The sequence below is a fragment of the Cupressus sempervirens genome, chromosome 1 (assembly GCF_028749045.1).
Source record: "Cupressus sempervirens isolate cs-2001-9-10 chromosome 1, ASM2874904v1, whole genome shotgun sequence".
NCBI lineage: Eukaryota > Viridiplantae > Streptophyta > Pinopsida > Cupressales > Cupressaceae > Cupressus > Cupressus sempervirens.
In genome coordinates this window covers 476361333-476505511 of record NC_143118.1, presented here as the reverse complement: position 1 = coordinate 476505511, position 144179 = coordinate 476361333, and the positions used below count along the sequence as shown (strand labels likewise).

Genomic DNA, 144179 nt, shown 5'->3' with positions numbered 1-144179 from the left:
CTAACACTACCTCTAATTTTAACTCTTACTCTAATTGTAACCCTAACCCTAATGGTAATCCTAACCATAACCCTAACACTAACCCTAACCCTAACCCTAATGCTAACCCTAACCATAACCCTAACACTAACCATAACCCTAACTCTAACACTAATTCTATTCCTAACCTTAATTCTAACCCTAAATATAACCCTAACTCTAACTCCAACCCTTATTCTAACTCTAATTCTAACTCTATCTCTAACCCTAACCCTAACTCTTATTCTAACCCTAACACTAACCCTAGCTATATTTGTAACCCTAATTCTAACCCTCACCCTAATTCTTACCCTTACCCTAACCCTAACTCTATCTCTAATCCTAACTATATTTCTAACCCTAATTCTAACCCTAACCCTAATCCCAACTCTAACTCTAATTTTAAACCTAACCCTAACCCTAACTCTAACTCTAACCCTGACTGTAACTCTAACCCTGACCCTAACTCTAGCTCTAATTGTAAACCTAACCCTAACAAGAACCCTAACTCCAATTCAAACCCTATCCCTTACCCTAATTTTCATCCTAATGCTAACCCTAACTCTAACTCTAATCCTAACCCTAACCTTAACACTAACCCTAACCTTAATTCTAACCCTAACCCTAACCTTAACTCTAACTCTAACCCTAACCCTAACCTTAACACTAACCTTAACCATAAACATTAATTTGTCCCTAACTCTAACCCTAAATCTAAGTCTACCATAATTGGACTCTAACCAGAACCGTAACCCTAACTTTAATCTTGGCTCAAAACTTTTCCCTAACCATAACTCTAGAACCTTAACCCTTACTCAAGCCCTAACCCTAACCCTAGCCCTACTATAACCCTAACCCTAACCATAACCATAAGTCTAACCCTAACCTTAACCATGAGCATAACTCTAACCCTAAACTTAACCATAAACATAACTCTATCCCTAACTCTAACCCTAAATCTAACTCTACCATAACTAGACTCTAACCCTAACCCTAACCCTAACTTTAATCCTAACTAAAACCCTAACCCTAATCCTAAATCTAACCTTAACCCTGACTCAAACCCTAACCCTATCCCTACAATAACCCTAACTCAAGCCTTATAATAACCCTAACCATAACCATAACCATAACCATAACTCTAACCCTAACCTTAACCATGAGCATAACTCTAACCCTAAATCTAACTCTACCATAATTGGACTCTAACCCTAACCCTAACCCTTACTTTAATCCTGACTCAAACCCTAACCTTGACTCTAACCTTAACCTTGACTCAAACCCTAACCCTAGCCTTACTATAACACTAACCCTAAGCATAACCATAACTCTAACCCTAACCTTAACTATGACCATAACTTTAACCCTAACCTTAACAATAAACATAACTCTAATATGAACCTTAACCATAACCATAACTCTAACCCTAACGTTAACCATAAATATAACTCTAACCCAAACCTTAACCATAACTCTAACAATAACCATAACTGTAACTCTAACCCTAACCTTAACCATAACTCAAACCCTAACCCTAACTCTAGCCCTAACCTTAATGCTAACCCTAACCCTTATTCTATCCCTAAGGTTAACATTAACTGTAATGGTAACTTTGTCCCTAACCATATATCTATGTTTGACTATAATATTTTACATTACAATATGCCAAAAAGAAAATTACCTTTTTTAAACCATAATCCTACCCTTAACTCTAACCCTAAATATAACCCTAACTGTAAATCTAACTCTACCATAATTAGACTCTAATCTTAACCCTAATCCTTAGTTTAACCTTCACTAAAATCGTAACCTAACCCTAACTCTAACATTAGCCCTGACTCAAAACTCTAACTCTAACCTTAAACCTTACTTTAATCTAGACGAAAACCATAGCCCTAACCCTAACCCTTACCCTAACCTTAACCTTGATGTAACTCTATATACAACCCTAACTCTAAATATAAACCTAACCTTAACCATCACCCTAAAACTAACCCTTTCTCTACCCCTTTCTCTAACTCTAACCATAAATCTAATTTTAACCCTAACCATAATCCTAATTTTAACTCTAATTATAACCCTAATTTCAACTCTAACTCTAGCCCTAATTCGAGCTCTAATTCTAACTCTACCTCTAACTCAAACCCTAACTCTAATTCTAATCCTAACCCTAACTATATTTTTTACCTAAACCCTTATTCTTACCCTCGCCCTTACCTTAACCCTAACCCTAACTCTAATTCTAACCCTAATCCTAACATTAACTCTAACTCTAATTCTAAACCTAACCCTAACAAGATTCATAATCCTAAAAATAACCCTAGCCCTAACCCTAATGCTAATCCTGACTCTAATTGTAACTCTATTCCTAACTGTAACTCTAACCCTATCCATAACTCAAACCCTAACAATAGCCCCAACCTTAACACTAACCCTAACCCTAACTATAACTCTACTCTTCAATATAACATTTTACGTAACAATATGATTAAAATAAATCTGAATTAAAGTAATGCAAATAAACACCATATATAGAATTTAAAAATAAAATATTCAAGAATAATTTTATAGTAAGTTTACACTATTACATTTTTATAGTAAGTTTATAAAATTGTATTTAAAAAGAAATAAATAATTCAGCACTACCCTTAAAAAAATAGAAAAAAATTTAAAAATACTTTTTCTATTGCGTCGCAATTGCCACTAGCTTATATATACCTCTATATATATTACGCCGAGAGTAATCGTTCTCGAGGCGCCTATTTTCATTTTCATAAATCCCAACTATGTTTAAAATAACCTTGGGATTAAATGAAAATAGGCGCCTCAAGAATGATTACTCTCGGCGTAATATATATAGAGGTATATATAAGCTAGTTGTAAGAAAGTAAGCTGAAATACAAGTTTGTATGCACACATTGAACAAGTTGGATGGAAATCCAACTTTAATGTATATCAAAATGAACAATATATTATGTCATATCAATCATATAGTTACAAAAAGATGTTATGTCTCATCGGTACAATAAAAAAATCAAATACCTGACAAATGTTGAATGTGTACAATAGAAATTTCAAATGTACACAATACAAATCTCGAATATATACAATACAAAAGTTGAATACCAGACAAATGTTGAATGTGTACAATAGAAATGTCAAATGTGCACAATACAAATCTCGAATATGTACAATACAAAATTTGAATATATGTCATTGTCATGCGATGACCACAACTACATATGTATATCACTATCAATATCTATGACTATGTAGGATCATCAAAATTGAGCCTCTTTGATGCAGTTTGTGGCTTGCCATGTGTCTATAGAAGAAAAATTAAAATACACTATCAAATATCTTATCTATAAGTAATATGAAAATAACTAGAAATTGGGTTCTAAATTGTGGATAATTGAGTTGTTCATTACCTCATCCCTTTGTCCCATAGTTGGATTCAATGATAACGATAATGGGCTTTTTCATTGATGGGTGGGACTCCTAACAAAATGATGAGGTAGAGTGACAATGGGAGACACAACTACTGATGAATCAATGTTCATGGGAGGCACAACCACTAATGAATCAATGTTGGTACAAGGTACAACCTGTATGGTAAGCGATAAAATTTTATCATTATAGAGTGACATTAGGGATTCCAATAAGAGTAACTTTTTTTAAAAAATTACTACATCCTAAGCTAGATCTCTTGTGCTAGCAGGAGGTATAACTATTGATGAATTAGTGCTAGTATGAGGCACAACCTGTATGGTAAGCGATAAAATGTTAGCATTATAGAGTGGCATTAGGATTCCAAATAGAGTAAAAAAATGTATTGCAACCCGAGCTAGATCTCCTATGCTAGCAGGAGGTATAATCATTACTGAATCAATGTTGGTATGAGGCATAACCTATATGGTAAACGATAAAATGTTAGAATTCTAGAGTAGACATTAGGGATTCCAAATAGAATTAAAAAAATGTATTGTATCTTGAGCTAGATCTCCCATGCTAGCAGAAGGTACAACCACTAATGAATCAGTGCTAGTATGAGGCATAACCTATATGGTAAGCAATAAAATGTTATCATTATAGAGTGACATTAGGGATTCCAAATAGAGTAAAAAAGAAAAAAAATATTGCAACTTGAGTTGGATCTCCCATGCTAGCAAGTGACACAACCATTGATGAATCAATGTTGGTATGAGGCACATCCTATATGGTAAGCGATAAAATGTTAGAATTTTAGAATAGGCATTAGGGATTTCTATCATGCATACAATAAATCCAAATTGAGATCACAAGAGGGCTTCAACTAAGACTCTGCATTCATACCTGTAGCCTCTGATGTGTTTGACCCCATCTTTGACGCTTGAGACTCCTAAAAAAATGAAATGGGGAAGTATATGCATGAAGCCTCAAAGAGTGTTGTAATAGGTAAAAGATAAATAACACATTAATAAGAAAAATTGTTGATAATTACTATAAAACTGTAAAAAAAATGTGTACTTATTTGTAAATACAACTATTTAATATGTATATAGAACAAATGCATACTATAACCTAAAATTTATGAGAAGGAAAATATGAAATTTTACCTCTTCCATTACCTCCACATCAACAGTCCCAGGTGCATTCATCAACTCTACAAAACTAAACTATTTCTACATATATACAATAAACAAGTCAACACATATTAATCAATATTGACTACATGTATATACATTCATTCATGATAAATTTCAAAATATAAACTTGACTTGTATTTAATACCCTTTTTTTTGTTTCGGTGTTCTTGCTGATTTCCTTCTCTTTCCTCTAGACCTCGAGCTATGTGGAGTACCCTAAATAAGAAACACATATAGCATAAGAGGAATCAATAAGACACATCATGAGTTCAACTCAAATCATAAACTTGATAGGTGTGCAAGCTATGATACCACATAGCTATCAAGGCCAAAGTTAATGGTAGAAAGCATGACATCATCAATTTAAGAAATTTCAGCCCCCGACAAGTCCTATAAAATAGTAAAGATTATTGTTATAATATGAGATAATATTGTAAATGGAAAGAAGGCACAATAAAAACAATAAGATCATAAGAGGGAAAGAAGAAACAAGGACTTGAAGGATGATATTAGAAGGATAGTTGAAAGATAGGAAAAATTGGGGCTCAAAAAGACTGCAAGGCCTAAATTGAAAACAAAGAGACTGAGAAGGAAAAGAGAGATGCGAATGAACTTTTGGCACCTTGTCAAGAAATAAAAGTGGAGATTCATGATCTCCACACTCTTACAAGACACCCTATGTGATATGGAGGTTCTTTGATGTGGATGGGTATATGGAGGATAAACTCATGAGGTTCATTAGATGGAGTTCAAGTATGCTAGGACCAAGATTTGTAGATGGGGATTGGATGGATTTGATGAATTTGGGAGGGTCTCAATGATGGTAAGAGATGGAAAGGTATTATTGTACTTTTAAGAATACCAATTAAGAAACAATATTTCAAAGCCAATGTATTATTGTACTTTTAAGAATATTTTAAAAACTTTACCTTGGGTGTTCTTGCTCCTAGCCTCACACCTCTAGTAGAATGAGTACTATGTGGTGTTCTCGTAACACTTGTTGCACCCTGCATTGCATATTTTTTGAACATATCAATCTAAAGTTCTCTATAAAATAAAATGAAAATTTAATTTTATGATATTTAGGTGATTAAATAATATCATTTCAAAACTCATGAAGTTCATTAATGGGGGTTTGGGTCATGCTAGGAGCAAGAGACGTGGATGGGAATTGGATGGATTTGATGAATGGGAGGGTTTCAATAATGGTAGCAGATGGAAGAGGATCTATAAACAGGTTGTTAGTGTCATACCAATTAAGAAACAAAATTTTAAAGCCAATGTATTATTGTGCTCTTAAGAATATTTAAAAAACTTTACCTCAGGTGTTCTTGCTCCTAGCCTCACATCTCTAGCAGAATGAGTACTTTGTGGTGTTCTAGTACTGCTTGTTGCACCATGCATTGCATGTTGCTCACATATCAATCTAGAGTGATCTATAAAATAATTTTTTTTACTTTTACAATATTTAGGTGATTAAATAATATCATGTCAAAACTCAAACAAACAAACCTGTGTATCCTATCCATCAAAGACCATCGTCATCAAATCATCTATGAGTGTGAAATCCCAACCTCTATATGAATAACAAGTATGCTCACAATGTACACATGAATGAGATGACACTCCATCCTCAGACACCTTCGTATCTATCCCATCACACATGTGTTGACAGCTAAGACAAAATGTTGATTGGGCTTTGAAGACTGTAATGATGCAGGTGGCACGAGGATGACATTGGCGGTGCAAGTGGGATAAGTGGAGATGACACTAGTAGTGTAGGTGACACATGTGGAGATGACATTGATGGTGCAAGTGATGCTGATGGAGCTATCATAGGCTGTGATGACTGAGGTGCCATAGGTGATGATTATGGAGCTATAACATGTTTTGATGACCCTAAAGGTGCATTTGATGATGGTAGAGGTGTCATAGGTGAAGGAAAACCACCTAACTGTGATCCATGCTCAATGATAACATCTGCCAATGATGCAGCCGCATGAAGAGTCTGTAAATCAATAAACTCCTTTATAATTGATGGGAGCACAACATGAGACATATTTTTTCATGTTATACATCTCCTCTCATGTTGTGGTACCATCCTACAAGCCCTAGGTCTATCCTATGCAAATCCTCTCCCTCTACCCTAGAACTGATGGATGTCAAAGTAATTTGGCTTCTCGCCAAGGATGAACTCACAATATAGTTTATTCAAAAAATATAAAGCCACCTCATAATTATTACATGCTAGTAGGTCAAATATCATATACCACCTATCCCAAAGACATGATATCATCCTAGTATGAGTACACCAATGAATAGGAAAAGTTTAGGTTGTGTGTAATAGGGAGTTGCCAAATATAGGATCGATGAAAAGAGAACATATAGTACCTTTCTTTATGCCTTTATCTTCCACTTGCTGATATGATAACCCATCGTCATAAAATGCATGAAACTTATCCCTCCATGTACCCCATTTCTTTACCTCCCTAGATAGCTCATTTGCATTTTGGGCCATTTACTCAAGTGTATTCGCTAGGGTTGAGTATTGAGAAAGTGTAGATGACCACAACCTATTGACCATTTGGGTAATGTTAGCACTATTTTGTGAGAGTTAGTTTATGAGGTCCTCTTGTGTAGTAGTTAAATGATGTAATTGTATGCGTGAAGGGTTTATAGGAGGCAGTGGTTGTTGAACGAAACATTGAGTGGAGGGTTTGATTGTGTAGGAGGTGGTCTTTCGTCTCTCCCTCATTTTCTTAGATTCCTTGATGCATCTATATTAATTTTTTTTTTTTAAATTCCAAAAATTATAAATACAAAACCACACTATAAAATTTGATAAAAAAAATACATAAACGGCAAATATAATGAAGACCTACCTCATTTGCGGGGCAACATGGATGGAAATGTAACAAAAAATAGTTGTTTCTGCTAAACCTGATCTGGTTTTGATGTTCTCCTCCATACTCCATGCTGCTACTGTCGTTTGAGGGTATAAAAATGCCCTCAAAAATGGACAAAAAAGAAAATATATACTTTACAAAACCTAATTGGTACAAAACCTGATTGGGTCACTAAATTAGATAATTCAAAAAATCCAACCAGGTTTTACAAAACCCAATCAAGTTTTTTAAAGTATAATGGCTAGGATTGGATACCAAGCCTAGATGACATTTTACTTTTTAAACAACCTAATTGGGTTATTGAAACTTTTGCTCTTTTTTTTCGGGGCATCCACTTTTTTCTACACCAACTTGGTGCATACACCCTGACATATATTAAGACTTCCAATGAATATATATATATCATGTATGCATCATGTTATCTCAATCCATTTTGTTTGCTCCTTTTGATATGTTGGGAAATGTACTTGCCTGTGTCATGTGTTATCAGAGTGGGTTTGGATCTAGGTCTTGTAGGTTTCTTTTTGTAAACCCTGGTTGGTTTATTTATTATGGGGTGCATATTGTGATCTGTTATACAATTGTAAAGGGATTCAATATGGTTCATGGTAGGAGGGATGTAGATCCAGGATTGGATGATAAGATAAGGTAGATTTTTGCTAGGTTAGATGTTGTTGAGACAACTTAGCACAAAGGAAGACATTTCGATGGTGTTAGTAATGATAAAGTTGAAGTAAAAAAGTAGGTTTCTCTTGCACCCTTAATGAATTAGGGGAATAAAAGGTTGTTGAAAGCATGACATGTTTGACGTCTACACTACAATTTAACCCTCTTAAGTATAGTGGACTATTGGATTTAGATGAGTTGATGGATTGGATAACTAAGATGGAAAATTAATTTGAGTATGAAAGCACAGTAGATGAGAAGAAGGTGAAAATTGCTAGTACAAAGTTGAAAGATCATGCATCCTTGTCGTGAGAGCATTTACAACAAGATAGAGGTAAAAATAAAATCAAGGTATGGGGTAAGATGGTGAACAAGTTGAAAGGAAAGTTTCTTCCTTGTGATTATCAAATTAACCTAGTTAAGATAAATTGAACAAAAGATGTGAGCAAAGACAATGATGTTAGGACTAACCTTAGAAATAAATAACAATGCAAATATAACTAATATTAGAAATTTTAGATCGCACATAAGAGAAACAAGACACCAAGATTTAATGTGGTTCGCCCAATCCCTGGGTCATGTCCACCAACAAGAAGTCCAATATTATTATTATCCAGTGATTAAAACCTAATTACAATCCATAATATCTTAGAGCTCAATACCACTACAAGAAACAATTTTTGCATCACGTATTATGAAAATCCCTAACCCTAAGCCCTTTTTATACAAGCTTTTTGCTGCTTACAAAATGAGGGCTAGAATAATAGAAAAATAGTAGCTAATGCCTTTTACAATATAAGGGCATTATTTGCGGGGGTGTTTCCTCAAGATCTCGTAGCGGTGCTACCCCCAAACCCCTATATAAATAATCCAGAGGGAAAACATGCTGAATAAACCTCTAAGTTTGATTAGGCTCCACATCACAATAAATGAGGAAGAGGTGATAGATTCACTAGGGGAAGAGGTAGATCTTATGGAGAAAATGGTAGATCAGATCATGAAATGACAACTCATAATAAAAACAAGGCTAAGTGGAAGGGTGAAGATAAAGGAAAGACTGAGTGCAAAGGTGAAAGTTCATCCTTAGGTGGAGGTAATTACTACCGAGGTAGCTATAAAAGAGGAGGATTCTAAGGATCTTATTACAATTGTGGTAAGGAAGGACATTGATCATTTGGATGTAAGAATCTGACCAAGAAGGTTAGTAACAATAAAATTGTTTTAGTGTAAGAAGATTCATTGAATGAACCTGATAAGGGAAGCAACCTAATGGTTAGGAGAGCATTGTGGAGTGAGAATAATACAGATGATTTTGTGAGAAATTTTTTGTTCAAAACTAGACATAGAGTTGCAGATAAAGTTTGGAAAGTGATCATTGATAGTGGAAGTGCATAAAATTTGGTTTCTAAAGAGATGGTTTCTAAGTTACAATTGGAAAGGATGAAGCACCCTAAACCCTATCAAATTTCATGGATCAATGATGAGCATACACGGATGGGTAAGTGACCAATGTTTTGTGAATTTGAAAATTAGAAAGTATTATGATAAGGTATTTTGAGATATTATGCCTTGGATTTTTGTCACATTTTGTTAGGTAGACCTTGGCAAGATGATAGACATGTTATACATGATGGAAGATTGAATAAGTATGCTATTTGGGTTGATGGAGAGAAACAAGTATTGTTTTCTTTGATTCAAGAATCTATTGGTGAGGTGTGTACATTTGTGAAAATTTGTTTGATGGAGGGTAGGTAGTTTGTTAAGGATCCAAAGAAGAATGATGTATGTTTTTCTATGCTTCCTAACAAATAGAGTGAGTACATAGAAGACTGAGTTCAAACAGAAATTGAAGAATTGCTCACCAAGTTCAAGGAGATCATTTTAGATAATGTACCTGATGGTTTACCATCGATGAGAAGCATTATTCACTATATGGATTCGATTCCTAGAGTTGGTTGCTAAATAAAGAACCACATTGATTGACACCCAATAGAGAATAATGATCTTAATTGATAAATTAAGGAGTTGTTGCAGAAGGGATTAATCAAAGAAATTTTGAGTCCATGTGTAGTACTAGGTGTGTTGGCACCTAAGAATGCAGAATGTGTACCAATTCTTGAGCTATAAACAAGATAATTGTGAAGTATAGGTTTCCTATACTAAGAATGAATGATATAATAGATTGTTTAAGTGGAGCGAGCTATTTTACAAAGACAGGCTTGAAGAGTGGGTATCATCATATTAGAATCAGAGAAGGGGATGAATGGAAGACTTTTTTTAAGATAAGAGAATGTTTGTATGAGTGGTTGGTTATGCCTTTTGGTTTAACTAATGTACTAAGTACTATTATGAGATCGATGAATGAAGTTCTAAAGAAATTCTTGGATAAATTTGTGATTGTGTACCTAGATCACATTGTACTATTTATTAAAATCAAAGAAGAACATCTTTTTCATATTAGATAGTTGTTTGAGAGATTGAAAGAGGAACTTGTGTATTTTGGATTTCTAATTTCAAGTAATGGTTTTAAGATGGATCCTAAGAAGGTAAAATAAATTCTTGAATGGATTAAACTTGAGAATATTAGTGAAGTAAGATCATTTAATGGTTTGGCAAGTTTTTATAGAAAGTTCATCTGGAATTTCAATTCAATTTGCAATACTAGGATAGAAACATTGAGGGTAGACAAGAGATAATTCAAGTGGAAACATAGAGCTGATAATAGTTTTGAGACTTTGAAATAGAAGGTTATTGAATTACCTGTGTTAGCTTTGTCTAATTTTAACTAGGTATTTCAAGTTGAATTTGATGCAAGTGGTAGTGTTATAGGAGTTGTGTTGAGTCAAGAAGATAGACCTATTTCTTTCTTTAGTGAAAAGTTGAATGATGTAAATGGAAAATATTTTGTGTATGATTAAGAGTTCTATGCTCTTGTCCAAGCCCTGAACAAATGGAGATATTATTTTATGCCTAAAGGGTTTGTTTTGTATATTGATCATAAGGCTTTATAGTATTTGGGTAGTCAACATAAGTTGAATTAGAAACATATGAAATGGGTTGAGTATTTGCAAAGTTTCACATTTGTGATAAAGCATAAAAATGGAGTGTCTGACTGAGTTGTTTATGCATTAAGTAGAAGAATTTGATGATTGAAATGAGAGTTCAAGTTCTTGGTTTTGAGGATATGAAGATTTTGTATGAAACTAACCCTAACTTTTTGAAGTCAGGAGAATTTGCAAAGCACCGAGTGTAGTAATATCTATTTCAAATCAATTGAGTAAGTTAGAAAGCTTATTTCATTCGATAAGTTATGTTGTTCAAAGGAATTCAATTATATATACCAAAAGAATCAACGAGAACTAATCTGATAAAAGAGAAGTATAGTAGTGGTCTGGATAGACATTTTGGATTTGATAAGACATTGCATTTTCTTAAAGAAAGGTACTTGTGGCCTTAGTTTTATAAGGATGTTCATAAATTTTCGAAGAATTGTGGAGTTTGTGAAGTTCCAAAGGGAGTGAGTCACAATACTGGATTGTATACACCAATTTTTGTTCCTAAGAAACCTTAGAGTGATATCAACATGGGTTTTTTCTTGCCTTATAAAGGATTGTAAGAGGTATTGGTTCCATATTTATTATTGTGGACATATTTTCAAAGATGGTGCATTTCATACCATGTAGGAAAATAAAAGATGTAGTGCATATAGCAGATCTTCTTTTAAGGATATTGTCAGGTTGCATGGATTAGCAAGGATTATCATCTCTAATCAAGACAATAAGTTTTTTGGTTATTTCTAGAAGAAGTTGGACACCAAGTTGAAGTATAGTTCTACATTTCATCCATAGATTGATGGACAGATAGAGGTTGTAAATAATAGTTTGGGACACAATAAGAAATTGTGATTAACTATTGGCACAAGCAGTGTTTGCATATAATAATTTAGTAAATAGAAGTACTGGTAAGACACCTTTTCTTATTGTTACTAGCATGCAGCCTAGAGGTATATCAGATTTAAGGGTTGTTGTTGGAGAGGAAAAGAGAAGTGCTAAAGTAGAAAGTTTTGCTTAATTTATGAAGACATTGCATGAGGATGTGAAAAAATAGTTGCAACAAAGTAGTATTAAGTACAAGAATAATGCAGATAGATCAAGGAGAGATAAGAATTTTGAAGTTGGTGATGAAGTAATAATGATTCATTTGAAGAAGGGAAGATTTCCTATTGGAATATGCAATAAGCTGAAGATGAATAAATTTGGTCCCTATAAGATATTAAAGAGGTTTGATAGTGGAAATACTTATGAAGTAGAGTTACCTGATGACATGAACATATCCCCTATATTCAACATTGTGGATGTGTATGAGTACCATGATTCTGATGAAGAAGTGACTACATTGAGTGATTATCCCAAGAAACAGATGGAGGAAGTTGAACATATTCTGGAACAAAGAGTTGGTAGAAGCACAAGAGGAAAGGACTACATGAAATATCTAATAAAATTAAAGAGAAGGCCAATTGAAGATTCTACATGGATTTCTCTGCTTGAGTTGGATTCATCTTAGGTTGAACCTCTCACATGATTCGGAGAATCATTGCTTTCAACCCTAGGTGTCTAATGCAAGATCATCTTGGGTTTCTTTGCAATCTTGTATCTTGATAGCTTGTTAGTCTACTCGATGATCTTTGTGTTTGCATGCTCGGTAACTACTTGGCATGCTCAGTGGATCATTTAGTCACTGAGTTGCTCAATTATTTTTCAGTGAGGTGGTCAATGACCTTTGACACTGATTTGGTTTGACATCTTGTATGTATGGTTGTTGCTCAATTTCTTCTTTCACCAAGTTCTTCTATGTTGGTCTCTTCCTTCTAGGCCAAGTGTTCATGTAATTAGGTCATCATTAAATAAAGGAGTCTTTCATTGGGAAGTGGACCTATTTTGTGTTGTCCACTTCTCCTATGTTGGATCTAGAAGGTTCTTTGAGTCATTGCATCCATTATAAATAGGGAGTCATGTTGTAGGTTTTAGGTTGTTCATGGAAGAGAGAAGAGTTATAGTCTGAAAGATGAAGATCATGGATCTTGCATGTAACAAGAAGATTATGTAATTTTGTCATCTTGTAATAGTCATTATTGTGAAGGCCTCATAGCTTGACATGTATCAAAATGTTTAATGAGAATATATATCATATTTGTATTGTGTTCTCTCCTTCCACTGTGCTTAGTCCTTTTGATGTGTTTGGCAGCATACTTGCCTACATCACTATCATATTACAATCTTCCTCAATGTTTGAGAGGGGCAACTCTCTTGTATGATGGGTATATTTGGGATTTTTGTGTACTTTTCACCTGAAAGTACAATATGACAAAACTAAAGATGGTGACTAATATAAATCTCAATTGTAGACATTTGCATACTAACTAAGGTTCACAATGAAGGAAAGATTCTGAGGGGATTTGAGCACATTATGAGTTGAATATGTAATAATGAAATAACAATAACAAATTTCAACATTCAAGGATATGACTTAGCTTATTACATTCAAACCAAGATATGAAGGCTTGCTTGCACTTCATTAATTACATATGCCAATTGGACTAGAAACCATTGGACTCCATAAATGTACAAAGCCATTACCAACTATATATATGATTAATCAGTAATGATAACTCAATGAACACATCTAGACATACAAAATAAAATGCATTCATTAAAGTCCTCTTGAAAATATACAAGTTCAAAAGATTTGAATACAAAATCTCAAGCCAAAAGTTTCTAACAATTTCACTATAGTTTGCCCTTTGTAAGAGTTCATCCCCCATTATATTTTGGAATTCCTTTCTTGAAAATTGAATTGTCTCAAAGCTTTCCAAAGCCTTGTCTGTAATCCCATGTTCGACATTTCGCTCCAACCAAAACATTTGATTTATTGTAATCCGCCAAAACATGAAAATCTCAGGAGGTGTGATTCGTTCCTCAATATGTTGCCAATAATAAACTTGAATCTACTTATCCATCATGGCTGTTGAGCCCAAAAATGTAGCTTTTTTTGCTTGAACTTTTTGAATCATAAGCGAAGAAGATGTTGGGAGAGTGGATAGGACTGGTTTCACATTTTAAAGACTATTCTTCACCATGAGAATTGTTTTATGTGAAGAAGCATAACTCGTTCTTCAATATTCTGCCGGTAAGCAGCATGCGACCTCATTGAACATCTTTTTACTCTTCATGCCCGCTGTATGTGTTCGACTAACTATTTCTTGAACTCCTAGCTTGAAATGCTCGAGATTGAAGCATTTGAATCAAATTAGGTGATGCCTGCTCCATTTTCAAGAATACACAACCTTTCAAAGTGTTTCACTTTGAATTTTTCAAGCATTTTTATAAAACTGGTTGTGAATGCTTATGTTTTAAGCATTAAAAACTTTCATAGGTTATGAGTTTGACCATTTTAAGCATTAATGGTTGTGTCTTTTGACTTTTTGAAGCAATTTTTGAAAAAGTTAAAAAAGTGTTCAAATTAGAAGCATTTTAGACTTTAAGCTTTGGCTGCTCAGTTTTTTTTAAAGCAATCTTTCATTGGTTTTGAGTTTGACTTGTATGGGCACTTTAGTTATCAATTTGACTTTTTCAAGCAAGTTGGAACAACAGGTTATGAATGCTTATTTTTGGAGTATTGAAAACCATTAAGTTATGAGTGCTCAATTTTTGAGCATTTCTAACTTTGAAAGTTAGAGTTTTTAATAATTTGATCATTTATGTATTTTGGAAGCTTTTAGATTAGGAATTACATTATTTCGAGCAAGAGAGCATAAATTCAGCAATTTAAGTTTGTTTTCAATGCAAGAGGGCTTGTTTTGAAGGTAGGAATGAGAACCACAAGATAATTAAAATTATTCTGATTTTTTTTTAAAATTATTTATTTTTATCAAAGCTTGAGCCACATGATTTAACTAAGTGTTTGGCCAGGAAATTTTATAATGGGCTATACGAGGAATCGAGCAATAGTTGACTCTAACTTGGGACAAGGACTATGAGGGACTTAGAGTGAACCCATAGGTAGGAGAAGTGTGTGCTTTATCAAAGGGTCATAGAGTCACCCCAAAGGAAACAAGAAAGGGGACTAACTAAGGAAACAAACACAAGCTGAAAATGGGACACAACCAAAATTCTTACTTACAATATGTACAGGGTAGGCTACCCCTACCTTGAAGAGATTCTAGTGAATCATGCAAGCCCATTGATTGGAAGAGGAAAATAATTACATGGTGAGATAGTAGATGGCAACCCTAGAGTACGTGTCAAATTAACTGTAGGCTCGCTTCTTCAAAATTCTTGGCATGTGTGACTTCCATGAGTGAGTCAAAGAATCCAAATAACTAGGCCTCATAAAAAATCTCTAGGTCTAGAATCAAATCTTCTTGTTGCATGTTGTTGATGATTTCTGGTTGCTAAAGTTAGACACTCTTGTTTTGATTGGTCGTCATGAAACTCATGACTTGTTTCTAAAGCTAGACACTCTTTTGGTTGAACTCTTTAAATAATGGTTTGAATCTAAATACACATCCCTTTTAGATAGGAATTTATCATGATGTATTTCTTCCTCTTGTCCTATTCGATCACCTAATTGATCCTCTTCATAAGAAGGAACAATCACCTTTTCCATCTTGGTGTGCACAACCTCTAAAAGTCCATCTAACCAGGAGCATTGATCGTAGGTTGGAATTTATGCAAAGGAAATGTATTTAAAAGAGCATCATTATCAAAACCTCTATCTTTGAATTTTTCAATCATTTGATCACACCACATTTCTCCAAGGCCTAATGTTTTTGCAATGTGAGATGTTATCTCAATGTTTCTTCCTGATTCCTATGATTGAGACAACAAAGTATGACTTCCTGTATCAAGTCTAATCAAATTGCAATCTTTTATTATTTCAACCAGCTCAAGATAAAATGTCTCGTTGGTTATTTGTGTCTCATTCAACACTAGTTTATGATTCGAATAAAATGTTTGAAAGGACGATTCACTATTGAGAAGCCCAGTATCCAAACTCTCAAGATAATGATCAAAGATAATACTTCCATCAAACTGATTAATCTTTTGAATTTCTTTCAAGATATCCATGATCTTAACACTTTCCTCGTTCAACTGTGATAATATTGTGTCTCCCAACATCTCCTTTCTATGAGAAATTCTTATGTCACCCTCATTATCATTGCCTTGTATTTCATCAACATATGTTTCCTCTTCAATGAATAATGATGAACGAATGGGAACATCTTCTCCACTTAGAAATCATCATCTGAAGCATCAAGGAACTCAGTGGGAATATAACTGTTTTAGATTCATCTTGAAGTGTATTTTTGTCATTTTTATAATATGTTGCATACTTTCTTGATAAAAACCCGATATCTCTTTTTCAATCTCACTGGGATCAAGATGATTGAATAAGAAGTTTTTCAAAATTTAACTTGATTAGGATTACTAAAAGTATGATTCTGTTGAGCAATCGGTGCAGGCGTTGGACTACTTTCTTGATCACCACTATCCAACTTTGATTCACATGAAAATAAAGTCTTCTTTATGCTTGCATATGGAACTTCTTTCTGACAATGATTTTGGTTTGTGGGCAAAAAAAAATGATTATCTTTACCATCTTCTTCATTTATCTTTTGTAGAGTTTGAAATAAAGATGGATGGATCTTTTATGGATCAAGTTCTAAGCCACCATAAAAATTCTTCAAGAAATCAACCTGTATGGTCAAACGGAGTCACCAACCTTCATCCCAAGGAAGGTATCTTAAAATTTCTAAGTAATATAATTGGCCTTTGATCTTCCCCAGCAGAGTTGTGAAATTTACTGTGAAATAATCTTCAAAAAATACACTTGCCACTATTTATAGCACAAAGAGGAAGATTTCTCGGCCAAGTTTCTAATATTTGACGTGAATGAGCTAGCAAATTATTACTTATATTGTACATGATATATTTGCTTGTGGATTTGGAAAATACAAGATTAAGATCGATCTATTGAAGTAAATTGTTGTCGATAGTCGAGTAATGTTCATTTTGTAACAATCTTAAGCATTTTCTAAGCGGACATCACTCAGAAATTCATTTGGGCAAACATCCTTTAATTTGAGATCCCTAATTGGTTGTTTATTTTATGGTGTAATATCGTTAAATGATTTATTGTCATTTTAATTTTGGAGATTTCATTTTTTTTTCCCTACCTAAGCCATTTTTGGTGAAGACGACTTTCTGGCTTAGGGAATTAAAGTGGATTCGTTGAGGAGGATTTCAATGTGCACAATATACCACAATACAGAGTAGCGAACAACCATCGTTGGAGAGTTGAAATTGAACATTTTACTGGGTCAAATTTTAGCAATTTATTGAGTTTTTAAATAGATTTGTTTCAAAAATACATTTGTATGGCTATGATTGCTTAAATTTTCCAAGATTGAACTTTTTTTGTGACATAGTGTCGGTAAACAAATTTGTCACTTTGACAATATGCAGTCAAATTTTAAAAGATAAATACAAAACCATTGATGAAGAATGCACCACACAACTTAAAATCTTTCCTGGACTAACTTAAAACCGCTAATAACAACAAGCAAGATCTACGCTTGAGAACTATTAATAGGACAATGCTGATTCAAAGATTCATAAACATCTACACAATACCATGAGAATGCTCTTTGCAAAGAGAATCAACATCTCTAACAATTTAGATTCAGAAGAAGAGAACTCAAATTGCACATTCCTTTATTTTCTTGCACCAAGAACCTGAGAGGAATTTTTTGATTACAAAGAGAAAATTTGTACACACTTTCCAAATATTATATTTTGATCAAAATTTTAGCACAGTGTTCCCTTTTTCTAAAGTCCAAAAATTCCCTTACAAAGCCAAAAATGACTCCTTACATAGACACAGAGATTAAGAACTACCTCTTCGTGGTAAATAACTACCTCCAAAATACATAATTTTGGAGAGGTTAATTAACCTCACTAAAAATTAACTAGAGTTATTCTAGAGATAAACATTTTGAAAAGAATGTTGAATGGTTGATCTTGATGGTAGCCATCGAATCTTCTCCTTTTGATCTTGGAAGTCTGAAGAAGAATCAAATTTAGCACGATCTTTTGTTCGCAATTTTAACATTTCACTTTATATGGCCATATCCTTACATAATTCCTTCATGCCTTAACTGTATACTGATATCTCACTCTGGACTTCCCTTTGAACTTTGATGATTTCCATGGCACACTCTACGTAGGAATTTGATAAAATAGATCAACATAGTCAATCACATTTCCCCATTTTGATCACCATTATTCGCTATTGCAGCTATCATAAGCAATGACCCCCCCTTAATCATATCCAATCAGCCCCTTGAACGTCAAAAACTTGAAGTTTAGGAGCAGTTATGTTGAGAAAGCAATCTCCTATACCATAAAAATCAAGCTTGCACTGTTCTAAATGCTTCAAATCAATGCCCACTACCTTGGCACCATCACAACCAGGTAGAGCTAGGTTCTTCAACATCAGACATGTAAGAAGCATATCATAAAGAGCAGTAACTTGTGCACGAACACCAACCACTTCCAATGTATGAATTTTTCTAAAGGGATTCCAAGCTGGTAGCTGTTTCAAGGAGATGCCCCACAACTTAAGACTTTCCAAATAAGGTGAAGATGCATTGTAATCAAGTGTGTTGGGGCAATTGGGTCCAAGGTCAAATATAGTAGAACAATTCTCCTTTCCCAGTACTAGTGCAGAGTGGTGTCGCCTTTGAAAGCCATGTGTTGACCATGTTTATTCCGTCATCTTTCACAATCTACAAAATCAAAGGTGTCATGAAGAATGACCAACAACAAGTGACTTGGTTGACTATTAATAACCTTTTGTGTCAGCGATTCTATTAGATCAATGATGTGTCTTTCTATGCCTTTGTTATTTGTAACAAGATATGGTTCGGATTCTCTATTCATCACTTCAGTATTTTTAGGCATTTTGTCAAACAAATAATGTGCAGTGCCCATGTTTTCATGCTCCGGGTTTGCAACCTTTCATCAAACAATTCACTTACAATTCACTTGCTTGACTTAATTTGGAGGCTAGCATATTCTGTTGATATTTACATGAACAAAATGATGCTCAACATGGATTGTGGAAAACTTGAAGGTTAATATATGCCAAACCAGTGACGTTTCATGCCTATGCATTCCTTACTCATTACTCTTTGTTAAGAGGCATTATTGTCAATGCATGAAGTTGTGGTTCCTACATCATCTTCTACTGTTTCAAAATATCCACATTGATTGCCATTGTACAGGCCCTTTACCAAAAAGCTCCCATGTGTCGTTTGTGACCTTCTCTACATGTGAGTTAGAAATCTTGGATGAATTACTAGTTTGATAGCCCATGCATTCTATTTATGATTGGGTCAATTAATAGTCATTTTATCAAGCAATTATCATGTCTTCTTCTTCATGTATGATCAAGATGCCACAAACTCCAAACTTTCTTCACATACTGAATTCAATTTATTTGAAAGTGATTTAATGATACCATCCAATGTGCCACAAGCTGGAAGTTAAGTTCCTTTGTTTGATAATTATCATGCTCGATCTATCTGTCTTATGTATCTTGCCAAAGCACCATTACAGAGTGGGATCTCTTCAACATATTTGAAATCAACAATTTGAGAGCTTTGTAAAACTTTAGACACCTTTACTTTGACTCTGCATTATACCCATTGTCTCTACCTTTCATTTCCTCTACTTTTATCAAGTGAAAGGTTAATAACCATCTCAAAAATATATTTTTTGGAAGTTTATCTTAACCCCTTTTTTCGATGAGAGGTTAATTTTAATGATTGGGTGGAAAATATGTGTTTTGAAAATTTATCTTAACCTCTTTTTGATGGAGAGGTTAAGATTTCAAAGTGAAACATGTGTTTTGGACCTCGAACCTTAACCTTTTCAAAGGTGAAGAGGTTAAGGTTAATGGTTCGGAATACGTGATTTGGAAATTTATCTTAACCTCTTTTTGATGGAGAGGTTAAGATTTCTAAATGAAACACGTCTAAGTGAAACACGTGTTTTGGACCTCAAATCTTAACCTTTTTAAAGGTTAAGAGGTTAAGGTTAATGGTTCGGAATACGTATTTTGGAAATTTATCTTAACCTCTTTTTGATGGAGAGGTTAAGATTTCAAAGTGAAACACATGTTTTGGACCCCAAACCTTAACATTTTTAAAGGTTAAGAGGTTAAGGTTAATGGTTAATGATTTGGTTGAAAATACATATTTTGGTTCCTTCCACTAACTTGCGAGAACTTTTGACTCAGGAACCGAATTTTAAAAATTTAAATTTTTGGACGAAGCTAGGAACAAGCCAAAGATATTAGAAGGGCTAAATTTCTCAAAAATTCTAAGGGAAAGTGGTCATTTTAATGCTTAAAATGAGGCATATTCTAAAAATAATCATAGCTCAAAAAGGCAGCAATTGAGGCAATTTTGATATCTGGACAACAACTAGCTCTATTTGGGGACAAGGACTTTATAAGGACGAAACTCAAATCTAAAAAAATTAGAGCGTGCAGTGCTTTATCCATTGGGTTTTAGAGTCACTTGAGGAACCACTTTGCAAAAGAGGGAACGAAAACCAAAAATAGGACAATAGAAAGGAAAACCCAAAGCAACACAAACTCCTAACTCGACTATGTACAAGGTAGGTTTCCCTACCTCTAGTAAGTCAAGGTATAATCATGCAAATCCATTAACTGGATGGGGAAAACAAATACCATGGCGTGCTAACATGTGGATAAATTTAGGTGGACTCAAATATAAGCTGGCTCCTGGAATTCCAATTCTGAGATTCATAGCATGTTCCACCTCTCTAGATAAAGAGACACATCCAAATAACCAAGCTTCATCAAAGATCTCAGACTTCAAAATCAATTATGCTTCCTATTGCATGTCATTGATGACTTCATTTTGAAAGACTTGAAGTATAAGGCTCTCGAGTTTCTCAATGAATTTTTTATCTTCTCTTGTGCTTGGTAAACCCTCTTCTTGAGTTTCTAGTAGTTGGTCATTATGAAGTCCTGAATTCATTTTTGACACCAGACACTCTTGTTTTTCCATTATCATGATCATGGTTGAATCTTTTGTAAAATTATTCCAACTTAGATGCACATTCATGTTAGGTTGAATCTTTCCATGATCCATTTCTTCTTCCTTATCTTCCAAAAGATCATCTTGAATTCTTAGTTTCTGTTGAGTTACACTAATACCATCGTCAACATGGTTTGTCATAACATCAAGTTGCCTTCTATTAATATCAAAATTTTCCATTTGAAGGTCCTTTTGGTGGTTAATACTCGAAGATATCAAACTTTGTATTGGATTGCCTTCATATAACCTATGACATGAAGCAACTTGTGGAGTTATAGCCATTGAACCCTATCTTTGAATACCAACTTGAGAATCTTCAATAGAAATGCCTTCCTCTAAGAATAAAGGATTAAAGTAAACATTTTCTTCATAGAGGAAATTACCATCCAAGGATTTTGAGCACAATCTTGGAGTAAATACATCATAAGAGCTTGCTTCATTATATTCCTCCATGAGATCCCCTGCTAACTCATTACTTTCTTTATAATGGTTACTCTTCTCATAGAAGTTCTTTGGCATAGGATTTCCTATTTGATGAAAAGACTCAAAAAGAGGATTTCCTTGAACTTTGAATGATCTACAGGATTTTAATTGCACTTCTGTTGGAATAGAGGAACTTGTCTTCATTTCCATATAGCTTTCATTTTCAATATGTTCAATGATATCTATGTCCCTTTGAATCATCGTTTCTTCTCCAAGACATCTTTCATGAAATGTGAAAGTTGGCATGCATGATAAATAATTAAGGCTATATGGTTCATCTTCTTCTCCTAGAAGCTGATTTTTATCTTTGTCATCAACCGATCTTTTAATCACAAGTTCATCGATGTAATCAAAAGTAAAGGTCTCCATTCCCATAGGGAAAGTAGATACTTGTAGAAGTTCATTGGTGCTTTTATCTCCGTCAACGGTAGTGGTTTCAGATTGTTCCATAACATCTGAAGTATTGATGTCATCAATAGATTCATCACCTTGAATGATCATGGAAGTATGAATGGGAATATCTTCTCCATGTAGGAAGTCATCATTTGAAGAATCAAGGCACCAAGGAGGAATAAAAGTATTATGAAATTCACCTTGATCCACATTTCCCTCATCTTCAATCATATGTTGTGTAGTTTCTTGAGATTTTGATATTTTTTTTTCTTTCTCTTTAGGATCGAGATGATTGAATAGTTTCTCTTAGGTTTGGAAATTGTGACAATGATGCCTTGATATATTAGCAAACCCTTCTCTTATAGATTCCACTTCTCGATCCTCTCCTTGATTAGACATAGAATTCCCATCTTCTTTCATGCATGAAGATTTAGATGAGTCCTTTCTAACATTTGGATTGGGAGCTGTTCTGCTACCAAGAAAATAATTCTTGCATGGGTCTTCTTTATCAAGTTCTCAGAGTGTTTGAAGTAAAGAAGGATGTACTTTGTCAGGATCTAGGTGTGCATTGCCATAGAAGCTTTTTAAGAATTCAACCTGATTAGGATCAATGGAAGCATAATTTTGATGAGAAAGAGGTTCAAGTGTCGAGACTTTTTTTTTACCACCATTATCCATCCTGGAGTCACATGAATCATTTTTTTGATCAAAGTCTTCTTTATAATCGCATGTTGAACTATTTTCTGAAAATGATTTGGGCTTGTGAGAGAAAAATTGATTATCCTTACCATCTTCTTCATCTATCTTTTGCAAAGTCTAGAGCAAAGATGGATGAATTTTTTCTAGATCTAGTTTTCACCCACCATAGAAACTCTTCAAGAAGCTAGCTTGCTTAGGATCAATAGAAATATGATTTTGTTGAGAGACAAGTGAATGAGAGACATTCCCATTATTCTTCATTGTCAGTTTAGATGAAAGACATTTTTCAAAAAGACCTTTACCTTTGTATGTTGACCCTTTTTCGAATAAAGAATCATGATCATGAGAAAGAAACCCATAATCCTTTCCATCATCTCTTTCAATATTTAGAAAAATTTGCAGCAAGCAAGGATGAACCATTTTAGGATGTAGCCTCCTGCCTCCATAGAAATTCTTCAAGAATTCAACTTGAAGAGGCTCATCAAGAATTTGTTTCTTTGAGTATGAAAAGTATTCATCATCACTATCACTTTCCACTTTCCTTTTGTACCAAACCATGCTTTGAATTCAAACCTCAGATAGGGTCGCCAACATTTATTCAATCTTCTAAATAGAGTCACCAACCTTCATTCAAGGGAAGGTACATTTTATCAATCATGTTACTGATTATTGTTCACTTGGTCTTGGATGTGACCAAGATTTTTCCTATTTCTTCTTGGAATAGCAATTATTCTTTCGATCACCACAACGTTTTGACCAATAGGAGCTCTTCGCAAGATTTTGTCGAATTCTTCTTCTTCTTCTAGAACTCGATTCACTTGATGATATTGTTGAGCACTTCGTCTGCACCTCCAGACTAGAGTGTTCAAGTTGCAAATAATGTCTTCTTGTGTGTCCTGAAAGCCAAGATTTGGTTGTAGAACTGGAAACACATTTTCATGTGGCAATACCATCCTTCTTCATTACAGGGAATTGAATAATCTTTCTTGTTTGAGTCCCCAGTAGAGTCACCAAAAATCTGTTGGTAAATAGATTTGTCACTTAGACAATACATGATTTAGCCCAATGGAGTGTGTGAAAAATCGATTTCTCCAACAGTTGGCTAGGCCCTTGATATCTAGCCTTGCGCTGCGCTTGGAGGGGCAGCTCCCTCGTATGATATAATTTTGAAGTTTTCAAATAAAAATGAAATCAAACTTTAAAAGATAAATAGAAAGCCATTGATGATGAATGTACCACACGACTTCAAAGCTTTCCTAGACTAACTTAAAACTGCTAATAACAACAATCAAGATCTATGCTTGAGAACTATTACTAGCACAATGTTGATCCAAAGATTCATAACCATCTACACAATACTGTGAGAATGCTCATTGCAAAGAGAATCAACATCTCTAACAATTTAGATTTGGAAGAAGAGAACTCAAATTGCACATTCATTTATTTTCTTGCACCAAGATCCTGAGAGAAATTTTTTGATTACAAAGAGAAAATGTGTACACACTTTCCAAATATTATCTTTTGATCAAAATTTTAGCATAGTGTTCCCTTTTTCTAAAGTCCAAAAAGTCCCTTACAAAGCCAAAAAGACTCCTTATATAGACACATAGGTTAAGAACTACCTCTTCATGGTTAATAACTACCTCCAAAATACGTAATTTTGGAGAGGTTAATTAACCTCACTAAAAATTAACCAGAGTGATTCTAGAGATAAACATTTTGAAAAAGAATGTTGAATGGATGATCTTGATGGTAGCCATCAGATCTTCTCCTTTTGATCTTGGAAGTCTGAAGAAGAATCAAATTTAGCATGATCTTTTGTTCTCAATTTTAACATTTCACTTTATATGGTTGTATCCTTACATAATTCCTTTATGTCTTAATTGTATATTGATATCTCATTCTGGACTTCCCTCTGAACTTTAATGATTTCCATGGCAAAGTCTACGTAGGAATTTGATAAAATAGATCAACATAGTCAATCATATTTCCCCACTTTGATCACCGTTATTTGCTATTGACAGCTATCGTAAGCAATGATCCGGGCCCCTTAATCATATCCAAGTAGCCCCTTGAATGTCAAAAACTTGAAGCTTAGGAGCAGTTATGTTGAGAAAGCAATCTCCTATAGCATAACAATCAAGCCTATACTATTCTAAATGCTTCAAATCAATGTCCACTATATTTGGCACCATCACAACCAAGTAGAGCCAGGTTCTTCAGCATTAGACATGTAAGAAGCATATTATAAAGAGCAATGTCTTGTGCACAAACACCAACCACTTCCAATGTATGAACTTTTCTAAAGGGATTCCAAGCTGGTAGCTATTTCAAGGAGATGCCCCACAACTTAAGACTTCCCAAATAAGGTGAGGATGCATTGTAATCAAGTGTGCTGGGGCAATTGGGTCCAAGGTAAAATATAGTAGAACAATTCTCCTTTCCCAATACTAGTGCAAAGTGGTGTGGCCTTTGAAAGCCATGTGTTGACCATGTTTATTCCATCATCTTTCACAATCTACTAAACCGAAGGTGTCATGAAGAATGACCAGCAATAGGTGACTTGGTTGACCATTAATAACCTTCTGTGTTAGTGATTCTATTAGATCAATGATGTGTCTTTCTATGCCTTTGCTATTTGTAACAGGATATGGTTCGGATTCTCTATTCATCACTCCAGTACTTTTAGGCATTTTTTCAAACAAATAATGTGCAATGCCCATGTTTTCATGCTCCAGGTTGGCGGCCTTTCATCACACAATTCACATGCTTTGACTTAATTTGGAGGCTAGCATATTCTATTGATTTTTACATGAATAGAATGATGCTCGACATGGATTGTGGAAAACTTGAAGGTTAATATCGGTCGAACCAATGATGTTTCATGCCTATGCATTCCTTACTCTTTACTCTTTGTTAAGAGGCATTATTTGCAATGCATGAAGTTGTGGTTCCTACATCATCTTCTATTGTTTCAAAATCTCCACATTGACTACCATTGTACAAGCCCTTTACTAAAACGGTCCCATGCGTCATCTGTGACCTTTTCTACATGTGAGTTGGAAATCTTGGTTGAATTACTGGTCTGATAGTCCACGCATTTTGTTTATGATTGGGTCAATCAATAGTCATTTTATCAAGCAATTATCATGTCTTCTTCTTCATGTATGATCAAGATGCCACAAGCTCCAAATTTTCTTCACATAGTGAATTCAATTCATTTGAAATCAGTGATTTGAGAGCTTTGTAAAACTTTAGACGCCTTTTCTTTGACTCTGCATTATACCTATTATCTCTACCTTTCATTTCCTTTACTTTTATCAAGTGAAAGGTTAATAATCGTCTCAAAAATACATTTTTTGGAAGTTTATCTTAACCTCCTTTTTTTTATGAGAGGTTAAGGTTAATGATCGGGTGGAAAATACGTGTTTTGAAAATTTATCTTAACCTCTTTTTGATAGAGAGGTTAAGATTTCAAAGTGAAACACGTGTTTTGAGCCCCTAGAGGTTAAGGTTAATGGTTCAGAATACATGTTTTAGAAATTTATCTTAACCTCTTTTTGATAGAGAGGTTAAGATTTCAAAGTGAAACACGTGTTTTGGACCCTGAACCTTAACATTTTTAAAGGTTAAGAGGTTAAGGTTAATGGTTAATGATTTGGTTGAGAATAGTATTTTGGTTCCTTCCATTAATCTGTGAGAACTTTTGACTCCGGAACTGGATTTTAAAAATTCGAAGTGTTGGACGGAGCTGGGAACAAGCCAAAGATATTTGAAGGGTGAAATTTTTCAAAAACTCTGAGGGAAAGTGGCCATTTTAATGCTCAAAATGAGACATATTCTGAAAATAATCATAGCTCAAAAAGACGGGACTGAAGCAATTTTGATATCTGGGCAACACACAGGAAGTGCAGGATTGTGCTATGACCGAACTTAATTTGTGGTTCATGAGCGCTAAGTAATAACAGTAGTGCGCACTTGCATTCTGAACATAGTATTTTTCTTGGTGTAAACTTCAATCTTCTCGCAGAAAGAAATACAACCTTCACATGACTCTCCAGATGCTAATTTCATCCGCCTGAAGATGAACGACTACGGGTCGCACATAATTCAAAATTTTGAGGGTCATCGTGTTGATTTATTGCAGAACTTGATAGCCCATAACATTGTGAAAATACGAGAATATTTTGCTATGTCAACCTCCTTTAATTTAGGCCCAGAAAACTGCCTCTCTATATAGGCGTCGAGCAATGAAGGTGCATAATATGTTGAAAACTAAGGTCGTTGTGAATATTCTCTTCCAATATCTTTGCAGAGATTATTACAGTGTACTCTAACATTATAAATACATGTGAAAGGAGTCGTCTTTGGAATAGTAATATTCATCAACAGCACTTGGGAATGAATTAATACATTTGAGGATGAAATATTAAAGCAGTGTTTCAATCCATTTGAGAAGATTGATGAGTTTTTTCTGTGTTGGTCTTGCATCAAGCATCATTCAAACCATGACTAGGCCATATCCATCCAATTAGTAAGCTAAAGGAGTGGAGTGCTTCATACCAACGAGCTACCAAGAAACATCTGTTACCTAACAGAGAGAGAAACACACAGATCTTTGTTTGGTTAGTCCTGCTATTTTTCGTTGACTGGCATTTTAGGAAGGAGGAATTAACAAGAATGTTGTGAGAAGGGAATATCTCCAAGACTATAAGTTCTAGTTAGGAAAGAAATTCCAATTCATTAACTAAACATTGTGTTTGCTGGAATAAGAATAGAAAATTTGGAATACATTTTCTATTTTCTGTTTGGTTCGTCAATTAGAATAGAATATAAGAATACATATTCCCATTTTACATCTAAAATGAGCTATTCCGATTTCAAAAAATAGTTGTTATTGGAATAGTCATTCCTATGCTTGGAACCAAACAGGCCCTGAATTCCAGAAAAAAATGAGTTATTCTGATTCCAAAAAAATAGTTGTTATTGGAATAGTCATTCCTATTCTCCATTCCTATGCTTGGAACCAAACAGGCCCTGAATTCCAGAAAAAAACTCAGGAAAAGTCACATGTCCATTGGGGAGAGAACTACTTCAGGGTTACTTGATAGAATTGCTAACTCCAGTACTTCATAGTTGTGGCAATATTTTGTGATGGATTCAACTTCAAGCTACAACGACTTTCTATCTGGGATCTAATTTTTGGTTCCATCTATTTTTAAAATTCATTATTATTACTGCTTCAGGAGTAGAGTTTTAGACCTTTAATTTTGTTCATCATGGCATGTGTGTAGAAGTCTTTGCAAACATATGGTATGTTAAGAATTGACTTTCAGGCTTATCCTTGAGCACTATTTTTTGGAAAAATAGAACAACAGTTTCAAAACAAAGAAAGAAGGAACTTCCAACTTATTTTATTGAATAATAAATGCAAATTTATACAATAGCTTGATCCATCAACATTCCTAAATGACTGCTAATTAGATTGACAACAAAATATTTCATGGTTGACAACACGCACATAAACTTGACAGCTAACTGAAACTTATGGACACCTAATTCAAACATGTCTACAACTAGAAATTGGTTCAAACTAGAACTCTTTGACTCACCACCTAAACTGAACTTGAGAAACAATCATTTATTTACTATTGTTGGAGCATTAGCTCCAACACTGATACCCTGTTGGAGGTTCAATTTGTGAGTTTGACTGGGATGTAGACATATTATAAATATCTTTGTTTGTAAGTGTATCAAGAGTACTTCTCAAAAACTAATCCTATTGGAAAAATTGCCCTACAACATAGCAGTCTTGTGAGAGCATTTTGAATCACTTTTCAAGAAATATCATAGATCTGAGGCATTGACAATTTAGATCGATTAATTCTAGAAAAGACCTGGGATTGTCTTTAATTATTTATCTACATTTGAGGTGACAACAGATTTTTTTGTTTAATAGTCTAGGGCCTAACATTACATTATTAAGAATAGGGGGCAAATTTATCAAAAGCAAGATTAGGTGGCAACCAAAATTTATTGCCAAGGACGAGGATAAAATCCTTGAAGAAACAAATGAATTACTTAGCGAATTGGGAGTAATAGAAAATTTTTTATCCACAATAAAACTAGGTCCAAGAAGTAAAATGAACATCCCTCTTGTTTTGATTCCTTTGGTTAAGACAGAATTGTTGGGACATCCTGATATAGAGGTTAAGACTTGCAGTTACTTGATGTGTTGATCATGTTATGAGGATAATAACATGTAAAGACTGCCCCTACAAAACAGGGGCCATGTTAGCAATTTCCATTAAAAGTGGAAAAGTCAACAAAAGTCAAGGTCAATATACAAATTGACTAGTCAACATTTATTTCATCCAATTTAATTTAAAGAGATAAAAAATATAAGAAGATAACTAATATGTTCAAATAAAAATATTGATTAACCAACATACCCAAGAGATCATTTGTTGGATAGAAGAATACCAAAATGTCTTAGACATGATGACCTTTTCGATAGGAGCTCCAAAATCTTCTCAAGATACACTAAGGGTGAGAATATTGTAGGAGTACTATAGCAGCCTACCACGAAGCTGTTAAGCTTTCCCAAAATCTTTTTGGACATGAATGATACCCACCCCGACAACGAGGAAGTTTAAACAAGTAAAACTAAGAGAAGTAATGAAATTGTGCTACTTAATGCATCCAAGTCCAAATTTTCAAATGTAACATCATCAAGGACATATCCACCCTATATATTCATTTGATTATGTTTCATACACATGAAAAACCTAAAATGGATAACCTCAAGGTATATTCACAAGGAAAATAATGATTACGCTGCGATAAGTAACCACAATAGAGATATCTTCACTATTTTTAATAAGGACATTATTCACAACCATAGCCCAACGAGCATAATAAATAAAGTAAAGAAAGGTTTCATAATATTATTTCTAGCCAATCACGTTTTCAAGTAAAGTAGAGCCCTTAGCCATCATACAAAGCATATACCAAAATGTGGTCAGAATTTTTCCCCCATTTCATGTCCACCCTAGATATTCACTTCCCAAATATATTAGCTAACTCTAAGCTACCCACTTCCCAAACTAGTCTACTTAACAAGCTCATCACAACAACCATCTAATAGCACCCAACCATTTTCTTATGGGATGCATCTTATAACTTCTTATTCAAAGAAACCCTTAACTAAATTAGTTAATGTTGTATGATTTCATTCTTTTAAGGTACAAGTCATTTTGAATCTCAACTTTTGTCTACTCATTCCATAAAATCTATATCTCAAAATAGATTGAGGAAGTAGTTTAGAATATTAAATAAAATTATAATGATACTAAAAATACCCAAACAACATCCTAGTTCAAGAGATAAATCTATATAATAACACTCCTTATAAATAACTAGGATGAAGACAATTTAATAAGTTATATTTATTTTGCAAGCAATTAAATTTCTATTGGTGTTAAAATAAAGCTAGTGAATCACCCAAAAAGTAAATAACTAATTTCACTAACCATAAAATGAATTAACATTTATCTAGAAATAAATAAAAAATTAAAATAATAATTAGACCACCCTATCTACAAAGTCAACTTTCAAAATAGAAGGCACATTAATTTTCAAAGTACTATATTTTTAATATCCTATCTATTTATATAAGATAACACCAATTTAATCATTAGATTAAAACAAACAACATTTCCATTATTTAAATAAAATAGATAAGTTCATGTTTTTTTTTTGATGACATGAAACTATAGTCACCATCTAGTTCCTTTTGATTTCTTTGAATTTATTTTCTAATTAAATAAAATAGAATAAATACTTGATAATGCCAATTTCACATACTTCACACAATTCTTACATCCCTGTAAAACTATTCTATCCTCATATAAATGACATTAAATTTAGCATATGAAATAAAAGGAAATAAATGAATCTGAATATAAGATGTGTTTCTAAAAATAACCCAATTAGCAACAAGCTAAAACAATCCCATGCCAAAAGGTTTCCACTATTAACAATTGCTAGCAAAAGGATTTATAGAAAAAAAAAATGAAATTCCACATACCATGAATGGAGTTTTGAGGGAAAGGTAGGCAGTCGGCATGAATCTCTACTAGAAGGAAGAACTATTAATAATTCATGTACACAGAGGATGGGGATACCATCTCTAAGCTTAAGAAACGAATACGATAAAATCAAAATTGAATGAACCAATAAACACAATACATTCTATACTCATTCAGATTTAATTTAGAAGAGAGAACTAATGTTTATATAGCATGCATAGCTATTGAAAAAATATATATTCAAATCAAAAATTGAAAGAGAAACTTGATGGATCAATGCTCTCTAATCCCACAAGTTTTTCTATTACTTTCCCAATTATTCTATGTGTATTCTTGGTGATTTCTTTTTCTTCTTATAACATTTTTTACAAAATTTTCATTGCCCAAACATGTCATAAATCCCCACAATTTCCTAAATAAATTTTGTTAATTTCAATTGAAGAAATAAAGTTTCTCATTATTCATAATTTCTATTTTTACCAAAACATCTCTCTACAATAACACAAAATCAAAATAAAATGCAAAAAAATGGGTTGTGACATCCTTTCCCCCTTAGAAAATGCATCGTCCTCGATGCCTTTATTTAACTACTTTACAATCATGTTTAAGGAAAACTTCACATTGATATTTTATAATTTAAATTCTTAATCTAACTTTCATTATCAAAATAGTGCATGAAACCATATTTAGATTCTATCACAATTCAATAAGATTACCCTTCATCTATTTAAGAAAAGTCAAATTTATTTTCTTGAATGAAACCTAATGTTTTTATTTAAATGCATTTGACACACAATATTTTCAAGGATGATAGTAATACACATAAACTCAGTAAGAGAATAAAATGCACTCATTTATAAATAATATTTTTTATGTGAGTGTGTGAATTCCATTACAACACTATAGTTTTACAAGGTTAAACTACCTCTCTCCAACAATAGTCTCTCTTTCTTATGATGTGTTATTCCCTTTGTTCATTCATTGGAACAATACCAAAATATTAGTCCATCGTATATCATAAAATAAATCAATTATCTAATGAAATATCAAATCAAATACTTACTTATTTTAATGATTCTCAAAATTAAGTAACATATTACCTTAAAATCACACGATATCACACACATACGTGTTCTTACTGATCATACCTTGGCATCACATGGATTTGACCCCGCCAGTAGATACTTTATATCTTTTTCTTGTCATACTTATAAATATACGCTCAAAATACTTTTAGCTCATTCCCACTATTAATAGCTCAAGAATATAAATATTAAGAGTCGATATTTTCTTTTAAACTCATCTTTAATCACACCTTAATCATGAGTAACAACAATAATCAACCATACATATCATCTAACATATGGTGCCCGCTACGTGAGTAAGTGTCCACATCAATATGCTAGTGTCCGCAAACATAATTAGGTAATGTAACCACATCACATCTATTTCATCATAATCATGAAATACAATGACATCCATATATAACATCATCAATGTTCTCATTAACAGTTAATCATCATTATGCATAAAAATACTTGTAGAAGTTAACATCCAAATGTATCATAATGCATTGGTTAGCTAAAATTCAGTGACAAATATGTAACCAATATGATAAGAAGATGAATTATAGAATTCCACACAATCAAATGAGCAACATTGAACCAAAGTTTTACATCTAATTAGATAATAAAACTCATTTACATTGCACACATTGACCAAAGGTCTAAGTGGAATGTATAATGAATAGGCCTATGTCAAACAACATATCAACTAGGAGTCCAAACAAACAACTCAAGATGACCAAATCATCAGTCAACCTTCATCGATCAGGTTGACTGAGTCAAATGCGTCAATAACTTCCTATAAAATAAGAGTCACACAAGGTGGATCTCTTATTCACACAAGGTGGATCATGACATATAGATAGTACTAACACAAAATATTCTCAAAAATAAATAAAAGGATCTATACACACAAAAATGATATATTTCCATAAACTTGCCACATAGACCAAAATGGCCAAGTCAAAAGTTAAAAGACGGCTACACATAGTCAAATTAACAGTAAATAAAATATCTTCCAACTAATTTTGCAACTTCATTATGGTTTTTGAATTATATGTCGAAATGATAGATACAATAATAACTACATTTCACATGCCAATCATCGACCAAACTAACAAACACAATAATACACTTAATAAATTGACCAACACATTGAACTTCTTTCCATCATATGATTATATCAAACATAAGTCCAAAGTGTCATACCTCAACGAGCCTCATAAAAATGTCAACCTGCGCATTGAACATGGAACAATAGGTACATCATACAAGTACAATACACTTTTCTATATAATTAAGTAAATCATCTATGTATGCTCGTCAATCATCAGCAGGGATTAGTGAATACACTTTTCTCATTCATGTGACTTAGGCCCTCATGCCCATCTCATCACCACAATATTTTAAAAGATATCCAAGTGTGTTTAACCAACATAAAAGCACACATTGTGATGTGTGACATTCTTGTCATTCAATCATTACATAAAATATGGTTGAGATGCTTTCCTCCCCAACCATGAAGCCTTAAACTTCCTTGGGAACCTACCTAACTCATAATATTCCCAACCCTGCAATGCATATGAGTCTTAACACAATACAAAAGGCAGGTGGTATTTGGTGTAGCTACGAAACAAACTACTTTCCACATATGTTTAAGTAGAACTAATCACGGATGTGGTAGGGAGATGGGACACTGGAAAGCATATCCAACAAACATCTTGTGACATATGCACATAGCTTTGGCCAAAGCATTTTAGCACCAATTTATATTGGTAGGTAGAGTGGGAAAGAAAGCATCACTTATGCCCTTCCTTTTCTTGTCCACATTCAGTACCCCTCACCAAAAGGTAAGCTTTCCAAGTCTCATACACAAGTAAAATGAAAATTACAATGCAAGAGGAAGAATGACATGTTACTCACAATCTACTCCCTTATACATTCTGTCAATATTCCACATTGACCATGATACAGAACAACACATCACATCATAGGACTAGAAACACAAGATTACACCCTAGCCACCTCAAGATCAAACAAATCTCAAAACCATGGTTCACAAAGTCCAAAAGTGGAGAATAAATCAATAGAAATAAAGTGAACAAGGGTCACGCTAGATAAATCATAGAAAATTTAGTGGCTAGGTGGTCACTGTTGGAAATCTATTTGAAAAGATCATTGTTGAAGAGTAAAGAAGATTGATTGCAAGGAGGGAGATTGTTGTTAAAGAATGTTTTCAATCATTGTTTTGTCATTGATGTCAACCCTGCTATTTGCTGGAATGATAATTTGTTATAAGATCCAAGTACTATCACTTAGTTGATTGATGAAGATGATTTAATCAACAAGATCTAACAAAAGTACCTAAGGGAAAGGTTGAGTTATGGTTTTGTAATGAAGTGCAAGGATCAGTTAAGACAATGGTAGAATGATGTATTGATAATATACTTGAAGATACAGAGGTTGGCCACACTTAGAAACATTGAAGGAATAAGTTGTGACAAGGTTACTACAAAGCTTAACTAAGTTCATTAGTGAGTGCCTAGCAAGCTATTTCAAGCCAAGCAAATTTTTAGTTAGTGCCGAGCAAATGAAAAATCTAGTGTGTGTCGAGTGATACAATAAGAGTCGAGTGTGTTCAAGTGCCAAGAAAAGTAACAGGTGTCGAGCGTTAGTAAAACTTAGTGGATGCTGAGTGAATCCATAGTAGGTTCTAAGCATCAATAAAATGTAGTTGATGTCAAGTAACATAGTATGTGTCGAGCACTAGAATTTCAATAATGTCGAGCTGCTACATTATTGGAAAAGTCAAAGATTCGCCAGATCTGAGCCGACAAGCTCCTTATCTTGATTTTTTTGAACCGGATGGAGGATAAGGATGATGAGCTGGTGACACAAAAATTTAGATAAACCATTTTGAGTGAATTCAAGAGGATTCTTCATAATGTTTCTAGAAGGAACAAGATGTGGGCTAGATTCAATAAATCCTACCTAATCCATTCGAACTAAAATTAAAGGAGGGAAGAATCAAGCGGGAAAAGAAATTCTAGACCTCTATTTAAGGAGTCATAGACCAAGAAGCAAGAGTTGCTAGTGCCATATTGTGAAGTGGTTAAAGGGTGTCAAGAAGGCATCTAGGAGAAGGAAGAATGGAGCACAGAGACTCTGCTTCAATAAGTGGTCATATAGGAGATTGCACTAGTACATCAAGCATGAAGACTCAATGAGAGAAAGCTTGAAAGGAGAACAAGTTGTCAGAGCTACAGAGACTGAAAGCCAGGAAAATTGTGAAGAGCTAAACAATGATCTGAAATCTACAAGATAAGTTGTGAATTGTAATAAGGTCAAAACCCCTTATTGTTACTCTCTAGTAAATGTATCGGTTAGGGTAAAAATCCTATGGAATTAGGTTGGTTTAATAGCCATTTGTAAATCCTTTAACAGGGTGGCATTCCAAGTGAATGTTCTAAAGTCCTCTAACCAAGCCCACTTCTAATAGGGTGGTTAAATCCTTTAACCAAGTCAGATTTAACAGTACGTTGTAGCCTTTAACAGGGTAGACCTTTCACAGGGCATCACTTCAGAAGAGTGAGAATTGAGTAGCATGTTACTAGTGGTTTTTCCCAAATTTGGTTTCCACGTAAATCATGTGTTATGTGTTGATCTTTCATGTGTTATGCTTGCATGTTGATTTACAGTAACTTGCTAAGTAGAAAAGTTTAAGCTTGGATGAATGAACAGTTTAATAGGCTCAACTTACTTATGAAAAAGTTTTAATTGGATATTTGGACCTTGAATAATTGATTCACCCCCTCACCCTCTCAATTATTCTAAAGCATTTCTAACAGTCACAAGAAATATTAAACATTTTTCAAGCTAGCCCTTCATCACTCCAAAATTCATGAAAATAGAAAACACAACATAACCAATTGGAATACAATTCACTTAAAACAGGAAGACTCTCACTAGTCACCAAGAGGGATTAGATTCTTCACAGAACCTTATGTCCAAGGAGAGTTAAAGAACATGACCAAACTTTAATAAACAAGCATCACATGCAATAAATCTTAATAATTATGTATTTTTCTTTTTTCAATCACATGTGTTCTTAAATGCAAAATGCAACATGCAATACTTTTGAAAATAAAATTTTTGTTCTTCCTACATATCATACTAGGTTATTCCAAGAATCATAAATTCTTACACTGCATATGCATTACATGTCTATTGCACAATATAAGATTTGTTTTCATTGCTATCACAAGCCAAGTCTAAAAATTTGTAGGCACTCACAATCTAGTGCAAAAGTCAACCATCAATTAACTATCCTATCTTTCTTTCTGCATACAAAGAATAAGTACTAAATTTTTAAGTGAAATCCAAACAATATGTATATTTTGCAATCATGGGATTTCCATCAAAATTCAATCAAACCAGTCTAAGGTACCCAATTTATCAATCATTTCAGAAGTCCCATTTTGACAATTTTTAAAAAAAGAAAATATCAACCAAAAATCATCACATACATAAGGAGTAAAGTTTGATAGACTATTTGACTTCTATAATTCAAATGTAGAACATCTTGTCCCTTCACGTACAGAGAAACCTTAACAAGAAGACTTTTTAATCAACCCACAGAACTAGCAGTAACACATACATACATAAACTAAGCTAATTGACTTGACCTTGGCTTATAACTAAGCATAATGAACTCAAGGCCCTAGAGTGGAACCTAGAGCTCGGATACCACATGTAAAGATTGCCACTACAAAACAAGAGCCATGTCAGCAATTTCCATAAAAAGTGGAAAAGTTGACAGAAGTCAAGGTCAATATACACATTGACTAATGAACATTTATTTCATCCAATTTAATTTAAAGAAATATAAAATATAAAAAGGCAACTAATATGTTCAAATGAAAATATTGATTAACCAATGTACCCAAGAGATCATTTTTCGATTAGAAGAATACCAAAATGTCTTAGACATGATGACATTTTTTATAGGAGCTCCAAAACCTTCTCGAGATACACCAAGGGTGAGAATATTGTAAGAGTGTTTACCACCCTACCATGAAACTGTTAAGCTTCCCCAGAATCTTTCTTGACATGAAAGATACCCACCTCAAAAATGAGGAAGTCTAAACAAGTAAAACTAAGAGGAGTAATGGAATTGTGCTACTTAATACATCCAAAGTCCAATATATCCACCCTATATATCCATTTGATTATATTTCATACACATGAAAAACCTAAAATGGATAACCTCAAGGTATATTCACAAGGAAAATAATGATTACTCTACCACAAGTAACCACAATAGAGATATCTTCATTATTTTTCATAAGGACATTATTCACAACCATAGCCCAACAAGGATAATAAATAAAGTAAAAAAAGGTTTCATAATATTATTTCTAGCCAATCATGTTTTCAAGTAAAGTAGAGCCCTTAGCCATCATACAATATATTACTTTTGGTAACAACTTATGCACAAGAATCTAAATCTATAAATTAAAATACATGATTAGTTTATAAATGAAGATACAAACTTACATTCAAAGCATATACCAAAATGTGGTCAAAAAATTTCCCCCATTTCATGCCCACCCTAAATATTCACTTCCCAAAAGTATATCAATTAGATCTTATTAGGAATAATTAGTTTTTAGTCGCTAAACATTTTCAAAGATCAATTTATACCAACTTTGAGCTACCCACTCCCCAATCCAAACTACTTAAGCTCATCACAACAACCATCTAATAAAAGTTGGAGCACCCAACCATTTTCTTATGGGATGCATCTTATAATTTCTTATTCAAAGAAACCCTTAAGTACATTAGTTAATGTTATGTTTGATTTCATACTTTTAAGGTACAAGTCATTTTGAATCTCAACTTTTGTCTTCTCATTCCATAGAATCTATATCTCAAAATAGATTGAGGAAGTAGTTTAGAGTATTAAATAAAATTCTAATGATACTAATAATACCCAAACAAGATCCTAGCTCAAGAGATAAATCTATGTAAGAACACTCCTTATAAATAACTAAGATGAAGACAATTTAATAAGTTATATTTGTTTTGCAAGCAATTATTACTTTAACTTTCTATTGGAGTTAAAATAAAACTAGTGAATCACCCACAAGGTAAAAATAACTAATTTTACTAACCATAAAATGAATTAGCATTTATCTAGAAATAAATTAATTAATTGAAATCATAATCAAACCACCCTATCTACAAAGTCAACTTTCAAAATAGAAGTCGCATTAATTGTTAAAGTACTATACTTTTTTATCTCCTATCTATTTATATAAGATAACACCAATTTAATCATTAGATTAAAACAAACAACATTTCTATTATTTAAATAAAATAAATAAGTTCATGTTTATTTTTATGATGTTATGAAACTATCTTCACCATCAAATTCCTTTTGTTTCTACAAATTTAATTTCTAATTTAAAAAAAACTAGAATAAATAACTCGATAATGCCAATTTCTCATACTTTACACAATTCTTACATCCATGTAAAACTATTCCATCCTCAGATATATGACATTAAATTTACCATATGAAATAAAAGGAAATAAACAAATTAGAATATAAGATGTGTTTCTAAAAATGACCCAGTTAATAGTGAGCTAAAGCAAACCCATGCCAAAAGGTTTCCACTATTAACAGTTGCTAGCAAAAGGATTTATAGAAGGAAAAAAATGAAATTCCACATACCACGAATGGAGTTTTGAGGGAAAGGTAGATAGTCAATATGAATCTCTATTGGAAGGAAGGACTATTAATAATTCATGTACATAGAGGATTTTGGATATCATCTCTGAGCTTAAGAAACGAATATGATAAAATTGAAATTAAATAAATTGATAAACACAATACATTCTATACTTATTTAGATTCAATTTAGAAAAGAGAACTAATGTTTATAGCATGCATAGCTATTGAAAAATGAAATTCAAATCAAAATTTGAAAGAGACACCTGATGGATCAATTCTTTCTTATCCCACAAGTTTTTTTGTTGCTTCCCCAATTCTTTTGTTTGTGTTCTCAATGATTTCTTTTTCTTCTTATAACATTGTTTTTACAAAACATTCCTTGCTCAAACATACCATAAATCCCCACAATTTCATAAATAAATTTTGTTAATCTCAATTGAAGAAGTAAAGTTTTTCATTATTCATAATTTCTAATTTTACCAGAACATCTCTCAGCAATAACACAAAATCAAATTAGAATGCAGAAAAATGGGTTGTGACACAACACCACATGATCCTTATAGTAGCGAATGTATGGAGATATTTCGATTGATTGCGGAAAGTTTCAAATGCTTAAGTAATATCCATCATCCCATCCTTTGGTAAGGTAGTTAGTATTTCTGAAACAATTAAAAAAACTTCAAGATTGTGTGATTATGTTGGATCTTGATTGTTAAGAATTAATTTTTGATATGTTCCGCTACTTTTTTATTGCCATTAAAGGAGACCAACAACGAAATATTTTATCTTTTATGTAGTCCATTATGTCTTTGATCATTGAGGAGAGTGATGATGACTCAACACTTCTTATCTACCATATTGGCCAAATTCAAACAAACACATGTTACTTCTTCTGATGCTTTTAGTTTGGTTAACAATGTTATCAATCAATGTGCACAAAATTTGAAACCATTCTTAACAAAGGGCAAGAGTGTAGAAGGAAGGAAAGAAGATTAGTTTCAGCCTATAAAGGGTCATGCAAAGGAAAACAAAATTTAATTATTTGAGTAGCTTAGTAGGGATGGAGCTTATGGCATTCTTAGAGGCCATAGGTTTGAAAAAGACACAACCATAGATGAGCTACTTAGGAATTTGAAGGAACATACGTTATGCATCATATTTTGGATCAACTAATTATATTCACTCTTATGATGGTAATCTTTTGAGCCAACACAATGTTAATTAAATGAAGTAGTAACATACTTTTTTAAGATGGTTGTTGATTGGATATTGGAGGATCCACTATTTGAGTTGGATGATGGAACAACTCTTGAGATTCATCATGAGTTCCAGATTGATACTGATAGTAGCCAAGAGGTGACTTCCTTGTCAAAATTGACAGAGGGATGTAATGTTGATTACAAATCAGCCTTGGATTGAAACTCGAAAATATTATGGCCAAGAAGCATATGATGAGGGAAGTACAAATGACTATACATTGATTTGTTCTCCTCATATAGCTAGGACTCAACTACATTTATCCAAGGCCTACAATAACTCTACCATCACAAATGTTGAGCACAATGATGAGACTTGGCTAGAGTCTATTCATTATAGGATAGTTGATTTTGGTATGATTGTTATGTTCAGTATGCGATTATTGAGTTTGGTATGATTGATATGCATTGTATGACTCTTGGTAGAGAGAGAGAAATATGGAATCCTAGTGTTGACTCAGGATTTGCAGAGGAGTCAATTTGTGCATCACATTTTGGCCAAATTGTATGGGATGCATTTATCTTTCCATTATGCTCACCAGAGGTTTTTCTATTTTGATTGTGGCATGGGTTTGGAATGGGTGATTGGTTTGGTACACTTCTTTTCATGAAGAAGAAATTTATGCCCTATAGTGTTGCTAGTTTGCTTCTTTAGTACAAACACCAATTTGGGGTACTTGTTAGAGGGGCAATGTTATGATAGTTGGACATATGGGATATTTCACCTATTATATGTATGGAGAGAGATGATATTACAAATAGTGAGGAAGGTGGATAAATATTTTGTTTGTGGGATCCAGGGGACATTCTCAAGGTTAGTAATGTTGCTAGGAGCTAGTTGGCAAAATTTTGAGCTCTCATCTTCATTTGAACTTAGAGGTGCATGTGATTTTAGTTGGAGTGAGGTTCTCAGTTGGATCAAGGATATTGTTGTATATGATAGTAGCACATGTCAAGTTGATTTGATCGATCATGCACATGGGGTGATTTGGGATCCAATTATTAGTATGATCGATGCATTGATGTTGTGGGGTAGTAATGAGTGGTTTCACCTTTCTAGACATGTTGTTTGTATCAAAGTGGCATAGCAGCAAAATGGAGCAACCCCCTTGAGGCTAGTATGGGATCTGAGTATTTTAGTCACAACAGACATATGGCAATTGCTTGAGAACAAACAATCTTAGGAAGGAGGGATCAAATATCCCCTTTTTCTAGCCATTATTTATAGATACATCAGTAGCCCTATTTTCCATGATCTTGTGAACTAACTGAGGTACAAGGGTCAATGTGAAATTAGGCCTAGATATTCCCATATTTGGGCTAGTTAGAGTAACTTAACAAGATTTTATAATAGTTACTATTTATAGTAAGTCAGCTCAATTCAAACTTCTTCTTTTTTCAATAGTTGACTTGGAGTGTTTCTCCAAGAGCTTTGCAAGCTATCAGACATGGTCTTCGAGTTTGTTTGATCCTTTATTTTAATGCCAGAAGATTTAATAGTCTATTATCATGCCACTTTATTATTAAATGGATGTACTAGCTTAAAGTTGATTAATAAAAAGACACAGAGAGATACAAAGGGACAAGCCAAAGAAATTGCAGCGTCACAGCATTGGGCATTGGAGGAAATCTCGGTTCATATGGGTATGCTTGGTTTATCATTTCTATTTGGAAAGCATTTAACTTTTAACCAGTCTGAGGACGAAAACCCTCGAGCTAGAAGATGATGGACAAAAACCTATTGTTTGTTCGAGATGTCAATCAGGTGTCTTACTTGTACTTTCACTTTATCTTTATTATCCAATATAATTGTTAGTGATATATTTAAGATTGGACTAAGTGGTGTTATTGTATTGTTGAATTTATGATTCAACAACAAATTTGAAGTTTTTAAAATTTGAGTATATATTGGTTATTTAATGGTTATTCTAAAGTTTTGTTGCATAAAACCATTTGTTAACACTTTCACAATTTAACAAGCAATTTTTTAGAAGAATATCTCAGGTGAATAATTACAACCCCTGATTTTATTTTATTTTAAATTTATTTTCCAAACAATGTAAACTTGCAATGCAAAAGAAATGCTCTAGGCAATAGCCACTGCTTAATAATTTTACATTCAAACTTGTAACTAACATAGATTACATTACAACTTGCTTTTACAACCAAGACTAACATTCCTAAAGCAAAACAATCATAAAGAAAACAAAATGCCTCATTTTATCACTCAAAAAACCATTTTAGTACTACTGCAAGTTATAGTTTAGGATAGTCATCATCAACACAATGGCTTCCATTTAAATGGAAAAGGGGTCTCTAGAGAGAAACATTGGACAAATGAGCACCCTCAAACATAGCAAAGTTCCTCCAAAATGTCCAAATTGAAAAATAACTCCCTAGATTCTAGACTGTCACTTCATTATGAATAGAACAACTATTGTAGCTAGTTGGGTACTGCTCAATAATTTTACATTCAACATTGTAACTAACATAGATTACATTACAAGTTTCTTTTACAAACAAGACTAACATTTCTAAAGCAAAACAATCATAAAGAAAACAAAATGCCTCAATTTTTCATTCAAAAGACCATTTTAGTACTACTGCAAGTTATAGTTTAGGATAGTTATCATCATTGGACAAAGGAGCACCCCCAAACATAGAAAAGTTCCTCCAAAATGTTCAGATTGACACTCTAGACTGTCACTTCATTATGAATAAAACACACTCGAAAATTACAAAGCAACTATTGCACCTAGTTGGGTGTTAAAATGCATATGGGTAGATTGTAAAAATATTGCCAAACTCTCTTATAGTTATACTACTACAAGTTATAGTTTAGGATAGTTATCATCATTGGACAAAGGAGCACCCCCAAACATAGAAAAGTTCCTCCAAAATGTTTAGATTGACAAAAAACTCCCTAGACTCTAGACTGTCACTTCATTATGAATAGAACACGCTCAAAAATTACAAAGCAACTATTGCACCTAGTTGGGTGTTAAAATGCATATGGGTAGATTGTAAAAATATTGCCAAACTCTCTTTTGTATCACCAAAACTGCCTAAGACACCTCCAATCACTTCAACATAGCTTGACGCCTCAAAAACTGATTTACACCCTTGAAAAACCATACAATATTCCTTGGTATAAATCTCACTACAACACACTAATACTGCCTACTAAACGAGCAACTTGCTCTATGAAATTTTGAACATACAATACCCTTTGAAATCCTTAACAAACTAGGTTGTTGATCATTTGAAATCTATTGGAATAATTCCCATATAATTTTGAATAACCCCTAATCTTCCACAAGCAATTTTTGAAGTTTGACTAGCATGATGAAAGTGTACATCCAAGTGTAGAAAACTCTACAAACAATATTGAAAACCATGCACAAAACTCTCAAAAACCCAAAGCCATAATCATTCAAAAAAAGCTTCACAATTTACAAACCTTTGAGATCTTTGGTTTCCATGTTAACTTGTAATCAATATTCATTAAAAAACTCTGATGTCTCTCGAGTGAAAACACTCAAGCAACTAGGAAAGGTCTATCCTAAACAACACCCAAAAGTAATCTCTATTCATCCCAACAACATTTATTATGTGCACAAACTATGTATGAAGAAATGAGAGACCAAACTCGAATTTATAGAGTTTGGAGGGAAATAATGGCATTCTAATTTTTTAAATATTTCATTCCCCTTGAAGAAGGTCCCCATAACACCTTTTTAAAACAACATATGACCCCATTGCCTAGGCATCCAACTTGGGAATATAACTTATGAAATATTTTCACTTAACTTAAATATTAAAACATTACTTTAGCACTTGAGAACAATTTTAAATAATTAAAACCACCTTACTTAAACAAAGACCACAACACCAAAATGGAACTTTTAACCACACTAAAGAAGATGGTTGAGGGCTAACAATGACACTTTATGAAAAAAAAAATCTAGCTAAAATAGTACTATGCATTGCCTCCTTTGGTTGCATTATGTTCGATGGTGATTTTTGATGCAAGATTTAATCTTGCTATGATGTTGTGATTATTTGCATGATGAGATGTATTAGATGACAATATATTAGCTATGATAGATGATTAGATTGTGTCGTCTACAATTTGATCATATCTACATGATGGTGTTATTATTATGACATGATGCCTTATGATGAAATCTGATGTATTTTGCATTCAAGAATATTGTTTATGTTATCAAGATGATTTATTGGATTCCATGACATATTGCATCTTAAACATTGTTGAATACTTTTATTATTTACTTACACTAATTTATGCACATATTGTTGTAAAATGATTTATTTAAATGTCTACTATTTAATTCGCATCTAATTTAAATGCAATGTGTATTTAGGTTATATGTTCAATGAGGAATAGAATATTAGACAACTAGTGTCGTGACATTCTTATGTCTAATCATGTAGCTAGTGTTAGTGTTCCATTAGAAATTTTTATTGTTATTACATGTCCTTCAACTATTTATATTGGAAGTAACTACACTTGATGTTTGCATGATTTAGTCTAGATGCACTATGCCTGAGCTGCAAGAGTTGAGTGTGTCTATATCCCTAACATTAGAAAAGGAGATAGTTCCCTTGCATATTGAGCCAATATCGTCCCTGTATGGGCGGTGTATCTATAATTGGTATATTAATCCTTTGAACGTGTTGGTAAATCTAGATTCATTGTGCATATCGTGTTAGACTCGTGAGTGTGTTTGTGCATTTAGAGTTTCTTAGTTGTCACCTACGCTGCTCTTAATGTGTTTGAGGAATTTAATATTTTAATTACCAGCTAATTTGTTGCGGTTGGATTCCAATAATTTGTGGTTTGTTTTATTTTTGGGAAAAGTCATTAGTTCACTTTAAGTGGATCATTTTCATTCACTTCCCACTTCACCTTTGTGAGAATTTTTTATTTTGCTCCAAATTACATCATAGAAAATCACATTTGTGCTTTTTGAGTGAGATCTACTTGTCTGATTTGTGTATGGAGTGGTTCATTAGAATCGGGTCAAATTTTCTCTACTTTGCCCAAAGCCTCATTCAATTTGATCGAGTTTTTAGAATTTCCTCTTCATTTTTTTGAGTTTTCTCTACTTTGTAAGAGGTGCCGCATATTGAATCTCTCATTTTACTTATTTTTAATGAAATCATTCTTTTTAGCATAATAGGATGAAAATTAGTATTCCCCCACAATTTGGTTTATTGATTTCAACCGCTTGGCTTTCTTTGAGCATTGCATGTTTTCCCATTTTGTGATTTGGGGTTTTAGTAGTATTATGCTTCTCAAATTTTTGTATGCTCAAAATTGAGATTTTATTACAAAATTGTTGGGTGCGTAAAGGTGAATGGGTTTTTTATTTCATGTTTTTTTGTGATGTTTGGTTTTTGGGATTTTTTCATAGATACGTCATTTTGTGTGTCATCCAGGATTGTTGCCTTGTTGGGAATGATTGTGTTATTTATACTTGTAGTCTCTCATCTTTATAGTAATATTGTGAATGTAGAAGGATTGTAATAAATTTTAGATATTTTATATCACAATCCAACTTGCCTTTGTGTGTCAAAATGTTGCTTCTTTTTTCTTGCCTATTTTTTTCTCAAAATTGCAATTTAAGTGATATTTGTAGCATGTGAGCATTCCATGTATTCCCATGAGATGTTTAGTAGACTCCCTCGAAATTTGTGCTCTTTGCAAGTGGCCAATTTGAGTAGTTTATTATTTGGCTTATGCTTGTGTTTACTTGGTTTGTATGCCTTGAGCGTTTTGGAAGTTGAGATATCCTCCTATCATTTCTTCTAATGTTGTTGCCTTTGTCTTTTGTAATGACACCTTTCATGCTTGAGAGCTCGCATGTGATATGTGGATGTAGGTGTTGAGACTACATCATAGCATGTATTTGAGCGATGCTTCTATGCCAAGGTCTGAGTGACTTGTACTCTTGGGTATCATGTTTCTTATGGCTTTGCAATTGTGAGTCTTTTCTTGCTTATGGATGCTTCTGTTATTTTTCATCTTTGGTATACACCATGTTGACAATGCATCTTGTGTTTGTCCTCGTGTAGATCGAGAGGACAATTATTGGGGCCATGTAGACCGACTAGATGAAGTCCCTCTTTTCAATCCTTGGTGTAGTTCAAGTAGACGAAGAGCTTTATTTACATCCTTGTGTAGATCGAGTTGACAAGTTTCTTGTTGGTCTTTGTCATGTAATGTTGAGCCATTGGACTAGGTACATTGAGTATACATGGGGAGTAGCTCCTTACGTGAACCCTAGCCAAAAGTGGTCATAGTAGAAGCGTAAAGGAGTTTCCTAAAAAGTGAAAACTTAATCAAACTGAATTTGGAATTCCCGAATGTCAAAGATTCACCCATGCAAGTAATGGCTCCATTGAATCTCATGTGTGACCCAAGCAAGTGGTAGATGGTAATTGGCCCCCTGATTGTTAGATTGTGGTGACTGATCAGGAAAGTACTGTACATACTTCATAAATAGTGGGGTTTGGAGCATCGCCCCGAAAAAAAAAAAAATTGGGAAGTAGCCGACATGGTAGCCGACATATTATGGCCGACATATGGCCGACATGTTATAACCCTAAAGCGGTTTAATACTTGTATAAAAAGGGCTTAGGGTTGGGTATTTTTCATATGTGGTGATACGAAATTGGTTCTTGCGGCGGTATTGAGCTGTAAGGGATTACAGATTGTAATTAGGTTGTAATCACTGGATTGTAATAAGATCGGACTTGCTGTTTGGTGGACGTAGCCCAGGGATTGGGTGAACCACGTTAAATCTTGGTGCCTTGTGTTCATTTCTGTGTGTTCTATTATTTTCTGTTATTGGTTATATTTGCATGTAATTTTTATTTATGTCTGTGGTTTATCCTAACAAGTGGTATCAGAGCAAGGTTGTCTTTCAGTTATCCTCTGCAGGAAAGTCTCACGGTTAAGTGGGAGTCTCACAGTTGAGTGGGAGCGATGGCAGATGAGGGTAAGTTGAGGGTTGACAGGTTTAATGGGCAGAACTTTCAATTATGGAAGATGCAAATGGAAGACTATTTATATCATAAGGATTTATGGAAGCCGTTGGAAGGAAAAGCCAAGAATCAGGGAACTATGTCAGAGGCTGAATGGGATCTTTTGGACAGAAAGGCACTCGGAAGCATTCGGTTATGCTTGGCACCATCGGTGGCATTTAATATTACAAAAGCAAAGACGACAGAAGATTTGATGAAAACCCTAGCAACACTGTATGAAAAGCCCTCCGCTTCAAATAAGGTATTTCTCATGAAGCGTTTATTTAATATGAAAATGGCAGAAGGTGGATCTGTTGCAGATCATTTAAATGAGTTTAATACTATTACTAGTCAATTATCTTCTGTGGGTATCAATTTTGATGAAGAAATTAGGGCTCTCTTGATTTTGTGTTCTTTGCCTGAAAGCTGGAATGGCTTGGTAATGGCGGTGAGTAACTCTGTTCCTGGATCTAGTACCCTAAAATATGATGATGTGATCGGTGTTATTTTAAGTGAGGAAACTCGTAGAAAATCCTCAGGTGTATCTACATCAGGAGGTGCTTTAAATGCACAAAGCAGGGGCAGAATGACTGAAAGAGGAAGTAACTCTGGAAATCATGGGAAATCAAGAGGAAAGTCAAAGGGGAGGAGGTCTCAATCGAGAGGACCAAATGATTGCTGGTACTGTGGGAAACCAGGGCACAAAAAGAAAGATTGCTGGACTCGAAAGAAAAATGAAGGAGATAAATCAGATGGAGACAAAGAGGCAAATGTGGTAAGTAACAAATCCGAAGAGGATGCTTTGCTTCTGTCTTTAGAGAGTGTTGATGATTCATGGGTTTTAGATTCTGGTGCTTCTTTTCATGCTACACCTCATAGAGGTTATTTCATTGATTATGTCCAAGGGGATTTTGGGCTTGTTTATTTGGGGGATAATGAACCCTGTCAGATTGTTGGAAAGGGAAAAATTAAGATTAAGTTGCAGAATGGGAATCATTGGCTACTACATGAGGTAAGACATGTTCCAAAACTAAGTAGAAATTTAATTTCAGTAGGGCAACTCGGTGATGAGGGTTGTGTAGTTACTTTTAATGATAAAAATTGGAAGGTTTCAAAATGTTCCCTTGTAGTAGCAAAAGGTGCGAAAGTAGGCACTTTATATCTTTGTACAGGTCATATTGTTCCTTCTACTTTGATTGTTTCAGAGAAAAATGAATATTCAGGAACAATTACTGCAGTTGAGCAGGGAGAACAAATAGCTGTTATAGATTCTGATACAGCGTCGTGGCACAATAGACTTGGGCACATGAGTGAGAAAGGTATGAAAGTACTTCATTCAAGGAAAGTTTTACCAGGTCTAAAATGTGTGAATATGGATTTCTGTGAAAGTTGTGTGTATGGAAAACAAAAGAGAGTGAGTTTTGTAAAGACAGGGAAGGAAAACAAAAAGGAAAAATTAGAGCTTGTGCATACAGATGTATGGGGACCGGCTCAGGTATCGTCCCTTGGTGGCTCTCATTATTATGTTACATTTATTGATGACGCAACTAGAAAAGTATGGGTTTATTTTCTTAGACAGAAATCTGATGTATTTCAAACTTTTAAGAAATGGAAATGCTTGGTTGAAAATGAGACTGGTAAGAAATTAAAATGTCTCATATCTGATAATGGTGGTGAGTATTGCAGTCATGAATTTTAAGATTATTGCTCCACTAATGGTATTCGTAGACAAAAAATTGTTCCAAGGACTCCACAGGAAAATGGAGTGGCTGAACGCATGAACAGGACTATAATGGAGCGCGCAAGGAGCATGAGGTTGCATGCTGGGTTGCCCTTACACATGTGGGCAGAGGCTGTCAATACTGCAGTATATTTGATTAATAGAGGTCCCTCTACTCTTTTGGGTTGTGGTATTCCAGAGGAAGCATGGACTGGTAAGAAGGTGAGTTATTCTTTTCTCAAAACCTTCGGTTGTGAAGCTTTTGCTCATATAGACTCTGAAAATAGAACCAAGCTAGAAGCTAAATCAAAGAAATGTGTCTTTGTTGGCTATGGCATTAATGAATTTGGCTATAGGCTTTGGGATTTTGAAAATCATAAAATTATAAGAAGTCGGGATGTCATATTCAATGAAAAAGTGTTGTACAAAGATCTGTTGCAGCAACATGAGAAGCAAGAAGATGATTATGTAGTGCTGGATGATACTCCAAAAGCTGATGTTCCAGCCATTCCTCATGATGTGCAACAACTGCAACAACAAATACCACACACACCAGTGAATGTTAGACGGTCAACAAGGCCAATTAGACCTCCACAAAGGTTTTCTCCCTCTTTGTATTCTATTTTACTTACTGATGCTGGTGAACCTGAAAGTTATGATGAAGCTGTGCAGGTGGATACTAAGATTCAGTGGGAGTCTGCAATGAAAGATGAAATGGACTCTTTGCTGAAAAATAAGACATGGGATTTGTGCAAGTTGCCTGCAGGTAAAAAGGCTTTACAGAATAAATGGGTTTACAGGTTGAAAGAAGAGGAAGGAGGTAAGAAAAAATTTAAGGCCAGGTTAGTTGTAAAAAGATTTGCACAGAAAAAGGGAATTGATTTTGATGAGATATTTTCTCCTGTTGTTAAAATGACTTCTATTCGTACTGTTTTAAGTCTTGTGGCTACTAAAGATTTGCATTTAGAGCAGATGGATGTTAAAACAGCCTTTCTTCATGGTGATTTGGATGAAGAAATATATATGGCTCAGCCACAGGGTTTTGAGGTCAAAGGTAAGAAGAACTTGTGTGCAAATTGAAGAAAAGTTTATATGGCTTGAAGCAAGCACCTCGGCAATGGTATCTGAAATTTGACAGTTTTATGCATGAGCATGGATATAATAGGTGTCATTCAGATTACTGTGTTTATTTTAAGGGGTTGGATGATGATAGCTACATTATTTTATGTTTATATGTTGATGATATGCTTATAGCTGAGTCTAACATGGATCATATTAAGGGGCTAAAATGCCAATTAGCACATGCATTTGCTATGAAGGATTTGGGGGCAGCAAAACAAATCCTTGGTATGAAGATTTGCAGAGATAGGAAGAACAGAACATTGACGCTATCTCAAGCTGATTATGTTGAGAAGGTGTTGCAACGTTTCTCTATGGAGAATGCTAAAGCTGTCAGCACACCTTTACCTGGTCATTTGAAATTGACTAAGGAGATGTGTCCCAAGACACAGGAAGAGGAGGATAAAATATCAAAGGTACCCTATGCTTCAGTTGTAGGAAGTTTGATGTATGCTATGGTATGCACTAGGCCAGATATTGCACATGCAGTGGGAGTCGTTAGCAGGTATATGAGTCATCCAGGATTTGAGCATTGGAATGCTGTCAAGTGGATTCTCAGATATTTGAAAGGAACATCCAATAAGTGTTTACACTTTGGGGGCTCTACTACTGATTTACAGGGCTATGTTGACTCAGATTTGGTTGGGGATATTGATACCAGGCGGAGTACTACAGGTTATGTCTTTACTGTTGGTGGGGCAGCCGTGAGTTGGGTTTCTAGGCTACAGAAGATTAATGCTCTCTCCACTACAGAGGCAGAGTATGTTGTTGCTATAGAGGCAGCCAAAGAGATGATATGGCTTCAGTTCTTGGAAGAATTGGGACATCCTTAGAAGGATAATTATTTGTTCACAGATAGTCAGAGTGCCATTCATCTTGCTAAGAATTCAGCTCTGCATTCTAAGACCAAACACATACAGTTGCGGTACCATTTCATTCGGTCAGTTTTGGAGGATGGACAGTTAAAGCTGGAGAAGATACATACCAATGAAAATCCAGCAGATATGTTGACAAAGGTTGTAACAAGGGAGAAGTTGAACTCCTCTTCAACTTCAGTTGGTCTTTTAGACTAAATGTGAATAAAAGAACAGCAGAGTCCAGGGTGGTTTGATCCAGTGGGAGCCCCATGCGGTAGTTGTATTGCTACAGGATCAGTCTCCAAGTGGGAGATTGTTGTTTAGTGTGGAGCCTGATCAATCCCCAAGTGGGAGATTGTTAGATTGTGGTGACTGATCAGGAAAGTACTGTACATACTTCATAAATAGTGGGGTTCGAGGCATCGCCCCGAAAAAAAAAAAAATTTGGGAAGTAGCCGACATATTATGGCCGACATATGGCCGACATGTTATAACCTTAAAGCGGTTTAATACTTGTATAAAAAGGGCTTAGGGTTGGGTATTTTTCATATGTGGTGATACGAAATTGGTTCTTGCGGCGATATTGAGCTGTAAGGGATTACGGATTGTAATCAGGTTGTAATCACTGGATTGTAATAAGATCGGACTTACTGTTTGGTGGACGTAGCCCAGGGATTGGGTGAACCACGTTAAATCTTGGTGCCTTGTGTTCATTTCTGTGTGTTCTATTATTTTCTGTTATTGGTTATATTTGCATGTAATTTTTATTTCTGTCCGTGGTTTATCCTAACACGGATGTCATTATTGAACTATGTAGGTACAGATGCATGGTACTCTTGTGTCTAGGTTCATTAGTAGTGAGTAGAACCTTGATGTGTTGTGATATAAGGCATTGTGATTGTACCTTGGACATTGGTCCACATATTAAGTGTTCTCTATGTATCTTGTATTTTGCAGGGGTATTACATTGGACCACTATACCTTTCTTATGAGACTATGCATCTTCTTAGCGTGTGTATTAGCCACTCCTTGCTCGAGTACACATTGTTTCTCGTGGTCAAGTATCTTCACAATCATGATGGGTTGGGCCTAAGGGTTCCATGTGATAGGGTGGCATTGCACTTTACCACTGCTAGATATCAATGTATAAGTGACGTACTTTCTCAAGCTACAAAGATTTGGAGCATCGAGTGCTCACTATATATCTCTCATTTTTGGTATCATTAATGTATGCTTATGTACATGTCTATGCATTGATGTTCTTGGTATTTAGTGTAGTTTCCTTTATGTTTTTGGAAGATATATTTATTGATATAATTGAGTTGTTATGGTTTGATTTGAAATATCTAGTACATCTCAGTGTGGAGAAAGTTTGTATTTTAGTCATATGTTATTTTTTTTATTAAGTAAAAGCAAGTTTTGAAGGGATCCTGAAACCCTATGCAAAAGACGTTTGAAAGGGACCTGAAACCCCAATACATAAGATATTCAAGACTGCCTACTAGATACAATGCGACAACTAAGCAAAACTAAACCAAGATCAAGGGGCCGACCCAATATGCTTTCCAAAAAACAAGAGAGAAATAAAAGCAAGAAAAACCCAAATGCAGCCCAAAAAAGACAAAGACCATAAGGATTTTTCCATCGAATTCCCCTTATGGGGGCAAAGGGTCATGACAAAAGGAGCCTAAGGATGTTTAAATTTTCTTCCCTTTAACACTTATACAACCTCTTCCACCTCAACAGCCTTATTCAGTCACAAGATCAAGTCCAAAACACAACTACCCCTACCTTGGGGAGTGGGACAAGATACCAGGGAGAGGCCAGCCAAAGAGACAGCAACAACAGAATCTAAAGAGCTGGTTGGAACAATGAAAGTATACAAAATCAAGCCCCCAAAAGAGGATAGACCAAAAGAAGTATTAGAACCTAGGGGAGAACATGAAACAGAGCCAATAGCACCCAAATCAACCTCCACTCACACAGGAACAACAATTCTAGTGGAACTAACATCAGTGACTCCAACAACCGAAACAAAACCAACCAAGGAGGGACAACCATAAGCAAACTTCGTGCCCATTACTACACTAGAGACCAACAAAGGAGGGACAACCATAAGCAAACTTCTTGCCCATTACTACACCAAAGTTAACAACAATATCTATAACAACACCAACACATGGTTCGCCTTTGGCAACAACCTAGGGGAAAATTTCTTCCAAACTGTATAATGCTACAAAGAGACCCCTTTCCACCAAGAAGAAAACATTTTCTCTATCTCCAAACCAAATTGAGTAAAGAGGTAACCAGTATTAAAGCATCTTTGATATCTAAAAGGGATTCCCTCATAGTCTAGAGGCTTAATCAAAGACCCAAATGTAGAGTCAATCCTGATCTCAGTAGGGAGACCTTTAGAAAAATCAAGATCAACCAAAAGGTGAACATAAGTAAAATGCTTAATATCAAACGACTTGTCATCAAGCATAAAAAAATATCCCAAGGCCTCACCCACTTCCTCAAAGAGGTAGTCTGAGCACAGATGGAGCGGAGGGTTGGGGAGCCTTAAAATCAATGTCAAAATTTAACTATCGATAAAAATTTCTCACCCAGCTGAAAAAATGATTACACAAAAGCTTAGATCTATCATCTAGATTCTCAAATTTTGGAACGAAATAGCTTTTTGCAATTGGAAAGATATTAACCATACTAGATAAGATTGGTTCTCATTTCTAAGATATACACTCATGCAGTTGGAGAAGACTTCGCCAAAGGCCCTTAAAACACCATGAGCCGAAAAGACAATAGCATTTTGAGCAATTTATTTCTTTGCCTCTAAGGAGACCTTAAGCACAATGTGACCACAAACCAGAATAGAAGCTTTATGTTGCATAACAATATATACCACACCTAAAGGAGGGGATCATAAAGGGAATGAGGAAAGCAATAGACCAATAACCCCCACCTTCAAGGCCAGATGTGAATGCCCAAAAACCACAGCCTTGGCAAGAAGGGCATGCGAGTCACCTATTAGGGGACAAGGTGTCCCTAACTACCCACTAACAGCTAAGGTGGTAGCCGCACCAATTGAAGAAATCTAAGTAACACCATCATTCACAATTGGTCGAGCAAGGAGCAATCCAGAAGGAGACGAGCCAACACCTGTGACAGTGCCAGCAAGAGACGATGCTTCCCTAGTGAACCAACAACTGCCAAAGCAAAATCCACCTTGGGCAAAAGGGTGACCTCTTCAAACACAAACAGATCTGATCTAGCAGGCAAAGGGGAAACCCTTGCCTGAGGAGAGGTAGTAGGGCCAAAAGAGTTTGAAATCTATGAATAAGCAAGAGAGCGAACCATTAGCAATATTTTAGTCATATGTTGGTGTCAACAAGCCTACACGCTATTAGAATCTGGATTGACTTTTAAAATTGTCTTCCAATTAACTTAGGATTTTGTAAAGTAGTCTAGCGGATATGAATCATATAGTCACAAATATGACGCATACGATTCATAAATCAATGCATACAACTCATACTTATCGCATATGAGCAATACTTTAATGCATATGATCTATGAATTATAGTACGAGTCGTGGATCAACTATTAGCACATTTGCTTCGTATTGTAGCACATACGATGTATCGCATATAAAACAATGAGTACTAACTAAAAGTTAATCAAATTTGCAGATTTGAACACCCTTTTTCCCAAGATGTTTTGAGTAATCATAGTCATAATTCAGATTCATTACCTTGAGTGTCTAATCACTTCTCTTATATGAAGCTCGTTTGCTTCTTATTTTGATTTATAATGAGAATGGATTAGTCTCCTTGATACATGACCATTGACGATGGTCTGATCTTGGCCGGTCATGTTTGTGGGCAAAGTCCAAACTCTTACATAAGGGCTTGAATGTGTCCTTGTTGTTCACGCTTATGTTTGGGTTTGCCTAGGAACCTTTGGAAGGTTGTTTTAAATTGTTGCTTGTGCATGATCATGTGATTGTACTTTGGACATTGGTGCACATATTAAGTGCTCTCTACATATCTTGTATTTTGCATCTATGTGTATTGCATTGGACTAGTATACCTTGCATTTGCTTGACATGTGTTAGCCACTTCTTGCTCTTGTGTATGCGTTGTGTCCTGTGGTCAGGCTACTATCTCCATGATCATGATGGGTTGGGCTTGAGGGTTCTACATGATAGGGTGGCATTGCACTTTATCACTACTACAGATCAATGTATAGGTGACGGACTTTCTGAAGCTATAGGGATTCGTTGCATCAAGTGCTCATTGTATACCATTTATTTTTTGTATCATTGGCATATGCTTTATATACTGGTTTATGCATTGATGTTCTTGGTATTTAGCTTAGTTTCCTTAACATTTTTTGAAGATGTAATTATTGATATAATTGAGAGATTATGGGTCGATCTATATTATCTGATACTCCTCAGTGTGGAGAAAGTTTGTAGTTTAGTCAAGCCTAAACACTATTAGAACCCAATTTGACTTTCAAAATCAGATTCCAACTTGGCTTAGGATTTTGTAACGTAGTTTAACGCATATGAACCATATAGTTGCACATTTGATTCATACAATTATGCTTACAAGTCATACTTCAACACATCCAACTCATAATTCATCGCATATGAGCAATACTTCAGCGCATATGAACCATATAGTTGCACATTTGATTCATACAATTACGCATACAAGTCATACTTCAACGCATCCAACTCATAATTCATCACATATGAGCAATACTTCAGCATATATGCTTTGTGAATTTGTATCAATTGTAGATTGCCTATTACCACATTTGCCTCCTATTGTGGCACATATGATTCATCACATATAAAATAGTGAGTACTTCCCGAAGATCAATAAAAATATATAATTGCAGACTTGGATACCCTTTTTTCCCAAGATGTTTTTTGAGTATCCGCGATCGAAAGTCAGATTCATTACCTTGAGTGTTTAATGACTTCTCTTCTATTAAGCTTATTTGCTTCTCGTTTTGATTTGCAACAAGGATGAATTAGTCTCCCTGATACATGACCATTGACAATGCTCTAAACTTGGCCCATGAGCTTTGTGGATAGAGTCCAAACTCTCATGTAAGGGCTTGAACGTGTCCTTTCCGTTCACACTTATGTTTGGGTTTGCCTACAAACCTTTGGAAGGTTGTTTGAGTCTTCCGCTTGTGCATGATCATGAATTACTTCTATTATGTTTTACTTTTGTTAAAATTATGGTTAATAAATGCACTTGTATGCATGATGCACATACTTTCTCTCAACAGAAAAAATGTTTAGTGCATACTTAACCCTTTGTTCCAAGGGTTCCTTGGCATGGCATTAGACTTGGCATGGCATTAGAACTATCCTCAAAAATCTATGAAACTACAACCCCAAGCTCACCAATGACAGGAGTCCCCTAATCATCACCAATAAGCCTATGGGAACCCATGATTAGGCTAACAAGGAGAACTAACTAGGGTATAAGAAGGGGGCATTATAATTTCAGGAAATTGCATAAAAACTATAGCCACGCAATTCTCCTTGAAGAAATGAGTCACAAAGAAAAATTCTTCAAAGAAATACAAAGAATTGTTGAGGATGATTGCGAGCTGGACATTTCAGAGACACTCCCCCTATTGGTTTTTATGATATGGAGCCAATTCAGAAAAATAAACAACATAGTGGCTATTTTGCTTATGCTAGATGTTAAAAATGTTTATTTGGAGCACAAAAGCTGAATATGTCATAAAATCTAAGCAAACAAAGACAACCAAAAGGTAAACTTCATACTTGGGAGTCATGCTTTCAATTGATTGAGCTGATGGTGGCCAGCATTAACACTTACCTTAAATTTGCTCAGAAATCAAGGTGTATTTAAAACATCCAAGCTAGTTTCCTCTTGAGACAGTTGAATTTAAATTAGTGCCTGCCTTGTGGTTTTGGGCTTGCTAGCCTCAATTATGCATGGATTTGAAAGATCTTTGCATACATTCAAATGTACTCAAACTGAAGGATTATAAGTTGCAGTAACTCTTGGTTACAAAACCTTTCTGTTGAAATGTGGAAGTTGCTTTCATTGTGTCCACCTTGCTCAACATAAAATATCAAAGGGACATCCATGGAGGAGGAAAAAAATAGCAGTGTTGAAGAGACGGAGAATAATACAAGGCAATTCCAAAGTGGGTTAAGGGCAGCAAAATGCTATTATATAAAAACATCACAGAGCACACAGACCCACATCCTCCCCCTTCAAGGTCATTAAGGAATTTAACAACACTTCTCAGTGAAGTCAAATGAGAAGCACCAACACTGGAAGAGAACAGATTAAGATTCATCAAACAATCCCACTGAAAAAGAAAAGCAGGAAACTAACCCAAGAGAAATGAGGAGAAAGAAAGGAAATCCAAATGTAGTCTATTTCAGCCACCATTTATGTAAGTTAAAACCATTATAAAACAACTATGCACCATCCTTTCTTGTGTTTCTGCCCTGACTGGATTTTCCCATTGTATTGAAATATAAAGTTATGTTATTTTTCCACAAAAACCTTCCTTTTTTTTCAAATTTATAAGTGCCATGGTAAGAGACAAATAGCTTATGCGAAAATAGTAGTTAACACTTGCAGATTCTAATTTTTAAAAAAGATGTAAAAGATTCTGCAACGAATGCAAGATTCCGAAACGAATGCACGTAAAGTGGAGTAAATATTTCATGACCAAATGGTAAAACTGTCATATGAAATTGTTCTCAACTTTCAAATCATGTGTTCCAAATATATTGAGAAATAGACGTTCATTAAGTAAAAACTTAAAGATCTATTCAATCTGCCTTAATATATACAAGGAACATTGAGGAATTTTAACTGTATTCTCTAAACAATAGGAAAATATTAATTTTTCTTTAGCTCAAAGCGTTGAAGCTTTGTCAAAAATGATTTGACTTTGCCTCAGTCTTATGCATACTCAAGAACATATTGAAAGAATCAGAAATACTCAAGTCTCACAATACAGAGGAATAAAATTTCACTGAAATGAATACGTTGTAGTATTTTAACACAAACTCAATTATACTAGAACCATCTTACACTGACATCCAACAAGCAGCAGAAAAAAATGGAGCAAAGAAATATGCAATTAAAAATTATATTCTGCAGGCAGAAATCTTTGGTTGGTTTTACTACTTACAAATTATAATCCCTGCAAGACCAGATATGAATCATGTGCATCACACATTCCCTACCAGCTAAATTGTATATAAAAAGAGTAAGAAATAAGACAGACCAGAGATCTGAGATAAAATAATAAATCTGTCCTAGATTAGGGAATTAGGATTTTAAAACACAGTTATCCTAGCTTGGTCCGTGTTCTCTTATGTAGAGAAATGTTCTGGATATATTTTTCTACACAGTCTCAGGATAACTTTTCTCTAAGTACCCTACAGAACTTAGAAAAAAATCTAAGTCTGGTCTTTGAAGCATCTAGGTCCCATGTGCTTCTTTAGTGTTTATGGGTGTTGTTAGGAAGACGACCTGATGACGTGCAGTCCCAGACTATCTGGGATTGATCAATTTGAAAGACCCTTCAACTGCAAAATAACATAAAGATGAGACTTAAAACTGTCTCGAGAGGAAATAACTCATCTTAATCGGAAATCCAGAGAAAATAGAGAATTTGCCTCAAATTTCAGAGATCAAAAGGAAATTTGATTTGTATGACCAATACAATGTTCATCCTACGAAAAAAAATTCTAAGACAATCTGATAGATATTATCCATCGGCCACAGAGAAATTTCATCCTTCTAATGCCAACTTTTGATGCTAAAATCTTAGATACCGGTGCATTCAGGAATTTCTCAGATGCTGGTGTGGGTGCTTAAGGATGCGCAGATGCATTTGGGTGCTGCACCAATGTGCACAGGAAGCTCTTCCAGCGCCTGTGGATGCGCGCAGGATGCGTTCGAGAGCATCCAGAGAGAACCCAAACAGCATCCAGGCGCATCCGGAAAGCGTCTGTATAACGAAATCTATAATGTTTCTTTCGATTGATGGCAGATTATTCATAACAAAATAGCCATGTATAAGAATTCTGGAGCAACCTTTATCTATTTAATAGATGACTGCAGTACTGATTCGCAGAGTTAAACACACAGATAAATCTGCAATTTATATATATATATATATATATATATATGGACACACCCAAACGTATCCAAAATCCCCAAAAAAAAGAAATCTGCACATCCACACATCAGTACCCTGCACCCGCATCAGCCTCAGAACCAGCATGGGCAACTTTAACTAAAACTAAACCTTTGACACTCTGTGAACTACTCTCTATGGTAATATATTTTGCAGAATTTGGTATCAGCAAAAGCAGAGATGCACCAGTTACCAAGGGAAAATTCCGGGAGGGTAAGAAGAAGAGAATCCAAGGTCCTGACATTTTCCAAGAGGAATGGACTAACAGGTTATTATCTTGATCAGAGGTAAAAAGATGCATTTGCTCACTTCTTACTGCCCAACCCTGGCACTACTAGGATCAGGAAAAAATTAAAAAGTTTAGAGATTGGCGAGGACATTGTTGTGGAATCACTGACATATGGTGAGATAAATCATTTACCTCAAATAATCCCACTATTGAATTCCATGAGATATTTGATCAGAGGAAAACTGGTCAGAGTTTGGCCTTCTACGGTTCATGATCCTCCAGGATATCACCTGGATGTACATTAGGATGAACCCAAAGGCTGACGCAGAAATTAGAACCACCAAAGCAACTAAAAATATACACATTATACTATGCTTTTCAGTTTTTGACAGTAGTCCTGTTACAGGTTGCCATCTAAGGTACTGTATATAGTTTTAATTGGTAAAGTAAGGCCCTGTGTACTTCTAGGTATCTTCAAAAGATTCTCTTTGGGTATTTTGTCCAGCTGCAATTCACAGGCAAATATTGAATGGCTTCTGGAAAGTAGGGTCTTTCTGGCTAAATCATTGATTTCAGCATTATCAATCTGTTTCTTAATAATGTGCATTTTTCAAAATCTCCAATCTGTACTTGTCTACTACAGTTGACCCAACACAACCAGAACATAATCCAGATAACAGCATGGCACAGGAAAAACACTTAATCAAGTCTTTGGGAGGTACACACTTAATCAAGTCTTTGAGATGTACACAATAAAGGTCTAAAAGATAAACACCTAGGACTTATTCACGTAAAATCATTTTCTAAGTAGAAAACTAGAAACCGTTGCTAGGAAATCAAAAAGCATTGCTCTAAAAAGGTCATGTGAAATTACAAACAGAATAAATTATTAAAGAACGCCAGATAATAATTCCCTTCGCAAGCAAAACAAGTAGCAAGTAGAACTGTATAAGCATGTTGTAGAAATAATAGGTTTTTGTTAATTGTTTCCTGTATGGAATTCCTCATTAAATAACAAAATACCCTTTCCTACATAAAATTTGAGTATTTACAGCACCTCTGCAGATTTCTATATATAGAGATACACTCCAAACAGGAGACCAGTGAATACAAAACCTTTCAATCGTAATTAGATCCATTCAGACAGAAAGTTTTGATGTTGCAACAATGATGTCTCTCAAAAAGAGAATTACTCTGCCACCTGTAATATACAAACAACAGCTAATTTTCAGTCAAAAAAAATCACAGAATGTGCAGTGCCATCTCCATACCATCAAGGCATCAACTAATGAATCAGAATTGAAATCAATTAGTTATGTAATTTTATTTTTCTTACTTTCGTTTGTAGGTGAATTATCGTAAGCATGCTACATACTGCATCAGACTCATATACAACATATATCATCACATGAAGCAAATTATGGACAGTCTTAAACCTTTCCACATATAGAGCCAAAGAACTATTAAAACTTAAAATGCGGTATGCAAGTTGTACTGAGGCTAAGGAAATACTAAGCAAACCCAAACACTACATATCATCATATTTGATGATCCATATTTATATTAATAGATATCAAGTGTAATGCAGCATGCATGTAGAGCTTTAAGAAGCCAATCGCTCTGCCATTTATAATTGCATGCACAAACTTAGCTAATTGTTCACAATTTCTTTCTATCATTTTTGCTTGTCTACCTGATTAAGAGGATTGTCAGGTGACTTCTTCCACAATTTCCATATCATATCTTTGTATTGGTTGTGTGAAAGACCTGGTTTCTCTTCCTTCAATCTGCGGAGCTCAGTTTCCTCAAAAGCCTGCAGATACAATAAAGCCAATAAGCTCTTATAAAGTAGTGCTACATGATAACAATAAAACAAAATAGTAAATCAAGTCATAAGCACTCGGCCCCTATGAATTGCAAAAAATATCTACCAATATAAATGATCAAACAATGATTTAAAACCCTGTATTATCAGTAAAGCTGCAAAAAAACTTCTTAAAAACTTTTAGCAAAAACAGAGATGTTACAACAATGATATGAACTCAAAAGAACATACAACCAAATCATGAAATACCATCTATTTTTTTAAAACCATTGTGAGATGGCAAATTTATATCTTCACAAACTAACTTTTGATGTTCCCAGTTTCAATATATAAATATTAGTACAATGTGTATAAGACTTCCATTCCCTCTCAAGAATGTTAGTAGAATGTGCATTCGTTTTTTTGGTTGCTTTAAGGATGACTATAAACTAGAATCTCTGGCCAGCAATATATGCTCAGCAGACCAAGTCAGAGAAGAATGAAGCAAAAAAATTATATTTTTGTCCAGGAGTAGCCAAAGTGTTAGAATATACAGCTTACCTCTGTTATTAAGTCACAATGGTGACTTAAATGATTTATTCTAACTTCTTTTTTTAGCATTGAAATTCTAGGATTACTGCCATATTTATGTTTGTTGATTACATCTCCCAAACTCTATATAAGGAGATAAACACTCATTGTATTTTATTATTAGCAATATGGTATCAGAGCCCGGTTGAATTGATTGGTTGGATTTTGAAGAGGGTGGGAAGAGAAGGTTGTGTGTGTTGAAGATTGTAGCTTCAATAGAGATCTTTATCTCTGATTTTATGAAATAGAAATATGACTGTTATGACCAGTATGCTCATCTTCAGCTGAAAGAGACACTTATGATAAAATTTGAGATTATATTATATAAAGAGACATGTCATGCCTTACACAAAAAGGCATGCATATGGAAATATGAAGAGTTCTATATTTAGAAATTGAAGAGACCTTCAGTTGTGTAATAAAGAGTCTCTCTAATCTGTATGTGTATATATATATATATATTGTATCAAGTGAAAAATATTGTACTTGAACATATCTTTATCAATAAAAGTGATATTTTTGTCGTGTGGCTGGGTTTTTCCCCTTCAAGTGGAAGGGTTTTCCCAAGATAATCTCGTGTGTCTGTTGTATTTATTTTTGTTCTTCCTTATTATTGCTAATCTTTATTTTTGTGCAAAACTATTAACATGGTATCAAAGCCAAGTGTGATAAAGAAGTCAATCTACTCTCTGATGAAATGGTTCTCTCATATATCATTCTTGAAGAATCGAGTGGGATGATATAGCTGTTAATTTTGTAGGATTGTTTTTTACAAATGTAATAGCACTACCATTATTTATGTATGTTCCAAGTGCAGATCCAAAAGCATATATATAGGAGTATAAGAGACATGTCTCTATGTTAATCAATATTGGTTATGGTAAATTAATTTCCATTAGACAAATATATATATATATATATATATATATATATATGAATATCCGAAACCAGCTATTGACCCAATTTCTTTCTCGTAATATATTTAGATCTTAAACATAGGCAGATGTATTACAAAACAACAATAGAAACTAGCAGATATTCCAAAATATTCAAGATTCAAGCATATGAAAATACATTACAAATTAACACTATAAAACCCATAAACTCTCATAAAATTCCTCGAGACTAACATCATGGGCACATCAAAAACCATACCGTCGTCATAAGTCTGGAGAACCCCCAAGTACACAGGTGCTATGAGTAAGTATGAAGTTGTAAAGTCATTCGCTATGATTGAAACATAACTCTCATCAATACTCCACCAACATCTAGTCAAAGGATGTAGGAAATCCATCTAACTCCTATACAGATTGAAAGCGGGAACCAAGTTTGGACTGATCCAATGACAAGCAACAGTAGTCAATTCACCACTCCCATCCTATGACCAAGATTCACTGCTAGGAGCTGTACCAGGATCCAATATTCTGAAATCAAAATCATCCTCTTCGTGGCAATCAAAAGGAGTTCCCTCGTTTCTCACAGAAAGGGGATTGTCGGAAATCCAATCCACATCTACTTCAAACAAAGGGTTGTCTACAAACTGAATGTGATCTGAAGTTTTGGTACTTGATTGTTTGGGGCAGCTATCCAAGTCATACATTTTCTGAATGCTATCAAGTTCATCAATTACTTCTTGGAAAAGCTCCTACCTCTCTTTACCCTCATGTTTCCGAGAGTGATTCGTGATCCTAATCTGATTTTTTGCTTCCTGAAGAGAAATTTGAGCATCATCTAATGCCTCATGAGTATACTTAAGCTCCCTATTGAGCTCCATAATCTCGTTTCTTCATTTATTCAATTGATCAATATGTATTTCAGCAACCTTAAGAATATAATCCCTATCGGACAGCAAACATAAATAATCTAATTTCATAGTTTCAAGAGTTGTTTTGATCACCTGCAAATCAACAACAAGCCAATCTCCTTCCACTCCCTTTTGAACCTTCCTGTAGAGATCCTCAACCATCTTGTAAGTGCTTTCATAATGTACCAAAGATGCCACGACCATGTCTCCACTAACCTTCAGCTGGTTCTTTAAAGTATGTATTTCATTTTTGTCAAATTGAAGTGGTTCATCATCTTGTAGTGTCGTCTTGGATTTTTCCTTTGAATATAAGAAGATATATTGTTCATCACACCTCCCAACATCATAGGCCTTCTTTTTCCAGTTCTCTTGATTCATACGCAAGAGCCGAAGTGTTGCCATGTTATCATTTGTATATAAAGGCTTGTCATACAACGACTCCAACCTGATATTACCTTGTGTGCAACCTACCTCATCAACTTGCTTGTCAAAGCTAACCTCCAAATCACCAATGTAGAAACTTGCGCCACTATTAACCTCTATCCCATTATCATGTAAAGGTTGTAAATAACCGGTAGTTGGTTGTTCTTTTTCCAAACCTCTTGTTACCTGGCTTTTGACTGTTGAAGAATCCTCATGCGATTTTTTGTATCTATCCTTTGCAAGAAGATCCTGGGCTAATTCATTGTAGTTTTTTCCCATACCAATCTTGTTTTAGAGCTTCAAATGGAGGTCCATGTAGTTATTGAAAGGTAACACTTGCCACATCTGTCGAGGAAATTTGTTGTACTCATCATACATATCGAGTACCTTTGTTCTTACATCGCATTGTGAATTTTGGACTTGTATTTTAACTAGATCTCTTCTGACCTTTTCCAAATCGCGTGTCTTTCCCATAACTCCTTTGATGATATTACGATCAAGAATTTTTGTAAGCAAAGCCCAAGACAATATTCTCTTCCTATTAAGGAGTCAATTAAATAGTTTGCTGATTTACTGTAGCTAATTTCCAAGAATTTAGAGTTGAAATCTTAATGGCTGGCAATTTCTCTATCTTGTCTTTCTCTAACTGACTCTCTAAAGTGTCGATTCTCCCCCCAAATTTACAAATCATTCCTCAATAGGATTGTAATACATTATTTCTTGAATGCTTGACTTATTTTCTTCCATAGAGGTCAACCCTTGTTCTACGAAATCAGCTGTAACTGGACCTAAGACTAGTTGTTCAATCACAAAATGGTCTTCCAAAATATTACTGGGTAATGTCTTAACATTCTCAGCAGCAGGCTTAGTGATGTTGATTTCTTGATTCATCAACATGGTTTATGTTCAATTTAACTTCCTTTGTGTTAACAATAGAACTAAAAGGCCCATCATTTGTATCTTTAGCATGCCCACAGTGTAGACTTTCCTCTAGGCTGAAAGTATCTTGACAACTAGAATCACAAACCAAACCATGTGCTGAAACCACTATGCCCAACAGAGTTATACTGCTTTCTCCTTATGAGTTTTCTATTCCTTTGTCTTGTTCCTTATCTTCCACAGACTATAAATTTGGTCTATTAAGTAAATTTCCATTTCTATAAATATATTTTTCAGAAACCTGACCATCAGCGGTGCATTTGTCAGAATATGTCGAGATAGTTCAACCTTCTGAATATCTATCTGATTCAATCTCAGAGAACCAAAAATCACCAAGGCACCTGGTAAGACACGTCGATCATAACTTGAGCCACCACATATTTCAAGAAGACCCAATGCCATGTCATCAAAAACCCAATACTGAGGACAAAGCTCAGAGACAAAATGTTTCTACAATTGTTATACACTTGGCAACACGAACATAGCAGTTTCAAATCAACCGAAGTTCCTTACAATTCCTCTCATGTCAGATGCGCTACCATTGGAATCCTTCCCCTTCGATTATTGTCGTTTCCACAACTCGGCAAACTCCAACTTGTTAGCACCTCTGTGAATGCAAAACTATAATGCCCAGGAAGACACAACTATGCAATGATCCTTTTGCTTAGTCTTCTTGGTAACATTTGAGCATTACCATGAACAAGTTTACAATTGTTATTGAGGAAGCTAACAACTTGTTGCTATTTGATGTAATCCCCATGCATAATATTCATCCCTTTGCGTACCTCCCAATCCAAGCTCCTTTTTTTTTAGAAAGTGGCATCACAAGTTCAGTAACAATATAAATGGTAGGTCGGATAATTGAGCCTTCAACATTTTCCACCTCTGTACTATGCAAAAATGACAATACATTGGGATGTCGAACCGTTCACAAGCGCTTAACACCATTGCGACCAGCTGCTAGGTGTCCATCTTGAGCATTAGTCCCCAAAAGAGCAAATATTGATACAGAGCTACCATCATCCTGTAAATGCAAACATTAAGTGCCAGATGATATGAAAGGAACTCCCCGACTATCGTATTGTTTTTTTCACGATATTGAATGCAAAGATAACCTATCCTGAACTAGGTCAAACTATAACATGCAATCCTTTTGTTTGATCAAATCGTATTATTGTGAATTCCTGCTCAGAATCTCCAGGTCATGCAACAATATTAATTCTCCCAACAACAGTTTTCTGTCTCAGGTCAAAGCATTCTAAAGTACCATCTTCTCCACCACACGCGACCAATCCATGAACTGGGCTTCGGCAAATCACATTGATTGCAGGAGAATGGGTGTTTAGAGGAGCAAGAAAAACAGTCCTGTTCCAAATTAATACGATACAAATCTAGTGAAGATGTGGCATTCAAAGAATCCGTCATGGTGCCAAACTCTATCTCTATCTTCCTCTTTTGCCAACAGAAATCCCTTGTTATCGCTTTCTTGTGAATCTACACGGTTGGCTCTATTTCTGAAACAGTTACTAGGATGACCCTTAGTGGAGTCGTTCCAACCCCCATGCTCATTGAACGCCAAAGCCACAGAAAAACCATGATACAACACTACTATAATCTTCTTAACTCCTTGATGGCCATAAAAAAGATTTCCATGTTTTTTTAATAACCATTCTTAGTTTTTCTCTATTAACAAAGAGGCTAGCACTTTAGCTTCCTTCGGTTTGCATGTTCCCATGGTGTCTAGCTACCACAGCGGTGTTATTGTTTTCGCTATGTATGCAGGTTCAACACCGACTGCTTAACTGTCCAAGATGCTATGGGATGAGCAGTATCCTCCCTCTACGATATGAATCTTTAACAATGCACTCCTCCAACACCCGTGGTTTATTCACTGTTCATTGCACTTAGAAATATGTTTATAAAATTCACGATAGAGATTCTGTAAACTTATGGGGCGATAAGCTTTATTGAAGACTAACTTTCAAATGTTGCCTTCTCATAACATAAATATATTTTGAATCCCACAGATATTTCTTTGACATCTCGCACAAGAAATAAATCTTCAAAAACATTGTCAAATCAATATATCATTTGCTTTGTTTCAGACACTGCATATAGTAGTTTCTTCACACCAATGCTTCAAGTATATTTGGCTTTATAACATTACTGCAAATCCTTTCCAAAACATCAAAAATATATCTCCTTATCGTAAATGTCTTTCGATTCTCCATTTCCAGTCAATAGTTGAATGCCTCCAATTGTTGTATCCACAATATCTCTCTATGCAAGCAATATTAAGTTTGAGAAAATGTTTCATCACGAAGCTCCTCGATTAATTGGACACATGACATTGTAGATTCCAAGCTCGCGACATTTTCACAATGTCTTCACCAATGTACAAGAATTTCTACTCGGTTGTATGTGTGCTCCAAGCAAAAGAAAACAATTTTCTTGAATGTTACAACGCTGGCTTAAAATTTACCAAACTTTCACTTCAGATGTTGCAGCTATTTAGAGATATTTATAAACATTCAATACAACCTTGCAAGGGAATAGTTTATTTAAATCTTTTCAGGCTGACTACTAAATTCTTTCTTTCTGAATGGACTTCACAAGGTGGCAAGATGTTTGGCTCTAATACCCCTGAAATATCCCAAACCAACTATTGACCTGATTTCATCCTAATAATATATTTAGATCTTAAACATAGACAGATGTATTACAAAACAACAATAGATATTCCAAAATATTCAAGATTCAAGCATATGAAAATGCATTACAAATCAACAGTATAAAACTTGTAAACTCTCATAAAATTCCTCAAGACATGTTACTACATTATACAACAGCAATACAATAATCAGCATTCAAAATCTAATCTTAAACACAGTTGTACAATCAGATTGGAAAACTAAGAGAAGAACCTGTAAGTGCATTCGAGACACCTGAAGTGATGTCTCCACAAACAATGAGTTTGCATCCATTGTCTGCTGGCACAAGGGGCTACATCCTTACACTGGCTAAAAGCTGAAGCTTTCTGAATAATTCTAGCAAGAGGGAACTGAAATCTGAATCATAAATCAAGCATGCCAAATGAAAGAGGCTCTTCTCCTTTTATCCTCATAGTTGTAACTCTTCGACTCCCCTCTTGGCTTTTTGTCTTATCTCTCCTTGTCCTTTTTAGCACACTTTATAATATTAAATTGACTTTTTATATTTTGAGTTCACGCTCTCCAAGTCAATTTTAATATTATATATAATATGTCTTTAACTTTTCTAATGTCCCAAAAAAGGGACATTATATGTGTGTGTGTGTGTGTGTGTGTGTGTGTGTGTGTGTGTGTTTGTATGAGTCTAATTGACGATTAATCAAATGAATAATGTTTAACCAATAACCATAGGAGATTAACTCTAGAGCAATTCAATTCGACTAAAGCTACAACATTAACACTCCCTCTTAGCTAGGGAGGATTGTTGTAGAACACATTATGCTCTCAATCATATAGAGAGATATCATGTCAATATGATATTCATGGAATGACATATCTAAGGATAGCAATATATATACATCAAATCAAATATAATCCGACTGATGCTATTTCATCAACACTCCCTCTTAGTGGGGAAGGATTTAAACAACACAACCATCTCACAAAATGTTTATTTGCTCTCTCATCAAATGGTTCTCTCATATGTCATTCTTGAAGAATGGTATGAGATGATGCAGCTGTTAACTTTGCAAGATTTTGTTCTACAAATGTAATAGCACTGCCATTATTTCTATGTGTACCAAGCGCACATCCAAAAGCATATTATATATAGGAGTAGAAGAGACATTTCCAATTAATATTGGTTATGGTAACTAAATTTCCATTAGACATTTATTAACAATATATGTATATAATCAATTGTATAAACTCAAAAATAAAAGCCTTTTAATGTATAATCATATACTTTGTAAAGGAAGGTATGCCTTCCTACACCTTTCCAAAAATGCAATGGAAGAGATGATGTAAGAGAGGGTATGCCCTCTCAAGACATTTGATGAGTAACAAAGGCAAATGTCATATTACATATACAGGACATTAAATGACTTGGGCTATATTGGAGGTTTTTCTTCCCCATTATTTTCCCTCCAGTACCTACACTCTGAATAGGGAAAAAACAATTGTAAATGATTTCATAACACAATATAATATATAGGGTTTTATGCCTTTTACTGATCAAAATATATGTGTGTGTGTGCGTCTAATTGACAATAAATCAAATGCAATAATGTTTAACCGATAACCATAGAAGATTAAATAAATTCAATCCAACTAAAGCTACAACATTAACACTCACCTCAAACTTTTCTTTCGTAGAGAACTCATTAACAAGGAATTGCACCTTGAAAATCTCCCTCTGAACAAAGATTCTAGGAATTCAGATCCTCTAGCTGCTCCTTAGAAGCTCTCTTTGTCTAAGGATGCCTGAGATAAACTGTCGGACTCCCTCTAAATCTGATAGCAATCTTCCAACTTTCTGGTGACAAGTCGTCACTTCCTCATAATGTACATAGGGGTAGGCCCATCAAAATCATGTAGTCACACATGTATTTTTGGACTCCCTCTTAATATAGAAGGATACTCATAATCTCAATTATCAAAAATATTCGCTTCAAGAGCCTCACTTTATCCATCCTAATCATCATTTGACTAATGAATTCTAGATCATTGCTTTTTTGAAGCTACTATCATAAGATTGAGTCTACACAATATTTGGTAGTATGTGTAAAGTACCAAACTTATCTTATATGCACATCAACATCCTTGATACAAGTTGCTCCAACGAAGGTCCATATGCATCAATGCTGAAAACACCTCTATATAAGAATTTGTCAAACAATGGGAATGGAACATTGGTTATTATTCCCCCCACAATGTAAAATTCTCACTTATTCCATTGTCTATATAGTTTTCAATCACTTGTGGCAATGAAGAGAAAAATAGATATTTGGAATGTTGCACTTAGCCATATAAACCAGATGCTTGAAATATTAAAGCTTAATATTCCCAGCACTTTCATAGTATGTCCTCGACATTACATTCAATGCCTCCTCCAATTCCCATGGACATTATACACAACATAATTGTCTCAACTTTATATGCCATGTCAATCAACATCACAACTAGAGCAGCAACCATCTAAAGATTTGAATGACGCTACATCTACAAATACATTTTGATCCACAGAGTTTGCTTATGCAGTCCCAAATTTCATAAGTTCTCTCCAGTCAGCCTCAACATTCTTTATGCCAATCAAGTAGTGGGATTCAGCAAGAACGCAGTAGCCATCATTGCCACAACAACCTGGTTTCTATGAGCAATCTTTCCAGAGGGTTCATGCTTACATTTTTCCCACCCAGAATATTGCCAATTGTCCCAATCATACCAGGTTGGTTAATTTGTCTACAAAGAATCCTACTTCCTTTAGGCTAACATCAACACTAAAAGTGCCAACCTTGGAAAGATGAGAAATTCCATCTATAACTTTTCTTTCTACAATGACGTCTCCACTGTCTCTTAGCAGCAGAAGTTTGAATTGTAACAAGAATCGAAATCGGATCGGAATCAGCAAGGCCGAATTGTATCGTGAATCGGCCATGAATCGGAATCGAATCGGCCACGAATCGGCAAATTTAAAAATCCCTTGAAATTTAGTGAGTAACTTATTTCATAAACCCTTTATCGCTGATTTGATTCACCGATTCACAAAAAATCCTTTGGCTTGAATCGAATCACCGAATTGCGTGAATCACATGAATTATTGTGATTCTTGGAACTATGGTTTGAACCATAGTTTGCAAACTCTCTAGGTACTCCCCAAGTTGCTGAGTACTTTCCATTTTTTTTGCTGGGCGAGTACTCTCAAGTTTAACTCTCGCATTTTTATAGGTACAAAAAAGTAGGGGTAAAAATGTTGATGCAAGTAAAATGCTGGTTAGATGTATTTTTCACGTCATTTTTGCCACAAAACCATGCATTTTCTCTTTCAACATGTCCATTTTTAATTTAATACATTTTGTAATTAAATTTTTAAAAAAATTATGTTGCTTTAAGAGAATTTAATATTTAGTTCTTTCTAAGTTGCTGAAATTTTCCTGAGTTTTTGTCGATTTTTCTCTGAGTTTTTGCCAAGTTGAAATTTTTGGGCTTGTCGAGTACTCTCCGAGTCTGAGTTTGCAAACAATGGTTTGAACTATTTTATTTAATGACAACCTTCAAAAGTACACACAGAACCAATTGACAACAGTAATATATTAACCACAGAGATGGAATGAAAAATAGAACCAGCAGATGCTATCAAAGAATATTTTCAATCAACTTGACGCAAGACTGTATTAAATGCTCCAACAAGAAAGCGCAACTGGATATTATTATCTCTCTGAACCTCTTATAGCTTATTGAGTATTTATCTAGCAATTCTCATAGAAGCCACGAAGTGAGCAGGAGGAATAGAGAATCTTGCATTAATTATTTGTTTATGGAAATCTATGATGACTCGTAACCTTCCTTAGATACCTCAGGGAACACATTTCATGTCGTGATTCTCCAAGCTTTCTTTAAGTGTCTTCTATTTCTGCTACATCCAAACAGCAAATGTCTTAATTGAAATGCCATGATCATGTGTGTGTGGCATATGATTTGACAGCTCATAATCATCTAATTTATAGTCTCTATCCAGATTTGTCTTCTCTATGTATGCTTGTTGCTACTGCCCAGTCTGAAACTCTCTGCTGTAAATATCATTTATAGTCTCTATCCAGATTCGTCTTCTCTATCTATGCTTGTTGCTACTACCCTGTCTAAAACTCTTTGCTGGGAATATCATGTATAACTCTGCCTTATTATTCCTCTTCCAGTTTGCAGTTATTCAAATCGTAGAATCCTTTCCTCTTTCAATATCGATGGATTTAATTCTATTTGTTCTTGATGCTTTTCCCGTTCATTTACTGTTGTCTAATCACCTGAATGTTGTCTGAGAAAAAATCTTAATTTGTCTATAAATTCTCTATTCCTCCCTCTCACTCATACCAATAACCATGCATTTCACTAACCACTGGAATCCACTCTCATGTCTCTGTGCCTGATATTTTGGTGCTAGGTATAGTTCCGTTCATACGTTACTCTACTTTGTCCATCGAAAGCAATCTAAAGTTCGATGGCTTGAGTGCCTTATACAATATATTGTTTCTGTTGTTAATAACCTCTATCCGTCTTGTTCGAATAATAGTCTGTATCCCAAATCTGCCGCATAATTATCACTAATTATTTCTTATGAGTATTGGAGTGGTCGATAGTACTCCCCTGTGATGAATCGGTACTTAGTTGAAGACTGTGTTATCCTTAGCTCTGTATATTTTCGTCTGTACCTCCTCACAATTCTCTGAACTCTGCCCTAAATACCATTTGACCGCAAGGAGGGTACTATCAAAAATAGAATTGTCGAGTCTCTGATAATCTCTGTTTAATCTCTATGTTATTTATCTTTTTCTCATCTTTCAGTCCTATTTAATACCCATCTATTGTCCATCCTTGGTGCTTCATCTCATCAATTATTATTTCTTCTCCATTGCTGGACATCATCGCACTTATCTTGCTTTATTTAGCTGAAATGAAGCACAAAGTAATGGTCAACATAATAGCTACCCATATGTCAACTTTTTCTCAGGCTGCAAATTGGATTGCGGACACAAACAGTAGATGCCTGGATAAGCCATCACATCATGTAACCCACAATAGAATTCCATTGCACTCCATCCACACCGGAAGATTTTCACTTTCTGAGTGCTCAAAATTGAATCCTTCCAGAGGAGCAACGTAGAGGTCAAGCTAATGAAATATTTCCACAGATGATGCCAAAATGGTGGCCACTTATCTGTGGAACAATTTTTTCAGAGACAGCTCGAATTCCAGGCCCTTTGGAGCCGTGTTTCTGCACATCATAGACTTTGATATTGAGTACACAATGGAGCACTGGGATGATCGACTGACCAAGGTCATCTCCGATCAGGCGAAGGAGGGTGAAACCTCAACCAAGAATGTGTATCTCAGTGTTGCTCCACAGTGCCACCGTAGCACTTAGATGGCGATAATCTGCTCACCAAGGCATTGAAGATGAGCATGTTTGACTACATGTGGGTCCTATTCTATTACAACCCTTCTTGCTAGTATGTCGATGGGAACTCTTCCAACCTGTTGGATTCATAGAATAGTGGACAACAGATAACTTTGAAATGTATATTTAGATTCAAGGAATGTGTTTTGTCTTTTAAGTTTCTTTTCCTAACATTTGCAGTTTAGTTTTGATACCATGTTAACTTTGTAGGATTGTTTTCTGCAAATGTAATCTACCATTACTTTTGCGTGTTCGAAGTGCAGATCCAAAAGCATATATATAGGAGTAGAAGAGACGTGTCTCTATGTTAATCAATATTGGTTATGGTAAGTTAATTTCCAATAGACCTTTATTAACAAATATATATATATATAATTGATGATTAATCAAATGCAATAATGTTTAATCAATTACCATTTAAGATTAACTCTAGATCAATTCAATCCGACTGAAGTTACAACATTAACAACAGCATCATGGTTTTTACTTGATTTCAATGTCTCATGTTTATGGTCTACATGGATTCTCTGGCATCTTTACTGCCAATGATTTGTTGTAGTGTATTGATGATGACTATTCAATTTTGAGCTCCTTCTCAAATGTTATCAGTCTTATTCTCTTAACTGTTTATGGCCTTGTATGATGTGGCTTCTACTGATTTTTCTTGTTCTTGATATTATGGGTGTGTACCGTCTCATGGTTAAAGCCCGACTGGACTGTAAGTATGATTAGTAGTGACATCCTTATTAGCGTCGGTTCATTTGATGCATCAAATGTTCATTTGTTTTACATCATTTCAAGTCTCTTTGTATGTATAAACTGTATGCCATGTAACGGGCTAGTGTATTATTGGAATTGCCTCAATTCAGCATGACAATAATCATTTAGCTTCTCTTGTCAGGCCTTTCCTGAATAGTTCATTGTGCGGGATGATTTTCTTCAGTATCTGGGAATCCTCTGCACATGTGATGGTATGTGACTTAGTCCTTCTATACGCCTTGATTATGTCATGGCCAACCTTGTATTTCAGTGAGTCATTAGTTTTTTAATTTCTTGGAAGGCTTTGTTTTGGCTCTTCTAGCTATGCCATCTCCTACTCTGATTCTTTTGTATTCATCAATCCCTCACAAAATGTCTTACCTTAGTACCTGGTGTCTTCCTTATTCTCGTCCACAATAATTGGGCTTTGTCATATGGCTTATCCAGGCATCTACTGTTTGTGCCTGGAAAAAGACGTGTATGGAAATATGAAGAATTTTATTTTTGGAAATTGAAGAGACCTTCAGTTGTGTAATGAAGTACCTCTATTCTATATATATATCAAAGTTATTAGTCTCAGACCCACCTCTGACTCGGCACTGGTAACTCAACTCGTGAACTAGCTCAAACTCGGCAATGACTTGGCAAAGCGACAAATCCCTTGAAATTTTTATGAAGATTTACCCTTGCCTTCACCCTTTTACTATCATATATTGAAACCGGCAAGGCTGTCCCAGCTCGCCCTACCGGACACGGCAGGGCTGGACCCAACTCGTAGACCCGGGATACCCACCCAACTCGCAGAGAGTCACAAAACTGATATATATATTGTATCAAGTGAAAAGAAGTGTACTTGAACATTTCTTTATCAATAAAAGTGATATTTTTGTTGTGTGGCTGGGATTTTTTTCCCTTCAAATGGAAGGGTTTTCCCAAAATAACCCTGTGTCACTTGTATCTATTTTTGTTTTTCTTTATTGCTGTATATCTTTATTTCAATGCAAAACCATCAACAGTGTGCAGCTAGGAAAATTCACAAGTAGAAGCATTGTAGATAAATTGAAAGAAAGAAAAATTCAATATCATGGTCTGATTCACAGGAATCATGTGTAGGAAGGGCAAAAGTAACGGGCTTTATAGTCTAAAAATCATATGCATTTTGGATGCTCAAATCACAACCAAAATGTTCAAAATTGTGATCTGTAAAAGCAATTTCAAGACCCTATTTCAGGTTGCCACCACCATTACTAATTGCACCAACAAAAATGTAATTTTTTTTCAGTTATTTGTCAATAGTATTATTGCAAATAAATATGCTGATTTGTTTTTTAAATATTCAGTTTCAAGTTCAGTGAGTTTCATGATTGCCATGATTGTGGCATGAAGTTTTAGTATTTCAGCAGTCAAATGATGTTTCCAGGTCGGATATTTCTTTTTGCACAATTTTGTTCTGGGTTCAAGTTTTTTTTCCCAGAAATTCAAAACATATTTCCTATGTTTTCCAGAAATTTTTTGATGTATGTTTTATTTTTATTTTGGAAATAGATATTCAATCAGAGAAATATTCTAGTCTCAACTTCCACACCTGGAAAGTCAAAATCTAGATGTCGATGATGCATAATAACCTGCAGTGAATAATAAATGGCAATGATAAGTACCCTAGAAATGTGAATAAATTACTGGAATTTGAAAAGTTGAGATGATAAAGCCAAAGCCAGTACTTCTTTTGCTCTCTCCACTTCCAAGTTACATCATATACAACTAACAAAACCATCAAGGAATTATTAGATAGTTTGAATCATTGTTCCCAAAATCGCCTAAATCGCCGGTTTGGCGATTCGATTCAGGCTAGGCAATTTTTTTGGAGCCGTGAATCATTTTGGCTGATTTTTTGCCATGAATTGCCTGAATCGCCGAATCAAGCGATTCATGGCAAAAATCACCTAAATCGTTACCAAAAATCAGCCACGGCATGGCATAAAGTTCGCTTAAACTTTTTTTTAAAACACATGTTTTTTTTCCTGTTCTTTTTGGCCTTTCCCCTTTGTTTTGATCCTAAAGGGCCTTCTAATTGTTAAGCATGAGTAGAAGAGAGGAAAAGTGAGAGAGAAGAAGAGAAAAGAAAAACCACAGGTTTCCAACCAACAAGAAGGAAGAGCACCAAAGAGATCAGAAGTCCATCTGGGGAGGCCACAAATTGCATTGGGAGCATTAAAGAGTCAATATCAACGCTCCTCAACTCATTTGCAAGAGGTAAGTGCAGATTTTAGTTTTTGCATGTTAGTGTATTATACATTTTTTGTTTAATTTTTTTGGTTTTCATTTGCAAATCTTGAATGTTTTTTAGTTTTACTAAATTGCAAACTAGGGTTTGTTGTTTTGCAGCTTTTGTTTATTAGTTTCAAACTTTGATATTTTACATGAATTTCCTTATTGCAACAACCCTTTGCTTTTATGTTCCGCAATGGGTAAAAAAGATGAATGTTTGAAATATACTGAAGAGTTTCTTAGAAGAAACAAATTAAAAACAAAATGTATGTTTTGTAAAGAAATAAATTCTGGAGGTATTTATAGATTCAAATACCACATTGTTGCTATACTTAGACATGATATTACGATTTGCACTCAACAAACTGCTGAGGCAAAATGCACTTGTTTAGTAGCATTAGAAAAATACGAACAAGAGAAATTGAATAAGAAAATGCAACTTGAAGGGTTAGGGGCTATTGGCTCCCATGCTCCCGTAGCCACATCTGTATTTGCATCAGCTTCCACATCCGTAGGTTGTGTTGGAGAGGGTTCTTCCAAACCTTCTTTTCGTCCTAATTCTAGTGCTCATGCGAGTGCTAGCGCTAGTCGGTCTTATACTGAGACTAAGTCCAACTCCAACCTATTGCAGCCTAGAGTGCAGAAAAACAAAATGGATAGTTACTTTGTGCCCCGCACTACTCCTAGCTCACAACCCACACTTGAGGGCATGGGTTTGAACAAGGGAATTCATGATGCTGTCAGAAAAGATATTTGCAAATTTTGGTACTTCTGCAACATTCCATTTGTTGCAGCCAGGTATTTGATTCTTTTTTCTTTGTTTTCTTTAAGGTTAAACTTAAAAGTAGAACTTTAATTATATCTACTTGTTTTATGATTCATTGATTAATCATAGATTCGCTTTACACGCTAACATAATGATTTGACATCTAAATTTCTAATCATTATCTATTTGTGATAGGGCTCCTTATTGGCAAAACATGATAGATGCAGTTGCTATTTGTGGTTTGGGGTTTAAAGCCCCAACTGATGCTGAGTTGAGTGGATACCTCTTGGATGATATGGTAGAGGATATAAGGGTTGAGCTTGAGAAGAACCGAAAAGAGTGTATCAAAAAGGGTTGCACCATCATAACTGATGGTTGGACAGATAGGAGGAATAGAAAACTCCTCAATTTTCCTGTATCTTGTGGAGGTGATTGATCATTCTACTTTCCTACATACATAAGTGTGAATCATGATTGAATATTTCAAATTTTGATTTGTTGATTGCTAATTTGTTGATGATCCATTATAATTCGTTGTTTTGTAGGATATGTCATGTTTCTCAAATCCATTGATGCTTCCGCTCATATAAAAAATGCCACATACTTATGTGAAGTTATTGAGGAAGTCATAGCAGGTAAACTTTTAACTTTTCAAGTTTTGAAAATAAATTTATTTGAATTTTGAACTTTTTCTAAGTTTCCTAAATTCTAACATGTTTGAATTTCTAATTAACTTAAAATTGTTGTAAGTAATCTTTTGATGGAGAGGAACCCCACCATATTTTGGTCCCCTTGTGCGGCGCACTACATTGACCTCATGTTGGAGGAAATTGGCAAGCTTGAGTGGGTCAAGTCATGTGTCGAAAGAGCAAAAAATATATGCAGGTTTATTTATAATCACTCATTTGTCCTTAGCACAATGAGGAAGTACACAGGAGGCAAGGAGTTATAGCTCATCCAGGCATCACGAGGTTTGCCTCTAATTTCATCACACTGCAGTCTTTATTGACATCGAGGGACAATTTGAGGAGCATGTTTGTTGGGCGGGAGTGGATTTCATCTTCCTATGCTACGACCACTGCAAGGGTAGATGTGGTGAATTGCATATTTGATGATGCTAAAGAAATCCTTAAGGTAAATTTATTGCAATTTAACATTTAGTATTTTACAGTTTACTATTTAGTATTTAATATTTAATATTTAATTGTTTAATAATTTAGTTTTACTAAGTTATATTATTTTATATTTAAGTTTTGACTCAAATTTTCGTTTTACTTTATATGCCTACTAAAGAAATCCTTAAGGTAAATTTATTGCAATTTAACATTTAGTATTTTACAGTTTACTATTTAGTATTTAATATTTAATATTTAATTGTTTAATAATTTAGTTTTACTAAGTTATATTATTTTATATTTAAGTTTTGACTCAAATTTTCGTTTTACTTTATATGCCTACTAAAGAAATCCTTAAGGTAAATTTATTGCAATTTAACATTTAGTATTTTACAGTTTACTATTTAGTATTTAATATTTAATATTTAATTGTTTAATAATTTAGTTTTACTAAGTTATATTATTTTATATTTAAGTTTTGACTCAAATTTTCGTTTTACTTTATATGCAAGTCACTAAGCCCCTTTTATCTCTCCTACTAACTGCTGATGGGAAGAAGCCCTCTATGGGCTACATATATATGGGTATGGATAGGGCCAAGGAGACCATTAGAGCCCAGTATGCAGGAGTGCAGGGGAAGTATGCCTCTATTTGGGATATCATTGATAGGAGATGTCAGAATCAGCTCCACCAACCCATCCATGCAACAGCTTACTTTTTGAATCCGACATTTCGTTTCCGTCCTGACTTCAAGGCGGATCAGGAGGTTCTCATTGGCTTATATATAGTGATCCAGAGGATGAGTAGTGATGAGGATAGTGCAACTGCAATCATTGAGCTCAACAAGTTTAATAATAAAGAAGGGCCACTTTTCTCTAGTAGGATGGCCATAGATACTCGGACAACAATACAGTCAAGTAAAAATTAAATAATATACTCATGAATCTAAAGTTTATGACTTATAAGTTGTGCATTTTAAATTTAATTGTTGATTATGTAATTTTAAAGTTGTAAATGAGACTAATTGTTTTTGTTTTCCCTTATTTCAGCTAGATGGTGGCAAATGTTTGGGCCCACAACCCCAAAACTTCAAAAAAATTCCATCCGTATTCTGAGTCAGCCAAGCAGCGCTTCTGGATGTGAGTGCAGTTGGTCCATGTTCGAGCACATCCACTCAAAGAGGAGAAATAGGTTGACTGTGCAGAGGTTGAATGATCTTGTCTTTGTTCATTACAACCTTCGTCTTAGGTTCGGACAGATTTTGAGTGCTGACTCCTCTCCGATCATTCTGGAGGAGATTGATCTAGAATCAGAGTGGCTCACAGAGGCTGTGGATCTAGTTTTCACTAAGTTAGACTGTGAGTGGGTTGACCAGGTGGATATAGAGCCTGGGGTTGTGGCCATGGTAGAGGAGGCAGCTAGAGCACGTTCAAGCACTAGTAGAAGCACACGCACACGCACAGACACAAGTCGTAGCGATGTTGTTCGCGATCCATCTCACATGCAAGGGATATGGCTCTGCAACCCTCTAGGACCTACCTTAGATGCCTTTCTAGTAAGCAGACTGGATACTCAGAGGCTGGGGTTGAGGCTGCGACCGAGCTTGAGGATGATGACGAGGATGATGATGAGGCTTGAGCTGGAGCCTTGTTTTTTCATTTTGTTTACAGATATTGATACTGATAGACATACATTTCATGGATCTTTATCTTAGATTCTTACATACATTTATGATTTGATGTCTTATGGATCTTCATCTTACATACATTCTATGATTTGAATCATTATGATCATATGATTTCTATTTACTTTGGCTAGCCTACAATTTGCATTTTACATGTAACATAGTTACGTATGTGATGGATTTATCATTTATGTTCCATGTTTATGTATGTTAAGTTTTAACTTCTATTTGATGATGTTATAGTGTGTTTAAGTTATATTCAATAATGGGTGCATGAAATAAGTTATAAATTGTTAAAATCTCTAAATTTAAAGGGTTTTTTTTAATTTGCCAATTCATAGCTGATTCATGAGCAATTGATGGCCGATTCATGATTCGATTTGGCCTTGCCAATTCCGATCTGATTCCGATTCTCGTTACTTCAACTTTGAATACACTTTTTGAAGCACAAATGGTCAATGCAAAATCTTCTCTAATGCTTCAGCATTTCAAAATCAAGACGACCAAAGGAGTCACAAGGTTTAGCCACATAAGCAATCTGAGATCTCTCCTTCCGCAACTAGCAAAAGTCAACACTACACTGATTGATAAGAATGCCAAAGCCATTTTGCTAAACAGTTTGCCTCCCAAATTCAGCAATGTCATCTTTTCTCTTAGCCAGCAACTGCGGGAGATATAGAAGATGATCCTTGAACTAAGATAGTATTATACACAAAAAATAATTGTAGATAATTTAACAAAGACAAAAGCGAGACCAAATGTTATTGTTGTAACAAAATAGATCACATAGCCTGGAACTGTATAATTTAAGCCAACGATGTTATCAAAGGAAATCTCAAAGAAAGCCAAATGAAGCTAATGTAGCCATTGTTGTTGAGGAGGTATATGTATTTTAAGAAACCTACTTTTTATAGATAGAAAGGGATCTAGTGTAAATTCAACATAGATGCTTGCCCAAATAGTTTGGAAGTGTTTGTAGATCTTGGGAATCATATCCTTATGACAACTTGATGAAATACTATAGAAGTAGCTCATCATGATTTATTGTTCAATTATTCAGGAGAGATGGGATTCATGAGTTTGGAGAAGTGGTCATCCAAGAATTCAGGAGCTACACCTTTACAAGGATTACAAAGTAGCTTGATCAAGTTCTACCTAGAGTACGAACTGTTTTCAAAGAAAAGATTGTGAACACAAATTTGAGTTTTGACTCTTAGGCATCATGTTAGTATGTTTTGCTTTCAACTCAGTAAGCCTTTTTTAATAAGTATTTTTATTGGTCTTTTTACAATTTAGACTGTAGAACTAGTGCACATTTGTGTTTGTTAATTACATCTCCCAAGCTCTACATAAGAAGATAAACCTCATTAGAATAATCATTCCAATATCTACTAGAATAATGTTGTGATATTGCTATCAGGATTTAATTGTGTGATTTTGAGTCAAACTCATTGACCCATGTTTCATGAGTAGTAATTCAACATGAATCCATCTCTCATGAGAATAAATGGAACACTTAGCACTCATTGGATCTAGGTGATGCTCACAAGGGTGAAGCACTGGGACTTCCCGGGAGGTCACCCATCCCAGTACTACTCCAGCCTGAGTGCGCTTAACTACGGAGTTTCCTCCATGGCTAAACCCAAAGCTTGCAACCCCATTTGCAAAACCTTCACCAAGTGTTGTGCCTTATGAACCATTCATTAGAAAGCCCCTTAAGCTCATCCATTGATAAGTAGGAGATAATTTCCACAACAAGTCAAATTGTGATATTGCTATCAGGATTTAACTATGTGATTTTGAGTCAAACTCATTGACCCATGTTTCATGAGTAGTGATTCAACATGAACCCATCTCTCATGAGAATAAATGGAACACTTAGCACTCATTGGATCTAGGTGATGCTCACAAGGGTGAAGCACTCAGACTTCCTGGGAGGTCACCCATCCCAGTACTACTCCAACCTGAGCGCGCTTAACTACGGAGTTTCCTCCATGGCTAAACCCAAAGCTTGCAACCTCATAAAACATGGGTCAATGAGTTTGACTCAAAATCACACAGTTAAATCCTGATAGCAATATCACAATTTGACTTGCTATGGAAATTATCTCCTACTTATCAATAGAATAATGTTGTTTTCTAATGTTTGCAATAGGAAGTAGGTAAACGGGGCTTGTCATTGCATCTTGTTATAACAAAAGTTAAGTAGAGGGAAGAGTAAAAGTCTAAACCTAAATCACTAAAATAACCAAAGCATAAGAATAGAAGATAAACCAAGAGAGGATAACCCCAGCCAAAAGATAAACCAAAATGATAAATCCATAGCCAAATCTTTGGTTACAAAAAAAAATTTGGTCTACTGCTGATGGATGCTACTCTTTTCTTTTTTATTTAACTTCTGGAGTATTTTGATCCCCTTGACATTTATGGGCTTCACTGCAAAAGCTTCAAACCATTAAATGTGACTGATTTTACCAACAAAGCTCAACTTATTCATATTTCCAGTTCTTTCTCTCTAAACTAATGAAAATAGATAAATAGGAAATGCACTCTTACCTTATAAGATGCTTTGAGTCTTCTTTCTGGATGTCGATCTGGAGGTAAGGAATTAACAGTCATTTGTGCCAGAGCTTCCTCGACAGAATGAGCCTCCAGCAAAGAGTCATCCCTGTTTGTATTTTCAACTGAAATAATTTTCTCATACTCTTCTTCACCTGCCATCCTGGCTTCACGTTTTTTTAACTCCTCAGCACGGGCCTCAATCCGCCTCTTTTCCTCTTCCCTCTGTCTAGCAAGCTCTGCTTCTGTAACTTTTGGAACAGGAATTGAGACCCTATTTGCCTTTTTATCCACCTTCTTACCAAGCCTCTCCAGTTCTTTTTCTTCCTGCTCCTGAAGCCTACGAATTTCAGCTTTTTTAGCTGCAGCCTCAGCACGCTTGGTAGATTCTTCTTCCTTCTTCTTGGCAGCCCTTGATTTAGCACCCTCAGCCTCCTTCCAGTACTGATCTTCCTTCTGCCGCGCTTCTCTGTCCTTTTTTTCAGTCTCCGCATTATTCTTCCGAGCCCTGGCTTCCTCAGCCTTTGAATTTACTCCCATTTTTTTAGGCATGTTTGATTTTAAAAAATAAAAAATAAAAAGCCTGTTAACACAACAATTCAAACATTTAGCTATCTTTCCTCAGGATTTTTGTATCTGATGTCTTCCACAGTGTCCTCTTGACCTATAATCTGATTCCTAAATATTCACTACACAGCATTTGGAATGAAAAAATATTCCTTATTTGGAATAAATTCAGATATCTTCAATTATTCCCAAAAAACATAAGAACAAATCTAAGTCAGTAGCTAGCTATTTTATGAGCCTGCATAAACATTCCTTTATTTTTTTATGATAGAAATATATGATTCTACAAAAGTAAAACTCCACAAGATTCTGATGACCCAGTACATGATAATCTAAAAATAAATGTAAAGCCTAGACAGTCTAGTGGCTTGCAACAGCGGTTGAGACTGAGACAGCATTCTTGCAAATGCTGTACTGGGGTTGATCAAAGTCGTTGTGTGGACATTCCTGTAGATTCAGATGGCAGAATTCCGACAGGGTGAGAGATGACCCCTCACAACTGGCTGGTAGCAATGGGGCTGGCCCTCCTTTCTCAGCTATGCAGCTCTAGTTTGACATTGGCTTCTGCCCCTTTAATTTGTTTACCCACCCCCATTACGTATCTGAGCAATTTTTTCAGCTGAAAAGCTGAATGCAATGAGAAATCTGAGGCTTAGACACATTTTAGTGATGATTGTGGTCTTTAGCTATATGTCCAAGCTATGACCCATAGAAACATATGTTGTATTCTCCACCCTTGTTGGCTTTATGGGTGAAGGTCCCCAATAAAACCCCCATTTATCAATTTAAAAAAGGTAGTCAGTCTTTTCTTATGGCCAAAATGTTGGGTTTTAAAGCAACCCACCTCTTTTACAAAAACCAAAAAAGATGCATCAATGAAGCCCAAACAAATGTGATACAGCCACATGGAACAAACAGCACAAAGGCTGTAAAGTAAAAATCAACAAACCATACCACAAAGACCAATTTCAGGGCACACCACCCATAAGATGAGATGTCCAACTCTTCAATAGTTTCCTTCAAAGATTTCTTAAACTGACCACCTTCAAAAATAGTATCATCCCCTAAAACTTGCAATGCCCATAGGGAACAACTAAACTCCACTGCCTCCATACCCAAAGAGTCCCACTTAGGGGGAAGAGCATGGCTGCATTCAATAACACTATCCCTCCGCAACAAAATTTAGGTCAAGAGAAAACAAAGAAATGCAAACCTACAACACAAGATTCAAAATAAAAAGCACCAACAATGCCCTCCATGGCTTTATGCCGGAGCTCCATAGTATACGAAAGTGCCACAAGAATTCTAGAGAACGAATACTAAAAAATGAGAGATAACAATGATGTGTGGATCAATTTAATGCATTGATGAAACTGAAAATTCAGAACCAACAACCTGTTAGTTTATATGATTAAAACGAAAAGGGAAATCTTCTTTATATTTTGAAATCCTTGTACCAAACCTGGAATGGGGAAATTTGTTTGTTATTGCAGCAGCTATAGTGGGGTACTTACTTAGAACATATTCTTTTGTAATCTCTTTAATAGAAAGAAAAGCTCTAACCTTAGACAAAAGAAATTTGTTCAATATTAGAGGATATAAGTAAAAAATAAAATATACAATAAAGACAGGTCACAAATTTCTTTCATTCACTATTTATGTAATTGGTAAGACGATAGAAGTGGTGGGAAGTTGCAGAATTATTCTGTTTAGCAAGATATTTGTGCATGAGCATTTGTGTATTAGAAATGTGTGCCAATTTTCTTAGTGATTTATTTTATCACACATGTGAGCTTGATCATCCTTGTGATGGAGCCCAAATTTTCGCAAAATTTAGGACTTCCATTTGTGAAATAATGTTGAAGATTCATGATGGAAAAGGTCACTAATATCAATGAAACACAGTATTGACTTTAAAATACAGTCACGTATATACCTGATGCACAGGAGAACTCTGTCAAGTTCCCAAACTTCATAATCCTTCTCAGGAGATATTGTACAGTTGCAGACATGTATAATTAAAACTAATGATTCGTAGGCAGGTTTAAGTCCAAGAGTAGCTTTCTCAGGCATGCCTGAAACGTCCACAAAACTACAGGAACAAATAAGAAATCAAATGAAAGATCCAACCTTGAGACAATGCCATTTGTTTATATTCATAGGTGATATTTAGTTTAGAGATGAAAGCCACGATGGAGATGTTGTGTGTAGCGGCAGAGTAAAATTTTCCAAGTCTTCAATCAGTGTCATTGGATTAAGGTTAGAAGTGGTGGCTTTGCACTTCATAATGTGAGCAACTAAATAGACATCCTCTCACTTCAGAAATGACAATATAAAAGACAATTATTTCCAATGACTGGCACCCAAAATCCGACGCATAATTTCTTCTTTACGTCAAAGTAAAGCATAGAATTATGATAGAGAAATTTGAACCAAGTCATCACCTACAGATCATAATCTTATATTTTCAAAGACATACACCTTCGAATTCAATCATGAGCATTTGCGGTAACAATTCATGAAGACGTAATTGTGAATTCATAATGTTCTGACATAGAAGATATAAACAAAATACAAGAACAAACAAGTTTCGGTAGCCACCTGTTTTTCATAAATCTATGAATTGATGCATTTGAAAGATTAAAGTGATGGCAAAACATCCAACCATTATTCAGTTTCATTTTGATCGAGTTCAAGGACTTTGCCAGCCAAAGACCTCCCAAAGCTTAAATTCGCTTTAGAAAAGCTCTGAAACAAGTGATTAGGTTCGAGGAGAAGGTCTACCCACCATGGTGTAGCGAAGCCTGAAGTGCAGGGGAATCGAAAAGTATTTTTGTTCGTTGGCTAGAACTGATTAAGAAGTCCTATCGGAGAAGTGGCAGGCTCTTGGATTTCCAATCTATGGTTTTGGGAACCAACAGATTGGCGACTCTATTGGGGAACTATCCATTAGATATTTTGGAAGTTGATTTACAGAGGATTTTGAGAACTCTTACTCACCCCATCCGAGTTCACGAACAGATTGGCGACTCTATTGGGGAGAGTTGCTCGCAACAGGAGTTGTGCAGCTACCCAGAGTTTCAGATTTCATGGACCAGAATCAGAAAGTTGTTGTATCAATTTGATTGGAAGTGTACTCTAGTAGAAGTAAGAACCTAGAAGATCAATGCATTCTTCGAAAGAGGTGGCGACTATATTCAATAAAATTTCAGTTGGTATCTCTGCTAAGGGAGAAGACTTAGAAGGAAGTGATTTGATCGTGTACTATGGAGAATATGTACTATGATTGAGAAGCAAATCTATGTTACACCATGGTGGAAGTAGACATACACCCCTTAGATGCATTTTTCAATTTGGAAAGATATGAAGGTGAGACATCAGCACACTTATTTATAAGGATGGTGGATATTTTTTTGGAAGTACTTTTAGACATCATGCCTTCACACAAGGAATTGATAAGGAAGTTTCATGAATTGGGAATCTCACGAAATGACCCGGATTTGAAGCTTCTCTTTCAAATAATGGATGAAAGTTCAAGTTATATATTTCCTTTGGATGCATTTTGGAACTTAGAAAAGCAAGAAGATGAATCTGCAACACAATTCTTTATAAGGATATTTAATGTCTATCAAGAAATACCTTCCGAACACAAACCTCCATCATCTGATCTTCTCTACAAGATGCGGGAATTAGGTCTCTTATATGATCATCAGTTTATTAATTTTCTCAAACTTATGGATAATGAGCTGGTTGTAGAGGAAAATGAATGCGAGACTGAAGTAACATATGAATCAAATGAAGTTTCAGATTCAAATGGAGATGAAAATTTTGAACATTCTGAAGGAGAATCAGCCCGTGATGATACTTATATACCTACAAATGACAGTGAAGGTGAAAATGAGGAAGAGGATTCTCTAAGCGTCGAAGAGATTTCAGCCTTGTTAGATCTGGAATATCATAAACATATTGAAAGAAATGGTCCAAAAAAAATTCCGAATCACCATGGTGAGCAAGGTGATGGATTAGTGCATTCTCAAGAGGTATTGGATGAAGGAGATAATAATTCATAGGAATCATATAGTGAGGTTGAAGTAGAACATCATATGGTGTATGAACAAGAGAAAATTTTAGAAGATAATGTTGATGAAGACATTGTTGATGACACATTTGCTCATCCGGATGAAAGCTCTCATGACAGTATGGTTGAATTCTCTATATTCTTGAACCCATTGTTCGAAGAGCAAGCAGAAAAGGATATGTCTGAGCTCACTATGTTCTCAAATCCATTGTTTGAGTAAGATCTTCCATGCAGCCAAATCCATCAGCATCATGATGAAGATGGCAAGTCTGATTTTGAAATTGATGAAACTCATGAAGTGTATTCAGAAGATGAGACTTCTTTCAATTCATCCTATGAGCAAGAGTTAAGGCAAATACGTGAAGGAGCGATAGAATCAAAAAGGCGTAGTGAGGTGAATATGTTGGAGAATAGTTCTGAAAATTTTCCAAGTATCATATCTGATGGAGTTCTTGATGAGAGAGAGGTAACATTTCTTGAATGCAAGTTATCTTCGAACTCTTTTTGTGAAGATGGGTCAGATTGTGTACATAAAGATCTTCTATACAGCAAAAGACCACATTGTAGCTCATGATCTCTCAAAGGAAAGTAAGACGGATGCCAAAAACTTCATTGATGAAATGGAGCCAATGAATATTCTTCATGAGGATGGTGCACCTACTACAAGTTTGATGTTTGGGCAGCAGACTGAAATGATGAAAGGAAAGCATACCATAATCAACAACTTCAAAGTGTTAAATGATCATAACTATGTGTTTGATAGAGGGAAGAAGTAGTGTTCATTTTTGGGGGGGCCTGGGGCCACCCAATCTCACCTTGCATCATGTTAAAGCATGGATGCTCGATCTACTCCTCCAAAGATAGCTGGAATCTCATTATGCCCACAAGGAGCATATGTCTCCAATAAGAGCCACTGATGGAGCCCAAATTTTCGCAAAATTTAGGACTTCCATTTGTGAAATAATGTTGAAGATTCATGATGGAAAAGGTCATTGATATCAATGAAACACAGTGTTGACTTTAAGATACAGTCACATATATACCTGATGCACAGGAGAACTCTGTCAAGTTCCCAAACTTCATAATCCTTCTCGGGAGATATTGTACAGTTACAGACATGTATGATAAAAACTAATGACTCATAGGCAAGTTTAAGTCCAAGAGTAGCTTTCTCAGGCATGCCTGAAACGTCCACAAAACTATAGGACCAAATAAGAAATCAAATGAAGGATCCAACCTTGAGACAATGCCATTTGTTTATATTCACAGGTGATATTTAGCTTAGAGATGAAAGCCATGATGGAGATGGTTGTGTGTAGCGGCAGAGTAAAATTTTCCAAGTCTTCAATCAGTGTCATTGGATTAAGGTTAGAAGTGGTGGCTTTGCACTTCATAATGTAAGCAACTAAATAGACATCCTCCCACTTCAGAAATGACAATATAAAAGACACAATTATTTCCAATGACTGGCACCCAAAATCCGACACATAATTTCTTCTTTACGTCAAAGTAAAGCATAGAATTATGATAGAGAAATTTGAACCAAGTCATCACCTATTGATCATAATCTTATATTTTCAAAGACATACACCTTCAAATTTAATCATAAGCATTTGCGGTAACAATTCATGAAGATGTAATTGTGAATTCATAATGTTCCGACATAGAAGATATAAACAAAATACAGGAACAAACACGTTTCGGTAGCCACCTGTTTTTCATAAATCTATGAATCGATGCATTTGAAAGATTAAAGTGATGGCAAAACATCCAACCATTACTCAATTCTATTTTGATCGAGTTCAAGGACTTTGCTAGCCCAAGAACTCCCAAAGCTTAAATTCGCTTTAGAAAAGCTCTAAACCAAGTGATCAGGTTCGAGGAGAAGGTCTACCCGCCTAGGTGTAGCAGACCCTAAAGTGCAAGAGAATCAAGAAGTATTCCTGTTTGTTGGCCAAAACTGATTGAGAAGTATTATCGAAGAAGTGGCAGGCTCTTGGATTTCCAATCTATGGTTTTGGGAACCAACACCTTGGACAGTCAACGATAGCATCTTTACACATGCAATTGATTTTGGGATATCTAGGGAGGTTGACAACTTGTGCTTGGTGTCCAACAAAACTTCCATGTCATTATGTCAAAAATCACAACTCTTACATAAGGCAAGTTCAAGAATGATAACTACAACTGTTTATGCCAGGATACATCGTTGCCTCAATGAATGTTACCACAGAAATTTTATTTTGAGCTTAATGTGCTAATAACAATCACATAAAATGTTAGGAAATTTGATGGCATGCAAGAGAAGGCTAGGGTTTAGCCCATGGCCACTAGGGTAGGTGAATCATGTCCAGGATCAAGGAAAAGAGTTTTAAAGAGGCCAAATGTCAACCTGGCAGCCACAAAGCAAGGTTTGGGAGGATACGAAGACAAAGCAATTGGAGAGGGGCAAGATAAAACAAACCCAAAGATGATCTTGGGACGGCAACCATCCAATGAAATGGGTTTATGCAAAGATTTTCACAAGACTTAGAAGTCAAGAAAAATGTTTAGTAGAGGATAAGGATATTGGTAATTTGGCTAGGACAATATGTAAGGATGATTGAAAAACTGAAGAAATGTTGAGAGGGTGAGGGGGTGAATCAATATTTCAAAAATTCAAAAGTGAATGCAACTGAATGAACACAAAGAAAACAAAGACATTGGGATTTATCTCATGGAGACACTTTTGGGTAAAAACCATGGTATCACTAATCACTGGAAATGTGGGCTACAACCTAGTACATCCAAGGCTCCAACTTTCTCAACAAAAAGTAGGCTTCAACCTGATCAGACTGAGGCAACTACCTCTAGAGGCCACAACCTCCAGCTAACTGATGAAGCAATTGTATTACAACCAATTTTTAAACTTGTTTTATCATAAAGTGATAAATTGTTGTAGACAAGAATATAGAGGCAACAATTTCTTCCTTCTCCATTTTCTATTACTATCTTCTTGCTTCAAATGAAAATTTCACCCTCTGATTCCCACACTACCTGAAGAATAGAAAAACCTTTTTATATTCCCCACTCTCTACATGCATATCAAAATCGTGTCTTTGACATGGGTACGCAACCTATCCATAATGTTTTCATTGCTACCTACATGAAGGTAACCGTTGAAGTATGATCATTACATCCTACCAAAAATTGTTCTTTGTCCAGCTTCAGTGCACAAAACCAACACTTGTTACCTTCTAAAAATCAAAGAATCTACCATGTTGTGTAGTAGTTTGCAGCCCTGTGGTTAGAATTCAAGAATCCCACACACAAAGTGTTGACAATAACAAAGGGATGGACCAACTTTCCCATGGACAAACTTTCCCATTTTCCTGTGGCCAAACTTTCTCGTGGACTAACTTTCCCGTGGACTAACTTTCACGTGGACTAACTTTCCTGTGGAAACACAAGCGGACGACCATTTTCACATGGAAACAAGTCACTCGACCTAGAAGATTGAAATGAAAAATACTAACAATAGGGTTGTCAATTACGGCAACATATACCTGCTATGAAGGCAAAATATAATACTAAGTTTTGAATACCTGGACTTAGAAAATTGTTTAAGTCAGTCAGAGTATTTTCTTTAGCACGGTTTATTGGAAGTACTTGAGCTTATGCACGGTTACAAGAAGGAAGTACATGATGTAACATGGACATAGTTAAGAGCGCTTAAGAATATTCAATGTACAGACCGATTTATGGGTAGTTTACCAAGTACAAGTTATACAGGCAGAACAGAGAAGACAACCGAGTAAAGGCATTTTGGTTAAAGGATTGTTTTGGTTTACCAAAGCAATGACTTAACAAGGTTGGGACCACATCCTAGACATCAACCCTCACTTAGAAAATAAAATTTCAAGTTTTGGGAAACATGCAAGATATTGAAGGCTGACTGGTCAAGCAGTTTGGTATAAACTAAGACACCTTTTGTTTGAAAGATGTGTGGCATTGTAATGTAATGTTATCATATTGTGATATGCACTTTCTATAATCAGTATTGATGCGAACCTAATGATAGTACGGTATTGTGCGGATGTATGATCAGTTTTGTGAAGAAAGCTACAAAGGACACATCAAACATTGAAGATATCAGCACAACTAGAAAGATTTTTCTATTTATACAGATTGTACTATTGTAAAATTTAAATGCATAATTGAGCAATGGTCTCAGCTTGCTATTTTTATTGTAATACCAACTCCTAATAGGGTTAAGGCTTCTAACAAAGCCTGGTCCTCTAACAAGGACATATACACTATACGGATGTAATAGACTACTAACAAGGTCAATATCTTTCACAAGATACTATTGATTATTGGATCATTTTGTGGGTATCATCCCCACCAAGGTTTTCCCTAATTAACAAATAATGGTGTTATGAGTTGCATTGTGTTACTATTATGTTCACTTTTCAATTTGATCATTTATGCAAGTTTAAAGATTGTTAAAAATATCCATAGTTGGGTAAAAGTTTGTGGAACACTGATTCACCCCCGCCCCCCGCCCAAGGTATTCCCTATTTCTAACAATGGAAATCAAAAGCCAAGAATACAGAAACAAGTCCTCCCCAAGCAAGCATTGGAACCAAAGATAACGGGATCATTCTCTTTGGTTGAAATAATGAGGGATAGAGTGAGTCTACTAAAATTTGTTAGGAAAAAGCATTTTTTACATAGTTACACCACCCTAGGGGACCGAGGGACGGCAGAACAGGGGAACAAGTATCCAGGACAGGGGGCCGGAGGGGCCTTAATTTGGAGAGGATGGGGGGACGATGGCGGAGCACAAGAGGGGGGGTATTTACATACATGTGGTACTTAAAATGCTAATTATGAAAATATGATTGCAATATAAGATATAACGATGCAAAAGAGTAAATACTTGAACATTGCATTGAATTGGAACATCGAACATTAATCATAAATAGTCGAATCTACAAATAGTCAACATCGAGATGTCCCCCATCCCCTGTGGAGGTGGTGGAATCTGGTGGCGCTGCTGGGGACAGGGGGCAAAGTCCCCAAGCCCCTGGTGCGTTGAAGTCTCTGGGACGTGGGGCAAAAAGAGGGGAAACGCGTCCCCATGTTACTATGATTTTTTTTTATGAATTGGACTAGGGACTAGCTAGCATTGTGTAGGGTAGGGAAGTAGTGCGATGAGAACTTGACTTTTCTCTTCGATCTCAAAACTCTGCCAAATGGTTTTACTTAGTGATCAGCAATGCCGACAATACCAGAAGTAAGCAATGAATACTGAACAATGGGCCTTTCTTGATGGGGGGAAATGGGTTTCTACACAAGTGATTGGGAACCAAACTTTGATACCCTGAAAGCCTCAATTGAGGAAATCCACATGGATAAGGCTCTACAATCGACCAATGGAGTATTGAGACTTGAAGACACTCAAGATTAATGGAAACAAGCTAGCTATATTAATAAAAATTGATGAGGTAGTTGAGACAAAGGGTTACAGTATACAAGCTAGAATATGCATAAACTGGAAACCCTTCATCCTCTCGCTCAAGAAGTAGAGATTTTTTCGAAGGAAGGGGCTTGGAGGCAACGTGTCGAAGTTGAAGAAATCATAGAGATCTGTAAAGAGTGCAAAGAAGCTAAGAAATTCAGTAGAAGATTGTGTTTAAAAATAAAAGGGGAAGGGCTTGAAGTTGGAGATGCTGACAAACAAAATATTCAACATCCAAGAGGAACAAAAACAAGATAATCAAGCAACTCAGTTTGGAGCTAGAAAAGGATGATATACAAATGGTTGAAGTTGACTAACACAATATCCAGTGCCTTGAAGCAGAGAGGATTAATGAAAATGCCTTGAAAATTGAAGCAAAACAAATAATAAAGGAAATTACCATACATATGTGTAAGCGAGACCGGTTTAAGGCTTGCAAATCTAGAAATAGCCTGAATGGAGAAAAATAATGTTGTTTGAAATCTATCAAATTCCCTATCACACTATAACCAGTTAAAGGCAAAAGATCTAATGATGACTCTAGATCCAAAAAAAACAAAGGTATCAAGAAGTGACTGCATAGAAGAGGAACCTATGAATGAAGATTATGAAGATGATATGTTAAAGAGAAAGAATAATCTACCAATTTCAGTCAACAAAAGACAAAATCAAAGTTGGGAAAGAAAAACTAACAGAGAGAATCAAACAAATTCAAGTTGGATATTGCAGGTAGTGCCAAAGGGCAAAGCAAGCCCAAGTCCAAGAAGGGATTTTCCCTTCCCAAGGAACGGTGAAGTAAATGTTGTGAAACGTCAGGGGCTGCAATGCCCTTGAAAAAGATGTTGATCATGTGATGTTAATTGGATGCATCCAGATATAATACTGATGCAAGAAACTTGGACAATTAAAGTTGAGAAAGTGTGTCAAGAACTTGTCATGTCCCCAAATTTGAATGTAATAATTTAATTTAATCAATTAATTAATTGGTCCTAAAATTTAAATAATATAACAAAAGGACCTTTAATTAGTTACTTCAATTAATTAAGATGGGGCCCAAGTTAATATTATGTGTATTTGTGGTTCTGATTGATTTAGTATATCTCAAACCCATTTTTATTTAATTGTTTCGGTATTTCCATCGGCTATCTTTGTACACCCTCGGAAAGGTTTCCCCAACGAGTATTTAAGCACGACATGTAGGTAGTAGTTAGTATGCAATTTGGATTATTTCTTTGTACTGCAAATTCCTATTGGCATTCTTTGTTGTTCACCATTTCGATAGTGAAAGATCTTCCCTACTTGTCTTTCCGGTTTTGGTGGAATTCATCCCTCACCCTATTCCGTTGTTGTATTACTTTGCTCGAATCTGGCAATTCCGCACACTCTTTGTTGGCAAATACTTATATTTGCATCAATCTATGATTTGGTTTTCAATATTTGTACTAGCATTGTTTGGTGTCTCTAGCGAATGCAATCACTTGTACTGATAACTCTGAGCACGGCCCGAATCATTGGCGAAGCAACCTACAATACCTTTCATCCCTCACGACACTGTACCATCCATACACACTCATACCATAGTTTTGGCATTTCAAATCGTTGCTCAATCCAAGGCGAAGCATCCATCAATCATCCTTGTATTTCGAACGGTCCTCCAACATGCATCACACACCGTATGGCCCACTGCATTTTCGTGGCATGAACAACACCTACCATTCAGTACACAATACGGCCCTTTCAACATCCCCCACTGTACAGCTGCCATCCCACCGTACAGTTGCCAACTCCACCACCACTGTATGGCCCCTACCTTCCTTGCTCCACCGTACAAATGCACTCCTTGACCGTACGGTCCCCCCTACTTGCTACACCGTACGGCCATCACATGTTCTCACCATACGGCCTACCTCCTTGAGTCGTACAGCCTCTACTCCTCCCTCACTGTACAAACATCGGGACTAACAAAAGTTGTGTTTAAACGGTGCATTTTACATAGGGAAAGACTCCCGTCGTCGTCCCGAGGAAGGGACATTACAAGAGTTGGAAAAAACAAATAGGCTATGGAGTAGAAGCTAATGGGGCGATAGGAGGTTTAGGTTACTTATGGACTCACAAAAAGTAAAATTCAACATAGCCCAAAACAAAAGCTAGTAGATATTTAAATTTGATTTGGAAATATTCATAGAGGAATAGTTTTTTATATAAGTAGCAAATCTTGATTTTGGTTCCAATTCAGATTTAGAGTGGCTCAGAGATTTAGCAAAAAATATGTTGAGTTGGACTCTGGTACCACAGGTACATTTATACACATTTTGGAATTATGTATGTATGTATGTATGTATGTCTGTGTATTCATAGATTCATACATGTAGCATATCAGTGCTCATTCATCATTGGTTCAAGACTATAAAGTTGATACATATAATAATCATAATAAGAAGCTAGAAGCATAGTTCTCATAAAATGATAAATCCATAATTTGCAATCTATGATTATATCATATTCATACTTCCCAAAACTCTCAAAATGCCATTACACACTGAAAATCTAAATCACATTGCATATTTTATAGTTAAAAATTAAATGAATTTAGGCAAGCTTTTGGTTGAATTAGGGTATAGAAGGGTCATAGAAGGGTTTAGTTTCACTTTTTAAAAAATTTAAAAATAGCAAAGTGGGGTCTGTTTATAGAAGGCAAAACATCCAATTGGAAACTCAATGGTCTTATTAAACAATGCTTAGAAATAATTAAATTTATATTTATATTTAAATGACTTTAAGCAAGCTTTATTGGTCGAATTAGGGTTCAGAAGGGACATATTAGGGTTTAGTTTCACTTTAAATTAAAAATGAATTAAAAAGAAAAGTGGGGTCTGTTTTTAAAAGGCAAAGCATCCAGCTAGAAACTCAATGGTCTTATTAAGCAACGTTTAGAAATAATTAAATGTGTACATGTCACTATCAATCATATTTATCAAGAAGGTAATTCTCAAGCTGACAATTCAGCTAACCTAGGAGCTGATGAGGAAGTAAAGGAATTCAGAGTTACTACGTTGTCACAAGATACTGTATAAGTTAGGGGTAATGTAGAGGATAGTATCTGTTTAGTTTTTAAGGTTACGTTATTATAGGTGGTTTAGACATAAGGATCTTTTGGCCTAATTACATCATGTGGTTCAGAGATAGCTTGTCATTATCATTTAAGCCATCATAATGAACACATAGGATTCAGGCAAGGTAAAGAATGATTTAGGTTTTCCCCATCTTGGGAATCCATGGTGTTGTACCGTCTCATTATCACTAGCACAAATTAAAAGAACTTGTGTGGTAGTAGTTAGGATGGATAGCAAAGCTTCTAGTGAGCCTTGGAGTGATTTTTCATTATAGCACGGTGATTGGGTCATTATTAGATAGGAATTCTGGCGTAGAGTACTTATTAAATAGAAACTTGCTGCATTGTCCTTCTTCATCCTTAACAACTTCCAGAGCATCTAGCTCTAGCTATGATGGATGCCCCAATCCGCATGAAACCTGCAAAAGAGAAATATCCTTCTAAGGCAAGATAATGATTTTGATTCAGCAGTGATTAATGTACTTTCTTTTCTTACTCTTCAATCAATGGGTTTATCCTTACTGAGCTTAATTGATTTTCTAGGGTATTATGGGTTGAATTAATAATTATGTGTAATTTTATGACTAAATAATATGTCTAAGATAAGATAAAGCAAAGAAATTAATCTATGCTCTAAGTGTGCTTCATTTATTTGACAGGTTATGTTTGTCACCAGCTTAATATGTTGTAGCAGGTCTAATGCCATTATTGGCCTTGATAACTGATTAAAACAATGATCAGATGTGTTTTTATGTAACGAGTAACATGTGCCATGTAAAAAGTGATAGATTTAATGTTTTCTGGTTTAACTCCATGCTATTATAACAGCCACAGTACAGAAGTTGGCTCTTGGATTTTGTAGAGCTATATTCTTTATAGATTTAGGTCAGTTAGACCCTTTTGATGTACATTGTTCTTTTATCCTAGATATGTAAAGGAGCATTTTATTGTCTCCTAATGCACCCACAGGACCAGGGCAGATTATAAAGCTTTCTTATTTTTGAAACTCATTTCTGACTGGACATGTATTTAGGTCTATAGCCTTCTTGCCCTGCTAGTCCAAAGCAGTTCATTTCTATTTTATAGTATCATGACTGCATATGTCCCGAGCAGGCCAGAGGTTTTCTTCACTCCATTCTTTCCTACTGCTGCCTGCAAAGAGCAGAGATTGTAAAAATCATTTTATAATTAACAAACCAAAATATGGCAAGGCCTTTTACTGAACAAAAAAAAAGTGGGGTCTGTTTTTGGATGTCAAGCGTCACGGATTCTGACCGGGTTCTGGCAGGGTTCCAAAATGGAATTTGGGTTCCCTGTGGATTCCTCAGGAAACTCGGATTCCATCTGAAACCCTACAGTTAGGAACCCACAGGGAACCCAGATTCCGTTCTGGAACCCTACCAGAATCCAAGAGGAATCTGGATCCAGATTGCAACAAAACTAGGATCTAGGATTTTTGGAAGAATCCGATATCTTAGTTTTTTATTAATGCATATAATCTAACCAAGACTGGTCAAAAAGCAGAAGTGTGTAATGAGATCACGAATCTTATAGAAACCATGGACGAGAAACCAGTGACAATGGGTGGTGATTTTAATGTAATACTGGAGACGTTAGACATAAAAAGAGACATAGGCAGCATAGGTACAATTCAAGTTGACTTCCAAAACTTTGTAACCACAAACAGCCAAGAGGAAATTGTCAAAAAAAAACAGACCTTCACATGGACATATAGAAGACAAGGATTTTCAAATATAGGGCTAAAGATGGATAGATTTTTGAAGGCGGGTAGATGGACTAAGGCCCCTATAGTGTTTGAATTTTTTATACTCCCTTTCTCAAGTTCAGACCACTACCTGATCTCACTAATAATTTAGCATGACAAAATCCCTATTAGAAGTCCATTCAAATTCAAAGTGGCGTGGCTAAGAGATCTAGAAATTCAAACATTCAAAGATGAATGGTAGAGAAATGCACCAATGGAAACATTAACTAAAGCATATATCTTCTTCGAGACATTGCAATTCATCAAAAACAAGCTAAGGAACGGAACTGCAATCACTTCAAAAATATCTTCACAGAAAAAATCATATTAGAGAAAGCTACAACAGCTCCATGAGAAGGTGATTAAGCAAGGAATGTTAGATTATGACTTTAATCTCCAGAAGACATTGAATGGGAGCTATTCACCTATGCTACACGAAGTTTCAGGGACAGGGATGTTTTAGAGGATGGGGACATGTTTGTGGTATGGGGATGGTTCAGAGCCAATTTTTAGGGGACAACAAGGGACGTCCATTAAAAAAATAAGAGATTTTCTATAAAGAGAGAATTCAAAAATGCATATCATAACATTGATAAACCATTCACCATAGACATTTTAGAAGCTCAATACAATGAATATATAGCAAACTTATAAAATTGAAATGGTTTTATTGTAAAAATAAGGCATAAGATTTTCCACAACAATTTGTTTGCTTTCATGACATATTAAATGAGCAGCTGCATATACACTGGAGAAATCATATCGGAGAACAAAAGAATATATGCGTAAAAGAGGAAGCAAGCGAAGAATGGAAATGGGGAATATAACCAGACATTTACAGAACATCGATTGGACAAGAAAGTCACTATTATAGTTGTAAGATTGTAAATACATCTCAAGCCCAATCAGGAAGGAAATATAAACATCCAAAAGGCTGGACAATAACGTCTAGGTGGGAATTACAGAAACATCTTTCAGATACCAGTCAGCAGAAAATTAATTGAACCAGTGAAATAAGATACGAATCTGAAATGACAAACTGAAGGAGTTAAGGATAAAACGTTGATACGGAGAGGAGGATCTATTGTCAGTAAGTAACTCAGCAGATTCCATATGTGGAGATCTATAATCACTGACAGGAAGATAGTATGACTGATTGATCACAGTGAAACATATGTCATCAAACAGACACCATACCATTGTCTTATTTACTTGTCGTGAAGATGTATAGATATCAAGAAGAATAAAAATGGTTAAAGATTGACAATATTATCCATAAGCAGAGCAGCAATAATATATTAAAGGCTGTAGCAGCAAACTGGTTCTCTATGAAGCAACGAACTAAGGAATTAAAGAGCAGTGATTAGTTTAAGCAATACATGGGCAGAAGTGAAATATGATATGGTGAAGCAAATATAATTCGATTAGGAATAGAGCAGTGATTAATAGTGGAGTGAATATTTCAAAAAATGCAATACCTTCATAAGCAAGCCATCCAATAAGAAGTAGTGATCATTTATAAGAGACATCAAAATTGATTTACAGCGATAAATACATGTCCAGAGAAGAACAAGTAATTGATATGAAGACAATAAATAGGAATTGATAGGGATATCAAATACCATTTGAACGAACAATAGAATAATTACTTTCTATCCATCCAATCAAGCAAGCAAGAACACCCTTCAATACATTTCAGTCAGTAATCAAGGAATATATGAAGGCACTGATCCAGAATGATCACTGCAAGTCATGATCATTCAATGACTAAACAAATCAGAGCACCTTGCATAAGTAATCATTCAAGATATTGGTAGCAGATTGCATAAGCTGTCATCCAAAATACTGATTGCAATCCAATCTGGAGCAATTCAAACCCTTCAAGAAGCAATATACTAAAGTAGTAAGGAAGTCCCAAGAAGACCATATGAGTGGATTATTGACTTAGGAACAAGAAAATCAATTTCTTATGCAAAGAAATAAATTGTTTGAGAGAGGATCCAGATATCAGACCCGAACAATCGTAATCAAATCAACTAAGAGGAGATTTATTCATCAAGGAATCAAACAATATCCAGCTAAGGAGGTGGGGAAGTTACATGATTCAAAGTCGGCCTAAATGAAAGCTTTCTTGCTGCTCCTATTTCTTTTTCTTGTCACCAAGAATGGTTGAAATGAAGAAATGAATGAGAGTTCACCTTTTTAGCCTCCAAATAGGGTTTGGTAATTTTTTATCAAGACTAATACTCACATAGGTCCCACCGATCATTACAAAAAAAACAAAAAAACAAAAAAAAACGTTTATTCAAAAATGGTGGATGTTTTTACTTGTTGGGAAATAGGGGATGGATTTGGGTATTGAAGACAATTAGGGGATAGCCTGGCTGTCCCTAATACTCAAAACCATCCCCAAGTTTCCTATGATGCAAAAAAACAGTTTTTGAAACATCCCCAAATTTTGAGAGAAAGGGGATCTTGAAAATCTGTCTTCATGTCCCCATTTCGTAATTGGAATGGGAGTAGGGGGTCCAAGAGAGGTGATGCATCCCTGTGGAACACACTCATTCACAAGTTCTAGCTGAAATATCCCCAATGGATATTTATCCGAGTTTTTTTCTCAAAATAATATTCATAACATAAACATATGAAGTCGCATTAGAAACCAACAATATAAACCAGTGAACTTCTCATAAAATACCTTAAAATATATCATTGCATCATACAACTGCAATACAATTAGTATTCAAAAGTCCAATCTTTAAACACAGATTTACAATCAGATTGGAATACTAAGAAAGAACTTGTAAGCACGCACAATACACCTAATGTGATGTCTTCACTGACAATGGTTTTGTGTCCACTGTCTACCAACACGAGGGTTTACGTCCTCACATTGGATGAAAGCTGAAGCTTTCCGAATAACTCTTGCCAAAGAGAAACTGAAATCTGACTCATAAACCAAGCATGTCCGAATGAATGAGTCTTTCTCCTTTTAATCCTCAAAGTTGTGACTCTTCAACTCCCTTCCTGCCTTTTCGTCTTATCCCTCCTTGTCACTTTTAGCCCACTTTATAATATTAAATTGTCCTTTTATAAATTTAATTCACGCTCTCATAGTCAATTTTAATATTCTATGAATGTCTTTAAATTTCCTAATGTCCCAAAAAGAGGACGTTACACTAGCTAGGGAAGACATCTACTAGAGGCAAAAATCAAGAGAATGTTGGTTGAAGAACTACTTTCAACAAGAGAGGTAATTCTCAAAAACGTGGTCAATTTCTTTCAAGAACTTCTTACTAAAGGTACAAAATCTGCAAAAGATGGAGATTCGGGAATGCTAGATCTCATTCCAAGAGTTTTGACAGAAGGTCATAATAAATTACTAACCCACCTCAATTGAAAGAGGTGTGCATTGCTATGTTTTCCATGAAAGAAGATAAGGCCCTAGGGCGAGATGGATTCCCAACAAGTTATTCACAAGTGTAGGGCCCAATTAAGGAGAATCTTTGTCAAATGGTTGGGAAATAAAAGGTTGAGTCCTACATGCTAAAAGTTCTAAAATCCACATTAAAATCCCTAATAGCTCCCTTTCCAAAAAAATCAAAGGTTCAAACATTTAAAGATTTCAAGTCAGTTTATCTATGCAACATGATGAATAAGGTGATCTCAAAAGTATTAGGAAGTAGACCAAAGAAACTCTTAAATTGTATCATTTCAAAAGGGTAAAATGGCTTCACACCAAATAGGCCCATAGTGGAAGGAATTACAATAGCCCATGAAGCTATTCATACAATTAAGAAAGTAAAAATAGATAGACTAATGGTGAAGCTTGACATAGGGAAGAAATCAGATTTAAGTGAATAGATACTTTTTGTGAAGTGTCTTTCAAAGACTTGGATTTTCAAAAGGGCAAAATAGCTTCACACCAAATAGGACCATAGTGGAAGAAATTACAATAACCCATCAAGCTATTCATACAATTAGGCAAGCAAAAATAGATAGAATATTATAATGATGAAGCTTGACATAGGGAAGAAATGAGATCAAGTGAATAGATACTTTCTGTAAAGTGTCCTTCAAAGACTTGGATTCAATGCGAAGTATGTGGCCTAGGTAGAGAGTTGCATTTGCACACCAAGACTTTCAGTATTAGTGAACAGATGTCCTCGAGGTTTTTTAAAACTTCAAAAGACCTAAAGCGGGGAGATCTGGTTTCACAATTTTTATTCATTATCATAGCAAAAGTACTAGGCAGATATATCAGCAAAATGGAATAGAAAGGTAAGTGAAAAGGAGTAAGAATAGAACAAGGTATGGAAGCTACCACGCATTAGCACTTTGTTGATGACACAATTTTATTGGGGGAACCTACTTTGCAAGAGGTGCATTGCATATAATACACATTGGATCTAGTGCAAAATGTCTAGATAGAAGAAATTATCGATAATTTGGTACAAATTATCGATAATTTGGTACAAATTATCGATAATTTTTTTCTGCATGAAAATGGACAAAGGGAGAGATCTTGCAAGAACTCTTGGGATCAAGCTTGGAAAATTATTTGATAGATTCCTAAGTACTCCTTAATTTACAGGAGCGTACAGGTCTGTCTTATGGAATAAACTCGTAGTCAGTTGTTTAGAAAGAATGGAAGGATGGAAAGCTAAATGGCTCAGTTCACACACTGTATCTTAAATGTTTAAATTGGTGATTTCAGAAATCTCCTTATATTCTATGATGCGTTTTACAATACCTGCTAAAATAGTTGTAATGTCCCCTTTCTAGCACAAGTTGTATGAGTTTGTCGTTAGCCTATTTCTTCATGGTCTTGTAGACTAACCAGGACATCAGAGGGATCTTAAGGTCATTTGTCCTAGGCAATTTCGGTTGCAGGCCATTTTCAAGGGTTTTGAGGCAGTTTGAGCAAACTTACTCTATAGTAAATCATTTTGGTCATGACTGGACATATGGTGGTAGTGATATGTCAATTGTAATTGTTTAAGATCGACAAAATAAATTATTTATCACTGATATGATTTATTATGCATTAAGGAAGTTATTTTATAAAGTTAAATTTAATTATATAACTTTATTAATGCCTAGTCTATAGTTTATGGGAAATATTTAAATTAGGTGGTACCCTTTATTCTATAATACATTGGAAGCATTAATTAAAGTTACTGGGGAGTGGAGTTAAAGAAAAATCAAGTACATGGCATGGGAAATATTAAAGAAAAAAGTAAATCGCAATAAAAAAGGAGCTGAAAAAGCAATCGCGAGAAAATAGGGGCGAAAAAAAAATTCTAAAATAATAGTTAAGAGCACAAAGGTGATATGGTTTATCCCACTATGACAAGGTCAATGAATAAGCTCTTAGAAAGCGCTATAAAAGAGATGGAAGTGTGCTTTTTCAGCAAGCTTGGAAATATATGAAATTGTTTCGAGGATTTCTATTCTTGGGCTTGGAGGACAAAAACTCTCTTCACTATCATTCTCTTTGCAATTGAAAAATACAGTAAGGAGGACTGTGTTTCAGATACTGCTATTTCTTCTATTTGCCAAGATTGAAGTTGCCAGGAACAGTTTGATTTTGGAGTTTGAGACTACTCTAAAGTGTCAGTTATTAAATCTGATTTAGAAGTTGCCAGAGGACAAAATTCTACATTCGTTGAGAAGCTAATGCTTCCGTACTAATCAGTCAATGCTGTGAGCTTTCTATGTGGTTGTACAAGCCTGGGAATGTCATACAAGTCTGAAACTGCTTGAAATGGAGCAGAACATATGTAGAAATCTTCAGAGAGGAGTCGTACAGGTCTAAAGGTCATTTGGAGAAGCATTGAACAGGTCTGAAACAATTAGATGAAAACTGAATGCAATCTGAAAATCTAGGGGTGACGTCAAGGGTCTGGTGAAATATTATTGCTTATGTTAATGTGTTTACAGTACATCCATGTGACAGGGCAGCCACATGTGGTATGTTATTTCCTTGTAATTTATTGTTTGAGCAAGCATAGGAAGGATTGATATCAATGTTAGAATGTATCAGTTTTGCAGTATATTTGAGTCTAATTGGTTGTCTGAAACAAGTTTTGAAGCAAGTTCTGTTGGAATAAGTTTGTGTTGGCAGCATTTGATTATACATGTTGTACTGCAAGCATTATGTTATATGTTCTATTTTCAATGCTGAATGCAATCTGAAATTTCATCTAACAATCAAAAACAAAAACAAAGAAAACATCAGACAAACAAGGCTGCCCATTATAGTGGTATCAGAGTAGGTGTATCTTGCCATCCAGTCAGGGACCATTCAGAAGATGAAGACTTTAGAAGCAACTACTAGAAGGGCTGATAGATCGAAGCAAAGTTATCAAAGCTATACTGAGATTTGGCAAAATTATGGCAAGGCTTTAAAACAATTGCATAAGTGTGTGAGCATGCCAAATGGGTAAAGTCTCTATTTGATGTTAAAAATAAGTAAAAATTAATGGATAGGATTGTTTTAGTGCAAGAAATAATGAGAAGCGAAAAAATGAAAAGATATGCATAGCAGGTCATTTGAATGGAGATAGTGCCTTGGTAGATAAAAACCATGTGACATATTTTCAGAGTGTCTCTTTGGACATGCACACAGTTACTATTGATGAGTTTGTGCATAAAGAGAGAGAAAAAACAATAGCCTTCGATTTGAGCTCAAGTATTTCTACTAATGATGGCTTAGATAGTTACAGGCTGGATGATCATGCAAAGCCTTTAGGGAGAAGTTTTTATAAAGACATCAGTGCTAGTGAGTTTGGGAGTGACTCTTTCACAATTGTAACCACTCATTAGGAGGACAACAAGCACTTTGTTCCTGAACAAAGCAATCTGCCATTTGTCACATGAGATCCGGGTATGGAGGATAGTTTGATGATTCCGATGAAGATCTTGAAACAAAATATGATTTATCTTTGCATGGAGCTGACTTTGAGCAAAAATTTAGAGACTTCGATGATCTGGATCCACTGTTTACTATTAAAAATGATAATAGAGATGCACAGCATATTTGGCATACTTATGGAGTCACTAATGATAGGAAGCATAGTTCTGATTTTGGCATCCATCATAGCAGCAGTTGACACGGTCTGCATAAACATGGCTGGAAGAATAAATTTGAGGTGCTCATTGACAACCCACTGTTTGAGATGGGTGTTGAGAAGACAAATGATAATCCACTCTTTGAGTTGGAATTGGAACTAGTCTTGGTTGTAGCATTGTGCTTGATGAAAATACTATATGGGACCCTGGAACTGAGTTGGAGTGTGATTTCCAGCTTGGTATTGATCTTGGTTCACATTATGAGGGCAAATGGACATCATTCTTGGAGATGACCTGATATGAATAATTCTACTGTTCACTCACTCCCTCTACATGAAGAACCATTGGCTATTAATGAACTCTTCATTAGCAACCATGTGAAATTTCATCAACACACACACACACACACATATTCCATATGAAATTTGCTTCAATTCACTATGAGGCTAAATTTCTCAACACTCCCTCTTTAGCAAGGAGAGAATTTCAGCAAATATAATACAAGATTTGAATACCACCTTAAGTGTGGTCTACGATAGATTTAAGTTATGGTGTCTGGCAAGATCCGGCACGAAGAACCATAACAAATTGATTTTTCATGGTGTCTGGCAAAATCCGGCGCAAAGAACCATGGTGAGTTGATTATCAAGGTGTCTGGCAAAATCCGGCCTGAAGAACTATGATAAGTGATTATCAAGGTGTCCGGCAAATTCCAGCCCGAAGAACCAAGATAACACTTGCTCCAACACATTTTGGTGTTAGGAGATAGGTCAACTATTGATAAGATCGTCACCTTACAATAGTTACCCTCTGTTCAATATCATAACTTCCGGCACTCCGAGACAGCAACTTAATGTAGTTTATTATGATAACAAGTCCAACTATTGATAAGATTGTCACCTTTCAATAGCTCCCCTCTAAATATATACATCAATGAAAGATTGTCACCTTTCACGACATAATCACAACAACATCATGTAGTAACTCATATAATATCCACCATGAACCAAGTCAAAGGGTGGACACACCATAGCTACTACTATAGGGTGGAACAAGGGTTTTCACCTTAGACTTCTCTCTCATAAAGGAGAGAACATTACAAAGAATTTCACTTATAACTTCTCCTCATAGAGAAGATATCATCCACAAAGGATTGCATCTCAAAATTTCTCCCTCTAAACAATGATCATAAGTAGTCAGGTCCTATAGTTACTCCCTTTGAGACTCTCTTCACCCAAGGATGCCTCTCGAACTCTCTTTGAATCTAATATTAATCTTTCAACCTTCAGTGATAAGTCATTATTTCCTCATGATGTATATAGGGGTAGGCCCATCAAAATCATGCAGTCACATACATGTATTTTTAGACTCCCTCTGAGTATCAATCTTCTAAGATCCTTTGTTGCTTTAGAAGAAGTGTCATACTCCCTCTTAATGTAGAAGAATCTCATAATCTCGATCATCAAAGATGTATGCTTCAAGAGCCTCATTTTATCCATCTTGATCATCAGGGTATTTGCAGCTACTATCATTAGATTGAGTCTGCACAATATTAGGTAGCATTATGTAAAGTCACAACCTTCTTTTCCTGTACGAATATCCTCAACCATAAAGGAAAAAATCAAGGCAAATAACCCTTATAGTATGTATAGAATTACAAATAAGAGAGAGACTACAAAGAGTAGGTAAATGTAAAAAATAAGAAAACTTATCTGCAAATGAAGATTCAAAAATTGTCTTCTTAGATTATTTGAGAATAGAACATCTCCTCTCTAAATAAGGTTCAAGTGGGAATAGAAGATTGATTGTTATTCTCCCCACACTATAAAATTTCCACTTATTCTTATATTGTTGAACAATTTTGTATCAAATATGACAACTCCTTTCTCCAAGTTCTAACTTGCTCTTCTTATCCATTGAAGGTCCAAACATTCATTCAGTAGAAACAAGCACAAACTTATCCAAAATACGCCAATATCTTAGTTGAGTATGATTGTGGCACATGAATGACTCTACAACTCATTCATCAAGTTTCATTCAAATTAATTCTTAAAAACTTCATTAATGTCTCACAACAACTCAAATTTCCTTACAATAACTTCTGCAAATACAAGTGACATCATTTAGAAGTCACCCAATTTCTCATGATGTACGCAAGGGGTAGGCCCATTAAAATCACATAGTCGCAAGGTATATGCATGAATTACAGTCGTCTTGATAGCTACAATTTATTGATCATTGAATAAGCCATCTCAACATGGTTTACTCCCTCTGAATTAATATGATCAAGATCACCAAGGTTGACTGAATCATATCCTCTATATGCTTCCTCTATTTCAAGGTCGCTTGAAATGTCAGTCTCCCTCTAAATCTCAATCTCCCTCTTTTCCTGCAAGAATATTCTCAGAGGAAAAAAATCAAGGCACATAGCTCTTATAAAAATACAAAATTATAGATAAGAGAAAGACTACAATGAGTAGATAAATGAAATACTTAAGGATAATAAATACTTATCTAGGCATTCTTTGTACAAGTTTCTGCAATGAAGGTCCATATGCTTAAATCTTTATCCACCTTTATTTCATTCTACCATCTACTATTTGTTATACTCCTATTTATTAATAAACTCACACACTATTACATTACAGCCGAATCAAAATTTATTAACTTATTATTCATATCTCATTGAGCTTTCAGTCCTCCTCATAACTTAGCCCTTTATTATTAATTCTTCGCACATTTATTGTCGTTCCCATGGATATCAATATTATTTACTCCAATAATATTTGTTTACATGGTTATCATACTAGGGCACATGACCCATCAGCTCATGAAATTATACCAATGTCGATACATTCCCTTTGTCAATTGACATGTTTATGGAAAGTGGGGAATCGCTGTTTAATACTAATACATACTTTTATGGGCTACCAATTCCATTGACCACATAAAAATTCATCCATCTTATTATGGGCTCGATCCTTTCCTTTCTCCAAACCTTGTTCATTATATATCCAACATATATTTGGGTGGGCTAATCATTGAGTTGTTTAATATTGTTCGCGTTTTCCATGTTAATATCTTCCTTGAATGTCCACATGGGCTAGTCGCTGCATGAAAGTTATAATATATATTTTTTGGTTCTCCCTGTCTACATTTTCATTCACACTCACCGTTCTTTATAATACAACCTTTAAGCTTTCAAACTCTTTGCAAAGCATTTTGAAAGCTCGCTTGCTTGTTTTCTAGCTTGCAATGACATTTGATGACAAAACAAACCGCTGCAAACCTCACTTGCTCCCTCTCTAACTCAGCCACGAGCCTTCAGCTATTTCCTTTGTAAAATGCATGTATGAATCATGTAATAGATTATTTCACTCAATGATAAAGTTTCAGAACTTTATCAAATGCTCCCTAATATTTTCTTCCAAACTTTAGTATAAGACTTCACTGATGGGATACTCAGTCATGGAGATATCATAGTTGATAGTGAATAAAGAACCAACATCGCATGATGGGTAGTTTGGGGGATTGAATCACAACGCAATATATCTTGGAGTCCGAGCAGCTACACCATCTGATGGTGTGTGATGGTTTTATTGAGTTTCGTTTTAGCCAAAAACAATACTTTCAATTTCCTTGCAGACAATAAGTAGTGCTGTCAATTTCCTTGCGGACAATATGATAGATTTTGTTTCCATCACTAGCTATATATTTTATCCTTGTTTGGTTCCCTTTCAACCTACATTAGGCTCAATATCGAACATGAAAAATTGTAGGTTTAAGCTAGTGCATGTGTATTATTGTCAATAATTATACTTGTGCATGGGCGATCTTTGTAGTTAATGGGGATGATTTTCAGTCTTGTGATCAGCCCATTCTTATTTACCAAAGCATTCTCTTGTTACATCAATACTCCAGCAGCGCAAAGAAAGTTATGCATATCCATCATCTGCAGTGCAGATTGTTCGCTCAACTCTCTCTCCAAATCCATGGTAGCCTATGGGCATTAAACCTTTTCTTTCTTACATTTGCAACTAGGCTCTAATACCATGTTGAGTAACATGGATCATTTATGCAAATGTAATAATATGACCATTGTAATTGATATGTTCCAAATGCAGATCTGGATCTCATATAAATATGAGAGGAGACATGTCTCCAAGGTTTTAATCATCATTAAATTAATACATATATTTCATTAGTATAATATATGTATGTATGTATGTATGTATATATGTATATATTATTATTATTATTATTATTACATGAATACGCATATATATAGAAAATGATGATTTATCAATAACAACAATGTATCTCAGATCAAATTTATCCGACTGAAGCTACAACTTTAACAACTTCAACAAATCAAAGAACAAATCAACCTCATGGATCAAGCAAGGCAACCCAGTGAAGTTCACCATAGAATCTTATCTTTTCAAAGGGAAGAATGTGTAGAGGTTGATGTACTACTTGTAACTGCTAAGGATAACCTGGCAAAGCTGCTTGAGAAGAAAAGATGCCATGCATGTAAAATTTCTGATAGAGTTGAAGGACAGGACAAATTCCTTATTTTATTTCTGCAGTTGTGAAAGGTCTGAGTTTTAAAGGTCCATCTTATTTGGTCTGCAATAGAGAAATTTCTCAGACAATAGCTAGGGGATATTCAAGTGCCTTGGCCATTAAGGAACCATGGGAATGTATCCAAGATCATCTGATGCAAATTATCAGTTGCATGTTGACAGAAGCCAGTCTTGGGGATAGTTGGAGTGAGTTTTGGAGGGATGATGATCTAAATTTCAGAATTGATAGTATTGCTTGTTTCCTTACCAGCCTACTTGGCATTCTGTTGGGTCATCTTCAAATGGATTGGAGAGAGATTTTAAGTAAAGATTGGAGCACTGAACAAATGGTCAATCTTGGGAGTGTTACTTGGCAAAGAATGGATTTGGTTTCAGTTTAAACTTTTGAGCTTGTTTTTTGGTTGCAGATCAGTCACTTTGTTTTATGGTTTGTTCTCATTCAGGGGAGTTGGTACAATTTCTTTTGTCAAGGAAGTAAAGATTTCCAGTTGGACATTACTTCCAGCTTCAACATTTTACCTTTGAAGTTGGTCCAGGACAGAAAACTTCTTTATGCCATGGTTCATCTTTCAGAGGGCTTTGGAATTGTAATAATGAATGCTAGCACCAATGTCCACTCTCCAATTAAATTACATATAAGTTCAAATTTTGATTTGCAGATGAGTTAGAAGCTTAGACGGTTTCTAGAGTCCAGCAGATGAGCAGTTCTTGGTTGAGGATTGATGACAGAGGAGATTTGATCATAGGAGAGGGGTTTTCCGTTACTCCCATATTCATGAGTTCTACATATCCAGTGAGGTTTTAGATTGTTTACTATCATCCTAGCTTTTTCACACCATTTATGTTGACCCCAATTCTCTTCCCTCCTTCCTTGCGTCAAGATTGGTTATATGTAGCAACATTTGAGCCGTCACTACGCCCATTTCTGCTATGTAGTGCATCCTGCAACAAAGAGAGCTGAAAGGCCCAAGCTCAGGCAGGCTAGCAAATATAACAAAAAAAAACCTGACGGAGTTGGATGTGAAGCTTGATGCAAGAACCAACAAGGACTGGACTTTCAAGAAAGATTACAGATGGGAAATGTAGTAGATGAAGAGGATCAAACAAGAATGATCACTGCTGGTATTTTATAAACAGTTTTTGTTATAAAACATATATAAGATATGCGAATAGAAAATCTGAATAATTCAGCTTTGTATATTTTGTAAATTTTGTTAAGTATAGACAACAGGGATAAAGAACAAACTAAATTTTGTATAAAGGGAGATATAGGGGTTAAATAAAGAATGTGAATACCAGTGGATAAAGCCACTATGCAAAATTGTAAGAATTGGAAATCAATACAATTGTAACCATTTTACCAATCAAAAAAATATATAACAATAAGAATATTACATCCATGAGGGTCAAAGCTCAAACTCTAAGATATTTTTCCTTAAGTACTAGTTCAAGGGCCCCAAAATTTCTCCAAAAGAGCAAGCTCGGAAACCTTAATGGCAACTTTGGCTTCACCAGCAAAGATTATAACCTCACTTATCTCATTTATGACTTTTAATTGTGAGCTTAATATGCCTGATAGCAATCAAATGAAGCTAACACCTAATAAAATTTCAATATTATTAATGTTGATTTTCTGGTTTGCTATTCATTGTTTGCATTTTATGGATTTTGTGAACTAATTATCATTTAACAATGATACAAAGGTATGTGTTGATGTGTCTGGTCAACAGGGATGGATATTGAGAAAGTGAGCAAGATTCAGTCAATGAAGTTGATAATCATTAACCAATAACCAAAAGAGCGAACTAATTCCTATATAAAAATATATATCAAGATAATCAAATCAATTGGATGTGGCAATTGACGAATTCATAATCATATATGCTTATTTATTTAATTATTACGAATTAATTGACTTGCGCTGGAGAATAGGTTATTAAAACTAATTAGTATTGAATGTTAAAAAATAGATTAGTTTATTAGGATTGACTTGCTAGTTGCCCTTTTAGTTTTAGCCATGCATTCTACAAATTTTTAATTTAGAATTTAGATTAAGTTAATAATTGCTTATTTGTAATTGACTTTAGGTAAAACTTGCTCTATATAATTATTCTAGAATTTCATTATTCAAATTATGTTATTTTTTGCAATTATTTTACTCTTGTCATATGCAAGATTAAGGATTACAATATTTTAAATAGAATTTTTAAGATAGGGAATAATTTTTATTTCCTAAATAAGCTTTTTAGGTGCTCTTTGAAAGGAGAATTATAGGAAAAACGAAAATTCAATAGAATGTATTAGTATTTGTTATTCACACATTCACAGTGAATTAAATTAAAGATTTGGAGAATTTGCAACTGCTTTTTAAAAATTTACAATTTTCTGCATTTGGCTTTAGTGTATTCATTATTCAAGATTGTGTTTCTGAAAAAATTGGATTCATACTTCATGAAATGCTTTATACAACAGTTTTTTTTATTATGAAACTTAATTTAGAATTGTGTAACTGCGTCATCGCATTGATTGAATTATTTGTAAAAAAAGCTTACTTGCAATGGAAGAAACAACAGATTGAAACCCTGGTTTTTATTGCAGAAAAACAAATTGATGAAATCGGAGATTTAAAAAAAGAATTTAAAATGAACTGGAGACAATGATACAGAAGTTCTTCTCAAAGTAGAAATTGAACATGAAACCCTAGGTTCCTTGTTGAAAAAGAATGGTTACCAAAATCTAAAATTGAACTTATAAATAATAGAAAATGCTTGATTCAAATTGAATCAAATAATGTGTAAATTTGTTATTGATGATTAGAATATTCAAATTTGGTTTTGACACATTATTATGTTCAATTAAAAGAGATTGCATGGAAGGATGTGTAAAGTTTCTAACCAGATTTCAATATTATGCTGACTGATGCATGATTTTGTTTGCAGGTTCAAATACTGATGCCAATGAATATGATTTACTTCAAAATCTGTATATAGCACTACAGTAATAAAAGAGATGTTCTTGTATATGTGATGCTTATGTTCCTTTGATATGCTTGCATTAATAGATTTCAATGCCTAGCAATATCGGGCAGATCGAGTATATATATAACAAGGAGGGATGTTAGAGTGAATGGACATGTCTCTGAATGGAGACATGACCATTCACTGTCACACCTATTCGGTGTTCGATTATCATACCTACTCTGAACTAGTTAGACATAACACAAGTCTAAACATATATCAATGATCATAATGAACTCGTTTCATATGCAGCCCGATAATGATATTTACACAGATCGATAATGATTTAAGTCAAAAGGGACCGGAATATGTTTTAATCATGACTGAGATATGATCTCAGATAGAGTATATATATGTACATCAGTTTCAAATGCAGCGATCCTATGTAGAATGACATTCAACGGGATTATATGTGTGTGTGTGTGTGTGTCTACATATGTGTGTGTGTGTGTGTAAATCATGTGTGTGTGCGTGTGTATATATATATCTTTGATCATGGTTATTGTCCGACCGAAGCTACATGCTTTAACACTCCCTCATAGCTAGGGAAGACAAAGTGCATATATATAAGTTCTCCCTATTTGAAAAGTGATATCACCTAGTTAGTGATATACTTAAGAAAATCAAGTCTCATGATATTTTTTCCAGTTATGGTGTGTGCACAAATATCAAGTCTCATGATATCTACCATAAGAGATCATGGTATACCCATATATATTATGTCACATAATACCCACCATGATAAAAATAAACATAATGATCTTCTACAGATATCATATCACATGATATCTATCAATGTCCTTTTAAATATCATGATTGTCCATGAATATCAATTCACATGATATTCATCATGATAGTACTCTAATCATTATAAAGTCGTCACCTTAGAGTCACCATTTCAGTATAAAGATTGTCACCTTTTAATAATGTACATAGGGTAGACCCATAAGTCATAGAGTCACACATATGACAAAAGAGATTACACTTTAAACTTCTTTATTAAAACATAACACAAATTTACAAAGTTGAGACTCAATCTCATAAACTCACATTTCAACCATACCAAGTTTCTTTCCGAAATGATCAACCTTCACCTTAGCAAGAGGCTTGGTGAGAATGTCAACTGTTTGATCAGTTGTATTAATATATTCCAACTGAATGGCTCTTCTTTCCACCATGTCTCTTACGTAGTGGTAAGGGATTTTTATATGCTTGGATCTATCATGAAATACCGGATTCACGAAGAACTTGATACAACTTTGATTATCACAGTGAATAGTGGTAGGTTTCAAAGGCTCACAAGAGAAACTAGCAAGCAATTTTCGAAGCCACACTGCTTCTCTTGCTCCCATTGCTGCTGCAATGTACTCTACCTCAATAGAACTCTGAGCAACCAAAGCTTGCTTACTACAAATCCATGAGATCATAGCTGATCCTAAACTAAAACAACATCTTGATGTGCTTTTCCGGTCTTTTACACTTCCGGCCCAATCAGAATCAGTATATCCATGTAATGTTAGGAATTAGGTGTCTCAACCTTGGATAATTCCTATTCTTATTGTTTGTTTTGTAAATGTATTTTTTTGCAAATAATGTAATTAAGTGTGAGTGTACATGTCTAGTTGGCATGTTGATATGTCACTCGACTTGTGTCTTGAATTGTGTGTAAGGAGATCATGGCTGAAACGGTTATGATGGATTCCTACGACGTGTAAGAGCTATCTCTGGAAGATTTGATGATGGGTGAAGACGTGAAGACATGTGGCAATTGATCATTGAGTACTGTACACTCGAGTCTCCATCTAGCGCGAGAGGTTCGAGGCATCGACTCAAAAAGAATTTGGGTTCCTACTTTTTTGAAGAATGGTAAAAACCCTAATAATAGTTGTTCTTTAGAAGTTGCCCTAAAGTGGAAAGTGCATGATATAAGCGTTTTTAGGGTTGCAAATAGGAGAGAGTAAAAAGTGTATTGTTGGTATAATATGTTGCTATTGGATTTGTCTTTCATTTCTTGAAAGAACTTGCATTGCAAGTGTGTTGTAACCTTTGTGTTGAAGATAATACATTGTGCAGGTTTTGGAGGGGTGGGGTTGTTTTACCGAAAGGTTTTTCCCCACCAGCATATCTTTGTGTTTATGTGTTTTCCTTCTCTGTCTGTTTTATGTATTCATGATTGACTGCAATATTATTGTTTACATAATATCAAATCTGAAATTGTAAGGATTTAATAGGAATTTGCACAATATTTTCCTTAAGGGATTAGTAAGGAAGTTGTTTCCGCACTTGAGTTTCCTTACATGTAACTCCAAGCTAGTATTCTCATATTTAAGTTCATACCCAATAGTGCCTTGAAGATATCTTAATATATGCTTGAAAGCAACAGGATGTATTTCTCGAGGTTCACACATGAACTGACTTAATGCATTCACAACATAGCAAATATCTGGTTGACTATTCACAAGATACATCAGAGACCCAATTATTTGTCTGTATAAGGTGGGATCAATAAATCTAGATTCAGCAGTTGCTTCCTTCAGCTTGTGTAAGTTGATTTCCATAGGTGTTGACATAGGTGTCTTACGGTTCCCCATTCCAAATCTTTTTAGAATATCGACAATATACTTCTTTCGATGTAGGAAGATGTTTCTAGACTTCTGACAAACTTCCAATCCAAGGAAGTAATGAAGAACCCCCAAGTCCCCCTAAGTCCTTCATGTCAAATTTCAAAAGTCAATTCTTTCTTACACTGATTAATGAGATGGTCTTCTCTTGCAATCAAAAAGTCATCAACATAAAGGATTAGAATCAACATATCACCTTTAGTTACTTTAAAGTAAAGATTTGGATCAGCATCATTCTTGGTGAATCCAAGACTTAGAAGATATCTGTCAATCCTTTCATACCAAGCTCGAGGAGTCTATTTGAGTCCATATAGAGCCCTTTGCAATTTACATACATAAGAGCCAGCATCATGAGTCACAAACCCTTCAGGTTGTTCCAAGTATACTTCTTCCTCGATCGTTCCATTTAAAAAAGCAGTTTTCACATCCATCTGATGAATTTTTCAACCTTTAGCTACTACAATGGCTATTATAGTTCTAACTGAGGTATACCTAGCAACTAGTGCAAAAGTTTCTTCAAAGTCTATTTCTTCATTTTGAGAGAATCCTCTAGCCACAAAACAAGCTTTATGTTTTCCAATGCTACCATCTGCAACATACTTAACTTTGAAGAGTCATTTGGATGGAACAACAAATTTTTCTTTAGGTCTAGGAACTATATCCCAAACATCATGTTTTGGTATTCTTCTACCATTGCATCTTTCCAAACTTGATGTTTGAGAGCTTCAGAAGCACTAGAAGGTTAAGAATTTGGAATCTCACACATGAATGCAATGCATGTTAATTTCTGAGGTCTTTTTCTTTCTCTAAATGTCCCTAAGGTGCTGCAAATTCATCTCCTTCCTCTATAATTTTTCTTGCCCAAAGTGACCTCTTAGAATTATTGTCAAGACTCTCTTCTTGAGTCTCAGGAAGTATTTCATTTTCATTTGAAGTCTCTTCAAAGTACTACCTCTGAATCTCAAAGAAAAGAAGCCTCTTCTAGGGAACAAGATAAGTCATATATATCTAGTTCATCTAAAATTTTGGCTCTTTTGAAAGCAATATCTTCTTCAAAGATGACATCTCTACTAAGTTCTATTTGTTTTTGTCCAGGTATGTAGATTTTGTAACCCTTTACTGTTTCACTAAAACCAATAAGAATTCCTTTCCTCCCAGTAGGTTCTAACTTTGTCATTTTCTCCTTAGGTACATGAACATACACAGGACATCCAAATATCCTCAAATGACTAATGTCAAGTTTCATACCTGAAAAGGCTTCATCAGGAGTTTTGTTGCCCAGATGTGAGTAAAAGGGCATCTATTTTGAATATAGATTGTTGTATTAGATGCTTAAGCCCAAAATGACATGCACAAGTTTTGATCATATATCATAAGCAGCTTCTACAATGGTTCTATTTTTTCTCTCAGCAACTCCATTTTGTTGTGGGTTGTAGGGAACTGTAAACCCCCTCTTAATCTCACCAAGTTTACAAAATTCTTTAAATATTTCAGAAGTGCTTTCTTTCCCATTATCTGTTCTTAGAATTTTAATTTTCTTTTATGAGGAGTTTTCTGTGATAGTTTTGAATTTTTTTAATTTAGAAAGAATCTCTTTAGATTCTTTGCACTTAAGGAAGTATATTCATGTCTTCCTCGAAAAATCATCAACAAATATCACATAGTACAAGAACCCTCCTAAGGATGGTGTTGACATGGGTCCACATAGATCAAAATGTACTGATTCTAACACATCTTTAGTTTTGCTCAAACTATGAGGAAATGATTTTTTTGTATTTTTCCCCGAGGCACAACCTTTGCAAAATTCATTTTGAATTTGAATTAGTTCGGGTATTCCAATTACCAACTTTCCCATAGATGTTAGGGCATGAAAGTTGATATGACCTAATCTTCGATGCCAGATTTCATTTGAATTTGAGGTCTCATGAACAAGTGCATGATTTGCCTTAGTGCAAAGCTCATATAGCAGTCCTTGTCTTACTCCTATTGTTTGAGCCTTCTTTATAGTTAAATTCTTTGCCCATGCTGGTACTTTGCCTTCCATGAATGTAACTCTATAACCATCATCTTCAAGTGTTGATATAGATATTATATTCCTTTTAATACCTGGTACATGTAGAACTCCAGAAAGCTGAATAGATTTTCTTGATTTTAATATGATGGTGCAAGTACCAAGTCCTTTTACGAAATGTGCAAAATCATCCCCAACTGTAACTTCTTCATCTGTTTCTATTTGCATGCTCTCTAGATTATCTTGATATCCAGTGATGTGTCTTGAAGATTCATTGTCAATTATCCAAGTGTTGGACTTAGTTGATATTTGACTAGAAAACGCTGAGTAGAAGGCATATTTCTCAGAATCTTGACCTTCAATTGATTTATCAGTTTTGGCAAATGATGCTTGAAGTTTTGATCGATCAGGTCAATTTAATGCATAATGTCCATATTGATCACATCTAAAACATTGAATTTCAGACAAGTCTTTCTTTTGTTTTGACTATCCTTTTCCATGAAAGTTTATTTTCATTTTAGTGTTCTTCTTACCCTCCTTATGAGAGCTGGTGTTAAGAACATGAATGTCTTCATCCATGATTTTATGTTTTCCTTTAGTCATTAGTCTCAACTCTTCTTGAAGACAGACAGATCTTAATCGATCTAGTTTTGGAAGTTTAGATCTTGCACTTATACCTTGTACAAATGACTCACAAGAATTTGGTAGTCCTCCTAATGCTATAAGGGATAACTCTTGGTTGTCAATCTGATAACTGACTGAAGATAATTGATCTCTCAATTCTGTGATTCTCATAAATAAGGCATTTATTGATTCTCCTTTATTCATGCTAATATTATTCATTTGTCTTTTAAGAGCAAGTTTTCTACCAGTGCTATTTACTATGAATGTATTTTCAAGAGCTTTAAACATGCGATATGTTGTTGCATGTTTTGCCACAATAGGCACTATGTGATCTCAAACAGCATCCATTATTATTTTCATGGCCTTCTCATTATTCTCGATCCACAAAGTTTTCTCTGGATCGTCTTTAGATTCTTCGTTTTCTTCTTTTACAAAAAATTCTAATTTGTTCTTTTTTAATAGCATCATTATACGAAGTTTCGAAGATTCTAATCTTAACATGTTTGTCATCTTAAAGAAAAATAAGAGACTACAACTTAATGTGAAATCTGATCTCTTAAACTTAATGAGTTCTTTCCTTATCAAGGCTCTGATATCATAGAAAGTTTCTAACCAGATTTCAATATTATGCTGACTGATGCACGATTGTGTTTACAGGTTCAAATACTGATGCCAATGAATATGATTTACTTCAGAATCTGCATATAGCACTACAGTAATAACAAATGTTCTTGTATATATGATGCTTATGTTCCTTTGATATGTTTGCATTAATAGATTTCAATGGCTAGCAATATCGGGCAGATCGAGTATATATATAACAAGGAGGGGTGACCATTCACTGTCACACCTATTCAGTGTTCGATTATCTTACCCATTCTGAATTAGTTAGACATAACACAAGTCTAAACATATATCAATGATCATAATGAGCTCATTTCATATGCAGCCTGATAATGATATTTACATTGATCGATAATGATCTAAATCGAAAGGGATCATAATATGTTTTGATCATGACTGAGATATGATCTCAGTTAAAGTATATATATGTACATCGATTTCAAATGCAGCGATCATATGTAGAATGACATTCAACAGGATTATATATATGTATGCATGTGTAAATATCTGTATGTAAATCATAATGGTAAAGTATATATCTGTACATCGATTTCAAATGCAGCGATCATATGTAGAATGACATTCAACAGGATTATATATACGTATGTATAAATATCCGTATGTAAATCATACGCGTGCGCGTGCGCGCGCACGCACGCATGCTTTAATAGGATGTTATGGGATAAAGAATAGACTAGAACCATATTTATATCAAATTGTAGGTTTGGGATTTTGGGATTGAATATTTTATGATTGCTTAGTTTTACTTAAATTGGATGTTTTTAGATTCTAGAAATTTTTCAACATTTGTGTTTTATGAGGATGTGAACTTGCTTTGTTATAAAAGTGGACAACATGACTTCCAAGAAAGTTTTCAGTGTTGTTGTCCACTCATTATGGAAAAACTCAAAGTACTCAAAGGAAACCCAGGAGAGATTTAATTGGTCATTTGATCTCTTTATGTTGTGTGCTTGTTCGAAATAAAATTTTCAAAATAAAATTATTTTATGGCTTAAAACTCATGTGAAAACTCAAACTCCTCATAAAAGAAATTCAGATAGGTTTTCTATGATTTAATGCAACTTAGACCTCTTTCAATTTAAACCCAAGCATTATAGGTTTAACACTTTATTAATATTTCTTCATTCAATATGATCAAATAATTTTAATAATAATCATATATGTCTCTTGGGGCAACAAAATATTTGAAACATGGGATGTAAGCTTAGAAGCTTATGTAGCCTTCCTTGAGAAGATCTCTTGATTTTTTTAATTTGTGAATTACTGTGTTTTAGATGGATATTTGCTTGTTAATAGTGATTGGTATTAGACATCGAGTGTGTAAGCCTAGATGGACCTTAATCATTGAATTGCAATTACACCATTTTATGAGTGTCTATTATGCATATTCCAGGATGGTTGAGTAGGTATCGGTTGAGCTTGTTAAGATTATAGCTACAATCGGATTGATTTAATCATAAGATACAATGTTGATATAATATATCACGTATATATAATATTATATAATATTATAATTATACTACATATATATAATATTATTAATACATTATATTATATATATATATATATATATATATATATATATATATAATATCACGCATATATAATATTATAATTATACTACATATATATAATATTATTAATACATTATATTATATATATATATATAATATCACGCATATATAATATTATAATTATACTACATATATATATATATATATAACATATGTTATATTGTAATTTATATTGGTAATATATATTAACTAATAATGATTAATCATAGAGACATGTCTCTTCATGTCTCCTACTCTTATATTTATAAGAGATTGGGATCTGCATTTGGAAAAATACCTATAACAATGGCAGTGTAATTACATTTGTAGAAACCGATCCATGTTTTCTAACATGGTATCAGAGCAAGGATGCAAATTGTAAGCAAGTGTTTGAAGGCAATGGAGGACCAGACAAATTACTAAGAGTCTAAAGCCATCAACTACGATATATTTAATTGACATCTGTATTTGATCTTTTATTTGTAAGGATAACTTTAACTCAAATTCACCTAGCGGTAGAAAAGGAGTAGTGCGAAAATATGGAAAGAGTTGGGCAGCAATTGGCCTTAAATGTGAATCCATGATCAGACCACTATTCGATCTGAACCAACATTACAAAAGTTGATTAACTTTGCTTATCTACATGTCATGGTTTACTGTGTTTTCAATTCCATACAGCAGGAGTTTTTACCATTACAAAGACATAGTTAACATCTGTATGTGCGATGTTTCCAGATCTAAATGCCAGTTAAGATTTATGTGATCCTTTGAAAAGGGTAAATCATATTTTTTTACTATCCACTTTGATGAATACTCATTATAGTTCATACAACTAGTTCAAGAAAGGACATCTACAAAGACGATTATAATGGGAGATAAAGACACGTCAATACATTGACAATTGGGAATGGCAGGGGAAAAAAAAAATTTAACTCATTGACGAAAGAGTGGTACAATGTCACTAATTGAACCAATGCAATCGTGATGAAACACCTCCACCATGGACGGAAATTAATTGAGCATTATGTGGAAGAATATATCCAAACTTGTGTGGAACAGCTTTAAATATCATTCATCCCACAAAGGATATTAGGGTCTATAGTCTTCCGAAGACAGTGACGGCATTATCATTACCTTTGAGACAAAATTAATGATTGAATTGGTAAAAGCTAGAGATAGCTTAAACTCCTTGAGTGGTCCTCACTGTTCATGTATTGCTTGAGAGGGAGAGGAAACTCATGTTGTGGGAGAGGAAATTTTGATGATTGATGCGATTCTAAAAGCATTGTACAATAATCTTAAGCAGTGTCTGATTATTTCATGAGTCCATGTACCTTGTTTTCACCGAGCTGCAAATAGTTAGAGTGTTAGTTACAGCAAGTATATATCTGAAACAACAATTGGGAGCGATATTTTTAAAAGGTCTTATAGCAACTTGTGAACTCCTTGTGCTTGGTTGTTGTCTTCTTGAATAGAAAGAAGGGATGGATTGTCCTTGAACAACAACATCCTTAACTCGGGCAATCTGGCTTCGATCATCATCAGAAGTTTTTGTAGTTGGGACCCATAATGATTTGGGCAAAGAAAATGATTTATCATTACAGGGATTGATAAGGGAAGATTCTTTGGTATAACAAACCTTACCTTCAGAAGAAAGTCAAGCCTAGGAATCATTTCAATCATCTGGCATATGTTGTTTGATTATGTAGTCCTTTCAAACAGAATATATGAATCGTATATCTTGTGGATCCCTGCAAATTTTTGTAGAAAGGATTTTGGATCCTTAAGCTTCGGAAAATATAAAAACATGTGTTGCTACTAAAAAAACTTTGTGAGGTAGCATCAAGTTGTACTTTTGGTAACATCAGAGGATATACATTGAAAAGGAGGAGAGAGAGGAAACGCGCAATGCGGAGATAGTGATATTCCTAGTCAAAGTCATTCAAGTCTCAACTAGAGTATATTAATCTTTGACCACAAAATTTTTAGTATAGATTAATAAGTATAAGAAATTGTACTCAAATGAGAAAGATCTTATGCCACGACACCATGTCCGGTAGACCGGACAATAAAGATAGAACTCCCAAATCCACTCGCCACATTGTCCAAACCTCGAACGTTGTTTGTACAAGTGCCTTATCCCACTCACGAGGATGTTGGACTACAAAATATATAAAAGGTTAATGCTCGTCACCTTTAATGCCCTGTAATGTCCCCATCTTGCATCTCAGTGGAGTTCTTAGCCTTTACATTCTCCGAAGGCTAAGTGGGGAAATAAGGAGAAATTGATTAAATGAATTTCTTATAACGTCATTAAATAAATTTAAAATTAGAAGGTGACTTTATATTTAATTGATTTCATTAAAAATAACTAAAGTTAAATAAATTAATTAAAAGAATCTTCTAGAAGGAGGTCCATCTATTGGAGGAAAAGAATAAATAGGGAGGGCGGCCTCATTGTTGAGCATCGAATGTGTTGCTTCTACTCTTTCGAATAACTTGTGGAGCCAAGGGTTTCTGCAATTGCTTCATTGATCATTGGGAACGAACACTCCCATTGATTTGCCTAACTGAGGTGGTGAAATATCTTCCAAAGGGTTGTGGGTGTTGGAGAAGACAAATTAGTCTTTTCATTGTACCAAATTTGTGGCCTAGGGCCAAATTTGTGGAGTAAGGAATAAGTTGGATATTGCTACAGTAACTTTGCTATAGTGACTTGCTACAATAAAACTCAGATTTTTGGAAAAATTCCAGGTTTCTTACATTTTTGCATTGTTTGAGAGTAGATATTTAGGGCATTGATAGGGTTTGTTTAATCTGATTTCTGTTAGAATCTTGTCAAAAAGGATTAGAATATCATTGGAAATCACAGCAAGCGTTGCCCTAATGTCTTATTGTTGTAGATGCATATTTTCTCATTTGTAACCAATGTTATATGTTTCAAAAAATACAAAAAAACATTTGTTGCTGGTTGTTTGGAGTTTTGCAAGCGTATCAATTAAAGTTTGGCATATATCTATATGTATCCCTTGTGTGCAAAGTGTTTGACAAAATTCTCAAGTTTGCAATTTGGAAATAAAAACCAGAATTGCGCAGGATATTATAGCGGTATCGGAACTTGCTTGCAAAGTGTTTGATGAAATGTCAAACAACTAAATTAGTAAAGAGTTTGGTATTTGTTGAAGCTATAACCAACTGGGGTTATTACATGCCCATGAATTATATCAATTATATGGAGGTATCGGGTCGATTAAGGTCGTTGTTGGACAAATAGGTTGATCAGTTCGTAAAAAGATTAGTAATGAGGTAAGTTATTCGTGTTAATTTTTCTTTGTGTTGAGTAGTAATGAGTTATTATTTATATGTGTATTCATTTGAAATCAACATTATTGAAAGTTTGATTTTTCATGCATGTATTTAAAATTGCATTTGAATTATATATATTCATGATATTTAAGAAATTTGATATAATATAAAGAGATTCTTTGTGGGAATATGAAAGGTAAAGATGTATTATTCAAAACCTAAAATAAAGAGACATGATTTTTTTTAAAGTCATCGCCATAGTATGAAAAGTTGGAATAAAGATATAAAAATATATGTGGATCAAAAGGAAGTGAGAAAATGAAAATATGTGAAGTAGAGTCCAAATGAGGAGGAACTTTCTTACCAATCTCAAATCCTAAGAGGATTCATCATTCTGGTGTCATTCTTTATCTATATGAGATAAGTAATTATTGTTATTGAGTATTACATTTGTCTACTCACTATTGGTATTTATATATATGAGTTATTTGCATTAATCTTCTCTGAGAATGTTATTGCAAGGAAAAGAGAGAGATTTAGAGGGAGACTAACATTTGAGGCAACCTTAAAAGAGAGGGAGCATATAGAGGATATGATTCAGTCAACCTTTGGTGATATTGATCATATTAATTCAGAGGGAGTAAACCACGTTGTGATAGATTCACTAATGATATAAATTTGAAATACACAAATTGCAAGATGCGTGTTATATAGGTTTAATCAAAAGATCATACAAATACCTTTGCATGAACAAAGGAGATTTGAGTTGTTGTGAGATGTTAATGAAGCTTTTAAGAATTCATTTGAACCATCTATGAATCTCTCCTTGATGCATGAAACTCGACGTATGAGTTGTAGATTCATACATGTGTCACAATCATACTTAATCAAGATATTGGTGTATTGTGGACGAGTTTGGGAAAATGGAGGGACAAGTTCACTTCTATTGTTAAGCTAAATGAATGTTTGGACCTTCAATGGACAAAAAGAGCAAGTTGGAACTTAGGAAGGAGTTGTCATATTTGATAAAAAATTGTTCAACAATATAGGAATGAGTGGAAATTTTACATTGTGGGGGGAATAATAGTCAATGTTTCATTCGTGCTTGAACCTTATTTAGAGGGGAGATGTTCCATTCTCAAATAATCTAGTAAGACAATTTCCAAATCTTCATGTGCAGGTAAGTATTCTTATCTTTTATATTTATCTACTCTTTGTAGTCTCTCTCTTATTTGTAATTCTATACATACTATAAGGGTTATGTGCCTTGATCTTTTCCTTTATGTTTGAGGATATTCTTACAGGAAAAGAAGGTTGGTACTTTACATATGCTACCTAATATTGTGTAGACTCAATCTAATAATGGTAGCTCCAAAGACCCTGATGATCAAGATGGGTAAAATGAGGCTCTTGAAGCAAACATCTTTGATGATTGTGATTATGATATTCGTCTACATTAAGAGGGAGTATAACACTTCTTCTAAAACAACACAGGAGCTTAAGAGATTGATGCTTGGAGTCTAGAAATGTATGTGTGTGACTGCATGATTTTGAAGGGCCTACTCCTATGTATATCATGAGGAAGTGATTACTTATCACCAAATATCAGATTCAAAGTGAGTGTGACAAGAATCCTTGGGGAAGACAGCCTCTAAGGGAGTAACTACTGGACTTGACTTCTCAGGATCATTGTTCAAAGAGAGAACTTTTGAGCTGCAATCCTTCGTGAATGATATCTTCTCTATGAGGAGAAGTTCTAAGTGAAACTCCTTGTAATGCTTTTGTACCACGCTCTGACTGGGTTCATGGCGGTTACTATTTCACATATGATATGTAATGAAAGGTGATGATCTTTCATTGGCATATATAAATAGAAGGTAACAATTGTAAGGTGACGATCTTATAAATGGTAGACCTGTTATCATGACAGACTTCATTAAGTTGTTGTCCAAAGTATTGGAAGTCATGATAAAGAACATATCAACCAGAAGGTAACCATTGTAAGGTGACAACCTTATCAATGGTTTGACCTATCTCCTAGATACACTACATTAACTTGTAGCGCCCAAATGTGTTGGATGTCTACAAGCAACTGTTATCATGGTTCTTTGGACCGGATTTTGCCGGACACCTTGATAATCAACTCATCATGGATCGTCGGGCTGGATTTTGCCAAACGCCATGAAAATCAATTTGTTATGATTCTTCGGGCCGAATCTTGCCGGACACCATAACTTAAATTTATCATAGACCACACTTAAGGTGGTGTTCAAATCTTGTATTATAATTGCTTTAGTTCTCTCTTTGCTAAAGAGGGAGTGTTGAGAAATTTAGCCTCATAGTGAATTGAAGTCAATTCGATATGTAATATATGTTAATATATATGTGTGTGTTGATGGATTTATGTTGATATCCTTAAATATGTTATTCCAGGAATATCACATTGAGATGATATATCTCCATATGCTTGAGAGCATAATGTGTTCCATAACAAATCCTCCCTAGCTAAGAGGGAGTGTTAAGATTATAGCTATAGTTGGATTGATTTAATCATAAGATACAATGTTGATATAATATATCATATATATATATATATAGACACATACATAAAACATATGTTATATTGTGATTTATATTGTTAATATATATTAACTAATAATGATTAATCATAGATTAATCATGTCTCTTCATGAGACATGTCTCCTACTCTTATATTTATACGAGATTGGGATCTGCATTTGGAAAATACCTATAACAATGGCAGTGTAATTACATTTGTAGAAACTGATCCATGTTTTCTAACAAAGCTCACTCTTCATAAGATCCCTATGCCTAATTATTTGTTGTGTTGTGAGTTCTAGGATGGCTATGTTGGCATACGTTGATTTTACTCCATGTATTGAGAAACTTATTGGATACTATATATTGACTTGAGCTATGGTAATTGCTACCTATCCCTATTTTATTATGCATCACAACTGCATAGAAAGTTTATTTAATGGTGTTTATCCAAACGGATAGGGTGCATGAGAGATCTATCAAAAGAGTAGGATCCTATCCAAAAGGATGGGGTACAAAGAAGGTTTATCTCATAGTTTCCACTGAAATGTGAAGTGTTTACCCAACAGAAGAGACTTTCTAAATAAGAGAGTGAGATTTCTACTAGAAGATAGAGTGTCTACTCAAAGAGTAGAGTTCTATCCAAAAGAATGGGGGCTCACAACTCACAAGTGATAGATAATTTACCAAGTATGCTTTATGTTATTGTACTATAATATGGTGAGGGTATATCAATCTTATTCTTGGGGTGTCCTATCTTGCAGAGTGCCTAATTCAGCATTGCTTCTTAGTAAGGATGTTAACTGGCAACTTACTGAATGGACGTATTCTTCAAAATGTATTGCCTTATGTTTCCTAGTCTTGTGATTGTCTTAATCATGTTGTACTTTCTACTATAATTATAACTTGTGCCTCAATATATTTGACTTGATCGATGTGCATTCTATGTTTTTGTTTGCCATTGTGTGTTCATGCACTATAGTTGTTTGGTAAGTGGTTCTTTGAGAAAGTAAGAAAATGTGCTAAGGTGTTAGAAAGTCATGTAATATGGGTTGCATGGTTTCCTGCCCTAATCTAGTTTGGTTTGTTTAAGAAATATTGCATTCAAGAATGTTATTATCTAATATGGGATACAAGTAGTAGTCATTAAAAATATTAATGTATTGTATATCTTTAATGATCAAATTTAGTTGTGTTTGTATCACAGGATCATTGCCAATAGAATGTGCAACGTTAAACATAGTGAAATCTTGGATTTATGAATCATGATATATGTTTACCTATTTATTTCTTCATGGCTTTTGGGTTATACCTTTATCCACGTCAAGTGAAACTGATAGATAAGGTGGATCAGGTTTTGATTGATGTGTGGATTCAAAATAACTTCCCCATCCACAATAGCAGCTTAGAGGGAGTTGTTCATGGTTGGTAAGTATTACTTCCAAGTCGCACTATAGTACTTGACCAGCAGAAAACATGTGGTGGGTTTAGTTATATCTTGGATACTATTTTATGCATTTTCTAGGATCAATGCTAATACAATGTGTGTTGTAAAATGTTGTCACGTCTTGGAATTATGATTAAGGTGTATTTAGGTGTCATTTATGATGTTATATGTTAGGAAATTAGTGAATTTACTTGTAACTTGGACTCTTTATTGGATTTTGAGGATCGGTGCTAATAAAATGTGTACTGTAAAAAAAAATTATCTTCGAATTATGATTAAGATGTCGTGTATGATAATGACATATGTTATGAAATTGGAATGGAATGGTTCATGTGTATGGTAAATTTTTTATGTAAAGCAAGAGAAAGAACTTAATAATATAATCACAGTATAAGTTTACCTATTTCTTCATGGTTCTTATATGTTGTAATGTCCCTTCTTGTAGATGCCCTAGTTTTTGCCCTAAATCACCATTTCCAAGTAAAACAAGACAGAATAGAATTAATGACAAAATGTACCTGGTTTAGATCCTACAGCATGTTAGGAAATCATTGAGAAATATTAAAACATAGATTATTGCTACTAGGGTTAGGAACAGTGTTACCCTAAGTTTCCAAGATGGGCATGGCAGGAGACAATGGGACAAGTTTCCTAGACAGTAAATTGTTTTGCCAAGTTTGGGAACGGCAAGGGGACCGCAAAGGGGGAAGCTATATAAATATAGGGAAATTTTAAAATATATAGGGTAATTTGCATGTATACGTTACCTTCGTATGAAAGTATGGATAAAGCAAGCCATTAAAACATAATAGAAACTTAGCATAGAACACTTCAATACTCCAACTCAATACTCAATAATATGCATTCATAATTTGGAATTAATATCACGATTCAGAATTCATTGTCAATAGCAACAAGAACAATAACCCACCTTCCAAATTGAAGCACATTACTATCATTTAAGTCTGATTTAAATTATTGGTGTACACATTATAGGCATAGCATTACAATTGCTTTTTTAAAAATTGCACATTAGTGACTGTCCATGAAATAATATTTCTATGAAATACTAATATGAAAAAACTTGGAACTACGTTGGAATTGACTGTTGCAGGTTTGATATTAACTCTAGATACGGCTGCTACAGATAGTGGATCAAATATATGTCTCCCAATGCCTCACTCTAGACCACATTCACCAATGATCTAAATTCAGATTACACCCGTAAAACTAGACCTCTAGTTCATTGTAAGTGGACTCATATTAATACAAACAGGTCTCCTATACATTTCCCAACATGATACGGGTTTGTTACAGCAAAGATGGCACCTTAACGTAACCTACAATATTCACCAAATCTTCCACAAAGGACCCAAATCAACAGAAAACCAACTAAGCACTGATGTATTGCCAAAAAAGACATAAAGATACATGTTACAGGTCAGTAATGCACTTTTCATACTTTCCCAAAACCTTGGAAACAGTCTGCTATATGATTTTGACCATGTAGCATGACTGTAAAAGCATTCTCAATTTCACAATTCTTAATGTAATGTTGCTGAATACTAATCAGAGGACCCCAGATAGCAAGAATTAACAACCAAACAGTAATAAGCATAATAGGGCAAAAATGGAAGGAAGGGCCTACTTTAATTTTAAAAGAGAAAGTGTTTTGAACCTTCTTAAACCAAGCTTCAAATGGTAAAGTTTATTTTATTGAAATAGCTGTAGCGAGGTGCCTCTTTCTTGGAATGTATATTTTTGTAATCTCTTCAAAAACAAGATACACACCATTATTCTTAGACAGAGCTTTGTCCAACATCAAGGATTGAAGCAAAAAATAAAACACGCAATCAAACAGTCCACCTGTTTTCTTTGTTCAGTAGTGACATAATTGTTGAGAAGATTGAAGCAGTAGGAAGCAAATGAATTATGTTTTGCAAATTTTTTATGTACAACCATTTGCATTTTACAAATGCAAAATGCATGTCAATTTTTCTTGATCATTTAGTTTAAAACAGGTGGGATTCACCATCCAAGGCCAATCAGTTATAGCACCTTTTCACACTTAACTGAATTTTAGGACCTCTCAGGAGCTGATAATAAGGCAATGGGGGTTGAGCACTTGAGGTCAGTGTCGTAAAAACTTCTGTGCCATCATGTCATTAATCACAACTTTTACATACATCTAGCTCAATGACCATAGATGCCACCCTCGCTATGCCCGCATACATTATCAACTCACTATATCTCATTGTTTGAGTATTAATTTTGAACTTAATATCCAAGTAATAATCACTTAAAAATTAAAACATTATATTCACAACAGCCAGAACTCAAACGCTAAGCCATGTTTCCTTAAGAACTAGTTCAAGGGCCCAAAAGACACTCCCAAAAGCCAACCAACCATCAACAATCATATTTGCATATTTGGCTTCACGAGCATATATCTCAATGTATTACTTCTCCTTGTGAGCAAAATTTGCCTGGTAATAATCACTTGAAAGTTGAAATGCCATACCCTTGACGGCCAGAACTCAAAACCTAAGCTATCTTTCTTTACAAGCTCGTTCAGGAGCACCAAAAAGCTCAAATCCGGTTTTTAGTCCTTGTACATGAAATTTGAAAGCATGCTAGTGATGGGCAAAGCAACACACAGCTTGGTCGGCCTCCACATCTAATAACGTGTCTACGACTCAAGCCTGTTCATCCCGAACTGGGCCTGAGGTCAGTCAATCTTAAAAGAATAAAAAATTTGGAATGTGGAACCTCAAAATTCCTAAGATGTCTAATAAGAAAATTCTCAATTTTATCTTCCACTTCAACTAATGAAGAAAATAACCTACAAAATGGCAACTCTTAGAAACCCTTACATACAATAAACATGCCAATTAACAAGGTGATTACACTCCAGAAACATCGCCTTTCGTAATTACCCTAACCTGCAAATGAGCCTAGATATAACGTTACAGAAGCGTCTACAAGCTTATGAATTAACACTTCAACCATGAATTACGACAGATTTACGACAACCAGAAAAAACTCATCTTGAACAAAATACTCGATAACTTGCACAGTGCCTCCGGCGAATTCGTGATTCTTTCAAAAATATAAACATCAGCAGCTCCTACCAAAATTCCAAAGATCTTCTAGCAGAAAACTGTCCTTTAATTTTTTACGTATGTAAATTTAGATCTGTACAGAAAATATTATTCTTGAAGACAGATAAATCCCCGCCCATGAATTAATCAACAATTCGATGTATGTACAAATTGTAGAAACAGGCAACTGAAAACAAAAGCTTACCCGAAAAAGATTCTACTGCGCTGGAGACTGTACAAACAAAATCTTCAGAGTCTCCCGCGGAGGAATTAAAAAGATATTTCAGCGAGGCGCTTTTTCGCTTGTAGAGAATGGTATGATTTTGTAGCAGTGTGACATGTAATGAATGTGGCCGTGCTTGTGGTTTTTATATTAGATTAACGTAGTTTTGAGCTATCACGTAACTGGTTTTCGTATGGTGGAACCGATGGAACCGTGTTTTGCAGTTTGCTCCGTGAAATTACTCTTTAAAAAAAAAAACGATATTTCTTGTGTAAGAAGAAATTATTTTTATTGTCTATGAGGCTAAAGATAGTCTTTTTATTTTTAAGATTCTCTTCATTTTATAGTCTCTTATTTTTAACATTCTCTTCATTTTCTAATACAATTTTACAATTTGATGATAAGTGTTTCTAGCAATTCAATTCTTCCTTTCTTGAATAAGATAGTTTATTTGTAGTGTTTCTAGCAATTTAATTCTTCATTTCTTGAATAAGATAGTTTATTTGTAGTGTTTCTGGATGAATTATGTATCAAGTTTTTACATCAACATTTCGTTTCTAACAATTCAATTCTTCCTTTCTTGAATAAGATAGTTTATTTATAGTGTTTATGGATGAATTGTGTATCACGTTTTTACATCAACATTTCAAACCACACTACGTGATTCTTCTTGAGATGATAGAGTGCATACAAGAAGAGGTAGATATCTTCAGATGATAGAGAGAACACAAGAAAAGATGAATAGAATCATGTGATTTAAAATGTTGATGTAAAAACTTGATACACAATTGAATCCAGAAACACTAAAAGTATACTCATGGATTGTGGAAGCTTATGGGATTTATGACTTAGCTGTCAAGATCATTACATAATTGATTATAGTGTCTTGGAAAGATGACTTTAAAACAATATGCTTTTATGTCTCAACTTTTACTAATGTGTAAAAATATTCACTCATTCTTTTCGTGCTTCATTTGGTCTTTTCCAATGTTTGATTTCACAAATAGGTTGATGAGAGTTAGTTCATAATTGGGAAATAAGAATTTTGGCTCTTCAAGAGATATAATTCCTTATGTATATTTTTGTATAATGATTACAAATGAGGTTGTACTCTTCAAAATAATACTTTTTCTTTCTCCCTAGCCCTTTATCGCAAAAACACTTGTCGAACTTACCGTAGTTCTACTTGAAATGGGTGATCTAATTTTTAAATTATTCTAACACCATGATAATGGAGGTATTCTAATGAAAATGCCTGCAAAACATGAGACAAAAAACAAACACAAATGCATTTGAAAAGAAACCCCACTCTATGGCCCTCCTATCTATAAAGATATTGTGTTAAATAATGAATGCTCTTAGAAGCACATGCACAAGAAGCTATGAAGAATAGGAGATTTAAAATGAATGCAAAGATTAATACGCAAGGATGATCAAGGAATTTAAAATGAAAAATAGGCTAGAATGCAAAGATCACTAATTCACTACAATGAATGTTAAGGCCAAACAATGGATGAATCAAAAATGATAAGAGGCATAGTATTAATAGGAGTCCTCTAAGGAATTTAGGTTATAGCATGAATGCAAGATAAAGATCAATCTATGAAATTATAAGTGGCAATCCCAAGTGTAATAGGTGGATGTAATTACTAGGGGGGGGATATGATAAATAGAGGATGTAGTAGATAAGATAGGGATCTAGGAATTCATGATATAATAATAGAAAATATATTATGTAATGAGTTGTATTAATTATATTAATGATATTATGGAGAAATATTCATATTCTAGTATAATTAATAATAAGAATATTATGATGAGATATAGGATTGTCAATAAGGAATCCGCCTTTTTTATGGAAAATTTGAGATTGATGTAAAAGGGTAATTTTTACATGTCTACTTTTTCTCCCTCTCTAAAATAATACAACTTATTGTTTTGCTTCAAAGCAAAAAAAATCACCAGTCCATACATGCCTGAGACATACAAGGATGATAATTAATATGTTAGCCCCAACTAATAACATTTTTATTGTATACAAAGAGTCATATTAGTTGTTATGTTGTCATTGATGTCAAGCCTTAGTTGGTTAGACATTATGCTAATTCGGTAGAATACCATATCATTTGATTGATGAAGAGAATTTGAAGAAAGCATGTTGATGAAGAGTTGATAAGTGTTGGTATTCAAAGGATACTTGAATGAATTGGACTATAATAGTATAGTGTTGGTTTGATTGTTTTATAATCATGTAATGTTGTGATGAAGTTCATGTATTCACCGAGCTACACAAGTCACACCAATCAACTAGGTAAAATAAGAAACACGATGTTAGTCATGCTACTACAATTCTCACCAAGTGTTAGGCAAGGAAAATTTAAAGTTTTGTGTTAATTGAGTGATGTATTGCACGAGTAATCTTGAAATGTTCACTGAGTGAAGAACAAAAGGAAAGATTAATATGAGGCCAACTTTTGATGAAAATTAAGAATGCTCGAGAAGATCGAAGGATATTGTCAAAGTTAGTTATGAGATCTACGTGTGGGGGAATATAATGAAGGAGATTTAACAGGATGAAGATGAGCACAGAGTTCAAGGAAGTTATATTTTCTGAGTGACTAAATTCATTGAATCTAATATCTATGATCATAATTAAGTAGCAAAATCTAGAAGAATCTAGAAGGTAGGAGTTTCCTATGTAAGGAGATGAACAAGAATATTTTTAGTTATTGATGATGTGTTGATTGTGTGAGAGTTGTTGTTGAAGAAGAAGGAAGAAGAACAAGGTGAACTAAGCATAATAGAAGTGCAAAGATCAAGTAGAGGAAGTGGAAATTGAAAGAGAAAGTGTGTGAATAAGCTAGTAAAGAGATTAGAAGGAAGAAACTAAGCATAGAAAAGATATGTACAAGCAAGGTAGTGCTAAACCTAGCTTATCACTTGACTATTACTTTCTTACCATTGTGGCAGATAAAATATCTTAACTGAGTGGACCTAACAAGTATTTTAAATCCTATATGGTAGCATTGATTAGTGATGTTTTTAAGTCTTTTATAGTAGGCCACTTTTAGTATTGACAAGTAGCAATAAGATCTAGATGATCTTTGGTTAAAATCCCCTAACCAGGTTACACTAAAAATGTGTATGTAAACCTTTAACAAGGTTGGCTCCTAGTAGAGCTCACTTAGAAAGAGTGAAATTGAAAAGAGATTGATGAATTGATATTGCACAAGTGATTAAGTTGAGATGTGCATTTAATAAGAATGAACAATTGGTATGCATAAATAAATAATTGATGGAAATGATGAGTATAGTCAAGTTGATGAGTACCTAATTGAGATTGACGTCAGTGCAAAGAAAATTGGTATAATAATTGGTTAATTCATTGAGGTGTGATGAAATTCAAGAACCAAGTTGATTGGTTTGGAATTTGATTCAAGATATGTATATCAAATGGATAAAGCAATTGAATTATCTCATTGCAACATAGAAGGAGAAGAATGGAGATAAGAAGACAATGAAAGAGACAATTGATGAAAAAAGGGAAAGGAGATTTAGGAAATGAAAGTGATGTGAATTCTTGCTTATTTATCAAGATTATTGTGGAAAATGGATGACCTCAATTGGATATGCTCTATATCTAATTGAATTGACACACCAATTGTTTATATGAAAATACATCAAACAACCAAGGAATGCTCCAGTTCACATAAGACCCATACATTCTTAATGATCTTAAACAAATATGTCCTAAGATAATTCATCATATATGCTAAGAAATAGTCCACACGGAACAAACTAGTGAGCATGCCACATCATTGCCCTTCTAGTCCAAGACATCCTAGAGATAAAATCTCGAGTCATATGCATTATAGAAAAGCTAAAAGGAACATCACCAAAACTAAAATTAGGAATAATCAAAGACATCTTTCAACATTAAAAAAAATCCAACTTCATGCAAAATCAATTGTTGTCACAACTCATGTGTATAGTATGGGAGGATGATAATGATTGAGATGCTTGATTGTCCAATTGAATTGACATACAAATTCTTTATATCAAAATACATCAAACGGGCAAGGAATGCTCTAGTTCACATGAGACCCATACATTCTTGATGATCTTAGACAAGTATGTCCTAAGACAAATCATCATATGTGCTAAGAAAAAATCCACATGCAACAATCTAGTGAGCATGCCACATCATTGCCCTTCTAGTCAAAGACATCCTAGAGATAAAATCTCTAGCCGTAAGAATTATAGAAAAGCTAAAAGGAACATCACCAAAGCTAAAATTAGGAATAATCAAAGACATATTTCAATATTTAAAAAATCCAACTTCATGCAAAATTGATTCTTGTCACAACTCATGTGTATATTACGGGAGGATGGTAATGATTGAGATGCTTGACTTTAAGAAGGATTCATTTTGTATAAGACAATTGATAGGTCTTGATAGTGCCTAATGAAGACAAAAGCTAAAAGGTTAATGATCACACAATTACAAGCTAGCATGGTATGTTGTTGATTGATTTTAGATTTTGTTAAGCATGATATTAAGATGTTGTTATTGCATATTTTTGGATCTTTTAAGTTTTTTTACTTTTGGGGGGATTTTTAATGATTTAATTCTAGGCTTGGCTTGATGCATGAATGTGACATCATTGTTATGGATCTAGGTTGAAGTTTAGCTGGTTCAATGCCTACTATATTGGAAAGAATCCTACCAATATACGAGTTTGATCCAACATTAGTCATTTTTTGATAGGGGCTATCCCTACCTTTATTGTTTATTGTTTATATTTTTAAGATTTTGTGATTTTTTAGGAAATTTTCTTTTAAAAAAAAAAAAAAAAATTCATGACTTTTAATTTTATTTTTTATTTTAGTTTTATGGATGTTGTCTTGGTCACTAATTCTCAAGAAAGATTGTATATATTTTCCTCTAATGTCTAGTGAGGCATATAGCATGGTTAATAGATGAATGAAATGGTAGGCTAGAAGTGGATAAGTGGATTATGGAAGAAGCGTATGTGATCCTCAAGAACTATCCTATTATGGCTACCCAAGTTGCTAAGGGATTGAGATATAGCAATTAAGGGAAATTATATGTTGTGCAATGAAATTACATGAGCCATTGTTGTGTTTTAAACTTGGTCCTATTATTTTTCTCGAGTTCCCAAGAAAAGTCTTGAGTAAGGAATCTAAATCTTGAAGCTTGAACCTATTGGTTCAAAGCTCAAAGTTCAAAGATTTAGAACTGCTTTACTAATCATCAAGAAACTTTTCTTTAGATCTGCCTTTATCAAGTTAGAACCTTGAACTTGAACCTTGAACCTATTGGCTCAAAGTTCAAAGTTCATTAGTTCACCATTTTATATTTTCACACCCAACAATAAGAGTTGTGTTCTATAATGGGTTTTAGCATTCTATCAAACTTGAATCTTGAACTGTTTAAGGTTAGTTCAAGTTCAAGGTCTATGTGTCAAGAGTCTATTACTTAAATCTGTTTTTACATATTTTCATGAACACTTTATCCTAACATTTTGTAACAAGGTGAACCTGAATCATGAACTAATTTTGTTATGGTTCATAGATTCAAAGTTCTTGGGCTTAAGAATCACCTGCCTATAGATATGTGGTAGTACAAAGATATATAATCTTTTCAAAAATGATGAAAAGACATGCAATTGATACCAATTGGTGAAGGTGATGACGATATAAAAGTCCAGTTGGTACAGAAGTGAAAAGCACTCATTAATGAGTAAGAGATCATGACATATTAGTACTTTCCCCGATTAATTAGTGTGCTTGTCCTCTAGGTATATTTTACTATAAAAACCTCCTTTCCTGGTAAAAGCCAAAATTTTCTGAAGTAGTAAATATGGTGTGTCTGCCTAGACTTGAAGGAGAATAGAAAATTGTGTCTACATTAGAAATTCATGTTGAGTCTTCCTTTTCCACCTACATTCTCTACTTTGTTTCTTTCCTATAATTTTATAGGGTTGTATGGTTTCCTTTTACATATTGTCTAGCATTTTGGATATAAATCTATTTTCCATGGCCACCTCACATCCCAAATTTCCCAAAGAGAAGAAGCCTACCCATTTGATGAGCTTTTTACTAGAGTTAGGAGACACAACCCTTAAGGACAAGGAAATTGAGAAGGTAATGGATAGGTTCAAGAATGCGCCTATAGATTCTATAGCCCAACATGTGTCTGAAAGTGGTCTTATCTAGGCCAGTATTTTCCCTAAAGTTATACCCTTCCTTGAGCTAGAACTAGAATGTAGAGACAAATATGATGCGGCCGAGAGGTGTATTTAGAATTGTAATGGTGAAGTTTTGTTATATATGAACTGTGTTACCATCGTGGGAGCCCTAAGAATTCCACCCAGAGGGATAGCAAGACTGGACTATCAGTTTGTCATATTCCTAATTCACCTTGAACTCCAAGGATTATAATAGTGTTATCGCTAAAAACTCATTGCTAAAACTCGAGAAAGGTTGCTCTCATTTATTGAGGCCCCTTATCCGAGAATACATGATATTGGAGATTCAAAATGTGATCATTCTTCTGAACAAGGTGAAGGAAAATTTGCATGCCTTCTTGTGGGAAAATTTGATGTATTTCCTTATCCACAATGTGCTTGCAAAAGACAAATATGCTAACTAGGCTAAAATTATTACAAAAAAGGTGAGTGAAGAGCTTTCTTAGGTCTATGGGACTTCAGGGTTCTATGTGTCATCTTAAATTTTCTATGTTTTCACTTATTACAAACAAATAATGGGAAGGTTTTCCCCATGAAATATGGGTTGATAATATGGCTATTTATGATTTCAAACCCCTATTGCAAAAAAAGATAAAGTTTGAAGATTTTTGCATGGTTCAATATACTTTCCTAGGTAGGTTGGTGTTTTAATTACAAGGCAAAGAAAATAAAAGGTTGTTAGAAGAGGCCATGCTACTAATTATAATCTATGGTATCTATTTTATATAGTTCCCCAAATTCACTTATTTGAGAGTTGGAGGATTTCAAGGGAAGCATTTGAAGTTATTTAGATATTGTTTAGATAGATACACCTTGATTGAGGTATACTGCTAAGTTGCTAAAGTTGACAAGAATTGCAAGTTCGTAAAGGGTTTAGGGTATATTTTTCTTATTGAACTAGGCCATTAGCATTGCAAAAGTATCCAAGATGCCCTCAGCCTTAAAGAAGAACTAAAAACCATGAATTTGCAACCATTCTCTTCTCAACTTAATTTTGATAGCAAGAAATTTTCCAATTCTCAATTTAAACTGTGCTCTTCAATTGTTCATGAACCCCATGTGGAGGATTATTGGGTATACTTAGAAGATGATTTGGAAGTAAGGAAGAGGTTGTGATCCTATTTCACTATCAAGCAAATTTTAGAGTTCAAGCTCCCGTTGAAAGTCTCAGGAATTGAAGAAGCAAAAAATGAAGAGGCCTTAGACCCTATGTTCATATAACGAGTTAAATTTCTACCTATGCCTAGCTTGGACTGGGATAAGTTAGAAGAGGAAGATCTCCATGCTAGAACCATCCTCATAATTGACAGAATTAAAGCTTGGCTAAAGATGAGAAGGAAGCTAAATTTGAAAGAAATAAAGCATCCCCCACAAATGACCTCAGCTAGTTCTAGTTCAACGATACAACCCCCTATTACTGATAAGGTTGCACCCTATTCCATTGCAAGTGAACAAGTTTTGGAACAAGAAGTTGAACCCCATATAAAGGAACCGATTCAAGTTCAAACTCAAGTACCTAGAGGATCACCTTCTCTTAGAGTTGAAAAGGGGAAAAAAGGTAAGGAAGTTGTAGTAATTCTAGACAAAGAGCCCAATGAAGGATAACCGAATACAAAAACCACTACTAAGGGTCCTATGAAGGTCATGAACCAAATTGATAAGAATCAAAAGGTAGACGATGGAGTTAATACCACTAATATAAGTACTTTAACCATTGAGACCCTTGTAGAACCTTAAAGCTCTCAAGTTAAAGGTAATATCTCCAATCCCATTTTGTTTGATCTTTCAATCAATAGGAAGAGAAGCATAGTGTCATTCATCCTTCCATCACATGATATGGTAGGAAAATACCTTGGGAGGACCCCCAAGAGTAAGAAACCAAAAGTTGAAGCTATGTTAGATATGGATAATAAAATAGGGCATTGGATAATAGACATTTTCAAACCCACTGGTGACAAAGATCAAGAAGAACTACATCCACAAGATTTTGTGGTAGAAAGAACTGATCTTGGGATGATGATCAAAGCTAGGACATAAAGATATTCAATGCTAGAAATAAGAAGATTGGGCATAGAATTTGGAAGGATTGGAAAGACAAAATGGAAATGACATAGACCATACAATTTGTGGGAGAAGATATCCATGTCCTCTAAAACCTTGATGCATTAGCCATCCTAGGTAGTGCTTCGGTGATAAATGTCACTTCTCTCACTAGTAAAAAATTCATCGATCAAGTTAAGAGGGTTAGGTCAGTTGCTAAAGTTTTAAATGATTGGGTGTATATTGAATTGACCAATGGGATAAGTTATATATTCGAATTCACTTAGACTAAGATGCAGGAAATTAAGATAATAGAAAAGCTAGAATCTCAATTGAATGTGTCAGAAAGTGAGAAAGTGAAGTGAGATGAATACATCATCCAGATCACAGAAGTCCAGACTTGTGGTATTGACAAATAATTGTGCCAAATGCTTCTATAGATGTTGATTTCTTGTTCATTGTGAGAGCTAATCTAGAATGGAGGAACATGACCATCGAGCAGGGCCTAGTAGAAGTTTCAAAGCTATTGAGGGAGATGTCTCAAATAGATCCTAGATAATGACATCAAGTGCATTGATTTTAGGATCATGGAAAATGAAGATTATCTTGACAGGGGGACCTAGGAAGTATCGGTGTCTTTCAAGAAAAAATTAAGATAATGAAAGAAATTCAAGAGTTGGCAATAAAGGATTTCACCAACATCACCCATGCGAACTATATGATGATTCTGTGCAAGGATCATTTGGAAGCACATGAGAAGAAGATGGACAATGTTCGCAAGATTGAGCATGTATGGAAGCTAGGGATGGAGCTGATTGGAGTGCCCCTACAAAAGGATTTAGTTAGATTTGTTGCTGCATTAAAAAAGTGGAAGGACGCGGATGGTGGATTTCCTAAAATCAGGGGCAACAAGTCAATCCCGTTAAAGTAGTTTGGAGTTGATTAGATAGGATTTAGGGGCTACTTTCCTTAACATGTGTTTTTTTAATTAGTTGAAAAAAGACTTTGTTTAAAGAAGTTAGTTTCCAACTCCCTGTGGGATTTAGTTTTTAAAAATAGAATCTTGAAGCCCTATGTGGCTATATAAGTTTGTTTTGAGACTTTGAGAGGGTTGAAAGTCTTGTATTGATACTTTGGTATTTAGCTATCAATTTTTTAAATTTGTGATACATATATGTTAAATGTAATAACATATGAAATCGTGTAGTTTTGATATATGAGTTTGGTTGGTAAAACATATGATTTTTCTGAAATATAAACTTATTTTTTTGTATGGAAGTGAATGTACATACATTTGGCTTTTTTTCTCATTGTGTATTGATCTTGAATGCAATTAATAGAGTAGCCTTCATTTTTGTTGAGTTTGTTTAAAATAATTTTTTGATAATATGTAGTCATGTGGCTAATAATCATTGTAAAATTTGAGTTACTTTTCAATTTGCACATTCTTTTCATCATTTGTGAAATAAATGTTTTGCCTTACATTTTCTCGTAAAAAGTGATTGTTGAAATAATTATTTTACAATAAGATCCATATTGTTATATCTTTGAAGTTAGGGGGTTGTACCTATGAATAAAGAGAGTTCATTACTCAAAGAATTCATTTGTTAGTGTTCCTATTTTTCTCTTAATTTGGAAATAGAGTCAAGAATCAATTAGCATTTTAAGAGAGAGAAATTGTATACTAATAGTGTTTGGTGACTCTACTAGGGACTTGGAAAAAAAGATCAGTGCCTAACATTTGGTTCCTTAGTTTTGACATTATCCTTATGTGTAGGAGATTGGTGACTCTCTGAAATAACCATGCCAAATAAAAAGATTACTAAGGGGACGAGACCCAATCCTAGCATCCTCAAAATCCTCCAGATTTGAGACAAAGTATTGCATAATTTTTGGGAGCATTTCAAAGAAAATATCTTCCATGTTGTTAGAACAAACCTGGGCATCGAAGAAGTCATGTAAATACCTTGCTATGGAGAAGTTTGTGTCATAGATTCCACAAGTTGAAAAATCTAGAAGAACACAAAAGAAAAGTACAACAACTAGAAGAAGAATTGGAGGTTGATGATGAAGAAGCTCCAGCCATTCCAAGTTTATCTCTCTAGCATAATTACCTCATTATGAATGAGAAAGAAGTCCAGCCAAGAAAACAAAATAGAGAAATACCTACAACTGAAGAGTTAAATGTTGAAAATGAATAAACTTTATAATATCTTTGGAATGCATTTAAAGTAAGTATTCATGAAGCTTAAAAGAACAAATTAAATCCCTCTAAAGATCATAGATCTACCTTGCTGCTAAAATGTGTGCACAAAAGGTATTATTAGCTCAAGGGCCTTAAAAAAGAGGTGTTTTTTTCATAAAAGAAACCAAAGGAAAAATCAGAAAATAAAGAAATGGTTTCTCTCAATTTATTGGGTCTTGGGGAACAAGATATTACACTAGCCATGGAAAAATCATTAGCACCTCAAGATCATAACCAACTACTAAGGGAAGGCTTGCACCAAGTTGAAAGTGAAAAGTCCATATCTTCATCATGTGGGAAGAATGTGCAAAGAAGAGAGATGCATGCACACAAAGACCTTTTGGTAGGTGATGTTAAATGTGTAAACAATTCAAAATTTTAGCCTTCATATTAATTGGATGAAGATTTTAGTTATACACAAAAAGAAGAGTCTTTTTCTTTCTAGTTTGATCTTATGATAGTGGAATGTAAGATTCAAGATATACTATTTTCAACCATATACCATGAGAAAAGTCCACCGTGAGCAATGCAAAAAGAATTTGTGAATTCTGATATTCCTTTGGTGCATCAAGATGAAATCATGGTTGATGTTATAATAGCTACATTTTTTTGGAAAAGGCTGAAAATCAAATAATTTGGAGCAATATAAATGTATTGAATTTACCTACAAAATTCAGTCAAAACTTTAAGATCATTGATAATCCTCTTTTTGAATTTTATAATCCCAAGTTAGCTAATGAAGATTTGCCTCTTCTACATGATGGAGAGGAGTTGGAATTATGTACTCTTACAGGAGATGGAAACATGATCATGCATGAGAAAAATAAAGAAGGTAAATGTGTTGCTACTAACTATTTATTTAAAAATAAATTCTTGTAGATTCAACGTTTGAAGAAAATGAGTTGGTTGATGTTATGGAAATCATGTACTATTGAAGGTGATGGAAACATGATCATGCACGAGAAAAATAAAGAAGGTAAATGTGTTGCTACTGACTATTTATTTAAAAATAAAATTCTTATAGATTCAACATTTGAAGAAAATGAGTTGGTTGATGTTATGGATGATGGATTTATGATTGATAATATTTTTGGAGAGGGTAATATCTCTGAAGTTTATGAAGAAAAGGCCAATCTAAAGTATGGCATCCGATTAGAATTTTTTTCCAACAAATAAGATCCAATTGCACATATATGGATCAATGCATGGTGTTGTTGAAAATTTAAAACACAACTCTAAATTATTTCCATCCCAAGCTCATGAGGATATGTCATATCTAATAGATACCAAGATGAAGGAAAAGATAAAGTATTATCTGCAACTTGCAGCATCTATAACCTTGTGTGGTAATGTTGATGGCATAAATCTTTACAACGATGTGGCACGTAGAAATTCAGCTTGTAGGGAAGCCTTAAACTTGGAAGTTGGGAAACACTTGCAACTAAATGAATGTTGTTGATGTTGTACATCTCAAGATAATATACTATCCAATTAGATGATGGTCAAGTGAAGATACATCCAACTTATGGGCCAACAAATCAAGCAAGTTTTGGTGTACATCCTAGGTCCAAGATGGTGATATTTATTATGCATATTTTTCAATTAAGAAGAGCATTTATGTCAATCACTTTTATTTTTATGAGATGGCTTGTTAAAATAAACAATTTGGAGATGATCAAATTGATTTTAGCTTAGTCCAAGCTATGAAAATTGAAGATGGATTGGAAGTAGTTTTTAACATAAATGTTGAATTGTTCTCATATGTTGAGATTAATCCATGTGCTGAGATTAACTATGTAGTGTTCTCCTTGGAGAGGTCAAGGCATTGTTTTCTTCAACTAGGGATCGTAATTTATTCAAAAAAAATTATACAAAGAGCTCAAGAAAAATAAAAAATCTTTAATGACATGTGACTCTTTGGGCAGGATGTTGGGTTCACAAGGATCTTGCACATAATTAGTTTGATTTGTAGCAGTGGAGAGTTTGTCAAACGGAGGTTGTATTAGGTTATGTCATTTGGATGTAGCCCATTATTCCGGAAAGGCTCACTCTTCTCATAACCAGTAAATGGCTTTGTGCGAGTATTTCCTAAACCCATTTATTATGGTGAGATATTATCACCTGCAAATATTTCTAAATAGTTTTCAAATTTGCAAGTTTTATTGTGGGTAGGCTAGTTTGCTTAGTTGCAGCTATGGTTGTTTATTTCAGTTTTGCTCTTTATTTGGGTGTTTTGCATTGTCTACCTCTCCTCTACTCTTTCTATAAGCATCTCCCAATGTCCTATATGGTCTTGAATATGTAACCCAATGGATAGATATTGGTCTCAACCATAGATATGTTGAATTCTTTATGTTCATGACAATCCATATCCCTAGTCAGAGCCAGTTGTTGGCTTGCCTCTGACACCGAACATTTAAACTTTTAAAAGTTAATCCACACAAATAAATTCCCCCAAATTTTCCTATCCTTAATGATGATTTGTGCTAATAATGTTTTTATGGAGTTATGCTTTATAAAGTGAAGTGTTGATGAAAGTCATTGAACTTGAACTTTGAACTATGAAGTTCAAGGTTCAAGGTTCAAAGTGCAAAGGTCCTATTGATTCTAAAAAATGTTGGTTGAATTCCTACGAGACTTACCTACTTGATGTTGGGATTCTCAACACAATCTTGGTCAATGAAGAAGACTAAATGACAACTATTCAATCTCCACACTATACATATGTATACATATATATACATATATACATATGTATACATATATATATATGTATACATATGTATACATATATATATGTATACATACGTATATGTATACATACGTATACGTATGTATACATACACATATATATATATATATATACATACATACATATATATATATATATATATATATATATACATACATACATATATATATGTATGTATACATATGTATACATGTATACATATATGTATATACGTATATACACATATGTGTATAGGTGTGTGTGTGTGTATATATATATATATATATATATATATATATATATATATATATATATATATATATATATATATATATATATATATATATATATATATATATATATATATATATATATATATATATATATATATATATATATATATATATATATATATATATATATATATATATATATATATATGTATATACATAATACACACACACACACACACACACACACACACACACACACACACACACACACACATATAATGGGGTGAAGTAGAGTATGTATGCAGATGAATAAGACAAAGAATACAACCTTCCTCAAAATTCTACTTTTCCTTAGAGGAACAAGAGACCAGTCCTTTTTTGTTGGGAGAATAGAGTCAATTAAAATATTTACTGCAAATGTCAAACTATTTGAAAACATGTGCACTACCATCAATGGCCAGACAGAGAATTTAGAGTCATGAAACCCTGCTTAACTATATTTAACTTCAATAGAAGAAGACCAATTATACAAAACATTCACATGCATGAGTTTTTTCTTATTTAGGGTTTGTCCCAATTTTAATCTATCAATAAAAATATAAATCCAAAAGGATAACTTATAGATCACAATATTGATGATCAAATCTAAATCTTTGGAGTAGAAAACA

The 144179-nt window shown here is 34.6% G+C and overlaps 1 protein-coding gene across 4 annotated transcripts; it reads right to left on the bottom strand.

Annotated features, from left to right (window-relative positions):
- Positions 1-60191: 60191 nt before the first annotated feature.
- LOC149578354 (coiled-coil protein) lies at positions 60192-130109 on the bottom strand. 4 transcript variants are annotated; one of them, XM_089828393.1, is made up of 5 exons: positions 129973-130109; positions 127067-127128; positions 82196-82781; positions 61020-61139; positions 60192-60527 (listed from the first exon to the last, which is right to left on the bottom strand). In XM_089828393.1, the coding sequence occupies exons 3-5, from the start codon at positions 82748-82750 to the stop codon at positions 60516-60518; spliced, it is 687 nt and encodes a 228-aa protein (XP_089684519.1). In that variant the 5' UTR covers positions 82751-82781; positions 127067-127128; positions 129973-130109; the 3' UTR covers positions 60192-60515. The 4 variants fall into 4 exon arrangements, with proteins under 4 accessions (XP_089684519.1, XP_089684517.1, XP_089684511.1 ...); XM_089828391.1 differs by lacking the exon at positions 127067-127128; XM_089828385.1 differs by lacking the exon at positions 60192-60527 and having other exon boundaries at positions 60836-61139.
- Between the last annotated feature and the right edge of the window lie 14070 nt (positions 130110-144179).

Excerpts from the sequence above, each read along its gene's own strand:
- LOC149578354 (XM_089828385.1), bottom strand. The coding sequence starts at position 82,750 with ATGCCTAAAAAAATGGGAGTAAATTCAAAGGCTGAGGAAGCCAGGGCT. Across the intron at positions 61,140-82,195 it reads GACTCAAAGCATCTTATAAG|GCTTTTGAGGAAACTGAGCT; the intron begins GTAAGAGTGCAT and ends TTGTATCTGCAG.